The sequence below is a fragment of the Equus asinus genome, chromosome 8, assembly GCF_041296235.1.
Source record: "Equus asinus isolate D_3611 breed Donkey chromosome 8, EquAss-T2T_v2, whole genome shotgun sequence".
Classification (NCBI taxonomy): Eukaryota; Metazoa; Chordata; class Mammalia; order Perissodactyla; family Equidae; genus Equus; species Equus asinus.
The window spans coordinates 69,893,122-70,037,300 of NC_091797.1; the positions used below are offsets into that span (position 1 = coordinate 69,893,122).

Genomic DNA, 144,179 nt, shown 5'->3' on the forward strand with positions numbered 1-144,179 from the left:
TTTGCACCATCTACCCAGGTGAACTCTGAGGATGTCGTGGATGCTAAGGAGAGCCATCTACTCCAAGGTGCCGTGCCTAAAATGGAGGCCTGCAGGCCACCTGCCTCTCCTGCTCCGTCCCGGGCAACAGGCGGCCTGGCTCTGCGCCCCCAGTGCAGGGTGTGCCTGAGCTCCGGCGGCAGCCGGGGGCACAGGAAGCAGAGTGGCCGGAGGTGGGGGGATGCCAGACAGGCAGACCCACCCGCTGCTCACACATCACCGTTGACGCTCATGTAGGATGTGCGTCACAGTAAAAATGACAGATGACAAATGGGAAAACACACTCACAAGCCAAACAAGGAAGAAACGGCCCACAGTTGCTAGCTAGAAAAGGTGTTTTCCTCTCATTTTATTTGATAATACATTTTCACAGAAACATGATATTATTTACAAATATACAGGTAAGAGACTGCTGGTCAAAAATCTTAAACTGAGAATGTCATCAAAAATTAATTTACAAAAACCACCAACTGTCCAAGGGAGTCCCCAGGGGAGAATCTGGACAGTGTTCTGTGATGGGTCTGTGCAGAAGGGGGCTTCGCAGCCCTTCCGGCTTCTGTAACCGCAGCCACCCGGAGCCCCGGGAGCAGCGCCCACCGTCGCCCACAGTCAGCGGCACGGGCCGTCCTGCCCAGCCGCCTGCGCCTCAGGAGGCACTGGTCTGCATGTTTTTGGAAGCTGCGAGCATTGCTCTTACTTTGGCCATGAGGTCCTGTACAAGGAGAGACACAGAGGATCTCTACAAGGTTCCTGTTAGGACCTGGAAACTGGACAATCTACGCGGTGAACTGACCTATGAAAATGTTGGAGGAAGACTTGGAAAAGGAGCTGTGTGGCTGTGAACACCCCCCAGGTAGGGTCCTGCTCCGAATCTCCCACTGCTGGGGCCTCAGTGCTCACGGGCTCAGGCTGGGAGGAGAAGGGGGCAGGAGGGCTGGTTCCCGGGCTCGCCCCGGGGCAGTGCCAAGACCACTGGCCCTCCAGGAGGCCGGCCCACGACCCCTGTCCTTCATCACTATTGCTGAGACAAAGGGAGGGAAGTGAAAAGTAGCCTCTTTATAAAAAAAGGGGAGAAACCCACTCCCATTTTACCTGAGTTATTTTGCTCTGCACAGAAGAAACAATCGCTGAAGAGATCTGACCGTCTTTTTCCTGAGAAACCCCCCTAATGCACACAAAGAGAGACCAGAGGCTTAAAAAATACTTAAAAATTTAGAGATATTTAAAAAAACACAGAAAGGTAGAACGAATAACATAATAAACATCCATACTTCAAACTCCCTAGAACTCAAAAAGAACGTTTTACTCTATTTGTTTCCAATATCTTTAAAAATCTTTTAAAAAGAAATCAACATTATTAAAAATATATATATTTTATGTTAAAACACACATTTGAAATATTTTATAAAATGCAACCTAACTGAAAAAGAATATTTTCACATGAACATTATGTAAGACACATTCTAAAAAGAGATGAAGAAATGCACAGAAGCATCAGAAAGCTAGAGCCACACTCCCAGAATCGCGACATGACCACGAGCGGGTGCTCCTGGTCGGTTCTTAGGACTCTTATGTGCGTGGACACGACCCACAATTAGTCGTCGGGGTCTGCACTTCCTACGTCCTACCTTCGAAGAAGCTCCATCTTAGACTCGAATCTCTCTCAAGCGAGCTGTGGCCTGCGCTACGCACGCGCCCGCATGTCCCATTTCAGGGGCGGCCGTGCTTCATGCTGATGGAAGCACCAGCTCTACAACCGAGAGGGGACGTGACGCCCAAACGCTCCACTCCTGAGCCCCTGCCCAGGCTCTGAGTGGACAGGGGCGTGGGGGGTCTGGCCTTCTGAAATCGGAACTGTTTGGCAAATGCTTCCTGACAACCACGGGTGGCGGGTCAATGGAGAGTCAGTTACTGGCATGAGGACGCTTGCACCTGTGCTAGTGGCCAGGCTGGCCATGTGCCAACCAGTGTGGACTTTGACGTCACACACCCCATGTGGCCGGGAAGAACAGGTTGGCCCCGCTCTTAGTGGCCTGGAGTGCGTGATGTGTCAATGGGGAGTTCTGGGTGCCCATCACCTTGGCCCCCCAGTGCCTGGCCCTCCCCTCCCTTATGATCATGCTGGTCTCCGCAGCTCCCAGTGAGGACAAGCTCCCAGTGGTGACAAAGGCGCCACCATCGGGGTGGTTCGAGAACTAGCAGTTTTGAGAACGGCTTCTGTCACGCTAAAACACGATTTCCCAGCTGGTTAGACAGAGGGAAGTCCTCTCCTTGGCACCTGAGGGAGCACTTCCTCATACAGGACTCTGCGTCTCATGGAGTGGAGGCAGCCCATCTCACACCCGCTCGCGTCTCTGAGGTCGGGCCCACAGACAATCACAAAGGGCTCAGGCCATTCGGTGACTCCCTCTGCCTGATGGGAGAGCAGGGGTTAGCCCAGAGCACGGGGCAAAGGGGTGGCTTCTGGATGGCACTCCCAAGGCCTGGCCCTATTTCTGACTGTCCTTGGTGTCCACCCTCTGCTTAGAGCCCAGGTGACATGTGGACGAGGAGGCCAGGAGCAGGGGTCCCTAGGCCTGGGCCAGTGGTCTGCTGGCTTCCCCCTCTGGGCCCTTCCCCATGAGAAGCACCCCCGTGGCCCAGAAGTCAGGGTGCAGCTGGGGTGGGGTTACCTGGAGCGCTCCTGGCTGGAGCCTCGACTCTCCACGGGAGAGATGCTGGCCGAGTGGGCCGAGTGCCTGCGTGTGGCTTGCTTGCTTGGGGATGCCGACTGAGACCCCGCCTTGGCCTTGGTCCGGGACCGCGAGCGCCGCTTCTTCTTCTTCTCATGGGGGCTTCTGGAAGGACAGTGGTTTTAGGCAAGGGCACAGAGCTGCCTCTGAGGAGTTTTTGGGTAAGTGTTTCCCAAGGGACAATTTGGCGATGTCACCTTTCTATACACGTTAACTCCTTTTTAGAGCTATACACATTTATATGTTATATAAATAACATGTATATATTATATACACACACACACACACATCCCTGTGGGATTTAAAACGTGGGATCAGCACTTTATCCACATTTAAAATACCTAAGATGAGCAACCAAGTGCTGTTTATACTCTTGTTCACTTACGCTAACTCAATGAGATTTCCAACAAGAAACGGAAATTAAAAGCATGTCGTGCCTGGGCAAAAGCTCAGCGTTTCCCTCCGACCCATAGTTTGCAGATGTAACTACTGGGCGCACCTGCGTGTCCACCAGGGAGGCCCTCGCCGCGCCCGGCGCTCCCACCAGACTCCTCGGTCTCACGGAGACGCTGCCTGGCCCTGCCCCGCCCGCCCTCCCACACATCGCTCGTCACCAGGGCCTGCAGGCTCCAGGTCAGGAGCGTTGCCCCGGTCCCTCCCTATCCAGACCTTCGGCCTGCACTTCACCTGAGCCTGTCCCCGCCTCTGGCCCGGACAACCTGCTTCCTCAGTTTCCCACATGTCTGACTCTGTTCCACACCCCTGCCATGTGACCCTCCTTCTCACACTCCTAACAACATTAAAAAAAACCCCTAAAACAAAACACATGTAGGTGGTAAAAGTGATGTGTGGTCCAGACAGGCGCTGAGCTGCTTCCTGCTCTCGGCCCCTTCGGGTTCCTCCTCTTTTTAAAGGTCCCCACCGCCCACCAGATGCGAGGCTGCCAGTCTGTACTCCGTGGTAACCGAGTGTCTCCTGCAGAGTCTGCATGGGCCTGTCATCACTACTCTAACTGGCCCCTGTTCTCAATCTCTCTCCTTCCGGGCTGTGTCTTGCCACAATGCACCCCAAGGACGGACCCTTGACATGAACTGCTAGGCCAGGGCAGAGGCAGCATGGAGGGCACGGCCAGACGCCCCTCCTCCACCCACACCCTTGCTGCCACAGCGCTGTCAGCACTGTCCGACTGCGGTGGGAAGATGTGCGCCCGGACCTCGCCACAGTCTGAGCCGGCACCTCTTCTGCGCCCTAAATACAGATGCTGCCGGGTCACCGTCTGCATAGCTCAGACTCCTTTTGGCTCCTTCAAGATTCTGTGTGGCTCGCAGGCCCTTCCCAACCCAGGAGACACTGCGGGGCCTGTCCACACGCCCGCTTATCCCCAAGACCAGCTCAACTGTCACCCTGGGTTTGGGTCCCAGCCCAGTCACTTACCAGGGCAGCGTGACTTCATGAGTTTCTTGGTGCCCTCTTTGTGGTCTGCAGAGTGTGGGCTCCACGCAAGGTGTATGCTCGCCACCCCTCTCCAGCACCCCCATCAGTGCTGGCCCCCAGAGGCGCCTGCGAAACACTTTGGTGTAGTCCCCCTCTGGCAGGGACGGCCCTGAGTAGCTGGCAGGGCCTTAGCATTTCAGTCCAGGGTCCTGGTGCTGTTCTTGTGCAAAGGCAGACTGTGGCACCAACGGAGCAATCTGATACTCCAGCGGGGCAAGGGACGGGCTTTCCAGCTCTGCCTTACTAACGAGAAAGAATTGGCCTGAAGTGGCGGCAGCGTGGTACCTTAAATTCAGCTGTGGGAAAGAGTCGCTGGTGAGCTGGGGCCACAGGCAGGTGGCCTGACGCACTGGCCAGGATAAAGACAAATGCTCCACTGATGGAGAGGCTGTCCTAGTGCTGGATACACAGATGTGGAAAGTGCATACAATGGGCGTATTTTCTACATTGCAAAAGTTTTGTGCAATTTTTAGGTCTATACACATAAGCTAGGATTTCAAATGAAGCAGTAAATAAATATTCTGTAGCAAGTGACATAAGTTCAAAATGATTTAGGCCCCAAATCAGCTAAGTTTCTGAGGCTTGTTTCCTACATGAATTAATTAAAGGTAGGCCAGCAATCCTTGAGTGTAAATCAGTCCAGTTTTACCACAACTTGATCTCACGTGACAAAAGTTTCTAAGCATTTGCTGATGCAACTCATTCATTCAGTCATTTAAAAAACCGAGGCGCACTTTACATCCAGCAAAACACAAAGGTCTTAAGTGCTGTTTGGTGAGTTTTGGCAAGAGCACACATGACGTCCAGGCCCCCACTGTGGTCAGGAACATCCCATCATTCCAGAAAGTTCCCTCACTGCCGCTCTCAGTCATCTGCACGCTCTTCCGCACCATGGTTGATTCCCAGCACACAAATTCAATTCCCATAAACAGAATAGTGCAGTATTAATCCTTTGTGTCTGGTTTCCTTTGCTCAGCAAAACGCTCCCGAGATTCTCCCTCAGTGTTGGCTGTCACCAATCTGTTTCCTTTTGCTGCCGAGCACTGCACTGTCTAAATCTACCATCATTCGTTTGTGCTTTCTCCTGATAACAGACATTGGGGTTGTTTCCAGTTTTCAGCAATTATGAATCAAGTTGCTTTGGGGTCAAATGTTGGACTCATAGCCAGTCAATTCCTGGGACGGGCACAGCTGGGTCGCAGTTTCCCAAGCAGTCACACCATTTTACACGCCCACTGCCCAGGTCTCAGCGCCCCAGTCGCTTGCATCCTTGCCAACACTTGGTAGCGTCTGTCTTGTGTACTTTTAGCCATTTATGTCAGTGTAAAGCGGCACCTCATGTGGTTTTAATCTGCAGTTCCTTGACAGGTGGCTAATGATGCTGAGCGTCTTTTCATGTGCTTATTGGCTATTTAATACATTCTCTTACAAAACGCCTGTTCAGGTCATCTGCCTCCTCTTTAATACAGTGTCTGTCTTTTTGGTGCTGGTACAGGCCTTTGTCAGAGATGCATATTGCAAATATCTCTCCCAGCCTGGGGCCAGCCTAGTCATTTTCATAACTGTGCTTTTGTGTGAAGTTTTAATTTCAATGAAGTCAATTTCATTATTTTTTTCTCTTTGTCTTCTCCAAAAAGCTGAATGGTTCTGGTTTTCACGTTTAGGTCTCTGATCCATCTTGAATTAATGTTTGTGTATGGTGTACAGATCACTTTTTTTTTTTTGAGGAAGATTAGCCCTGAGTTAACATCTGCTGCCAATCCTCCTCTTTTTGCTGAGGAAAACTGGCCCTGAGCTAACATCCATGCCCATCTTCCTCTACTTTATACGTGGGACGCCTGCCACAGCATGGCTTTTGCCAAGTGGTGCCATGTCTGCACCCAGGATCCGAACCGGCGAACCCTGGGCCACCGAGAATTGGAATGTGCAAACTTAACTGCTGCACCACTGGGCCAGCCCCCAGACGGCTTTTTTCCATTCTCACTTATTTATTTGTTGGTTTGTTTATTTATTTATTTTGAGGAAGATTAGCTCTGAGCTAACATCTGCTGCCAATCCTACTCTTTTTGCTGAGGAAGACTGGCCCTGAGCTAACATCCATGCCCATCTTCCTCTACTTTTTATAGGTGGGATGCCTGCCACGGCATGGCTTGCCAAGCGGTGCCATGTCCGACCCGGGATCTGAACTGGTGAACCCCAGGCCACCAAAGTGGAACATGCGAACTTACCTGCTGTGCTGCCAGGCTGGCCCCACTTTTCTCCATTCTGATATCCACATATCCAGTTGTTCAAGCACGTTTTGTTGAAAAGACTTCCCCTTCCTCATGGAATTGCTTCGGCATCTTTGTCAAATATCACCTGGCTACGTAATGCGGGTCTTCTCGTGGACTCCGTTCAGCTCTGTTGCTGTTTCTACACCCTTATGCTCATACGGCAGTCTGCGTTTTTCCCAACTCTACTGAGATATAACATTGTGTAACTTTCAGGCGCACCAACGCACACCGTCTCGATCACTGTAGCCTTCCGGTAAGTCTTGAACTGGTGGTAAAGGTCCCTGAACTCTGCTTTCTTCTTTCAATTGTCTTGGCTACTCTAGGTCCTTTAAGTTCCACACAAGTTACAGAGCTTCAGTTTGCCAATTTCCACGAAAAGCCCGTGGGAATTCTGATGGGATTGCAGTGGACCCACAGATCAGTGTAGGGACAGAGACATCTGAATAATACTGAGCCTTCCAATCCATGAACATGGCTCTCTCTCCATTTATTTAAGTTACTTTTGTTACATTTATCCATAGTAGTTTGTTTTTTTGATACTGTTACGAATGGTATTGTTTTTAACTTCATTTTTTGATTGTTCTAGGTTAGTATATACAAATAAACTTACGGATTCCTTAAGGTTTTACACAATTATGTAAAAAGACAGTTGTACTTTTTCCCGTCCATCTGGATGCCTTCTACTTCTCTTTCTTGCCTTGTTTCTGATCTCAGAAGAGCTCAGGCTTCTTCAATAAGTGTGATATTGGCTGTGCATTTTACAAAGTGGCTTTTATCAGACAGAGGAAATTTGCTTCTATCCCCACTTTGCCAAGAGTTTTTTCCCCCTTTTTTCACTTTAATGAATGGGTGATGAATTGTGTTGAATGCTTTTTCTCCATCATTGAGATCACGTTGCTCTTCTTCATTTCTTCAGTGAATTACAATGATTGGTTTTTGAACACTAAAGAATCTTGCATTCGTGAGATAAATCCCACTTGGGCATAAGGTATTTTTACCCCATTAATAAACTGCTGGACTCAAATCAGCTGATATTTTGTTAAGGATTTTTGTATCTATCTTCTTGAGAGTATTGGTTTGTGAACACACATACATACATATGTGTGCACATACACAGGCTCCCCCCCATACATGTGTGTGTGAGTGTACACACACATACTCTGTCGATCTGCTTTAGGAATCAGACTGATGATGGCCTCAAGAGAGGAGTTGGGAAGTGCTCTATCTTCTATTTTCTTTCAAGAGTGTCTATAAAACTGGTATCCCTTCTTTACTGAACATTAGAATTTACTGGTGGAAACTCTCAGGGACTGGAGTTTTGTGGAAAGGTTTTAAATTAATAACTTCAATTTCTTCAGTAGATATGGGGATATTCAGATAGTCTCTTTCTTCTGTCACTTCGGTAGTTTCTGTCTTTCAAGGAATTTGTGCATTTCACCTAAATTGTCAAATTAACTAGAATAAAATTTATTTCCTTATCATCCTTTTCATGTCTGTAAGGTGTGATTGGCCTTGAGCTAACATCTCTTGCCAATGCTCTTTTTATTTTTTTTCTTCTTCCCAAAGTCCCGCAGTACATAGTTGTATATTTTAGTTGTGGGTCCTTCTAGTTGTGGCATGTGGGACGCCACCTCAGCATGGTTGATGAGCGGTGCTAGGTCCGCACCCAGGATCCGAACTGGCAAAACCCTGGGCTGAAGTGGAGAGTGTGAACTTAACCACTTGGCCGTGGGGCCGGCTGCTAGGTCTTTCATTCTTACTCAATCTAAATAAAGATTAATCAATTTTCGATCCTTTTCAAAGGGCTGTCTTTGGTTCCACTGTTGGTCTACTTCTTGTTTCCTTGATTTCTGACCTTTATTAACATTTGGCTTTTACTTTGGGTTCAGTTTCTGCTTCTGTTTTCAGCTTAAGATACAAGATTTGATTGTTGTTTTCAGACTATTTTCCTTTTCTAAAATAAACATTTAAAGCTACTAATTTCCTTCCAAGCACAGGTGCACCCCATTATCATTCATTTCAAAGTATTTTCTACTTTCTCTCATGATTTCTTACTTGACCTATGGGCAATTTAAAAAGTGTTAATATCCAAATACTTGGGCACTTTATAGATATCTTCCTATAGATTTTTATACTTAATGCCATGTGGTAACAAGGGCACATGCTCTGTCACCTGCATCTTTCGGAACTCACTGAGACTGACTGCATGGTGTGGCCGGTGATGTCCGGTGGTACTTCACAAGAATGTGCATCCTCAGCTGTGGCTGCAGGGCTCGGCTGGCTAACGGTTCTGCTCACATTTGCTGTCGCCACACTGTCTTGTTGTCTACCTTTAGTTCTGTCAGATTCTGCTTCAAGCATTTTAAAGCTCTTTTATTCAATGCACACATTTTAAAAACTACGTCCTCACGCGTGGACCCTCTGTCACTAGGAAACGGCCCTCTTAGCACCACTTCTTTAAGTCAACACTGTCTCCCGTTGACACAGCCGTATCACCTTTCTCCTTATTAGCACTTACAACTTTTTCCATCTTTTAAATTTTAACCTATTTGTGTATTCATATGTAAAGTGTTTCTTACAAGCAGCTTAGGTTTTGCTTTTTAATGCAGTCTAAAATCTCTGTCTTTTAACTAGTGTTTTTAATCCACTTATATTTAATTATTTATATGAATGGTGTTAAGTCTGCAATCTTCTTGTTTTCTATTTGTCCACTTGTCCCCCTCCCCAACGTTTCTGCTTTCTTTGGAATTACTGAAATTTTTTGTCTGTTTGTTTTTGGGTTTGGTTTTTCTCCCCAAATCCCTCCAGTACATAGTTGTATATTTTAGTTGTGGGTCCTTCTAGTTGTGGCATGTGGGACGCCGCCTCAGCATGGCTTGATGAACAGTGCCATGTCTGCACCCAAGATCCGAACCAGCAAAACCCTGGGCTGCTGAAGCAGAGCATGTGAACTTAACCCCTTGCCCACGGCGCCGGCCCTGAAGTATCTTTAAGTTTCTGTTTTATATCCTCCATTGGCTTTTCAGCTACTTTTTTTTAGCAGTTGCTCTAGGGAATTATGATGTGCATCCTTCAATTATAAAAGTCGACTGTGAATTAATAACACGTCATGTAAAAAAAAAAAACACGTCATGTATAATGTAAGAACTGTGTGACAACAGCCAGCAAATATTTATCCCAGGCAAGAATCTATTCACTCACTCAGCAAGTATTTATTGATGTGCCTAGCACAGTGCTAGGGAGTAGGAATTTAATGGCAAAACTCCCATAACTAATCATTTATTATTTGCTGCAATAAAATAACTGGAACATTCTGTTGAAGTGTGCTTTAGCATGATTTGGTCAAACATTCTTATGAAAAACACTTTTACAATGTACTCAAAATACTTTTTATCATTTTGTTGTTTTATATGTTTCCACACTGTACCAAATTTTCCTCTTAAAAATATTCAGTATGCTCAGATCTTGATTTTCAAATACTCACTAAAAGGAACCAGAAATGGCAGACTCCAGGCTGGGCAGAGACAGCACCAGTTAAGACTGGAGCGTCCTACTGTGCTAAAACAGCATGTGCTCAAAGAACAACGGGGCCAAGTGTGAGACAATCACCATCAAATAGAATAATTATGGCAATGGAATACCGCGTAAGAAATGAAAAACCAAAACCCACAACCCCAAAGTCCATAGGGATACTAAAACAAAGCCAGGGTGTATGTGTGTGGCTCTTCTTTAGAGAAGGAAGGACAGAACTGGAAAGCCACCATTTGCCATCACTGACACAGAACTGATTCAGGCAGCAGTGGATGCTGAGACCAACAGGCAGAAAGCTGCTGGGAAGAGGGCACTCACACTGTCTCACAGAGCCACCCCACGGTTACTTATCAGGTCAGACATGAAAAGGTACTATTACATGGCGGGTGCAACCTTAACCAAGCAATCAACCTCAGCATCACTGGTAATGGGACAAATGGACACTTGCGTGTCTCCCGGTATGATGCAATGGGAAATCACACACCACCACCTATGTAATGTTCTTGCCAAAATGTCTAACACGAATCTAGCCACGAGGACACAGTAAGACAAATCCAGATTGTGAGATCTTCTATAATCAGCTGGCCTGGACTTGTCAAAGCCATGAAATATACACGCAAAGGAAGGAAGGAGGGAAGGAAGGAAGGAGGGAGGGAGGAAGACAGAGGGACGAAGGAAGAGGGAGGGAAGAAGGGAGTGAGGGAGAGATGGCGGGTGGGAGGGAGGGACAGGAAGAGAGAGAAAAACAGGATGTGGCAAAATGTTACCATTGTTGAATCGAGCTAGGAGTTATATGCATATGAGTGTTCACTGTACTATTTTTTAAAAAATTTTTTAAAAGATTTTATTTTTTTCTTTTTCTCCCCAAAGCCCCCTGGTACATAGTTGTATATTCTTCATGTGGGTCCTTCTAGTTGTGGCATGTGGGACGCTGCCTCAGCGTGGTTTGATGAGCAGTGCCATGTCCGTGCCCAGAATTCGAACCAATGAAACACTGGGCTGCCTGCAGCGGAGCGCGCGAGCTTAACCACTTGGCCACGGGGCCAGCCCCCACTGTACTATTTTTTGACAATAAGTTTAAAATTTTCCAGTAAGTTAAAAAATTATCAAAATCAGAAGTCAGTGAGAGCAGCACTCAATGACCAGCTTACAGAAACGATCCTTCAAATCTGGCAGGAGGCACCTTCCCCTGGTCTGGGTGACCTGAGAGAATTAAAGTGACCCTGACTCGGTAGATGAGTTAGTTTACCCGCTGCCACACTAAAGCAGAGACCTCATACCCTCTCTGCATGGAAGGGTGGAGGGCACAGAGTTTGACTGCTGGATCAACTGCTAAGAGATCCTAGTCTGGACTTACAGACAACTCTGGGTTTATAACCAGGACTGAAAAATCAACCAGTAGTTGCACATATATTCACCTCTCCTGGGGTCCAGTGAACCCACCAATTCATGACTCCTTGGCGTCAGGATCAAGGTTTGGTTCCATCTCTCAGGAAAGGGCAGCTTGGCAGTGCAGTAAATTGAAACCTTAACTTCTTTTGTATGACTTATTAAATAAGTTCCAGTGATAACAAAAGTTCTGACGATTCCTAAGATAATCACCTCCTTTTCCTGGGATATCGCTTTTAATGCAAAGGTTAATTTGAGGGCAAAGCAAGAACTCTTCTATTAGGAGAGATCTTCTGCTACAAGGAATTAATTTTAGACCGTGCCCTTTACATATACCCAAGGTGGTGATGAATTTCAAATGTTAAAGGATTACTTGCTCAAGCAATGAAACTGAAAATGGACTTCAGTTCCCTCCTGTTATCCTGGGACAGCCAGGGGTGCTTAGTGCGTTGTGAGGCTCACATGTAATTTATACACAGACAGTCAGTCTGCACATGAAGCCTTCACGGAAATCTATGAGCTTTGCAGTTCCTTTGCTGATTTTTCCGTCTTAAGAAAAAGAGATCACATTTTATCAATTAATAGATCTATCACATAACTGGCCAGATTGCAGAAATACTTTTCCATTAGGAATGCCTTCCAGAGCCCTTCCTGCTGAGGGCGTTGCTGAGAAGAGGCATCTTTGAGGCTGCTCAGCTTGTGTCTTTTGTAGACGGGTGGTATCGGCAATGACTGGGTTCATCTGTCCAAGAGCAGTGCTCTTTACACTTGTATTCAGGATGTGTCCTCTGGAAGGTTCTGGAACCCCAAGTGTCCTGACTCACATGCTCTCAGCAGCACAGTACTATGGAATCTGCGGCTATGACTGCATCTTGCCTTTTCTGGGTGCCTCAGTCACCAGGCAGCGATGCCCCCTGTCCACCTACCAGAGCCAGGGGGCCTGTTAACTCCCGTGCGGGGGCACAAAAATGGAGCACTCCTCACTTTCAGGGAGAATGGAAACACACGAGCCAAGTAACATGAAGCAGTCAGGTGACACCACACACGCTGGATGCAGTGATTCCCAGAGAGCACCCTCGGCAAGAGGGACACACTTGTTGATAGCACTAACGGAAGCTGCTGTCTACCACTGTACTCCCTGGCTCCGGGTCCCAGCAGGTCATGGAGAGGCACAGATGGCCTGACGTCTTTTCTCGAGTCAGCAGTGGTGGGAGTGCTTTCAGTGTGAGAGGGCAGCCCCCGCAGCGCCTTGGAGTTCTCTCCCCAGGAGGGAGAGTGAGGACCTGGCTTGCCGGGTGTCAAAGGCCCAGACCAGGTGTGAAGGCTCAGGCTTCTGCTTTAAGAAATGTGGCAGCTGGCTTCCCTCACTCTCCTCAACTAAGACAGGTCTTTCCCAGCAGTCAAGGGGTCAGACGACAACTCTCTCCCTGCTCTTAGGCTCCACAAGGACTCTGTGGCCTGGTCAGTCACCTGCCATCTGGCCAGCAGCAGGGCTTCAACTGAGACTCGAACTTCCAATTTTTTTTTTTTATCATTTTTTCCTACACCTCCTTCCCCGTCAACAGGCAAAGGGTGGGGTGCTGTGTGTGGGGGTTCAAAGGGGCAGCTAGACTTGGGGACTGGTGCCAGAGAAAATGTGATCCCAAGCAAGGCTCTACAAGAGCCCCAATGAGCCCACGAGCCTCACGACAGACGGCATCCCGCTTCCAGCACAGCGGAGCTGGCTCTGCTTCCGAGTTCCAACAGTCAAGAAAAGCTGCTAAGAGGACTCCGTACCTGCCAGAGCAGCCGTTCCCCCCGGTTATCTACAGTTCTGTTTTCTAAGCGTGTGTGCAAACTTTCACACTCCCTTCCAGCACCGACTCTGTGTGAAAGCTCACAGATGCCTACCTGGACCGGGTCCGCTTCCTGCTGACTCCAGGGCTGTTGCTCATCCGGTAGGCAGTGGGGACACTTCTTTCTTCCCTCCGTCTCTCAGGAGAGTGAGCTCTTCTCCGAGGGGACCGGGATCGGGACCTGGGCAGAGGAAGATGACGCGTTCAGTTCTGCTGTCGGGTTGGCAGGGTGGAACCTCTATTGCTGAGGCCGTGATCAGACCTCGCCTGAGTCTGCGGGGTGCCAGACAGGTGCCATGGCTGTCCTTTTAGAGGCTCCCCCTCGGCCACACTAATCTAGGACACAGAACTGAATCCAGTCTTGGAGGGAGAAATACTCCTCTCTCTCCCATTGCATAATACGTATTCACACCAACACTAAACTTTTAACCAGTGTACAATTCATTCTGAGGCTGGAGCTGTGTGTTGCTGGTCCAAACGGTCAGTAGCAACTAACTCTCCACAATTCGAAGTCTGATTATGCAATTTATGGCTAACGCAGGCTGGCTGTCTCTCTTCCTTCCCCTTGGCCTTTGCCCATTTTATCTCCCTAAAAATTCTCAGCTCGTGGATGTTTCTATCAGAATTAGGTAAGGAAAGGCAATCAAATTCAAGGGAGTCGTTTCTACTAGTTTTGAATCCTGGTGCAGGAAGAAATTAAAATGTAATGAAGGTGGAGGATTACCTGGACGTTTGTCCTGTTCACATGAATCCTACCTACGGCCTCTGAGCATGAATAATCAATACCAGGCCGTAGGTCTAGTGGCATGAAGCCCAAACCTTCAGTGCAATTAAGAACATGCCGTTCTCATGATAATGTAGCTAAATAATTTCAGTTTATGAGATTTCTTGGATGCAAAGCCATCAATATTTTATTCTTCCTTTTCACGTGCCTGGAAAAAGACTCCTCCTACTCATGCAGTGACATGATCCACACACGGCAACCAAGCCCCACGGACAGCCAGACTCAGAACTCAATGAGACCCTCCTCCACGGGGGCAGGGCCTTAGGGAGGGGTCCCTTAGTGATGGATTAAGGACTTTTATTTTAGTTTTTTGTTCATTCAGTGAAATTATTGTTTCGGTAAGACCTGCAATAAGCAGGAATCTGGAAAAAAAAACAATTTCTTTTCATTCTGTTTCTATGACAACCCACTCAAAAACAATATAAAGAAGAGCAGTTTGATTCTGCCATTTAAAAAAATTCTACATTGAATCATTTTAATTACAATAAAACCCCCAAAACAACACACACTGTTGTTCCAAAGATCAACTTATAATCACATTCCACCCTCTTGCGTCATAGAGAAAACCGAGTCATTCCTGACAAAATACCATAGGCGCGGCATGAGCCTGCTCCAGGATAACTAGCATTGGCTTTCGGCTCTTCTCTAGCATAACTGCTTTTTAGCTTATAAAATGGTTTTCATTTTTTTTTTCCAGACCTTTCCTAAGATTTATATAACAGATTACAAAGGTGAGGTCAGTCAGACACCTTGACATTTTACCAGGTTTTCCCTCAAAAGAGCTCCAGGAGTCAAATCTGTTCGTGGTCGAAGCTGCCTGATAATTGTCTTGCTCTGTTGCTGCTGCCACTGACGAGCTGCTCTGACAGGGCTCCGTGCTCAGTGTCTCGGGGGAGGCTGTGGGTCTGTGATATGGAGGCACACACTTCACATTCAGAATAAAATGTGCTGGGCTGGGTGGTACTAGAACCCTGAAAAAGGCTCTGCTTATCAAAGCTACAGCACCTATGGAACGCTTAAATGCAGAACTCTACAATAAACTCAAAATCAGGAAAAATAAATTAGTTTTTAATGCCTGCAAATTCATAACTTTGAAATACAATACCATCTTGCAGTGGCTATTAGTATTAGATTTCTTTACAGTGAAGTGGCTGTTACCAGTAGATTTCAAGTTATCTGGGAAAAAAGCCCATCTCAGAATTGGGAGCAGAAAGCTACATCAGATAATTCTTAGGGTCTATTTTAATTAAAGAAGCTCTAATGCTTTTACTCTGTTAATTAGGCTCGTAATAATGCCACCATGACACAGTGCAAGAAACAGAAATTCCACTTTATAAGTAAGTCATATGTATAACATGATCAAAGGTCTTCTTAAAAAGATGAAATAGTTTGAATTAAAAATTTTTCAAGCATAATACAATTCAGATTTTTTTTAATGAATAAACCATAACGGTTTGTTTTCAAATAAAGACATAACGAGACTTTTTATTTGAATTATAGTGGTATTTATAAATAGTTTTTTTCCCCTAACATTTAACCATTTTGTCTAGTCCACTTCCTCCATTCTTGTGAATTTACTACTCACAGTTCTTTCCTGAAACTGAACAAATGAACAGGTGACCTGGCAGCAAGGATCCGGTACTAACCAGCCTGAACAACCAACAGGTTCCCAAGTCTTAGTTCTTCTCAAGTTTGAACTGTGGACCAAACTTTACCCACAAATCCTTCCCGATATCTTAAGGGGCAGTTGGCTCCTGAAGCCTCTCTTTCCCGAACTGTGAATACAGGCAGCCCGCGGTTCTGTCTGGGAGGCTTAGGGCTGACTCCACACCAGCACGCTCAACATCACCTCGTAGGAACGTCCAGCCTCCCCATCCCGCCTTGAAGGAACAGGATCAGGAAATTAAATCAACCATCTTCACTGGCTTGCTGTGCACTTTATCACAGGGAAAAAAGTAAGGAATCACAAATTTCAAACTAAAATACGACCTCTATTTTGTCTGCTTGAGTTCTTTTTGAATGTTAATATAACTGTTAAAAAAAGTCACATTAGGGGGCTAGCCCGGTGGTGCAGCAGTTAAGTTTGCATATTTCACTTCGGTGGCTGGGGGTTTCGCCAGTTTGGATCCTGGGCATGGACCTTGCATCACTCATCAGGCCATGCTGAGGCAGCATCCCACATAGCAGAACTAAGATGGAGCTACAACTAGCATATACAACTATGTACTGGGGGCCTTTGGGGAGAAGAAGAAGAAGAAAAAAAAAGAGTGGCAACAGATGTTAGCTGAGGGCCAATCTTTAAAAAAAAAGTCCCATTAGTCCCCAGCTCCTGCTCCCCAACCCTGCCCAAGTGAAAGTGGTGAGGGCGCTAACTTCTACGGGACCATGTGCACCCTCCAAACAGGATACCTTCAAATGACGAAATGCAAAGTTCTGTCTAGAATCTCCCCAGATTCAGACAACCCGTAAACACTGACCAACCAACGAAACAAACACCAAAGGTGATCTTATCAAAAGTTTTAAAAACAAACAATCTCAAGCTTTATAGTCTTTTAAGTTTAGTTTAAAAATACCTAAACTGTTAAAACCGAATTTTAATTTTAGGCAGTAAAAAAACTGCACGAGTGCTTCTTCATTCCATTAAGGTAGCGAACCTAACGCGATACAAAAATAGAAAACAAGAGAAAAATGTCTTATACTTTAATCAGTGTTGATTCAAATTGAAGACACTAAATACTACCTTGTCGTAATCACTATGCTTTCTGAGAAGCAACATCCTCATTCTGAATCTAAAGATTTTTCTACAACTAATTCACCCTTCGAGATCCAGAATCATCTATAATTCAGACATTTGGACAAGTGGGACTTCGACCATATGAATATCATATATATTAACATAAAAATTATTTACGATATAAAAGGCTTGCTAATCTTAACCTTCTATATTTTAGATGGGATTTAGTAATTCGATTTGTTCAACTGCAGTATCCTCCACAAGCAGCAATATTAACAAGGGCACATTTCACTTGGAGCTGGCAGTAGTCTTTTTAAAACAATCGATTAAGTTGTGTCAGGACCAAGAAACAAGTCTGATATGTCCTATGTAGACATTATGTCTGTAATGGGTTATTTTATCTGAAAAGACAGATAGTTAAAGAAAAAATTATGACAGTATCATTAGCAACTTCAATATTTTGGTTAAAATTTAATTATTTTTTACACATCAGCAATTCATATTGCTAAGAACAGCAACCTCTGTCATTTTATAACTGTTGCATTCTAAATTCACTTAGCTCCCTGGAAATTATTAGTGCTGGCAGAGCTTGCACTGAGAAGGCAGGTCTGCAGCCAGCTTAGGAAAAACATAGTCTTACCAAATAAAACTCAGACTTGCTCTGCTCAGCAGTAAAGGCTGAGGCAGGACTCTACAAGGGGAAGGTGAGGAACCGTCAGCTTATCTGACTTATATCCTCAGGGCCCGGAGACCACAGGACGGCTGGACTCTTCCCCACCTCTGACTTGGGACTCAGAGGTGGTCTTGTTTCAAGGCGTGTCATCGTCGTCACATGCTAGCTTTTAAGGCAAAACTGCATGCACAATCAAACACTTTGAAGGTTTCGTTTCATATTATTTTTAAAATTTTATAATAAAGTTGTACTTGCCTTGATATTTTATCTAAACTGCAAAATCAAACACCAAAAGTCTGACTTATTGAGTGAACTTAAAATTCAGCCGATTTAACTAAACTCAACTACAAGTATCATGTGCATATCACCTCAGTGATTGAGATTAAAACAAAGTTGTAAGAGTTATGAAAATACTCTGTTGACAACTAAAATATTTTAACTGTAGATCAAATTAAGGTAAAACTGGTAGTCTACCAGATAGAACTCACACTCAGAAAATTTTTAACAGCTTTTTCTTTTACCTACAAGTTACAAATGAAGGAGTAGGATTTGCTTCTTGCACTTATCAGCATTGAAAATATAAAAATAATATAATACATTTGTATATAAAATACATAACTCTAAATCTATTCTAAAATAAAAAATTAAAAAGTATTAAAATACTAAATAAAATGACACTATATTATTGTCAATAAAAAGCACATAAAGCCTAGCAATTTAAACTTGCAAGTATTAGATAAACACTTCCAGTTCTGAACAGAGACGTCTGGGAAAGCCTGTGGCCACCACACCATCCCTCCTTACTGCTGAGCAGACGGGACACAGTCAGCATGAGACAGCCGCACCCGCTGTGTCTGCTGGACGCACTCGACACTAAAGCGAGTCTCACTTTTCACACTAAGAGAGGCTGTGAGCGGCCTTTATAGTTACCAGGCCCCCAGAGTGGGGATTTACGGACGAATTACACGTTCTTTTGTCTGAGTCCTGGAATAAAGGACGACTGGGAAGAATTTTACTGGGCATGTTATTACTCAGAGGGCCTGTCTAGGCCCATATTATTTATTTCCACTATATAACATCATAAGAGACTTTTTCAAACAAGAAACTTTAAAAAGTTTTGATATTAGATAACAAATTCCTAGGGGCTTTCAAAAATAAAAAATGAAGGGGCTGGCCCAGTGGTGTAGCAGTGAAGTATGCATGCTCCGCTTTGGCAGCCCAGGGTTCACCAGTTCGGATCCCAGTTGTGGACCTATACACTGCTTATCAAGCCATGCTGTGGCAGGCGTCCCACATATAAAATAGAGGAAGATGGGCACAGATGTTAGCTCAGGGCCAATCTTCCCCCAAAAAATAAACAAATCAAAGAAAGTCAGCAAAGTTGTTCATTCAATTAAAAAATAAGGGTTTTTTTTGGTGCATGTGTATGTGACGGAACTTTTTGAGGATGAGCAAAAATGCAGATAGCCAAAGATCATATTTATTTATCACGGAGGCAAATCCAATTCCAGTGTAGACAAGTCAGTGTAAACACGTGTCAAGCCTTTAAGGTCTGGTCTGGTCAAAACAGGGAGAGCAGACTGTTTTTAAGATCTATTCAGAGAGGCAAATGGGTACAAGCATGCTTTTTTTAAACATAAAAAGTACAGGGCATCTGCATTTTTCCTGTGGAAAGGAAAGAACTTACACCAGTTATACAAGAAAAACCAGATCAACAGTAGAAGTGTGGTGCTAGAGAGAAACTGAGGAAAGTCAAGTCAACGCTTAGTAACAAATCAAAAGCAAGTTTTAAAACTACAAATTTGCTTTTCGGAACCTCCTGCAAGCCAGTTATTTAAAAAAAAAAAAAAAAGCTTTACTAAGCACTAAATTCTGTGACCCTTAAAGGTTTTCTTTTTTGTTGTTGTTGTTGTCTGAAATGTTAAGCTGCTTTCTCAAAAGCTGGCTCCTCATGAAGGTGGCTTTTGGTTAAATGGTGACTCTTGGTGGGAGGTTTGGAGAAGCAAATTAACTGAGGAACGGATTCGCACCACGGCGTTTCATCCTTTGCAGGCACTTGGAGATGCTGTGCAGAAGGCGAACACAGCGAAGTGGGAAAGATTTCTTCTCCTTTGACATTTACACACTCAAAGGGAATTAGCACGAAAAAGCGCACTCATTCAAACAAACAAAAGACCCCCAACCCTGTGCATTCTTCACACACTCAGCAAACGTGCTAGGCTTGCTTCCAAGACCTGTCAAAATTTAAATAAATCTATTTTTAAAAAACCTGGCAGTGGTTGACGAGCTTTAGGAAAGTTAAGCAAAAAATAAAAAATATCTTGAAAAGATCTTATTTGGGGCTGCAGGACGCATCTTTATATGAACATGCACGCAGGTCTGTGCTTACTGGGAGCCGTGCAAGCTCCTCTCTGCCCAGCTCTGCCGGCTACCGGCTGAGGGAGGCTCAGTGCCCACATGAGACCCCCGGCCGCCAGGGCGCCCTGCACACCCACCTCGAGCGCCGCGCTGTCCGATAGGCACTGGGAAGACAATGCTTTGCTTTTGAGTGGGATCTAGACCTGGACTTGGACGATGAATGGTACTTGGGAGAGCGCGATCTTGTTCGAGACCGTTTTTTGTGCTTTTTCTTCTTCTTCTCTTTCTCTTCTTCTCTTGGCGGGTCTTTGCTTTTGCTTGAGGGCCCTTCTGGGGGTTTAATGTCTACAGTCGGCAGAGGTCTGCCTCCAGTCAACAGAGGACAGGGCACAGTGCTGGCGTCCTGGAGACAGAAGAAACGTCTGGATGTTAGTGAAAATAGGACATTTAAAAATGTATATTATATAAAATTTCAACATTGGGGCGCTCACACCAATCATGCAGCAGCATCTCTTAGAGGGGACCACCTCTCTTTCTAGGGCTCTAGAGGCGTCACCCCGGCATCTCAGGGGAGGCGATGGCTCGTCAGAGGCCAGTCTCCCTGTGCCGAGTCCCCCAGGCTGCGGCGGCTGCAGCTGATGAGAGGAACGTGGTGCTAAGGACACTGCGTTAGGAAAAGAGCCACGCTTGCTCTTCTATAAATAATTATGACTTTCCACTGAAAAGATTCCTCAAACCTCCAGCATTAGGTTTTTATGAATCTCTGTACCACTTGAAAATAATTTTTAGAGCAGGCCTAAATTAAAAGAGGTTCCTCTTTGATTTTTGTCAAAAGGAAAAAACCTTTCATTCTAATTTGTATCTATGAGTTGACAGATGTTAACTAAACTTATTGTGGTTATCATTTCACAGTCTATGTAAGTCATTACGCTGTACACCTTAAACATATACAGTGCTGGATGTCAGATCTCAATGAAACTGAAGGAAAAAAGTCAATAATGGCAACCATAAAGAAGGCAATCCCATCAGCACGTCATCTTACTCTGCACATACTAACCTAGCACAGTAGTGCACTGAATAAATATTCATTCACCATAAGAAAAACCTCTTTAACCAAGTATAACAGACACACAGAAGTTTGCATAGATCTTAAATCCATGGCCTGTGGAATTTTCGCAGTAGGACACCAGCACACAGATCAAGAAACAACCACCCTCAGCAGCGTGCGTCACCTCGAGCAATCCCATTTCTAGGAATTTATTCTAGAGACATTCACCTAAGCGTGCAAAATGCACACCTAGGGACCCACATCACATGACTTTATAGTGACCAAGAATTACAAACCACCTCAATGACCATCAAGAAGGTACCGGTTCAATACGGTACATCCACATGGTGAAACGGTATTCAACTTTTTAAATGATGTGGTAATCTATTTTTTTTTTTCTTTTTCTCCCCAACCCCCTCTAGTACATAGTTGTATATTTTAGTTGTGGGTCCTTCTAGTTATGGCATGTGGGACGCTACCTCAACATGGCCTGATGAGCGGTGCTATGTCTGTGCCTGGGATGCAAACCGGTGAAACCCCGAAGCAGAGCACACGAACTTAAACCACTCGGCCATGGGGCTGGCCCCATGGGAATCTATTTTTAACAACATAAACAACTGTCTATGTCACATTGTAAATAAAAAAAAATGAGTTTACACAAACAAAACGAAAATCCCCAAAACCCACCACCGTTTTATATTTTCACTGCAGCCATCTACCTTCAGCCCTTCCCCTCATCAGTGAGAAAGGTCTTTCCTCAACTCACTTCAAATGTATTTTAACTACAGCCATTACACACCACCTGCCTCGAGACACACTGGGAAATCTGCAACTTCTCATTTTGTGTCTCACAGGATTCAGCAGTAAGGCTTCTAGGAAACAGCTCATCTGTAATCCTGCGGCTGCTCCTGGGTTCCCTTCTGTCCTCTCCTGCGACAGGCCCACTGGATGAGGGAAAACAACACTTAAGGCAAAGGATTCTCAAAAGCTGGGCTTTTTTTGGAGGCTGGCCCCGTGGCCGAGTGGTTAAGTTCGTGCGCTCTGCTGCAGGCGGCCCAGTGTTTCGTTGGTTCGAATCCTGGGCGTGGACATGGCACTGCTCGTCAAACCACGCTGAGGCAGCGTCCCACATGCCACAACTAGAAGGACCCACAACGAAGAACATACAACTATGTACTGGGGGGCTTTGGTGAGAAAAAGGAAAAAAATAATTAAAAAAAAAAAAGTTGGGCTTTTTTCTATGGCTTTGAGAGGAAAAGCACTGGTGCTCTGGTGGGGCAGGCATCACATGGAGATCTGCTTACCCTTAAGTTAGCTGCTTTATGATCTGAGAGCGATTCTCTGCCCTCCTTTTAGGCTCCCTGCTGTTTAGAGTCACCACACACTATCTTCCACATCTTCTATTCATCGTTCATTGCAAGCAGGGTGGCTCCAAGGGACTGCGTGTGAGAAGCAGCAGGGCTGAGCATCGCTTGGGAACGACGCACCCTGTTCCCACAGCAGTTTATTCCCACGTAAGACAACTTAGTAACTAGGCACTCCGCTCCAGGGAGGGAAGGACGAGAGACCTTCCAGCATTCCTTACTGGGTCTTCACTCCCCTCCTCCCCACTTAGGGCTCTGCCTAAACCATCTCCAGGGAACCATTTCACCACGGGACAGTTCTTGTGATCAAAAACGTCTTTCTCAGGGGCCAGCCCCGTGGCCGAGTGGTTAAGATCACGCACGCCACTTTCGCAGCCCAGGGTTTCATCGGTTCAGATTCTGGACACGGACATGGCACTGCTCATCAGGCCACGCTGAGGCGGCGTCCCACACAACACAACCAGAAGGATCTACAACTAGAATATACAACTATGTATTGGGGGCTTTGGGGAGAAAGAAAAGAAAAAAAACCCAAGAAGACTGGAAACAGATGTTAGCTCAGGTGCCAATCTTAAAAAAAAAAAGTCTTTCTCACTTTAAATTCTTTCAGTGGAATAAAATTTTTCAGGTTAAATTTTAAAATACTTTGTTGTTATTAAAACAATTCTAACATGTAAACACTCAATAGGAAACCAACCTCTCTAAGAACACCTATTTCCACTAGGACACTAGCTGCAATTTGTCCATAAGCATACATACTAAATGATAGTTTAAATTAAGAATAAAATAAATAAAACGTAGTCAGCTTTATAACTTTAAAGGTTGGAGTAACGGAAAAGCCGGCTAAGCATCTGGCTGACAGGGCCCTCTCCCCGCAATGCAGCGTGTGGCACAGCTCAGACGTGCTGGCTAATAGAGAACTCTGCTGCTGCACAGCCAGAAAAACCAGTTTTTAATGCATTTTTAAAATCCTAATAACTGCAGGCTCTAAATTAGGAGTATACATCGCACGAAAAGTGAGACTGAAGTTGGGGATGAAAGCCACCATGCAGATTTCCTGTGCGGTCACACACGGGGCCTCTCTGAACGCTGAGTCAGCGGTGGAGCCCCCACTAAGCAGAGGCAGTCAGAGCCACTGCGAATCCTTTCTGAAACCAGGCACGGGGGATTTCCCCGGCAAACAGAGAGAGCCCATCTTAGGGAGAACTGAGACATATTTCCCCTCCTTATATAAGTGGCCCACTCTGTGCTGAGGGAGGAGAAACACAGGATTGCTGGCTTTTTCTCTTGGAAAGTCCACTTTCTTTATCTTGGCACATGAACAGAACCACTGCACTAATTATCACGATAACGTGCTGCAGTAAGAGGAGGAGAGATGGAAAAGTGTGGCCCCTGATGGACATCTGTGAAAGGAGGACAAGACGACGGACGGGGCGCTGCAGAAGGCCGGTCCACACCTGGAGAGGGTGAGTGGCAGCTCATTAGCTGAGTTTCTACGTATACTTTTATTGCCAACCTGATGATTTGTATCTCTGAACTTTTACTGCTTCTTTTGCCTTTATCTTGACTAATGCCTGTCATTAGTAACGCTTATTCCACCACTGTGGTTAAAGTGTAGGACTCCATTTTGAGGAAAGGGGATAATCGAATCAACATTTTCAAAATATAATCTGTAGTCAAGTCATGGGATCTATTTACTCTAATAAAATGATTATCGTTCACATTAAAGTGAAAACCAGCAACGGTGGTGGCCTTTCCCAGGCTGAATTAAGATAATTTGCTGTGATGACCTCGCTTTTTTCCAGCTTAGAAATACTAAGGGATATTTTAAAACCCAGCAATTAGACTTGAGAACAAGAAAATAAAAGATGGCAAATGCCATGTGCCCAGTCGCAGGCACCCAACAGTGGCCCCCAGGCACGGACTCCAGGGGCCGGCTCTGTCTGTACCAGCACATTGCAGGGGCCCTGACAAGGACTTCCCCACACGGCATCACTTCTGAAACTGCGAGGCCGCCGTGCACTTAGGACCGGCAGTGCGTTTCTTTTAAGATACTTCCTGACGCACCCCAAAACCCAGGGCACAGGCTCTCACAACAGCGGGCACCACAGTGATCGAGTTTTGCAGGGGAGGAAAGAGGCTCAGGTCACACCCTTCAAGCAGGTCACCAGCAGCCTGTGGAGGAGCTGACGTTAGCCCAAAGGCATGCCTCTGCCCAGAGAGCAAGCGCTGGCACAGACGGTCTAAAAACAACGCACCATCTGAAGAGATGTCAGGCCACGCCCGCACTGCGCGGACAGGATGGCGGCGACGGTGGGCTGCGGGAGCTCTACGCTAAGGCTTGTGAGCTCTAACCAAACGCGAGCAGAAGGGCATGGGCCACCTGAGGTCTAAACAGGGGTGCTCAGAGTAAGATTTCCCATTACGTCTGTCCTGGGGTGCAGCCTAGCACTTGGGACACTAAAGGACAGGAGCGCATGACCAGCCTTTCCAGCACTGAAGGTATTCCTGTGTCCACAGCTAGGAGAGGCTGGGGCGAATTCAAGCAACACGGAAGACGGCGCTCAACTGCAGGAAGTGTATTTCATGGACATTTATAATGACATGAGCCATGGAACTGTTTCAGGAAAACATAAGTAGGGTTGTTTAGACAAGTGCAGTGGACATCTGTTCTTTCTGCAGCCCAGCCCCCGCTCCCTACTGTGCAAATACTGTGGGCGATGGTCCTTTCTGTCCTCTCAATCCATGAATTCCAAATGAAGCTCACTCCATCTGGAGCAGGAGATGGACCAGAACATTCCACCCTCCCTGACTGTCATGCTATGTTGAGGGAGAAGCACATGACCCAAGTCAGGCTGGTCAGGGTCAGTGAGATTCAATCTTAGGACTTCTGCCTGGGCAGGGTGAGGCCCCTCTCCTCCCTGGTGCAGGGTATGAACGATGAGGTGAGCCAGGGTCTGTGGGAAGCAGAGCTGGAGAATGCAGCCAGTAGGGGAAGCTAAGCCTGGTGACGAATCCTCGAGACATTTCATGAGGCCCCAGTGAGCTGCACCACCCTCGCAGCTCAGAAGAGCTGGGCCCAGCTAGCTACTGGTTTTGCTGAAGCCCTCTGGGGACAGCGGAGCAGGTTTTTAACATGTGCAATCAAAGCCCTGACTGATACAGCAATCCAGACTTTCACACCACTGGAAAAAAAGAATACGCAACTAGCTATTTAATCTAGACCTTGCTGCAATGATGGAAACATTCTGTATCTGCGCTGTCCACTGCAGTTGGTTACTGGCCATGTGTGGCCACTGAGCACTTGACATGTGGCTAGTATGATTATGGACTTGAATTTTACTTAATTTTAATTAAGTTAAATTTAAATTGTCATGTGTGGCTAATGGCTACCATATTGGACAGTGCGTATCTTGAAAAATAACTTTCAGTGTAAATGCTATTTCTGGCTTAACTAGAAAGAATCTCAGTTGCCCTGCCAATTTACACGGTATATATGAATAACCTGGAAGACAAACAGTCATTGCTGAGTCAAAACCCTGCCCTCCCAGTCGCACAGCTCCTTATTTGGCTTGAAGGCGCCCAGCTGAACCCTCTGCACACGCGAGTGGTGTGACGGGTGAGAAGCTGGCTGACACGCCTGCAGGAGGCAGGGAAACAGCTCCACGTACTGACCAGTGCCAAACGAGCAGAGCTGCCTTTTTGGGATGGAATGTTAATGTTTCAGCAAAAATGATCAAAGCACAAATCATCATAGGGAAGAAGAGGACAGAGGTTGGTCTGAGTAGTGTTTGGGGGAGATCAGGGAGGAACTTCTAGAAAACTAGTCATTTATGAGAGTATTTAAAAACTTACTGCCCCTCACTTTAATAACACTGAAAATAATTAATATTGATCAGTTCTTTAATCACAATGAAGTATTTCCCAACAAATTAGCACACAAACTAACAACTATTATTTCCTGCTGTGGGAAAATGAATTGCTCTAAAGCAGACTAACATGTATGTTAAAACAAACTCTTATTTGTGAAGCGACACTACAGTGACTACAAAATGGGATAACTATACAGAAGACTCGGCATGTTTTTATAAGTTCGAAATTTCAGACTTTGAAATGCATCCACTAAAACTACATTTCCAAATCTCTATCCACTGCTGCCAGTCACGAGTCACCCAGTCGACCCTACAAAGCAATCCAATCGCCAGGATCTTACTGCCGATGCTTTTTTCAAGACGACTCTGTGACTCCTGTGCTGTCATCACCCACCCTCACTCTAATCAGCCCGTGCCCAGGTGGAGTGCTCTCCCTGCCATTTTGCCTCTGCCTCCATCTATCCCATGAGCTGGCCAGGGCCACACTCTTCCCATGGAAATGCTTTTAGCTCGCCAGTGTCCCACGCTCTCCCAAACCTCTCCCACACTGCCACCCTAGTTGAGCATTCTCCGAAGACTCTTCGGGGCAGGGTCATGGTAATCACGGCTGCCTGAGCAGGCTTCACCCACCTCCACCCCCTGTGGGTCTTTGGCCCTGGAATGCCCTCGCTCTTCTGTCACCTCTCCAAAGTATCCAGGCCCACTACAAACTCCTCCCTCTGAGGGAGGGGGCTGCAGGCCCTGTGCCACCTCTGCCCTCCTGGAGGCCGCAGCCATCACTCGTGTCTATTCAGAGCTGCCCTGTGCCCCACAGGCCTGTGCTGGTGGGAATGCTCAGGTGCGAATGCCAACCATGCAAATGTGATGTTATGGTCAGTGGATAAGAAATAGGCCTCGGCACCTTGAATATAACAGAGGCTCAACAAATACGGGTTGATTTTTGTTCCCATTTCCTTTTCAAACTCTGGTTGGACCTGTAAGCTTGGCAGAATCACTAATTATTAGAAAAAATTACTGTTATCTAAAAAAAAAATCCTCCAGTCTGTTGTTGCTACAAAAACGACAGCATGATGACTCCAAAGGGACTCAATTCAAGACTTGTGATTTCTTTCCTTGGGGATTAAGAACACACACACAGACACACAGACACACACACACACAACAGATACACACACACAGACACACACACAGACACAACAGACACAGACACACACACAGACACACACACAGACACACAAACACACACACAGACACACACAGACACACACACAGACACAGACACACACAGACACACACACACACACACCAAAAACGGATTTCTATGTACTGCTCGTGAACATGCTTTTATATGTTTTACATACTGCTTAAAAACAACATACTGTTGATATCTGTCCATGTCAATACACACACTTTAAGGTTTCATTTAAAGTTACACCTGAATATGTAAAATCACTTCTCTTAACAAACAGACCAATGGAACCATACAGACAGGAGTGCCGAAACAGCTAGTACAAATGGGAGTCTGGTAGATAAAAAAGGAGGTCCTTTATAGCAGTGGGAAAGATGGGTGACTCAGTGAATTGTGTTATCTCTAGGTATATGCTCCTCAAACTGAAACAAATTCCAAGTGGGGCAGATTAAAATGGGCAACGACGAAACGTGTTTGCAATACTGGTGACAAAGAGCCAACACAAAATAGCAGAGATGAGGACAGAAAGTGGGAGGAAGACGAGTGAAGGCTATGAAGGCAGTTCATGGGGGTGGGGGGATAAAAATGCCATGAAAACCATGAAAAGTTACTCAATATCACTTACAATCAAAACATGTAAGTTAAACCAAACGTATCCTTGTTCCACCTATCAGACTGACAAGAGTTACAGGCTGATGGTAACCAATGTTGGTAGAAGCATGAGGAAATAGTTACTTTCACAACCCATGGAGATGGACAAAAACTGCTGCAATCGTTCAGGGACTAATTTAGCAGTATCTAAAATTACAGAAGCTATTCCACGGTCGGGGATGTACCCTACGGATACACTCACTGATGTGAGTGCACAAGGCAGGAAACAGGCTTAAAACAGCATTGTTGACAAGTCACCCCCTAGGACAGCTGTGTCCCCACTGGCGGGAAGGGGAGCCAGTCACGGCCAGACAGGGCTTGATTTAAGGGTTGATTTACGAAAGGGTTGACAGCCACTCATCCAGTCAACATTTACCAAGTGCCCATAACACACCAAGCACTACCCTGACACGGATAGAAATGAAAAATTGAGATGCCAGAATACTGAATAGGGTATGGTCCTATTATCGTAATATTTTAAACCTATACATAGATTTTTTTTTCCCTCAAGAATACACAAGAAACAAAATGTGGTATACATATCCAATGGAGTATTATTCACCTTAAAAAGGAAGGACATTCTGTGAAGTGAAATAAGGCACCCACAGAAGGACAAATCCTGTACGGTCTACTTACATGAGGTCCCTAGAGAATCACATTCATGGAGACTGAGAGTGGAAGACGGACACCAGGGGCGGGGGGAGGGGGGTGTCAGTGTTTAATGGGGCCAGAGCTTCGGTCTGGGAGATGAAGAGTCCTGAAGATGGATGGTGGAGCTGGCTGCACAACACTGTGAATGGACCTAATGCCCCTGAACTATACACTTAAAAAGGGTTAAAATGGTAAACTGTATGTAAGTCTATTTTACACACACACACAAAATAAATGAAAAATTGCTATTTTCACAGGAATTAAAAAAAAGTACATAAGAAGGAAAAGAGTTTTACTCTTCATTTCATACCTTTCTCTAGCATTTGAACTTTTAAAACCACATGCATACATCATTTTTATAAAAAGCAAAGTAAGAACAGATAGTGCTCTCTTAATGGCAGATATGCTACAGGATGACAGCAAAATCCTGCAGGTTTTGAGCCAGACCTTCTGAACAGTGCCCCAATGCTGTCCTGCACATGTCTGCTTAGTTGGATCCAGGTGCCCCCAGCTCCCACCGGGCCGACCCCCTCTTCTCCTCACCCTGGGTGCGAGGGGGCCACCCTACCAAATCTCAAGTGCCTTGGATGCTAAAATTTTACACCTGTGCAGCAGGATCAGATGTACCAGCATCTGAGTAAAGTGCACACAGAATAGTCAACGAAGCCAGGTAACCTGTCCCCAGAAGCTGCTGTAGTCTGAAGGTATTTTTGAGTGTGAATCTCATTTATGACAATTGCAATTCAACTATTTTTGTTTCAAGGCAATTAAAGATGTTTATCATCATCTGCTACTACCATGACATTTTTGTTATTAGTTTAGTAGCTACAATCTCTGCCACTAGATATCCAGGAAGATCGACCCAGTGATTTGAATAGAAGCAGAGACACTCATTTCTATGTATTATAGATTCAAAACACATGCTTGAAAACAAGAAAGGTGGGAGAGGCCACATATAGAGATAAATGGGATAAAAGCATCGGTTGCAGTCTCTCTTGTGTTTATAAGAAAACATTCTGGTGGCTGCGGTGAGGCAGTACAGGAGACTGGGAGAGGCTGGATTATGACGAGTGACTGTGGCGGCCACTGGGTTTTCGTTAAACATCAGTTCATTAGACCATACAGATGCAACCACGTAATATACTTGGGTAAAGTGTCAGTATATGCAGATGTCCTTATTTAAGCCCTTTATGCACTGCACAAACGACACCAAAGCAATGCAGGAAAATCAAGGCCCATTCCCACCCTCCCACGTGACACCTCCTCTGCTTTCTCCAGTTCCCTGCCCCTTGCTATATGCAGAATGTTTATGGCTGTAACCATAAAAGTGGAGATATTTTATATCCTGCCTCTCCCCCTTTTCCTATCAAAAACATTTTTCTTGCTGTTTCAGCAGTGCTGGTGCTCAGTTTGAGCTGCTGCATACTGCACTCCCAATCGGTGCACAGGTCTTTCCGCGCCTCTCTCAGCTTCAGCCGGGACTGCTACAGTGAGGCCCCAACGATGCAGCTGCCTCTGGAAGCGGTGCAGAGCCAAGCGGAGGTGGCGGTGTCCTGGCGGGTTGGCGGGAGTCTCCCCAACCCTGGGTGGTGGAGGCCAGAAAGAGGACAGGCTCACGAGAAACTTTCAGGGCTGGTGCTGGAGGAGCAGCTTGGAGCACCCAGAAGGAGAGCCGCAGCGACCAGTCCCCCACATTGATAAGCCCACAACTGATAAGATCTCACAACAGCTGACACTCACTGCTCACCTCGATCTAATCCAGCTATTATTTTTGAGGCCTCCTGACAGATTTGAGAGAATTTCAGACTGATTCCTGAGGCAAGAAAGCTGATTCGGCCTTCAACAGAATGCCGAAAATCTGAACTCAGAATGCTGACTTCCACGGAAAAACAATAAACAAAGCAGCTACATGCAGCAAAAATCAGTTCTGAATAGTGGCTCTAGACTCTTAAAAATGTCAACGTAATTGAAGTAAAAAAAGTGCAGGGAGAAGACAGACACAACAGACACTCTGGGGACCCCTGGAGAAGTCTTGGGCTGTGTTCTGGCAGCCTCGCTCCGACCCGTCTCAAGGGAGAAAATGGGCCAGAGGGGCTAAGTCCTGTGACACAGTACAGGAAGTAGCCGTGAGGATTCGACCCCTCTGATGAGAAGACGACAGTGAGATGAGAAGATCTCAGTTTTCTTCTAATCAAAGTACTGGTATTGACTAGAGCTCCTTGTGAGCACCTCTGCCATGACTGAGTGTGAGCTGGACCACGCTCCAGCCAGGCTGCCCCAGGCCTGATGCGATCCCACACAGGGAAGCTCTCCCCCAGGGCCCACAAGGGCAGCCACAGAACAGAGGTTCTCAACTTGGGCCCAGAGGCCTGAGTGTCTGAAACTGCACTCAGCATTTGGTGTGTATGTACATTTACGGGGAGTTTTCAGGAGGTTCTTCCTGACCCCAGCTATACAGCAGAAGCGTGCACTCTCACGCAGGAGAGCGGGGTCTGCTACCAGCCTTTCCTCAGGCTGCAGAACTCCACACACTCATCCTCACCCCACCCGCGCTCACCCACATCGCTGAGGTGGACCTACGTTAAGCTCACCTCTACGCTGAAGGGATTCTCCTCAGCTTTTCCAGCTTCAGCTTCTGGCAGAGGATTTTTCAAGGTCTGTAAAAATAAAGCCGCTTTCCTCTTGCGCTCTGCCTGGAGCTGCTTCTCCTTGGACTCCTTGGACGCCTGCGCCAGCTTCTCCCTGGCGGCAGCTGCGAGCCGGTCCTCCAGCTTTTGCTTTGCTTAAGAAGTAAACAAAGAAAAAAGCGCCCTTTAGAGCAAGCAGTGTTTTATAAATATCTTGTTATCTGAATTTTCACAGGCAGTGAAAGGGTCATGAAACACAGTGCCATTATTTTATAAGAGCAATATGATACAAATTTCAGGACAGGTAAACAAATCAGGCAAACTGAATTTTGAGAGAATTAGTTTACAACGCTTGTTAGTATTTTTTATATTTCACTTTCAAAATCAAAGTCAGAAGGTTGACAGGATCCCATACCAATGAAAGCTGGAATAATGAAAACCTCAGAAACAGCGCTCATACACGTGTCCAAAATATTCATACCAGGTAATGAACACTTTACGAAGCGCTTTATTCCAAATGATCCAACACTTTGTTCAGTTTATACATGGTGAGTGCAGATTCAGATACACACACAGGAACAAAAATGTGCTTAGGGAGAGCAACTACAACACACTGCAAGTTCTCAATAGTAAGGCATCCTGTGGTTAAAAAAGTACCTTCTATAAGTGTTGCTTGATCTGTTTGTGTATACACAGAAAAAAGCAATTTACAAAAACCAGTCAGAAGAGAGAAAACCACAAACACGTTTTTTTTTTTTCTGCTTTATCTCCCCAAACCCGCCGTACATAGTTGTATATCTTAGTTGCAGCTCCTTCTAGTTGTTATAATCGTTAAGTAACTACTTTAGTGCAGAATATAATTTATTTTGGAGTAGGAGTGGAGGACTATAAGATGTTCCCCACAAATGCTGCTGGCCATGTGTCAGAGGCATGTGGTGGCCACGCTGACCCATGAAGATGAGCCACTACCTGGAAACCAGGTCGGGGCCTGCGTCATCTTCAGGGGTCCAGTGGTTCCGCTGGGAGAGAGCCTCACAAAACGGCATCTCCTAGTTCGGTACATTAACCCAAGCTGGCAACACAGGCTAACCATTAGCCCCAAGGCTGCCATGAAAGTGCAAAGGGCCCCTCCCTGAAAGCACTCTCGCCAGCTTGTTTCTCTGAAAACAAACTGCCCACGGCACTGCATCTGATGCTTAATGAAGAGTAGTGCTCATTCCTCTAACAGAACTTTCCAAAGGCACAAAAACATCACAACTCCCAAAAGGTTCTAATTTCCAAAGGCTGGAGAATCTAGCTGGCAGTCTCAGTGTTTTTGGCTTAGTAGGTTAATCTCGTATTTACGTACTTCTCTCCTTTCAAGAAGTTTAAAACATCGACAAACCTTGCTTTGCTTCTAGCTCCTCCTGGGTCAGCTGAGGCCGCTTCTCCTCCGCGACTGCACAGGGTGGGGCCACTGCCGGAGCAGTGTTCGCAGCACTGCTACAACTTTCTTGGCCTTCTTTGCTTTCCTCATCATCATCACTGTCATCATCTAGCTTAACACGGTTTTTTTCCAGGGGAAGCAGATCATTTTCTTTGGCTTTGATTGCAAAGCTTATTGGAGCAAACGAAGCTATCGAGCAAAGGTGAAAATGGTAATACATTTTTAGGTAACTGGAAGCACAGGGTTGAAGTCCTCATGGGCCCCACCATCCACAGGAGCATCAGCTGGTGGGAGTGACGTCTCAAGTGGAGCCACATCTTACGCAAAGGGAGGTTCTAGGGGCAGTGAGCAATGCCTGTGTTGTCAAATGGGGGCTGTTTCAATGCACACTGCATGCAGTGAGGCTGGGGCTAGCTCACACGTGACGTCCACACGAAGCAAAGCCTGATGGAGGGAAGTGCACAGGGCAGCTCCATCTCGGGCCATGTCAGAGCTGCACACGCTGAGTGCAAGCCGAGGTCAGTGCATTTGTAAATGGTCAATTCTTATCGGTGTTTTCCTTCTTTTTCTGGGCTCAGCACATACTTGAATTGGCATAACTTAAGAAGGCATATGATGTGACTCCATTATAAAAAGGTATCTTTAAAATATCCCAACTATATAAAGTAGCCTTGTCTAACAAAGCAAAAGTTACAAAATCTGGTCCTTTATTCAGCAAACATCTGACTGGGTGCCTACTTTGTGCTGGGCATTATGTCAGACTATTCTCTATACCTATAAGAAACTGTAAATCTAATGTAACAAAAATTTAGGTGGTTCAATTTTTCTCCCCAGAACGCTGGGAAATTTGAATTTAAGAGAAATACGAAGGTTGCCCCAAAGGGAACAATCTTCTTTCCCATCCCACCCACTCAACAATCACTCCCTGAGTCCCTTTCCCCTTGAGACATGATGGCACACGGCTCTTAACAACACCTGATTGGTTGTAATAAGATACTTTATTTTTAAAACTTATAAGTAGTAATTTATGAAGGATATTCAAGTAAACTACAAAGAAGGGAGATTTTAAGTGTGGTGCAAACCAGCTGACTCTGAGAGGAGTGGATCCTGGCTTGGCAAAGGCAGGATCTAGAAGGACTGTGATGTGTCAGTGATCCCCCTTGTGGGTGGGGTTACCCAGCTGGCCCCCGAGGTCCTACCACTCTTAGCCTTTTATGGTTCCAAACTCATGTGGGACTTGAAGCATGCAAATATCTCAGATCTTTGAAATGTAATAACCTTTTGTCAATAATCACCTCAAGCTATAGAGTACACCCCAAGATGTTAAATGTTGGGAAAGTGGTATTTTCTAAGTCAAAATGAAAAAGGAGCAAAATCAGTCTTTGTGTTGACTACGCAACGTTACCCACCTGCACCGTACACAGGCACACCACAAGTCTTTGTTCATAATAACCCCTAAATACAAGATGTCATCACACAAGGGGTTACATATACGTTGCATCAGGAGAGTGGGTATTAACCATTTTCCTGTGGTTATGATACAAACAGTCCTGATCTTCTGGAGATATGTACCAAAACATTTACGCACAAAATGCTATGATGTTGGGGATTTGCTTTAAAATATTCTGGGAGTGGGCTGGACTGAGATGTATAAAATTAGGTCAGTCCTGTGGCTGAGGGGGAGCTGGATGCTGAGCGCTTGTGTGTGGGGTCTGGTGTGCTCATTATCCCACTCTGCTTCTGTACATGCTTGAAATTTTCCATAAGAAAAAAAAGTTGAACAATATTAACTGTTCATTGGCTATAGTAATACTGTCTCTTTAATAAACACAGGGTCAAAGAAACTTTTACAAGGAGAGAACACTTCACTTAATTGTTAATAAAAATTACTCATTAACTTGGGGCTATAACTATTACATCACGAAATAATTTGAAAACAATTACTCCCAAACCATTTCTTCCTCCAAATTAGGAAGGTGAGCAATCAACAAATATAGAATTAAAACGAAAGCTTCTGGATAAAGAAGATACGGTATATATATACACAATGGAATACTACTCAGCCATAAAAAAGAACAAAATCGTCTCATTCACAACAACATGGATGGACCTTGAGGGAATTATGTTAAGTGAAATAAGCAAGATAGAGAAAGACAATCTTTGTACGACTCCACTCACATGTGGAAGTTAAACATGTAGACAAAGAGAACAGATTAGTGGCTACCAGGGGAAAGGGGGATGGGGGTGGGGCAGAAAGGGTGAAGTGGTGCACCTACAACATAACTGACAAACAATAACGTACAACTGGAATTTCAAAAGATTGTAAACTATCATAATCTCAATAAAAATAATAATTAAAAAAACCCAAAAGCTTCTGGGACACTTTCTATCTTAAGCACAACACTCAGTGTAGACACTGTAAAGCTAGCACTGATGCACCCAAATACAATGCCAAATTGCACCGTTCTTCAATATACACTTTAAAGTGATTTTAATAAAAGAACTGACTAGGATGCACAGTCTACATGCCTCACCTGGCTGACACGTGCAGCCCCAGCAGAGGGACAGTCTCAGGCTCCCCATTTACAGATGGGGAAACAGGCTAAAAAGGTCAAGTACCTTCCCCAAGGCAGCTGTGCTAGACAACAGGGGATAAGGAATTAGCTCCTTTGCAGAACTGTTCAAGGACACAACTACTGCTCTACCTAGAATCTGATTTGCAACCACATCACAACACAGGAAAAGCATTCCCACGGCCTTCACTGGCTTCTCGTTGCCTTAAGGTAAAACTCAAGTTCCCCCGAGGCTGGCAAGGCCAGGCCCCTCTTGCCACTCCTCCCGAGTGCACTGTGCTGTGGCCACGCTGGACCCTCTTCCTCAGTCAGACCCGGCCCAGCCTCTGCCTGGAGCTGTCATGTTCTTCCCGTGCCTGGCGCTTGCCTCCTCTTCAGATGCCTGCTCAGACAGGCCCTGCCGGCCTCTCTGCCACAAGACCCTTTACAATGTGCTTTATGGCTTTGCGGTGTGCTCACCCAAGCCCGGGGAGGGCAGGACTGCAGGACCACCGCGGCTGACATGTGCACCCATGCAGCTTGGGGCCAGGCCCCGAGGAGCAGATGCTCAGTAGACACTCATGAGTGAGTCAGCAGTCCCCAGTCTTCCATCTTCCACACCAAAATGCTTCCATTTTTAAGGTAACCAGTTTTATTACTAACTTCTAACTTCAAAAGGAATAAATATTCTCCATGGGAAATTCTGGAAACATAGGTGAACAAAATGAAAGCTCAACTGCAATTCAGATATGGGAAAAAAATAATTGGAGCACCGCCAATATAATAGTGACAGTTCCTAGCACACATGCATGTAGGCACGCACGCATGAAACATGGGATCCTACTTTAGAGCTTGCTGTTTTCACTTAATAAGCAACAGCTTCCCATATAAACAGTTTAGACATGTTTTCATGTCAACACAGATCATTTAAAAAAATGGCAATAGGGGGCTAGCCTGGTGGCGCAGCAGTTAAGCTCGCACATTCCGCTTCGGCGGCCTGGGGTTTGCCAGCTGGATCCTGGGTGCGGACATGGTACTGCTTGGCACGCCATGCTGTGGCAGGCGTCCCACATAGAAAGTAGAGGAAGATGGGCACGGATGTTAGCTCAGGGTTAATCTTTCTCAAAAAAAAAAAAAGCAATAGTACTTCTTGATATGGACATACCAATTTATTTCAATCTCCCACAACTGTTCCCAATTTTTTATTTTTGAAGGCTAACAAGGCCTGTGATGGATGTCTGGTCCAGACAGCCTGGTGAACCAGACGTTTCTGGGAGTGGGAGGGCACATACATTTAGAACTTGGTCCACATTGTTGGGCTGCCTCCTTCCGAGAGGGTGTACCCACTTACACTCCCAAAGACAACGTGCAAGTGCCCACTACCCCACGGCCTCTCCCTCACTGAAGAGCATTATTTTTTATTTTATTATTTTTTTCCCTTTTAATTTTTCTTTTAAAGGTTGGCACCTGAACTAACATCTGTTGCCAATCTTCTTTCTTCTTCTTTTTCTTCTCCCCAAAGCCCCCCAGCACACAGTAGTATATTCTGGTGGCAGGTCCTTTTGGTTGTACTGTGTGGGAGAAACCACCTCAGCATGGCCTGACGAGTGGTGCTGTGTCCATGCCGAGGATCTGAACTGGCGAAACCCTGGGCCACCAAACTGGAGCGCACGAACTTAACCACTTGGCCATGGGGCTGGCCCCTATTTTTTAACTTTATCAATTGGAGAGGCAAAACACTCTATCTTGTTACTGAGGATACAGTTTAAACGTTTATTTACTAACCATCTATTTTTCTTCTTTTGTGAACTATCTCCTCATGTCCTTTGCCTATTTTTCTATTGCAGTAATTGTCTTTTCTTATTGATTTATAGGAATTCTTTATAGAGTAAGGATACTGACCCTTTATCTTCTGTTATGTTGGCAATCACCAGCATTTGACATTTGTCTTTTAACTTTATACAGGTCCTGCTTCCATCACACCTATTAATCTCTCCTTATAATTTATGGCTTCAATTCTTAGAAAGTCCTTTCCAACTCCAAGATTATAAAAAAATTACCTTTATTTTCTTCTGTTTTTATGGGTTTTTCTTTTTACATTTAAATACTTAACTATCTGGAATTGTTACTATTGCCAGATGTGATGCAGAAGTCTTAATCTACTGATAAAGAAACACAAAGTCTTTTGTCTGTTCATCTGATAAACTATGATGGAAGATCTTCTGGTGTGATGCTATGCTGGGATTCCTGGAATGATCCCCAGCTGCTATGACCACTGTCATTCCTAGCTGGCTTCACTCTGAGGTGTCAACATCTGTATTTCTTTCTTTCTTTCGCTTTTCTGAGGAAGATTTGCCCTGAGCTAACATCCGCCCCCAATCCTCCTCCTTTTGCTGAGGAAGACTGGCCCTGAGCTAACATCCGTGCCCATCTTCTCCTTTGGGACGCCTGCCACAGCACGGCTTGTCAAGCGGTGCGATGTCCGCACCCGGGATCCGAACCGGTGAACCCCGGGCCGCTGAAGCGGAACATGTGCACTTAACCGCTGTGCCACAAGGCTGCCCCAACATCTGTATTTTTCAGTGATGGTGGCCTGTGGACTGCTAAGCTTTGTGGGGCTGGAGCACTGGGGCTCGAGAGCTTCATAATTTCCATCTCAGTGCTGCGGTGGCTGTAATCATGAAGGCTTTTCTCTTTCTTAAGGGAAATCACAGTGACCTGGACCTTGTTCTGGCTTGCTGCCTGGTTTTAGAGATATTTCACTGACCAATGTTTTCTAGAATCTTCCAGGCCTATCAATCTGCCATTCTACTACCTCTTCTTGAAACAATTTTAGCAATTTATGTTTTCTTAGACATTTTTCAGTTATCTTCAAATTCAAACGTAGAGTTGTATGTATTATTCTTGTGGACTTTCAAAGTATCTGTGATTTTTTCCTCATTCATTAGGTTGTGTATTTGCATTTGCTTTTTTCTACATTAAACCTGCACAGATGATATTTTACTGGTCTTTTATTATTTTCTCACTGATTTCTGCTTTGATTTTTATTGATTCCCCTTTCTTCCTTTCCTAGGATGCATTTTATGGTTTCTTTCTAGGTTCTTGAGGTGGATGCTTGTTCTCTTTTTATTTTTTCTTTACCAACATACACATATAAGGCTATAGGCTTCTCTTCGAAGTTTTCACCACATTTGATAATTTTTTGATAAGAAATATTCCCCTTTTCCTCACTTTAACTATTTAAGGGCACTGACATGTCTGTAAAAGTTTCTGCTTCAGCAGGGTATTTTTCATTTAGAATTTCAGACAGACCTTAATTATCTTGCATCTAATGTTACAGACATCAGTCTGACATGCCAACCTTTTTTTCCCTCTCAGAGGACTACCTGCCTATTTTTCTCTCTGGATGCTTTTCCTCCATCTCTACCCTTTTCCTTGGAGAGCTGAGAAACACTTCGAACTTGTCTTCTCATCCCATCTGATTTTCAGTGCTTTCATTATATTTTAAAATTTGGCAATCTATTTCTAAGCAATCTTTTCCAGATGTCAGACCATCAGTTGCACTAGTCTTACAATGTCTTCAGCTTTGTGAGAATATAAATTAGAAATTGGAGAAAATTTTCTTTCTTTTTTTTTTAAGATTGGCACCTGGGCTAACAACTGTTGCCAATCTTCTTTTTTTTCTCCAAAGATTGGCACCTGGGCTAACAACTGTTGCCAATCTTCTTTTTTTTCCCTGCTTTATCTCCCCAACCCCCCCCGTACACAGGTGTATATCTTAGTTGCACGTCCTTCTAGTTGTGGGATGTGGGACACCGCCTCAACGTGGCCTGACGAGTGGTGCCATGTCCGCGCCCAGGATCTGAACCCTGGGCCACTGCAGCGGAGGGCGCGAACTCAACCACTCAGCCACGGAGCCGGCCCCGGGAGGAAATTTTCCCGTCACTCGATAACTCTGCTTCAGAGGGGCCCATGTGCTCCAGGGCTCAGACATGTGTCCTCTGAGCACTTCTGCAGGCACAGGGGATGCTTGCTCCCTCATCTGACTGCGAGAGGCAGTGAGCTGGGACGTGCTTTGCCAGAAACCGTGCAGCTCTCAGTGATCTTGGCTCGGACAGCAGCAGGAGGGAAGCTGTACATGTTGTTTTATTTGCCAAGTTACGGGACCATCATGGGGCGTGGAAGGAGAGACCATCATGGGAACGTGGAGGGAGCTACACTGCAGGCAGCAGCTGAGGGGACCACTGCACCCCATCCCCAGCCCCTTGGGAGGCCTGCTGCCACCTTGATGCTCTGGCTGTTCTGGCCTGCTGCCCGCTTCCTCTATGGCTGATAGTGGGTTCCCCCAAAGGTCACTGCTATTGAGTCTTAAAGTGTCCTTCTCTTCCCTATGAACTAAATTGCAGGCGGGCTGGCTGGTCCTTATGAAACATGGACAGTATCCCCTTTTTTCTGGAGCAATAACTGTTTTCAATCTCTGCTTGTTATACTCCTTTGGTTATCTGAATGAGTCTGAAGGTGGCTGGGAAAGGTGAGAGATTAAACGCGTGTGCTCAGGTAACCTCCTGGAACGAGAGGCTCAGAGATGCCTTCATGCTTTTCTAAATCACTGAATTCTCCTGGTCAGTCATTCATCCCAGTCAATTTGGATACTCTTGATCACCATCCAAAAAGGCATCTCTATGCAAAGAAAAGGCCTTCCTGCAATGTCAATGTTGTGCCTCCTGTCCTTCCTTGCACCAGGAGCTGCCGGCCTGCTCCTGCACACCTGACAGTGCTCCCTCTTCTACTTCTATTACAGTTCTATTTCAGTTCCACCAAAGCCCTCCAAAGTGCTTCTCTGCCTCCTCACAAAGTCACCAAACTGGACAAAGTTACTCCTCTGATCTAAACCTGTAAGGCGTGCCACTACCCGCATTGGAAGCTCCAGGATCTCACGGGAGGGCAGAGCCCTCACAAGCTGGCCAACGCTACCTCTCCAGGTTGTCCCACTTCACCACCCACCCGAGTCTCTGGATGACTTCTCACCCCTGAACAAGCCACAGAGCGTCTGCCTGGGGCGGCGGCCCTGTTTCTGGGGGTCCCGTTCAACTCTCAACGCCTGCTCCATCAGCCTTTCCCCACCAAGCCTCCCCCATTCAGCGCTTCTTTCAATGTTCTACCACATGGCTCTTTGCTAACATGCCTGCATCAACTTTGTTTCCTTTCTCTTTTTTGTTATATTGGCTCTTTTCATGTCTGTCTGTCTGTCTGTCCTAGTAGATGGAAAACTTCCAAGAACATAAAAGGAACTAAAATGGAGCGAGTGGGGCACTGCCTGGTAGAGACCCTCAAAAGATTTGCCTTAACAAATAAAGAAAACTAATGTCACTGGTACAGTAGTTGGCATATAAATAGTTTCAGAAGTCTGAGGGGATACAAACCATTATTTGAAATATTCTGAATATTTCCATTAATCTACTGTAACAGGCTGTTAAACAACCATAAACCTAAGATGAGCTTATATCCAAATGACCCCAAAGTCCACAGTAGGAAAGTATTATGAAGTAAAGGACTTTATTACCGCAACTTGAAAGTAGCAGCCAGTTCTCTCCTGTCCTGTAGTTAAAGGCACCTAATCTTAAGGAATCCAGAATTCTCTCCTGCTAATTTAAAGTAATGTCTCCGAGGTCAGGACTGGAACTTCCGGCAGTGGTGGCAGCGTACCTTTCACTAGCTTCCCGTCCGTAACGGTTTTGCTGGATGATGCCTCCTTCTTCCCCCCCGAGCCGCCTCTTCCTCCCGCGTCGGCCATGTCTTCAGACACACCATCCTCCCCAATGTCACTCGGTTTTTCAGGAGCAGATTCTGCAGGGGCCTCTTCCGGTGCTGACACAGCCTACAGAGATCAAACATGACTACAAACTGTTCCATGAGAAATTGCCTAGATTTGTTAAAAAAGATATATGTGTATATACGTATATTTCACTGGACAATAGCATTTCTACACTACTCCCTGGCTAACACTAAGGAACATACTTTCAAACTCAGATTTGCTATTTGTTACAACAGAATGAAAAGAGGAGTGGAAGGAGGTATTTTCCTCTGGAAGAACATCACGCTTATTCTTAAAGCTTGAATACTGTCTTGGGAACCAATGCTCACTACTACTACTTTGGAGACTGATGACTGAGAACACTTTTAGAATACCAAATTATGCCCATTGCCTACAGATAAGTCAATTTTCTTCAGTTTGAGCAATCAGAGATAGAAGTCTGAAGAAGAAACCCAACGATAAGCAAGGCCTACGTAATCTCTCTAACAAAATAGGCTTTAAAAAAAATGTCAGGGGGCTGGCCCTGTGTCCCAGTGGTTAAAGTTCTGTGCACTCTGCTTTGGCAGCCCGGGTTCACAGGTTTGGATCCCGGGTGCGGACATACTCCACCCATCAGCCACACTGTGGAGGCACCCCATAGACAAAGCAGGGGAAGACTGGCAACAGACGTTAGCCCGGGTGAATGTTCCTCACAAAAAAAAAAGGGAAAAGAAAAATCAGGGTGTCCACATAATTGAGAAGAGGCACAAGAAAGGACTACAAGGACAGGAAGAAATGCTTCCAATGGGCATGTAAAAACCACGTGCGGGGATATTTGCAAGGAGGGGAGGGTGAGGGGAGTTGTTGGCAGGCAGCACCCGGAATAAAGGGTGTTCACCACAGATGGCAGCTGTGCAGCTCCAGCACAGCAGCTGTGACTGCACATGCTCACATTTCATACAGTTAGTGTATGTTGAGACAACACAAGTCTAGCATACGGCTCCCATGAGAAGTAGTTAAAAATAACAGCCAAGCAAAACATCAAGTCCTTAAAGAAATGGGATTTTTTGTTTACAACATGCTGGACAAATGCTCAGCAATGAATGATGAATATGGGTCAAAGTTTTCAACAGATCTAAAAAACAAGTTTCAACTCTGAGAGGCGGGAAAGGTTGAAAATAGCACATGCCAGATAGATATTACACCCAAAAACAAGTGTAAAATCTACAAGCCCTTTTATACATCCTGAGAGCAAACAGAAAATTATTTCTGCATCTGCAAATCAGAGCTATCACAAAAGAGCTTCACACTTGCCCTGCCTCGACAGGAACGCACCTGCGTGCTTTCGCTCCCTTCTTTCTGGAGGAAGAGCTGCTTCTTAAACTCGTAGTAGGCATTATACTGGTGCCACGGCTGCAGGAACTCAAATCTACGAACAGAAAAGGCAAGTAAGTCATTCAACGAGACGCGCACACTGCAACAGCAACACTTAACTCTTCCTGATACTGTGTACTTGCTGTGAGCTGAACACTGCTCTAAACGCTTTACAATGCCTGACCCTAATTATCTCAACAACTTATGTAGTAGCTATGACTACACCTACCCATTTCAGACAAGGGAGATCGAGGAACTGCCATGAAACCTCATGTTTTCTGTTTCCCTACCTGAGGTATGGAATAGTATTTCATTAAAAAAAATAAATAAAACTGAAGTGTGTCTAAATTTCCATAGCACATTCTTGAGAAGCATGAATTACAGCCTTTTATTTTAGGTAGCTTCAATATTCTTAAAGAACAAAACAACTTACACAAACAAAAAAACAGATAACAATAAAAAAAGACACCACCTGACTCAAAGTAGTTTACCAAGGTAATTACAAGATGTATTTATCTAAACACATAAGGATTAAAAAGAAAAAAAGGAATTCTGTAGCTAGACTAAGAAAAAGAAGCCAAACTAAACCCCAAATACCATCTATGCAACCCATATAAAATTCTCCACCTCACCTCTGATCATTCTTGGCACGAACGCTGGTCTCAAATTTAAGGCCATTCCTAGCCACGTACTCTGCCAGCTTGTCAATCACGGGCTGGATGTCGGGGGGCGGGGGGATGATGGCAGCCGCAGGAGCAAGTGCACTGCAGAGAAGCATTCCATCACTCACAGAGAAGGACCTCCTCCAGATCACTGGCAGGGGGATCAGCTCAGCACGGCGCAGGAGGGCCTTTCACTGTCTCAGTTCACACCAAGAGGGAAGTTACACACACACAGGGAGGCTCTTTACCTGAGGTGACTTGTACCACAAAACACTATGAAAGCCAATCCATTTAAAACAGGGACCAAAATATCGTCAAGGGCGAAAATGGGGATCTTACTGAAAAACGACACTTAAAGTCATGGAAACAGGTTCATTTCTTTTTCTCCTAACATTTCCCTCCAATTACAAGCTACTTCTTAGAAGCAACCAAGAATAAATCAAGTGTTGATTTTTGTTATATTAAAAAAGAAAGAGGGGCCAGCCTCGTGGCACAGTGGTTAAGTGCGCACATTCCACTTTGGTGGCCCAGGGTCCGTGGGTTCAGATCCTGGGTGCCCCTCTTGGCAAGCCATGCTGTGGTAGGCGTCCCACATATAAAGTAGAGGAAGATGGGCACAGACGTTAGCTTCAGGGCCAGTGTTCCTCAGCAAAAAGAGGAGGATTGGCAGCAACAAATTTTAGCTCAAGGCTAATCTTTCTCAAAAAAAAAAAAAAAATGGCTAGCATGACAACATCTTTCATTTCATGTTTAACTTTCTTAGCATGATCAGAAAGTGGGTCATTTTTGCAGAAATATCCAAGTGTTTCGTCAAATTTCCAGAGAGCCTCTTTTCAACTTGAGACATTCCAGTGGGGTACTTGCTCAGCCCACTGACACTTAGAGTCACACACATGCTGGCCAGTGACAGGTGCTGGGGGTCTAGTCTCTGCCTTGCTATCATCAACTTTATGAAATCCTACACGTTTTGCAAGTAATCATGGCTTCACTTCACACTGATTTTGCCTAGTACTCCCCAACTGAGGTGTCAACACATTGGAAACAATAGATGCTGGGATTAAGGGGGGCAGTGTGGAGTGCTAACTGGAAATTAATTTTCTAAGTGGTTAGATCTTGCTGCTAAAAGTGTTTATGTGTGACAATTTCTGTTGCCCTATCAACTCTGTAACTTGGGGATTTGAAAAATAAACACTCATAATGGAGATCCTCTATGTAACCCACATTATAAAGACCCCCGAACCAAGAACGCAGATGCGCCAGGTGACTCGAAGAAGTGAGAGCGTACCTTGTGGTGATGGTGGTGGAGGTCACCCCACCACTTGTCTCTGCTGTGGTTGGCGGGGGTGGTGGTGTGGTCCCAGGAGGCGGTGGGGCGGTGGCCGTCACTCCGGCGGAGCTGGACACGGTCACTCCGGCAGGCAGGGTGCTGTAGTAAGTGGCTACATCAACCCCTGGTGGGGGAGGTGCCAGGCAGTAGGTGCCATCGGGCAGCATGTAGTAGCTGTAGTACATGGCGGCCACCGTCGCTGTGAAGAGACGCGGTTGTGGGGAGTGAGAGCAGCAAGCGACAGGCGAGGAGACAGAGTCCATGTTGCAGTAAGAAAGGGACACCTTCCCAAGTCCAACACCATTTTGGTCCATTTTCAAGTACACTGTTTTCTATATTTTTCGGATACAAGAAAGACCACCCGTGTGACATGCAATATGGAAGAGCCAGGCGATATCCACACACCCAGGGACAGTGGAAAGTGAACAGGATATTCAAAACAGCCAAATGTGAACATTCCTCGACAAGTTAATGCTCTCCCTGACTGCAGACTGTGCAGCTTAGAAGAAAAGTCCCTTCTCTGGAGCCACTAGCTGCCCTTTCCCCACGTGGCCATCCCAGATGACCTATGCTGATGAAATCCACGTGTGACTCAATCCCTTCCCTGGTTTGCCCATTCTGATACCACTCCCATTCTCTATGCTCTTTTTCATTCAAACATTCGTTTTGGAAATCATCCCATTTCTAAAGCTGTGTTGCTCTTTGTCACTAGTGCAAGCCCCCACCCACAATACATGGATGTACTATAATTTATTTAAGAAGTTCTGATGGGCACTGAGGTCGTTTCAGGCTTTGCTATTATAAACAGTGATGTACAACAGCTTCCCGTTTATTCTGGGCACATATGTAAACATCTGTAGGATAGCAGCCCATTGTTTTAACAATTAAAAGTCCTGTAAGTTCATTCATCTTTTTTTGGGAAAAATATTTAAAACTAGCTAAATCACAGAAGAGTCAATGATCTAATTAAGAATTTTAATTTCTAATCCTGTTGTAGATAAGCAACTGGTTCCGACTACAGAGAGATTTAATTTCCTCTTCATTAGAGGATGGTGAAAAGATTTTTCCAATCAAGAAATATTATTTTGATTTTCAATTAATCCGTTTTAAAACAAAAACATTTACAAATAGTGAAAGCTTTACATTGACCATGGTTTTCAGTAATGTATGCTACACATGGGGAAACAGTAGTATAGCAACTGACAATTTCTCAATAACAGCTGGATCCCAGCATTTGCATTTTGGGTTGGAATGACTGTGTAATTCCTGTGTGCTGCAGGCATATCCACAGCTGATAATGACTTGCTCTGTATTAATTATACATGCACAAACTCCCAAGTTGTTCCTCTCTAGCTTGACGTTACACCACCCACTGTTATGCATTAACAACAACAACATTCCACATTCTCAAAATAAGATATGTGGCCCCAATATCCTCTCCACGTGCTCTTCAGCACAGAAACGTTCACATAACATCTGTGAAGGAAGCAGGGCCCGAGACAAGACTGTCCGACACAGGTGGGCACATGGGGCGATGGCAGGAAAGGCATGTGCACTCTGTCACCCCAGCACATAGCATGCAGTATCTGTTGGATGGATAAACTGAAGCGACAGTTCAAATGGAAGATTTTTCTAACCAAATGAGGCATTCCAACATAAGCATATGCTTCTGAAAGATACAATATTAGCCCTGAAAGAATGGAATTACTATTCCCACCCATCCCCCTTCAGATAATCAAGCTACTGGGGTCCTTCCTGTCACCTCCTGGGCAAAGCCACTACCATGGAGGAGGAAATGATGTGGCATCAGCAAGACCAGAGTGTAACCTAACATCCCACAGAGAACACCCCCAGCGTGCCCGTGTCCCTGGGAGAGGGGACTGCAAGTCCTGCTAGCGCCCAGCCAAGTGGCACACCTCAAGGAAGGACAGACACTCCATATCCTGTCCTGCAGTCAGCCTCTTGCCTAAAAACAAGCCAAAGTACATTTTAAATCGCAGCCACAACCAATGAGCCATAGGAATTCATAAAAACAAAATGTTTTACAATTAAGTTTCAACTAACAGTATATATTATGCAATTGCAACTTAATGTGTTCTTTATGTAACAGAAGTGAATAACTTGTTTTCAAAATTGAGTACCATTCCTTTGAAAGTACTAATAGGCAGATTAATGAGCAGTCTATCTGACTTTCCTGAATTGTCCGTCACATTAAATTAAAACAAAGTGTTAAAAATAGCAGTGCTGGCAAGGTGGCAGATTAACTTAACTCAGGAACTCACCACTACAAACATCTAAAGACACTGGCAAAACATACTGAAAAACTTAAGATGTGCAGCTGAGCTCACCAAAAGAAAATGCCCTGTCCCAGGCATGAAAATAAACCCAAACCTCCAAAGCTGAAGCGTCTCCTAAGCCTTGAGTTAGATCTTACTCTGGATGTGGGGGGAGGCTGTGAGCCCTGGGCACATGGGGACCCACACCACAGGGTGTCACCGGAAGGAGGGATGGGAAACAGGAATCCTGGCGGAGGTCGGTGCAGGCTGCCCTTCTCTCTAGCCTCGCACTGCGCGCTGTGAGCCCTCTCCAACAACGCGTTAAGTGCCCTCTGCAAAGGTGAGAGGAGTCTGAACATCTCCATGTGTCTCGCGACGGCAGTGAGCCACCCACGTCCCATGAGAGGAGGACGTGGCTGACCCGCTGGAGACATCCCACTGCACAAGGCGCTCCGGGGAAGGCTGCTCTACCGGGTGGCCGAGAACCCAACACTGCGGCAGCTTTACCAGTTCTCTCCTTTCTCCCGATTCTCACTTCGGGGAAAGTCAGGGATGGAAAGATTTTAGGGAGAAGGTCGTTTCTGTCCTTTTCCCCACAGACACTGAGGCCTGGGAGGGCTGTGACAGAGACAGGGCAGCACTGTTGCCCCCTGGGATCTTTGGGTCCCACTGTCATGAAAAGCGCGTTTCCTCATCCTGACCTCGGGGTATCCTTTCGGAGTCTTCTGCCTGCCGTGAAGCCCCCCTTGTTTTACCATCCCCTACCCCAGGCCGACTCAGTAGGCCCCTGCTCTGCCCTCTGTAGGGACCATGCACACACAGCCCTGGGGTAATTCTCCACAGCATCAGGGCTGTTGGCACAGCTACTGACCCAAGGGCTCAACATCTTAAAAACAGCAATAGGCAGCTCACACAGCTCCCAGTATACAGCAGGCACTCGATAAGCATTTAATAAGCAAAGCCTGCTGATGGCAAGGCCTGTGCACCTTCTAAAACACCCGGGTGCTAAGATAGCCTGCGGTGAACAGGAAGCCTGGCAAGCTGACATCACCCTATTACAGAGGCTCTTCAAAGACGCAGCAGTGGGCTCACACAGCTCTTGAAATACTTGAACTAAAACCCTTTAAAGTGGACACCGATTAGAGGACTGTGATTTTTGTATACAGCCCCCAACTCAGAAATTCTCATGAACACTAAGTTTTGAGAACCAATGGACTAGACCATGGAAAGAATAGACAGAGGTCTGGGCACTCCAGGACCACGTTCCCTTAAGGTCACCATCACATCCTAGACAGGCACAGGGGTGTGTACAGTTGCAAAGTGCTCCCACTGTTGTGTTTAGCACTGGGCTTCCATGACATAATACATCTTACCAGGTTTGTTGTTGTTCTCAGGATTTTATGTTGAATTTTCCAAGAGGAGATTGGGTTTTACAGTAAGTTAAATGCTGAAATGATTTACCTAATAAACAAACATCATGAACACAACAAACACTTACTCCAAATAAATCCAAGAGAGAAATCTCAACGGGCCCCTACATGTCCTAAGGGCAAGTACAGTTGTATGGAGAAATCAAGCTTCCTAAAAGCATAAGGCACATTCTTAAGCACTTCCTTCCCAACACCGAGTGTGCTCAGAAAGGTACAGAGCCACAGAACACAGCGTCAAAGGACTCTGCCTAATTATCTTCCAAAGCCATTCTACTAGACTGGCTTCTTGCAAAAACAGAGCCAGTTTACCGATACTTCCATGTGATCTTAATCTCACACAAATTTAACTCCCAGAAGAGAATCCTAGCATCGAAAGGGTACTTGGAGATGAGAGGGCTGGTGAGCAATCCCTTCTGCGTAAGAGCCAATTCAGAGAGACAAACAACATGTATCTGTATTAAGAATGAAAACAGTTCTGTAGAAAAAAAAATGAGCACCTTCTTTAAAAACCGATCTGCTTTATTCATAGAAGAACGTTAAGAAGATGGCACTGTGTTTTCACACGAGCACGACTAGCTGAGCGTGTCTGAGAAGCAGCAACAAGAGGCTCTCACCTGCCCGCCAGCGGTCTGCCACCTCAGCACCCCCACCTGTCCACCCCAGGTCAGGGCCTCGCCTCCCAGCATCCTTCACGGGACCTCCAAATGGTCTCCACCCACATGCATTCCAGGGACCTTTCTAGGAAGTTCAATGGCTTTAAATCCTATTTGTACTTGATGATTCCAGAATCCCTGTCTTCAGCCTGAGCTGAACTTGTATATTAATTGCCCGCTCAACACCCTCATTGGGACAGCTCATAAATGTTACAAAGAGACTGCGTCTGGAACAGGATCTGCGAGCTTTCTCCACACACTGGCTCTCCTGCAGTCCTGCCCTGGCAGGAAGCGGCTGTGCCCTGCCTCCTCCCAGTGAGTCAGCCTGGACCCCCCTTCCGACTCCATCCAAATCAGACTTCTCCTGACTCCAGCTCTGAAGCTCCAGTACCCCTGCCCAGACTAGAGAGAACCTCCCAGCCATGACACTGCTCCGCCTGAAGCCCTCCTACCTCTCCCCTCGGGGTCCAAGCCAAGTGCTCCGTCTCCCAACGCTCCCCCATCCCTGCCTCTACTCCACTTGGGGCCTCCCTAATGGCCTGGCTTGCCTGAGCTTCCTCTGGCTTCTGGTCTTGGGTGACCTTGGCTCAGACGGACTCCCTATGCCCACCAGCACTGCTGACCTCCTCAGGGCTCTCACTGTCCCCGTGACATTCCTCATTGGAAGGAACTTTGTTCACTGTTATTCCCAGCATAGCATGACCAAAGGCCAATTTTTTCAATGAATGCACAAGTTATATGCAAAAGAATGAGAACTGGAATGGCATGAAGCTTCTCAGCAGCAGCAGAGGCTACTCTGAGACGGTGGCCCAGAGTATTCCAAAACCTGAGGGACAATATTCAACCCACAATTCTAGGCCCGTCTAAACTACCTACTGCATGTGCAAGCAGAATTAGGGCATTTTCAGACATTCAAGGATTAAAAAATATTGTCTTCGTACGTACCCTTTCTTGGTAAGCTACTGGAGCATGTGCTCCAGCAAAATAAAGGAGTAAACAAGCAAACCAACCAGAAGGAAACCAGGCACTAATGCAGGAAAGCAAGGAAGAGAAGCTGGAGGAGAACATGGCTACAGGCTAAGAACACGGCCACTCCACACTGCAGCAGGGGGCAGAGAGCTCCAGAAACACACCTGCAAATGTCACCAAAAGGCAGACTGTGAATGCCACCACCGATGTACCAGAGAAGCTCACTATCCACATTTCCCGCAGCAGGAAGCATGAGGCATCCAAAATCAAGACCTGCTCCTGGAGATGGCACCACTGAAAAGAGCCCATGTCGTTCAACAGCTCTGCGGATGCTAAGCTAGGAAGCAGGAGCAGTTCTGTGGGGCTGAGTGCCCACGACACCTGACAGCTGGGGCTCTGACACAGGTTGTACAAGACAGGTCCCAACCTTTGCAGAGGAATCAGCACAGATGATGGATGTGTAAGCTATGTCCGCATTGTTCCCTTTGGAATTTTGATTATAAAATACAGGTTTAAGTACATTAGCTAAAGTTACAAAGTAACCAAAACAGAAACATGTGATAAGAGTACATCCGGCGTGTGAGAGGAGGTTCAGCCGGGGCACAAGCTAAATTATCATCTGTCATGGCGGGAAGACGACAGAGAAAATCTAGTCTAAAGTAGATAAATCCAGAAACAGGCACAAGCAGGTTATTCAGACATACAGAAGTAATCACCGAAAACTCAAAGACAAAACAGTTAACAGTAAATGCTTATGAAACAAAATTAGAAGCGGGAGGGGTGGGCCAAATACTCTTCATAACAAACAATCGTTGTTACTATTTTTTCCAGAAGGCACTGAATTTCCCTTTTTGTTGCCCTCCCCGAAGCCCCAGTACATAGCCGTATATCCTAGTTGTAAGTCCTTCTAGCTCCTCTATGTGGGACGCCGCCTCAGCCTGATGAGCAGTGCGAGGTCCATGCCCAGGATCCAAACCCGTGAATCCTGGGCCACTGAAGCGGAGCACGTGAACTTAACCACTCAGCTATGGGGCCAGCCCTATTATTTGACTTAAAAAAATACAGGTATTACTTTGATTAAAATAATTTTTAAAAGTCTCCTAACTATAATCAAAGAGACGATGAGTATCTTATTCTATTTATCATAGTTTGAGCCCAGAGCAAAGACTTTAGAGAAACAACATTATTCATGCTCCTTTTCAATGTATTACTTTTTGCTTCCTCTCTCCTTTCATCTGTCCATCCAGCCAATATTTACTCAATATGTCCTTGTGTCAAAGAGTCATCTAGGGGCTGGGGATCCAGCAGTATCCATGACAGACAAGTTCTGCCCTCCTGGAGCTTCTGCACAGCAAGTATGGAAGTAAACTACAGAGGAAACAGAGGAAGCTCAGACACTGAGAAGGGCTATGAAAACACAAAACAGTATATGTGAGAAGAGGATGAATTGGGGAAAGGCCCGTTATGCAGCAGAGCCAGGGAAGGTCTGACCTGAGAAGTAAAAGCTCTCGGGGAAGAGCACTTTAGGCCGATGAGCAGCCAGTGCAAAGGTCCTATGGTCAGAATCAGTTACGACACTTTGGGAACAGGAAGGACAGTGTGACAGAGCAGCGAGACATGGAGAGCAGAGGTGAGTTTCTGGAATTTCAATGAGATGAGAAGCCAATGGAAGATTCTGAGTAGAGAGGTGAAGAGATGGGATTCACTTTTTGTCAGGTCACGCTGGCTGCCAGAGGAAGCACGGGCTGTGGGAAGGCAGCACTGAGACCAAGAGGGGCTGTAGCAGATGCCAAGTCCAGAAAGATGGTGGCTTAGATCAGAGCGGATGCGCTGAGAAGTGTCGGATCTGGGATGGACGCTGGACATGGTGCCCAAAGACAAGCAGCAAAATCACCCATGGGTGTGAGGGAAGAGAAGACTGGGGGCGATGCCAACGCCTTGGCCTGAAGAGGAGAGTGATGCCGGTGCCACTCCCTGAAACAGGGGCGTGTGCGGGAATTAAGAGTCCTGCTCTGGACATGCCAAATGCAAGATCTCCACGACCTAGCCAAGGGCTGGAGACACACATCTGCATCAGCAGGACATGGGAACCTTCCAAAGAACACAAACCACGACAACATACTGTAAAACCTGCATTTTTAACAAAACCGGTATTTACCATAACTTTAAAAGTTTATGGGGCTATCAAATAAAAAGGAGTAAACAAAATGAGAATGTTCATATTCGGGTGAGGTCTCTTACTAACAAATTTTGGGATAGAGCAGAGGTTGGCAAACTCTTCCTACAAAGACCCAGACAGGAAATACGTTAATCTTTGCGGACAAAGAGGCAGGCTAAATTGAGGGTATCATACAGGTATTTATATGATGGGAAAAAATAAATTCCCACACTTTTTCTCTTTGATGAAATTCAAAATATAATAAAGATAATTGAGTACAGTTTTGGGGGGAGGGTAACACATCTACTAACGGGAGGAGAACTCCTTTTATGAGGGATAACACTTCACGGCACTGGGGTGCAGAAACGCCTGTCTGTAAAGCCCATCCGTAGCTCACACCCTCACAAGCACAGGTACGCTGGATTCAGCCACCAGGTTGTGGTGTGCCAGCCCCTAGGAGGGTATCATACATCTAGCATTTCCTATTTACCCCTGAGCTAGAACACCTCACTGTCCACAAACTGGAATTTTTGTTTTGCTTTTTAAAGTCAACATTTGGGGCCGGCCCAGTGGTTAAGTTCGCGCACTCCACTTTGGTGGCCCAGGGTTTCGCCGGTTTGAATCCTGGTGCAGACGTGGCACTGCTCTTCAAACCATGCTGAGGCAGCATCCCACATGCCACAACTAGAAGGACCCACAACCAAAAATACACAACTATGTACCGGGGAGCTTTGGGAGAAAAAGGAAAAATAAAATCTTAAAAGAAAAAAGAGTCAACCTTTTATAAAAGGCTGTTTGAAAATGTTCTTAAAACCTGGATGGTTGATAAATTAAAAAACATTTGAAAAGTATGGAAAAGTCATAGGAGTAAAAATCTGTCCCTAATCTCATAATCATTTGGATCCTCCTTCCGTCGTTTGTCCACGTGTACACGGATTTCTCAGACAGGAGGATGGCAAGCACATTCCCTAACACTCGTGGGATCTGGTCTCCAATTCAGGCTAAGAGTCAACCAATGAATGTCCTGCTCTGTAACACTATGCACAGAACATGCAATATTGTAGCAAACTTCCCAAATCACAAGTTATGTTCACTTATCTCTACTTTATATTCAAGCTAGACTCTAGAGGAAGCCATCAAGCAGCAGAATTTACTGCAGTTAGTGCTGGTGACTGCACGAGTCGCCTCCAGGAAGCACTCGCTCTGAACGATCTGAGGCCAGGAGCTGCCAACTCCCCTACGTTTATGTGGCTGACAGACCAACGTCCGAATGAATTATTTCCATGGTGAATTCACTATCTAACAAATTCTACAGTACTACCTCTTTTGCTGAAAATAAACCTTAGTAAAGGTTTTATTGGCACCTGAAGATTCAGCTCTTTGAATCTGGTATTAACTGCACAGGCCCTTCAGACGACAGCAGTCTACTTGACTTGAGAATTTCCTTCTGCCTACAGTTAAAGTTATGTTTTCTTCACACTGAAGACCTTTAATCCAGGTGAGGTCAAATTATATAAGTTTAAATATGGGGCACCAACAACACAATTCAATAGTAATTGCCATTATTATTTTGCATTTTCAGGGGTGAAGAAAGTATTTAATAAGCCCAGGAGATATTAAAAACCTTCAAGGTCCTTCAGCAGGAGAATAAGAGAGAACAAGGCTGAAAACTTCTTTCTCTCCCTTTTCCTAAGTTTTTCTTATCCACTCACTGTCTCCTTATCTCTGTTCTCAAGACTTCTGGCTTCACCACCTGGACTCAGCTAATTTTCAAGAGTTCCTAAAAGACTCCTTTTGGCCACGGTTTGTTTGGGGCAGGGTACTTACCTATTAGCTCTCTACAATATACAATCATGTACTGAAAGGAAAAAAATACAGTCAAACAAATAAAAAACTCACCCTTCTGACTGCCCCAAACACTTAAAAGCATTAATCATTTGGATCATGACACATTGTGTCTAAATATTTTCAAACCAAGAAAATCTTGAGACTATCCACACCAGAGAGAAGGAGGACAACCAATGGCTCTGCTAACGGGCTCTCATGTGACAGAGAGTGTTCCAGAAGATGAAAGTTCATTGCAACCACCTGTTCTATTTACTTCATTGTGACATCCAGAGAACCCAAGGTTTAAAAAAACTCCCCAAACGAGGAGGCTTGTTTCCCTGTCACTAACCTTATGGAATAGGAAAATCTGACTGATTCTGTAGTGATGCAAGAGTACCACATTTCTAAAGCTGAAAAACCACTGGAATGAATCAGTTTCAGACATGTATGAACATGTGACTTACGAATTTTAGCCCACTATTTAGAAGTGATCTCTCTTTTTGGCACATAAAATTTTCTTCTAGAAAAGCCTGTTAGTTAAAGTCTTCATCAGTGACCTGCAAGTAAAAAGTTTTGAATTTTTAATACTGTATTGAGGTTTTGGAGGTGTGTTACATAAAAACAGGTTCTAGAGAGTTCTGGGTGAAGAAAGTAAGTGGTTGAAGTGTGCGACCGGAACTGTGAGGTGGGAGAAGCGTGCAGAGGTACAGGGAGGGGGCCCGCAGACTCTGCACTGTCAGAAGGACGTCTCCCCTGGGTCCCTGACTGGGGGAAAAGACATTTGCTCTAGGCCATTTTTAGCATCTCACAAGAGAGCAGAGGATGGGTTTCCCAGAGAAAGCTGCACCTGGAAGGGAAGACAAAAGACCTCAGAGCAGGTGCAAACAGTGTCAAGGAGAAGGCTCCCATGGTGTTGAGGACAAAGGTCTGCATGGAGCTGCCAGCGTGGTGAGCAGGACAGACGAGAAGGGCAGGGCTCAGCGGCCCCACAGGCACAACATCACCATGGCCAAAGGCTCTGGAGGGGACCACCACACGGAGACAGCAAAGAGCTGAGTCTGGAAGGAAACAGAACCAGGCAACCTCTAGAGTTTTTTGAGCCACTGACGAATGTGGTGAGACAGGAATTCAATCGAGCACAAAGAAAAGGAAATAAAACCACCAATGAGATGGAAAGGGAGGGTACTGAGCAGGGTCAGTAACTGGGCTTGCCTCTTGCTTCTTGTGCAGCCCAGGAGAGCTCCAAGGTTTTTTACATTTGTAAACGGTTGAAAACAAAACAAAACAACAATATTTCATGATGTAAACATTCTATGAAATTCAAATTTCGGTGTCCATAAATCAAGTTCTACTGGAACTCAGCCACAGCCCTCTGTGTACAACGGTTGGGTGGCTTTCATGCTACCACAGCAGAGATGAGTCATGAGACAAAAGGCACGACCCACAAAGCCAAAGACATTTACACATTTACGTCTGGACCTTTACAGAAAGAGTCTGCCGACCCCTGCTGCAGCGTTTAGAAAGCAAACTGAGGACCAAAACAACACCACTGTAGACCCAGCACATTTTAGACTGCAAGGAACAGAACAGACGTGGCTAAAGAAACCAGCTCAGCAACACAGAAGGAGAAGATGCACAGAATCATGCTGAATGCTGGAGAGAAAAAGAGATTACAATCAAAGAGAAAATGACAGACACAGGAGGAAGAGATGGTTCAAAGTAAGGACATTGGTGTCTTCCAAGCAGGAGAGCCAACTAATGGAACAGAAAAGGTATTCAGAGGCAGAACAGAAAATAATTTCTCTGAAATGAGACATGAATCTTCGATTGAAAGGGTACACAGTAGATTCCAGGAAGATGGGAGTGTATGCTGATCAAGTCATTAGAATTCAGAGCGAAGAAAGAATTTTTTTTTTTTGAGGAAGATTAGCCCTGAGCCAACATCTGCTACCAATCCTCCTCTTTTTGCTGAAGAAAACTGGCCCTGAGCTAACATCTGTGCCCACCCTCCTCTACTCTACATGTGGGACGCCTACCACAGCATGGCTTACCAAGCAGTGCCATGTCCGCACCTGGGATCCGAAACGGTGAACCCCAGGCCACTGAAAAGGAATGTGTGCACTTAACCGCTGTGCCACTGGGCCGGCCCCTGAAGAAAGAATTCTTTAGGTGTCCAATCAGAAAAAGCAAGCCACCTAAGGGGTGAGAGTGGAGAAGATGAGGCTGGCCTCTCCCTTTCACAGCAACATTCAAATCCAGAAAACACTCAGCAGTGCTCCTAAGGTCTAGTCAGTGTGACTGACTATGTGTATTACTCTCGGCCAGGCTGCCGTTTACGTCAAGAGGCAACAGACAGACATTTCCAAACACGATGGATCTCAGAGAGTAGCACCCAGGAACAATTAATGAAAGTCAACCAACTAACAAACCCGCACAACTAGTCAGCGGCAAAAGTCAGACAGCCCCAGCTTCCCTGTGGCAGGAAGGACCATGTTAGATTCTAGTTTACAAAGGCCTCAGAGAAAGGAAATGCTACCCAAGAGTTTTATACCCAGACAAGCTTTCCTCTTTACACAAGGTTTGAAGGCAGGCATTTTTCAAGTATGCAAGAATTCATGAAATAGAACCCTTGTAAAACTTATCGGTTTATGCAATTCAAATGAACAAGAGATGAATCAGATAAAGAACTCAAATGGAGATGCTGTGGTGGCAAACTAATCCACAGAACTGAGACTAGTCAACAAGGAATTACAGCTGCAGAATAGGGCGTAAATGTTGCCTGTAAGCTCTCACAGTATAAACATACTTCTTTAAAAGAACCAGGAGTTGGGGCGGGGTGAGGGAAAGGAGGTATTTTAGGAGCACTTCATTTCCTCTAGTTTCACAGTTAATCAATTACATCTAAGATAAACACACAGCTTTAAAAAGAATTTACTGTTCCAACCTCTCTAATGTTCTAACTCTCAGTACTGAATTCTGTCTGGTGCTCAGCAACTGCTTCACTTTGATTTTTGATTCTAGGTTCTTCTGTTGAATTCAAGTAAAATTAAAAAGTTTATGTCCACTTACACATATTTCTATCTATACATCATACCACGACATAACGAGTATCTCTGTATTCTATAGATATGAGTTTCTCTTTTTCCCTACTTAGCAAAATTATCTCAGTTTTTTCCATTCTGTCAATGATGTTCACCTAATGTTAAAAATGGCTATTTCTGGGTAGTGGAATCTTGGGTAATATTTTACCTTCTTCCCTTTAGTTCTTATGACTCACAATAAAGTCATTTTTAAAAGGGTTTGGGAGGTAAGTAAAGCACTTCGAGGTCATGATTTTGCACAGAAAAAAAAAAGAGAGAGAAAATGCCAAAAACAACAGCAAAACCACATTTAGAAAACTGGGATAGAAGCAAGAAAATATCAAGTCTAGCCACATGATATGGTTTAATTTTACTTAAGCTATTTAAAGAATGAAACATTTAAAAAAACTGAGTTGGCGTTTTATTTTTAAAAAACCGCATGCTATAATAGCGAGTAGTATTTCAGTACTATTGCTCCCTGCACAATTAATTTTGTTTATTATACTCTTCTGCAAGGATTTATAGCTAAATAGCAGAAGGCAACTAAATAATAACAGATAAGAAAGGGCACGAAAAACAGTTCATTGTCAGGCTAATAAATTAAGTGAATTGTTAGTTTTACATTCTATATTTAAGGAGCTTCTAGAAAAAATTCTTTTAAAATACAAGGCTAGGCTGCCTAAATCTAGGAAAAATTCTGATCATTAGAAAGTAAATAACAAGGAATGACTGAGTACATTCTAAGAAGATTAAATGCTAAGCAATACAGAAGGACGGAGAAGCTCAGTGACCCAACCACCTCCAACGCGCACCAGAGGGGAGGCAGGCCAGCCTTTGTGGGGAAAACAGCTGTCATAGGGACCGCCTCAGCCTCAACACACTGAGAGCTGATAAAACAGTCTGGAGGTTGCATATTAAAATCACAGAATTAACTCAGGACAATGGTGTATAGTTTCACAATAAGCATCACGTAAATCTGTACTTTTTGCTGAGAAGCTGACAGCTACGGTATAAAAAGTCCAAGCAGTACAACTGGACGGCGGAAGGAGTCACTGCTCTCACCCTGAGCCTTGTTTTCGCAGATCCTCTGAGCGCACAGCTGTTACTAGTGTCCTCCCTGTCCTGTTAGAGACACTCTTACAAAAGCACAGCCACTTCCCTCCGCTTCTGGATTTAACACAAGTGGCCTCCTACCAAACCTACTCTTCTGCACCTCGCCCTTTCCCTCACGTGGGACAGGTCCTGGGCAGCATGCCGAGTGCACACGCACCTCTGGCTTCCTCTCGTTGGCTCCACACCCACTGTGAGCGTGCTCTAACGTTTACTCCCTCAGACCTCCACTGAAGGACAGACAGCACCTCAGTCTTTTGCTATTACTAAAAATCCGACTTATAATGAATATTCTTGTAGTTCTATCTTTACACACATATTTGCAGATCAAAGTAGAAATCCTGGGTCAAACGCACGTGCATTTTGGATTCTGATCTACACTGTCAGCCTGCCCTCCACACTGGGGTACAAATCAGTAACACGCGAGTGCCTGTCAACTTGCTCCTTCTTTGCTTATGTGACAGCTGAAAAACGGCATGTCACTGTGAGTTCCACCTGTATTTCTTTTATTTAATCTCTTTGAATTAAGAAATTCAAACTTGTATATATGAAATAACATTTCAACAGCCCAGAAACTTCGATTTATCCTAAAAGACTTACAATTTCAAAGAGTTCTTGTGTGCCCGCCTTTCTACTAGAATACAAAGTCTCATATGCTTAACATACTGGTTGCAGTTGGTTTAAATAAGACAGTGGATTTCACTTTCTCTGGAGGTTAGCTCCAAAGTCAGCATATACAATGCCATGTGAGTGCGTAGCAACCGGAAACCTTAAAACTATGGCCATTTTTACCTTTGTGAATTATTCCCAGTGTAGTTCATTTTTCTACTGGACTATTATCCCATGTGACTGTAAAAGCTGTTTGTATGTTAGACAGTTTTTTCTGCTTTCTCAACAGTTTTACTTTTCCAATTAGCTGAATATAATGCTGTCTGTCAGCTTAAACAGATGATTCTTTATCTGTTAAAGTATCCTTACTTTCCTGAGAATTTTCACCTCTGGCACTGAGACCTGGAAGTGATTGTGCTATTGGATAAGGCAAGGCTCTAACGTGATCTGCTTTGCAGACAGCTCTTCCTCGACACCACTCTCGCTGTGACGTCCCTCCTGCCAGTCTGCCCGTCTCCTTTCCAGGCACTTATGCTCGCTCTCCCTCTGAAGACTTGCTGGGTCTGTGCCGGGTGCGGGCAGAGAAGCCCCTCCTCTGTATAAGCTGGGCTTCTCACTCTTACCAGCAGTTTTTCTCTTAAACTATGTCTTCCAGTTAAATTTACTGTAATTATGTATTTAACTAAAATTAATGCAAATAGATGAAATTCAAGTGAAAAAAAAGAACTACTGTTTCTGTGAAAATGAAACTGAATCCTTTGGAAAGACTGAATAAAAGGCCAATTGCTTAAAAGAATCTGTTGTGGAACTAGAGGCGGGAGAAACGACTTGACACTTCTGTGTGAAGTGACGCAAAGTAAACGAGGACTCTGCTCTCAGGGTGCTAGTGCTCACCTCACCTCACCTCACCCAGACGGCGGGAAGGAGCGCTGCACGCTGACGCAGCTTTGCTGAGGACGCCCCGTCAGAGGCAGGGCTGTGGTCCCACGCACAAAGACAGGCCAACAGCACACGTTCATGTTTCAACTTAAAAGATAGCTCAGGCCCATATGTACGATTTTCAGAGGTGTTCTAATTGCATATTTTGTTCAAATCAGCAACTATTTAAGCTCTGAGAAGTCTTTACTATATCATCTCACTTTATTATCCGATAGGGCACATCTCCCTTTATTGTGGCTCTTTTTCAAATTCTTGCTTGCTTTTTTTTGGATAACCATAGATAAAAAGAAACATCTTTGAGACCTGAGCAGAGGCGTCTACATTCATCTCTGCTGGGCGTTACTGTGGTCTAGACCCAACTTCTAGCCCATGGCTCTTCCTGGAAACTCGGATCAGCCCATCTAACCATCCAGGCCACCTCTCCCACCCTGCGACTCCTGGATCCTGGAAGGCAGTTGTCATGGTGACCCTAAAGGCCAATGCTCATGGAGGGCACTCTCAAGGGGACGCCTGTTCTCCGGCAGGCACTGCCCCCTCCCCTCTTCAGAGCTGAGTTTCACAGGACGTCTGCACTCAGGTCTCCATTTCTGCACCACCCATTTGTAGTCCAGCTTTTGTCCTCCACCCTTTAACAAAACTGCTGTCACTTCCGGTAACAATGTGTTCACTGTGAAACTGGAATTGTACTTTAGAGCCCCCTTCCCTGGCCCTAGCTGACCATGGACTCCGTGGAGAAGCTCTGTGATGCCCTGCTGTCCCGCTGCCCCTGTGCCCAGGACTCCACCTGCATCCAGGCACCTATGAGCAGCACCTGTTTTGCCAATGTTTTGATGGACTGCCTTGTAATTTTACAGACTATGAATTCACTGCTGACATTTGTAAACTGTCCTTCTGGATTTCTTGCTTTTCTGGAAAATCTGGAATTTGGTTCCTGCCTTCTGGCACGGCCACAATCCACATCTAATCAGCCACGGGTTCTGTCAGCACTACTCCTTCATCTCTGCTGGGCTAGACAGGCTAGACATTAAGGCTGGCTCCCAATGCAGGGCGTTGGTCTAAAACCTAAACACCGGGCACCACCCCCAAACACCTTGTCCTACACGTGTCTGTCACTTTTGCACCATGTGAAGGAAAAGATGGATGTCAAAACAACTATTTTACTGAGGACAAGAGTGCTGGGACACTTCCTATTGCGGGTCATGTGTCAGGCAAAGAACCAAGACATCACATCTGTTGGCTGAACCACAGGGAATCAGGACATCACACTTGTGGAATGGCCTGCAGGGTTTGCACAGAGCAAGTGTGGGATTCTCCCAGGGGCAGAGGCTGTCATGGCTCACCTTGGCCTTCGGGGCCCTCAGTGGGCCATGGGAGGGACTGAGGTCAGTGCAGCTCCAGGAGCCCTGCAGTGAGCTCCCTGGAACCTGCCAACCCCTCTGATCTTCCACACTGCCATTACATCACACAGGACATCGTCACCAACCAGACCGTGGGATCTCACAGTAAAACCGCGTATCACAGAGCAGCTACTCTCAGCCTGCTCCACTGCTGGCTTGGTCCCCCCACCTGCCCCAGCCCTGTAGGGTCTGCAGACATATCACACCATTAGTGACCTAAGCATTTAACTGTATATTCACAGTGAGAAGCAGAATGAATAATCACGGGCATGGTCACCTTGCCCCGAACTCCTATCCCTTTCCCATGCAACAAAGGTTACAGCTTTAGCAATCTAGAGGATGTGCACTGCACTGAACTTACAGAAACTTAGACAGGTTTGAAAAAGGAAAGCTCGGACACTGGAGAGACGTTCCACTCAGCGAACTCACACCCTGGACTGATGTAAGATGGGAGCAGAATCTCCTGGTCACTCCTGCCTCCTGATTCATCTGTGTGGGCTTCTACACAATGATCCCCACCAGGAGTACAGGTGCTGTGAGTGACTTACAGACGGCCTCAGGGGTAGCCGCAAGGACAGACGCACGAGTACAGGCGTTATAAGTGACTTACAGAACGCCGTGGGGATAACCACGACTATGGGCGCTATGAGTGACTTACAAAATGCCTCTTGGGTAGCCGTGAATACGGCGCTATGACTGTCTTATAGAACACCTTGGGGATAGCCGCGAGCACAGGCACTATGAGTGACTTACAGAACGCCACGGGGTAACTGCCTTTCGTGATGTTTACAATATGCACTGACACTGGACCCCAATCACGAAGACGCAACTGCATGACACGACATCTGCTCTTTGATTTGAACATCTAAAGAAATTTGGTTTGACCTGATTTAATCGTTTAAAGAAACTACCTGAGTTCTTTAAGAGGTTTTTTTTTAGGACATACGCAGACATTCACTCAAGTAACTGATTTTTAAAGTCTAAAAATGTTAATTTAGCACATTGAAATTACACATAATTGCATGGCAGTGCTAGAAGGGAAGTGCAAAAGAACACTGTTAACATTTTTAACAAAAGCTTGGTCCTAAATAATGAGGAGCTTACATTTTAAAAGAGAATTAATCTCAGGCTGATTTTCCAATCTTTAACTGAAAATGACAAGCTTTATAGATGGATTCATTATATCAGATTTCCATGTGAAGCAGGCTGAACACATGAATTCCTGGGGCTTTGCCAAAGCTTCTTCTCTCATTCAATATTTAACCTCTGAATAAAACCACTTAAAAAAGACCTGATAATGAGCTCAAAATCAAATACTTTCAAATGACTTCTTGAATAGAACTTCAAAATTTGCCTTCTATTAATAATCTTTAAGTAATTAAAAAGACAAAACACTAGCAATCAGAGAGAATAAGTAAGAAGTGTAACTAATTCTGAGGGGGATATCATATGCTGTCTTAAGCTGTGTCTTTTTCAAGAAAGCAACCATGGCAGACAACACACCACGTCCACCAGTGTCCATTCTCCCCATTCCTCTTGACAGAACTTTGATTTTGTTTAGGGCAGCAGTGATGGGAAGACCATGTGACATGGTCCTGGCCCATGAGTTACAGGAAGTCACCAGGCATGACTTCTGGAGGGTTCTCTGAAGAGGGGCAGAGTCACCCAGCACCTGCTTTCTGCCATTGCCTTTCCTCTCCGTCCTGCTGAAACACAGAGCTGACGCTGGAGATGAAGCAGCCATCTTGCCAACATTAGGTGAGATGCAAAAGGACGAGGCCACATGCTAAGGAAGCCTAAAGAGGAAGACCCAAGGATCTGGGCTCCTCATGGCACCTCTACCAGACCCACACTGCCTGCTTCCCCGCCCTGTGACAGCCTGCTGGTTAAGCCCTGAAGCTTGCTGCAGGCTGGGGGGTGCACGGTGAGATACTCGCACACAGCGAGGTACTCACAGTCAGTGGTGTATTCCACCTGGGAGGGCTGCACGGCTCCGCCATCTGCTGTGGGTGGGGTGGGGGCGGGACTGTCAGTCTGGGCTTTACGGACCAGCGCCGCAAGGGGGTGATCCGGGTCCACCACCTTCAGAGGCTACGGAGAGAGAATGCACGGTCGCTCTATTTTCTGTATTCTGAGACACGCAGAACACTTCTGTGGCAAGAAGCCTCGGCTCAACTTTAGGAAACAGTGTATGCACCTCAGCAACCTCAGCACGTGCACACACGCACCTGCACACATGGAGGTCCTGACTGTGGCAAAGTACTCTAGCTAGTTGTGAGCTCCAGAGGAACTGGGTAAACAGATAACCTCAATCTTCCTAAAAACCAGTAAGGAAAGGAAGGAGAGATGATTAGACTAGACTGCTACTGATAAAAGTACGAGCGTCCAAATTCACTCAAAACTTGAAACTTTGTCCTTCTTTAAAGAAATTTCTGATTTTTAATCACCAACAGCTTTTGAAGTCCAATCAATCAACAATCATTCCTTGAAGGGCTCAGCCACACTACATGACTGTTGAAATGATATGCTTAAGTCTAACAGACTCCTGTTTTTTATTTCACAAAACCCAGTATGAGTGGTGTGAATTAACCACAGGACAATGATGAGTGACTCCTTTATAGTAAGGATGAGGAGAAGATCAGAAGAAAAAGTTTATGCTTTCAGGTAACATATTCTGTTACCTGTGAAGGTAACGAATTATTTCAAGCAGCACTGAACAGCTGTAAAATCTAATCCTATTATAATGAAATCTACATGACAAAACAATTTCCCAGTCTTAACTGACATTCTCCTATTCTAAATATCCCAAATGGTAAAATTACGGTAAAATAAAAATAACACACTCATGAATTTTATAAAATGAGAATATGTAAGAAATAAACGAAGCAAACCCTTTGCCACCAAGCTAAAAACAAAAATGCAAATGATACCTCAATGACGATAAAATAAGATACAGCTATCATACAGAAGAAATGCCTAATAATTTTACAAAATTAAATTAGCTGTTTGGTTACTGCATAAAAAATACAGTTCAATAAAGAGATAAAAACCTTCATTAGCTCTTCTAGGCGGTTACACTTCTTGGAAGCAAAGAGAGACGGGTGCAGGTAACTGCCGTCGTCTTCGTCATCGTCATCTTCATTGTCAGAGCTGACCCCTGACTCTGAAAGCACAAGTGCATTTCACGATTTTGGCGTATAGGAAGAGACAAGACACAAATAAACTATGTAAAAACCGAGAAGCAGACAAAGGCAGAGCTACATGTAGTCATTTCTCGGTTATCTGTCCCAAAAACACCTTTGAAAATCTCCCCTGTAACGTGGCCACCCAAGGTGTCCAGCAGAAAGTCAGGAGGAAGAAAGGAGCACAACCTGGCCCTGCAGCAAACTCCCCCCAGAGCTCCCTAGTTGGGAGACACTGTATAGTTTAATTTTTAGAAAAAGGCAAAAATCTTACTGATTATGAAAGGTAAAACAACAGGAATAGTTTTAAAAACCAGAACAATCATAGAAAAGATACAATCTGTAGTAAGATTTATATGACTGACTTTGAAAATCATGTTTCAACCGAAGAGAGAAAAATTCAACGGCAGACACAGAGACTGTTGCTCTCAATGTTATTGACGAGAGTTGACTGGCCTTTGTAGCAAGCATCCAAATTTAGACACCGTCATAAAAACGACAGCTTAACATAGAGATGGGTAAAAAAACAGTACAAGTGATCTGTGGAGGAGTATGATTCCACTCCAGGCCCTAGGCCTGGAGCAAGGGTATTGCTGCAATAACCCACTGAGCACGAGTCCCCGTTTGCTCTACAGAAAGTGAATCAGCCAAAATGACAGGAAACACTTCCAACCAGATGATTATGCTCTGAGGGCATCAATATACACATATATATTTATTGAGGAAGACTGGCCCTGAGCTAACATCCGTGCCCATCTTCCTCTACTTTACATGGGATGCCGGCCACAGCATGGCTGGATGAGTGGTGCATAGGTCCATGCCTGGGATCTGAACCTGTGAACCCCAAGCTGCCCGCGAAGCAGAACGTGTGAATGTAACCTCTGCACCACGCGGTGGGCCCGAGGGCATCAATATTTCACTACATTTCACCCATCTATAAAACGTTAATTAAGAATCTAACGTATTTTCAAGACTTATCAAGAAAAGTTTTATACTGTACCACGTGCACCAGCAGGGTTAACCATCATGCCTTAAGGGCAAGATTTCACAAACATTCTGGAAACTCTAAAGTGCAGACTTCAACCCGGTATCCATAACAATGACTGTCGTTATACTTTCCCAGAGTTGCCCCGCCCCCCCCCCCCCCCCAGGCGCAGAGTCTGAACAGGACAGACAGGGTCACATACTCTTTTTGTCCTCGTTTCTGTTTTCTGCCAGTACCGTGTATCGTCCTTCTTTCATAGCTTTCTGGATGAATTTGTAGTAGGGGTTGAGGTAGTGATCAAAACGTAGAAAGTCAAATTGAGAGTTTCGGGCCTGCTTGGCTTTCAGCATGATTTCAAACTGTGCTCCCTGTTTGCATACGAAGTTGGCGGTGCGCTCAATGATAGCATGCATTTTGGCTGTTGGTGGCTACGAGAAAACACACACATTCACATTATCCTCTTTTCCACTAGCCACATGACGTAAAACATAGAAATAACGCTGGTTTTACTGTCAATTATAAGAAACAAGAGACATTTCAATGGGAAGAGTCCAGTTTGAACAGATTCTGGCCCTGCCCCTGGTTACGTGACACTCAGTCTATTTCTGAATTTCACAGTATTTTGTGGGGAGGAAATTCACCTTCCGAGGCAGGCCATTCCAGCTTTGTGGAACGGATGGGAGGCACTCTCTTTTTTGCACCAAATCAACATATTTCCATATAACAGGGGTCCTTAACCGGGTTCTGTGATAGGATTCAAGGGGTTGTAAATCCTCGGAAATTGTATGCAAATTTTGCATATATGTAAGTATTTTTCTGTGGAGAGGGGCACACATTTCAACAACTTTCTCAAGGATCTAAGAATCACTCCTCTTTCCTTTTTCTTAGCTGGGGCTTTTTTTTTTTCCCCAACAGAAGTGTTGTATTTTTTTTTTAAGACTGGCCCTGAGCTAATATCTGTTGCCAATCTTCTTGCTTTTTTTTTCTTCTCCCCAAAGCCCCCCAGTACACAGCTGTACATTCTAGTTGTAGGTCCTTTCGGTTCTGCTATGTGGGACACTGCCTCAGCATGGCTTGACGAGGCGCTAGCTCGGTGCCCAGGACCTGAACCAGAACTTGTGAACTTAACCACTCGGCCATGGGGCTGGCCCCGGGGGCTAGTTTTTATAGCTTGGCAAAGAGCCCTTTGAACATCTGAAGAAAGCCACATGCTCATGTTCTGTACCTAAACTCTTCCTCACCACATTCTTCCTTCCTATTCCCCATAAGACCCAGCTCATGGCTCCAGTTCATCGACATTCCCATTGAAAGTAAAGTCCCATAGAGAAGCCCATCTGGGTGTGGTCTGGCCAGAGCAGGGAGGGTCTCACTTTCAACTGGGAGGTGAGTCATCCTGCTGCCTTGTTTATTACTGGGAGCCAAGCCCTGCCTCTTCCCTGCACAGGCTCCTGATACGCGCTTAGCACTTCCTACCCACAATGGAACTGTCAGACCCAAAGCTGGAAGCCATACATCTAAAATACTTTTAATATCAACAAAGAGATTAACACTAGAAAATTACATGCAAATAAAGCGGGAAATTATTCTCATTAAAAATGGGGACTTAAGAATTCAAGATGCTTACTGCAATTTCAGGGCCACATCCTTCATAAAATAAACACCTTAATTCCCAGATTTAATTCCTGAATTAATAACATCCTTTGCACTTAAATAGGATAAATGCCTAAAATTAATGTTATTTACTGATCCCAAAATAAACTAGATTGCATGATAAAGGCCCACTGTGCACTGAAGTATGAATCCTGATACAGATTTTCATTGGCTTTGGCCAAAAAGCAAGATTAACTTTTGAAATACTGTATTCCATATACACGTCAATTATTTATCTATTTTTTTTCTGCTTTTTCTCCCCCAAATGTCCCCAGTACATAGTTGTATATTTTTTAGTTGCAGGTCCTTCTAGTTGTGGCACGTGGGATGCCGCCTCACCATGGCCTGATGAGCGGTGCCATGTCCGCTCCCAGGATTCAAACCCATGAAACCATGGGCCACTGAAGCGGAGCACGTGAATTTAACCACTTGGCCACAGGGCTGGCCCCCACATGTCAATTATTAATGATCACGTCAGAATATTGATCCTTAAAGGAAAATAAGATTATCCCCCTCAGTAGAGGCATTCTGACCAAACCAATCTGTTGGTCTAAAATTTCTTAAAAGGAGGCCCATTTATGCTGTAATATTACGGCTCTAGGGGTTAAAAAGTAATAATGATTATAGAAAAACAAAGCACCGTATGAACATCCTTCAAGATCTCCTACCAGAGCCAGTGGATATGAGATAAAAACGCTTGGTTTGGAAAAACTATTCTTTGCTGTCTTTATCATTTAAGTTTTAGATAAATCCTTTTCTACTTTAGAACATCTTGTTTATTTCTACTATAAAATGGAATCTTAAGGATACAGGCAACATAGAAATACGCATGTGTTACAAAGACTGACTGATAAAGGGGAAAATGCTGTTCTAATTTAAACCCAATGGGAAAGGCTTTAAGAAAGTGACTGAACCCAAGAAAGTGGGCTAACACCTTCCTGTTCCTACAAAATGCAATTAATGCAGCCCTACAAACTCCAGAGCAGGCACTGGGAAATGGGAGACTATGAGGAAACCGTGTGAGGTTTCCTCAGAGCTTTGGAAAATGCTGGAGCTCAGATGCCTGGAGCCGGAGACCAGAACCAGGCGGCCCAGGATGGAAGGTGGGGTGAATACAGGAGGGACCCCTGGAGCAGCTGGGCAAGCCCTCTCCCCTGTGATCAGAGGAGAAAAACTAATGCCTATTTCACTTAGAGTCCAAAATAATTATCAGATCAAGTCATAATTCAATTGCAAAAACAAAATTATAGAAGTAATAGCAGGAAATATTGGAAAATAGTTTTAACAGGGGTGGGAAAGGTCTTTTGAAACAAGATTCAAAATCTGACACCATAAAGGAACATAGTGACTCCACAGGAATGGAAGAGCAAATCAAGTTTCTTTTTCCTCCCCACCCTTACACCCCGTGGCAATCCAGCACCTTAATTTATGGTGAAAATAATGCTCTAATCAGAAGGACATTCAGTAAAGCCTAACTTCAGTGGCTCAGAGCTCTGGGGCAGCCACTCGGCGGGAACTGCAGGCCTGACCCTTACATGCCTAACGAGGGACAGCTGCCCCAAACCGCTCTGAACCTCAGCATCTGGAGGTTCATCTGGAACTTCCCACCATCTGGAAACGGGACAACCACTGTATCTCCTTCACAGAGGTACTGGTATTGTGAGGACTCAGTGAGAATGTGAGTAAAGCACTTTGCACAGCAACTGGGGCACAGTACGTGTTCAACAGATGGTTATCTTATGTTGTTGTTATTAATCTAACAGACAGAAACACTGCATGTGATGGCAATTATATATTGAATCCTTCTCCCCTTTTTCCTTTTGTCCATAAAATGTGTTTAAATGAGCACGTTTCCCTTAGAAATGCATTCTAATGGGTCTGTTGAGCAGCAGCACTTCTGGCCCTCACGGGTGACCTGAGTGAAAGGTGAGATGCTACAAAACAGGCAGGTCCATGCAACCCCGTGCACCTGCAAGCATTATTTGTGGAAGCAACGTTTGGGCTCAGGATTCAACCTGTGCCACCTGTGGAGTCTCTGGTGGGTGAGAGACACTCTCTATCTTCCCAGCAGTGCTCCAGGTGTGCGCCAGGTGTGGGGGACACCAACACGACCCAACTCAACCAGGGATGGAGCAGAATACACCCAGAAACAGGCTCAGGCATGTGCAGAACTCAGGAGGTGACACAGATGGGCATTCAGGTCCCTGGGAAAGGAAGTGATGACTGAAGACATGATGTCGGGTCAAACGACGCTGGGCTACATACTCGGGGAAAAAAAAGGTTCTTACTTCCCATGAAACACAAATTATACACCACAGAGTCTCTATGAGAAACTAAAATAAAGACGTGAGGTCACCTCAGGGGCTCAGGTCTAGAGGCCCAGCAGACACGGACTCAGGAGGGAGGGCTGTGTGGGGTTCATTGAGGAGGACAGCCCCAGAGGTGCCAGTCTCCAGCAGATGCCAACATGTGCCTCCCAGAGTGCTGGAATTTCTAACTACTCCTTACTCTTCACACAAAACCTCCTGAGGTCTAATCCAAAAGTCTAGTTTAAAAACCAAGGAGAATTCCTCTAAAGCACCTACTCTCTTTACCAAGCGCCCCACCTGCCATGGCCAGCAGTTAGAGCAACTCCTGCCCACTAAAGGCAGCAACTGTCCATCTAAACACAAGCCAGCAATTTCAGCCTTTAGTCACCCAAGCAGAATGAACGATGAGAACACCTCTGTCTTCTACATGTTCTCCACTAATGTGGACACCACAGTGTATAATTTATACCATGAACCACTGCCCCCAAATCACAATAATTGTGAAGAATGAAATACTGACACTATCATAAAGGAAAAGAAAGCTGCACGTCAGCAACCTAATAAGCACTCAAATACAGTTTCTACATAATTCAAACAATTTCCTACTAAAGAGGCCGTTCCATAATACTTTTGGAAGACACGCTTCAACATTAAGAGAGCAAATCACTAGACACTGGGCTGACTTTGCTCTCCAATGGGCAGGGAATATTTTCAGGTCTGGTAAACCATTAAACAGCTTAGTGATGCTTACTTTAGCTGAGAATACAAGCCATTAAATATTTTAATGGGAAATAAATAAGGTAACAAAATATTACACCTCTACATTTATATTTGCATAAAAGTAAAAAAATAATCTTCCATATCAAAAATAAATAAAATTCCATACAGTCAACCTCAAATAAAAGTCTTTAGCATTAAACATAGGTAAGGGAGCAACCCATTTACAACGGGTCTGCCACACAGCATAAACAATATATTCCAGAACAAGTAGGAATACAATACACAACAATACATAGAAAATATTTTAACATAAGTCTTAGGCTACCAAATCTTCAGTAAAATTTTCAGCTCAAACTATAGCAAACTAATCAATGGTGGAAACGGGGGGAAGCAAACACAAGTAGTAATTCCACTTGGCAAAATCCACAGAACTTCTTACTCATATTTGTAAGAAAAAAGAGGAAGGAAAGGAGAGGCTACGCAAATGAGTGAGTGAAGGAAGGAAAGGGCAGAGACAGGAATTAACAGGCTACTCTGCTATCTCCTGTCATCACATCAAAATGAAGGACAGGGGCTGGCCCGGTGGGGGAGTGGTTAAGTTTGTGCTCTGCTTCGGCAGTCTGGGGTTCACAGGTTCAGATCCTGGGCACAGACCTACACACCACTCATCAGGCCATGCTGTGGCAGCATCCCACACACAAAAGAGAGGAAGACTGGCACAGATATTGGTTCAGGGCCAATCTTCCTCACCCCACCTCCCCCTCAAAAAAAAGTAAAAGAAAAAAAGGACAGGAACCATCAAATCCAGGCTGAGCTGGATCAGGGTGGTAGCAAGTGAGGGTGGGGAGAACGTAAGAGACTCTTCCTGGGGGCAGTTTGCAGCATTCACCGTATATCCAAAGATTCAGTGTGCAGGAGACAAACAAGAACCTGGAATATCTGCATCCACAGCTCTTGCAATCCAGTTAGGAAAACTCCAAAAAAGAAACTTTACAATGAGCACAAATAGCCCTCCCAAGTATGTACACAACAAAAGTATTTTACATATCCCTAATAAACACAAAAAACGCCCATAAAGCATGGTGACTCCTGATGACACAACAATAAAGACGAGGGGTTTGAGTCCCTGCCTGCCATTTTCAAGCCAAATTCTTCACTTGTCTCCATCTGAATGGGGAGAGTAACAGCAGCTACCTTAGGGGTTATGAGCATTATACGTGGAAAGCTCTCAATGAGGCCCATTATAATTTACCTTAACAGGATGTGGCCGAAATGGTGGGGTGAGCTCAATGTGACTTAGAGACTCAGCTGTGCTGACAACCGGTGGCCGAGGACTCAGACCAGGAGGAATCCACCCAGGATTTCCCCATGGGGGCAAGGGCCTCCTGGAGACGCCACAGGCCCAGTGACAACGGAGAGGAAAAGAGGGTGGAAAATTGAGCACCAAGAACACAGAAGGTAAAGCAACCTGCCCTAAGTGTCCACCAAACCACTCCAGAAAAGCCAGAGCAAAGCCACTCTCCATGTCCAAACATGGCTATCAGCCTACACACCAGTAGTTCTGACTCGGGTTCTCCATGCTGGTAAAACTGGGGATTCAACCCTATGATCTCTGAGAGCCAGCTCCTCAAGTCGCTGGTGCTCTGGCGTAGTGATTTTGCTTTAATTACTCCCCTTTTCTTTACAGGAAAATAGGCAGGGGCTGATTTTCTCTCTATTAACTCTGAAATGATTTTACAGCATTACATACCTCACACTTATAATTACCATGGGCTGTCACACAAGTAGCAACTCATGATACACAGTGACATGAATGACCGTATTGTGAAGGAGAAACACACATACCAGCTCCACGTCAGGCGGGACATTCAATCCTAAAGGGGCAATGAAAGGCTCCTCGTTTTCCTCTAAATTTTCAGCCTCATTTTTTTCTGTATAAAAAGAAAACATAACACTTCAGAACAACGGCTAGGAAAGCTGGTGCCCGCCAATAATAAGCAACCATGAGGGGAGCAGTGACTGGCATTAGCTGGTTCTTGACCTCTCCACCCATCATTACCTCTAGAAACACCTTCCAGTTTGCTGTTCTATTCCACCACATGAAAGCACAGTCACTTCATCAAACCCCAGAGGCGGGTGGTGCAGTCGAAGAGTGTGCACCTGGGGCAGATGATAGCTAGCTCTGGGACCCCAGGCAAGTACTCCCACTGCTCCCCACCTCAGTTAGATCCTCCCTACAAACGCAGTAGCAGCATCCACTCCCAGGGCCATGTGGTGAGGTTTTGGTGAGACAATGCGTGTGAGCATCTCCACCATGATGCTCTGCACTTAGCAGTTCTCCTTCTCTGCAGCCTCTCTGACCTGTGCATGTGTTTACCTGGTACTGCTGAGATCTCCCCTCACACTGTCTCTGTGGATTCCCAAGTGCCAGGCAGAGCACACGGCACAGCTCAATTCCGAGATAAATGATTTTCACCATTGAATTGTAAAATCTCTGAGACCTCGCCACCCAAGCAAACTACCTCTCTTTCACAAATCACCAGACGTATTTTTTCCATTTCCATTTATTCATTTACAATTCATTTAACAAACATTTGTCTACTATGTATTAGACAAGGCACTACACATTATACCTTTCTGAATTCTCAGGCACTTACATACATCTCAATCACTCAGGTGATCACCAATTTAAAAGGACACCGTGAAATGTACAAAAGTATAGTAAAAAATTTATGAAAGTTAACATTTTTAAGGATTTCAACATCTACATAGGTTTTTCTTTTAAAAAAGGTGACTAAGTAAACAAACATTAAATCTTCATCAAAACAAATGTTTCCATCATACACAACGAAGTCTCTTGAAGAGATGAACAATTTCAAAGGTCTGCTATCAAACCTACTTCTTCTGTGAAGCCAGAGGAATTTTAAGCATGTTTCATCACACATAAAAACCTGGGTATTGCAGTGTGATAAAATACAGGTTGATTATAAATTCCTATTAAGAGTTATTTAACAGAGTCCCACTTGTTTCTGCTAAGCACCCTTGTTCTCTCCTAAGAACCAGAGATTTACTACGGCCTGAAAACTCCCTGTTGTCAACAACCCCATTTTTCAGCTCCAATAACCAAATGACACAGTGCAAGTGGAAGATATTAGAAATGGCAGTTTGCAACATGCCAAGTAACAACTTAAACTCTCTTTGGGAATGAGGCCAAAGGTGTATTAAAATATAACTTTTACTGTATCTCTGTAAAATGAGTGATGGAAACTTTGTTCAAATAACCTTTCCTTAGAATTTGTTCACAAAAGTGAAGCTGTTTGAATCGAAAGAGCTGTTTGGAACAAGTGGGTCACACAGACTGGCTCCTACACATAACTTTATGTACAGAAAAACGGCTTTAGTAGCACAAAACAACCACCAACCATTGCAATACTAACTAAGATTCACATAAATTCAAATAACCTTCCTTATTTAAAAAAATGGATATGTAGGGACTGGCCCCGTGGCTGAGTGGTTAAGTTCGCGCGCTCCGCTGCAGGCGGCCCAGTGTTTCATTGGTTCGAATCCTGGGCGCGGACATGGCACTGCTCATCAAACCACGCTGAGGCAGCATCCCACATGCCACAACGAAGAATATACAACTATGTACCAGGGGGGTTTGGGGAGAAAAATGAAAAAAAATAAAATCTTTAAAAAAAAAAATGGATATGTAATAATGACAAAAAATTATGAAAATCTGAAGGATAGGAAACAGGCTGAAAACAGAATGCTACAAAAAGGAAGAGAGGAGTTAAGTTACATAGAAATAAAGGTGTCATTAAAACACTTCTGGTTGGTATCAAGAGGTTTTAAAATATTCAAAATTGCCAGGACAATAGTTTAACTTTGAAAATCAAGGAACATTTAGACATGCTGATGCTGACTCAGGAAAATAAAAAAAATTAGTGTATTTTTTAATTTTAAGATAATGCAACAGTAAAGTAAAATTTGGCTGTTAGTGCCATTGGCTACCAATCTGAATTCTATTAAATGCACACGTGTGTGTATATAGGTATACAAGCATGTGTGTGTGTGTATCACGTTTATTTATATATGTGGCATTTTATTTATATTAGTGCGAGTTAAACATAAAAAGGCAAGCTGTAAATTTTACAAGGGCCCAACTTCCATTAAAAAAATTAATCAGCATATAAAATAAAGTTTTGAGAATGTGATTACAGAAAGAAAAAACTTTATGAAATACTAAAGAGAACTTTACGTTAAAGAAAAAGCATACTAAAACTTGGAAGAGAAACTAAGTCACCTTGAAGTTCTTAAAATTCAGTAATAATAACCAAGTTTATATCATTTAGCTCAATAATTACACTGAGACAACAGTCCAACACCGAGAACAGGGGCTGGCAACCTCTTTCTATAAAATGCCGGACAGTAAATATTTCTGGCTCTTCAGGCCTCATGGTCTCTGTCTCAACTACTTAACTCGGCCATTGGGAGTGCAAAAGCCGCATAGACAATACACAAACAAATGAGCATGGCTGTGTTCCTATAAAATGTTACAAAAACACACCTACTGGGCCTCAGGTCATAGTTTGCTGATTCCTAATCCAGAATGTTATGAAATGAACATTATGGACTTTTGCAAAGATAGTCCACTTGATCTTGCAAAGACATGTGGCCTTTACAAATTTCAATTCCTCCCTTGTGAAATGTTGACAGAGTGCATTCCTTCCTTCTGATGAAAACACTATATATTTAAGGCAGATATAATGTATATGGTTCAGAGATGACACAGCAAAATCTGAGCTATTCAGCACCCTAAAATGGGTAACTTATTCTGGATAAAGGAATAAGTGTTTATTTCTTAGACACGCAAGAACATTTCTGTGCATCATAACTTCTTTGGTACAGATAGGTCCAAACGTCGATGCAAAAGGTGTTAAATACCTTAATGAGGCTTTAACTCAAACACAGTTAAAATTACATTTGAAAAGTCTCTTTAGAAGCTCATAGAACACAGCCGTGCAACAGTGACTCTTTTGCCCACAAAATAAGGAGCAGGATGACAAGGGCAGGCAATAAGGCAAGTGCCTGGACGAGTCTGCCCCCACATCCTCTTGTACTGCCAAGATCATGCCCCTTGCTGAAGGGGACAGGAGAACCCCAGGGCAGCTGCACCACACAAGGCAGACAGCATTTTGTTTTAACATTAAACTGCTATAACTACTTCATACTTGTTAGGCGGTTTGTCACTTAAGGAGAAAGCAATTAAGTCCCAAATAATAGATTCAGTTATCTCTAAAATTAAATCTGTGTATGTGATTCCAGTTTATTCTTCTAAACATTTGAATGGTTTTCTAAAGTTAAAGTTCTCCTTCTCTTTAAACAGAATATACTGAACATAGTGATCCATCCTTAATGTTTCAGGTTTGTGTTACCATTATTGATAATTAACGACTGATAATTATACAGGGCTGTAAGAATGGTGCTCTCAGGATTTACCAAAACAACTAAAGATATTTGTTCCTGTACTGAGTCCAGATTTTTAGTGGCACTATTTTTTTATATTCAAAGTTCCCAGAGTTAATCCACAAAAGTGTAAATTTAAATCTTTAATTTAATGTAAATATTATTTTATGACACTGTGGTTAAGCATATGTCCTACAGCCTACCAAACCCAAGCAGGGTATCTTGTGCTCCTTTCTGTTTAGTAATAACTGACTCCACAGGTGTCCTTCCACTGGACACCTGCCATTATTTCAGCTGTGGAGGGGAATGAAGAAGCAGGTTAGCATGCAGGTAGTTAATGCCTATCCTTGAAATGCCCCAGGAACAAAATCACTGCTGATCTCAACGCATATATCATCAATCTAGAAACCAAGAATCCAGAGTGAGTAATTTCCTGTTACCTCAATCAAAGAGAAATAAATGGAAAGGCACTAGATCTAACGCAGATAATGGAAGTCTGAATTCACTTTCCATCTCCATTAACAATCTGTTTTCTAGCTTTTAGTTGTTCTACCCTAAGAAGGAATGCCACCAATGTTCTGTGTGTCACAGTGATGTTCTCAGGGCTCGGTCTCCGTACCTGAGTTCTGAAGACTTTAGCACTACGTGCGCAGCACTGCCCAACACCCCCAGGCAGTGCTCCTCTCTTACCTCTCTGTTTAGAAGGCTCCTCTTCCTCGGTGGGTTCTGACGGGTCATAATAGTCACTACCGTAAGTGAATCCCACCGCATTATAGCTCCCGTCCTCTGCTAGGGCTTCACTCAAGCGCTTGTATTCTTCCTCTTGAATAAAAATGAGAATTTTATCAACAAACGTGGAAATTTACTGAGAAAAATTTTATACATTGCTAAAGTTGTAGCTATCAGTAAAGCATACAACACACTTTTTTCAACCTCTTTTTGAGGCAAAAATGCTTTTAAAAATTCACACTTCATATCTATCAATATGTACTTTTGCCAGTACATGTTTACCACAGACAGCAGAACACACGTCTTTTGTGGACAATTTCTTCCTGCTGAGAAATTTGGGGATTAAGAACTGCATTAAAGATTGTTAAGGCAAAGACAAGAACATCAATATTTAGTTTATACGATACTGTTAAAGAAGAACAGTTAAAGAGTTTGGTTTTTGTTTTTTCAAATCCCAGTCTGCCCTCAAAAGCTGGGAAAATTCTTTGTGGCTCTATATATAAACTATCCTGAGGTCCTCTCAGAACGCAAAGACTCCTGTTTTTCCACTCCACTGGGTACTGTCAAGATAATATCAGAAAGAGTGAGTATAAAAAAATGAATGGGAGTAAATTTTTAAATACTTAAAAAATTTTTAAAAGTTTGTTGCTTAAGTAAGTTTTTCTTGAGCAGTACCTTGCCTTGCCTCCTCCTCAAGCAAGTCCGTATGCAAGGCTAAATACCTCTCTTCATCACACAGGGCATCTATTCGTGCCTCCTCTTCAGAGAGCTGGTAATCTCTGTTCCATGTGGAATACTCAGCATCGTACTCAGAAAGGTCATGCAGGTGACCGCGCCCATCATATCTGTAATATGAACACACTGGTCAACGGAAAGAAATTAACGTCTAGGTTGGTGTCTGTGTGATGTTTTATATACATACTTACCGATTAAAATAAAGAAATAAAAATATTAAAACAAACACAAAAATGCTTCTCAGATTTATATTGAATTTGGCTAGTCATATCTCACCTACTTTTAAACTCAAGTTATCTTAACAAAGTCTAAATTCCTTTCTACAATATGATCAAATTTACAATTAAAGGTAAACGATCCTTTAATAGCATAAATGGTATCCATTTCACTGGCAATTCTTACCGTTTATGGTTTGATCAACCATTCAATGCCATTTGCAAAAAAAAAATTTTTTTCTGGAAAAGTCAAATATCATAGCTTACATTCACACAAACCGAATACATAAATACCTATCCGTAAGAACCAAACGGTCGAAATTTCCTCGCTTCTTTCTGCTAGTCCCGAACTCTCAGGAGAGATCTTCACCAAAGAAACTTGCGTCCATTGGAGGTAAAATCTTGGCTAGGCTCGCCCCCTAGCCACTTGGCTGAGGAAATAAGTGCTGGGTTATGTGATAGAGAGACACACATACATAGGAACAGTGACATATACATGCAGTTTAAGGAGGTTCACTGGAAACAGAGCAAAACTATTAGAAGATGCAGTATAAATATTTTCTTCTAAACTTTACACCCCCAGGAAATAATATACATGAAGACACATCCATGTTTACTTGCATGGACCAATAGGTACTTTAGTCAAATTAAGAATAAGAAGAGCACTTTCTGCTATACTTTTAACATAAAGGAGTCAATGAAGATGCTGTCAGTGTGCAACTGTCAGATAATAAATGAGTAAGCTAGCGAATTTTACTTAAAACGTTCAGATTTAGGATTGCAAAAACAAATGTAGAGAGACAAACAAAAGTCTCCCTAATCTTTTAATGCTGACTTTTGTGATGAGGACCAAAAAATACTACCAAAAAAAAAAGACATTTACAAGAAAAACAGCCCAAAAATTCCAGGGTAGCCAAGTTACAGCATTTTATTAAATTTCAAAATTTTACTTTGATGTAAACCTCCTTAACTTACAAATGTAGATCATCATTTAAAAATACTCCACATATACATGTGTAGCGTTTGCTCCCCACTAGCTTTGGAAGGCCTAACTCAAATCAGATACAGAACGACATGGAAAACTGTATAAAGAGCTCAGACTTCACCGCTTACCGAACTTTAACAATAAATATCACAAGTAACACTTTGGAAAAGCAAGCTGCCTGACAACTCAGGCAACATCATTTAACAGAAACCACGGTTTAAAGGCACAGCACGTTTCAGCAGAGAGTGGAGCCATCAGGTGCAGACCTGAACTGGCAACCCTCCCTTCACGAGTCCTTGTTGTCTAGGTCTAACTCCAAACAGAAACGTCAGGAATGGAAAAAGGCCTATTTGGTCACTAATGTGTCCATTCTGGCCAGCACAGAGGTCATCCCTACAGTCATGTTCCAGGGCTTTGTAGAATCCAGTTTTAATTGTCTCAAACGATGGGCTTCCTTCACTTGGAGAGACTATTCCACGTTTAATGGCTGGTCACGTTAGCGTTTCAGTCCGGGGCCCCAGAAGTGAAGTTGCCAAACCGCAAAAACCCAAACCAATCAGCAAACAGAAAAACCCCAAAGGGGAGGAAAAGGAAAGGGGGACTAAAAACAGGGGAGGGGAGGAGAGGGGAGCAAACAACCTACATCATGTAATGTGATCCTTTTCAAATCAAACATCTTTAGAAATCCCAGTCCCAGGACCCCTCTGCCCATAGTGGCTGAACACCCTCCAGGGTGATTACCTAAAGCAGGTTTGATTTGAAAAGAAGCACATCTGTATCCCAGTACCACCCTTCAGTTTTAAGAGACAGTGAAACCAGCCCTAAGAACACGACCCCTAAGAGCAAGGCCAGTGTCTGCAGGAGGTCAACTGGCCTCCAACTGATCCACAACTTCACCCTCGGCCTGAATCTGTCAAACTCGCCGGTTATCAGAGAGCGGGAAGGAGGGGCCGGGGGTGTCAAACGTCAGGCCGGCAAAATGCGGGCGCTCCAGAGAGGAGGGCGCTGGGGGCGTGAAAGTTTCAAGGCGGACTCACGGGGTCCGAGAGGTTTCTAACCGCGGCCTCAGCGTGCGGCGCGTCGGGCTGCCCTCCCGCCACACCGAGCTGGTAGGAAAGCGGCGCACGACCCCGCGGGAGCGCCTGTCAGGAGGGGCCCGGGATCGGGTAGCTTCCACCGCGCGGAGTCGCCAGCTGGAACCCAGCGACAAGGGTGAGGGATCGCGAGGGGCCCCGGGAGCAGAGCGGATCCCTCCGGCGACAGACGCGACACGCAACTCCAGCCAGTGCCTTAAGGCAGGTTTCACCGTCCCCCTCCCCCCAAAACCAGGGGACGTGGGGACAGGGGAGGGGCTCCAGAAACTCCCTTTCAGTCTTGGCCATCAAGTCAACATCAGACGGAATCGAGGAGGCGAGGGAAGGGGAGGACCGACGGGTTGGGGGAGGAACCGACCTGTCGATGAGGATCTTGTGGTCCCCCATCCAGGGGATGAGGTGCTGTCCCTGTTCCTGGGCCAGGGCCCGCTCATCGTCCCGGAACAGCTTGCAGGCATAGCCGAAGACCAGCAGCTCCACTCGGTTGCCCCCACCGCCGGCACCGCCGGGCCCGGCCTCCTCCTTCGCGCCGCTTTTCCTCTCGGCTTTGGCGCGGCCTCCGCTCGCGCCGTACATGACAGCGTCCCCGGCGTCCAGGCTGCTCCTCTTCTGCGCCGCGCCGATGTCCCGATGCCTCTGCCTGGCCTACCCCCTCAGTCAAAAGCGCCGCATCCCGGCCCCAACCTCAACACCGCCGCCATAGCGGGCAACAAAATGGAAGGAGCGAAACTTCCGGCGACGGGCAGCCCTACTTCCGGCGAGCGGGCCCGGCAGATTCGCTACCCCTCGGAGCCGTTTGAGCAGCTAGAAAATGGTTTGGCTTCGGCCTTTCGCGTTCACAGGCGCCGCCACGGTAGGATCTGTCGTGAGCAGGGGAGAGCGCATTTTTGCCGTGGCTTTTCTCGGGCGGCTGTCCGGGGCAGTGGCGAAAGTGCGGCTCCGGATCGCGCGTCGCCTGCACCGGGCGGGTCGGGGCGCAGGGCGGAAGGAGCGCGGGCATGGAATGGGTCTTGTGCGCGGCTCCGTGGGGCGGCTCCTGCCCTCTGTCGCTGGGCTGGGGTCTCGTGGGGCCGCAGCTTCTGGGACTGGGGCGCCGGGGGGCGGGGTTCCTGGGACTGGGGCGCCGTGGGGCCGGGGGTCCTGCGACTGGGGGGCTGTGGGATCGGGGCTTCTGGGGCCGGACCAGGCTCTGCCCGGGGCGGGTCGCTTCGCTTTTCTGAGGCCTCGGTGTCTTCTCGGTGCTGGGGGTCACGAGACTCGTCCTTGGTGGACGTCAATGGCCTTAGTAAGCCGTGAGGCCCCTCGCGGTGAGGGAACTTAGGGGTCCCAGGACCCATGTGGAAGACAAGTGGTCTGGGGCAGTGGAGGGGACCCCATCCTGGGAGACCCGTCATCTGGATGCGGGTGACTCTGCTACTTAGGTTCCTCTTGGGCCTCAGGTTCCCCACCTGTGGCTCCATTAGGAGCTTTCGGGCCCTTCTAGCTCAGCCTGCAATTTGGGGCCACACAGTCCAGGGTGAAAGTGCAAAGGCTCAGACTTAGGGACCAGAGGTCCTTTTTTGTGCTGGGACTGAAAATTCTATGGCAGCAAGATAGACATTCTCCTTTCTGGGCCACATCCCTTCTTCATGAAACAACGATGATGTCTTTCTGCTAGTAAGGTTGAAATGAGATAATATATGTGAACATTAATAGGTTTTTAAAAAGTAAGCCAGAAGCAGTTCCCTCCTAAGGGCCTTTGCTCTTCTGATTTCTCTGACTCGATCACAGTCTCACTTCTCATGTGACAGGTTCCTCATCCAGGTCTCCCCTTCTCGGCCTGGCTGTAGCTGTGTACACTGTCTAGCGTTCCCCCTCACTGGTTGCTCTGTGGCCCTGCTGATGTGTCTTTGAAGCACCCACCACCACCTTGCAACACATCCTATGTGCAGCACCACACTAGGATTAGCTTCAGGAGGGGAGGGGTTTTGTTGGGTTCCCCTGAGCATCCCTAATGCCTGGAAGAGCTCCCAGCACACACGGTGGGCCAAATGTTGATTCCTGTGTGTAGAATGAGTGGGCCAGCAGCTGAGCATGCCCAGGCCATCTTCCTATCTGGCTCTGCAAGGCAGGCCTGCTTCCACCGATGGGGATGTGCCATATCTCTTGCTTACTTGATGAGTCTGACCTTCATTGCCCCCAGGCCTGTGCTGGTCTTTTGGGGTACTGGGCTCACTTCGAGCTTTCCCTTGAGTTCAGGGAGTGGGGTAAGGCTGAACACTCCTAGCCAAAGTCCGCTGCTGCTTTGACCTCCTCAGAGGGGATTCTGGAAGAACAACCTTCGGACCCTGTGCAGATGGTGTCTTCAGCCTTGCTTGGGACTTAGAAGACCTGGGTTGCATTCCTAACTGATTTCAATTCCAGTGGAACTTTGAGTTAGTCCTGTTCTCTTTCTGAGCCTCCGTCTTCTCATCTGTAAAATGGACATAGGACAATACTATTTCCTTTAGAAAGGTGATAGAGATCTTAGAGCCCCTACTCAAGGATGCCCATTGTTCTGGCCCGAGTGCGTTTTTAGGCCAAAGCAATGGGAGGATAAAGGAAGGAGTAACCCGACCTGCAGATGGTGGATGGATGACTGGCTAAAGTGTCTAAGCAGCCGGGGAGGGCGTGGGAGACGGCCAGGCCGGAGGTGGACTGAGCTCCAGGCAGAGTCCTAGAGGTGAGATAAAGTAGAGCATTTTCAAGGAGTGGTAAATGCAGCTCAGTAGGACTGTAGCACAGAATGCGGCAGAGCAGGGAGTGGTAGCAAGAAGGGAGGCTGGAAAGCAGGGCAAGATCATGTAGGTTTGGGGACGAAGGTGGACTGAATTGGGCAGTGGGGACCATTCAGGGTGTGTGTTGGAAGAAGTAATCGGAGGTGGGGAGGGAGAGCCAGGTGTTGAACTAGCTCAGGGTTTATCTTTTTTTAATTATTATTATTATTATTTTATTATTTTTGAGAAAGATTAGCCCTGAGCTAACATCCGCCACCAATTCTCCTCTTTTTGCCGAGGAAGACTGGCCCTGAGCTAACATCTGTGCCCATCTTCCTCTCCTTTATATGTGGGATGCTGGCCACAGCATGGCTTGGTAAGTGGTATGTAGATCCATGCTCGGGATCTGAACCCGCAAACCCTGGGCTGCTGAAGCGGAGCGCGTGCAAACTTAACCGCTCTGCCACCAGGTTGGCCCCCAGCTCAGTAGTTTTTGAACTGGGTTGCAGTCCACTAGTGGTCATGAAATCAACGTAGAGGTGCATAACCAGCATGAAAGCATGAAAGGAAGGGAAAATATGTAACATTTTTCTAATGTTAAAGTAACCTTGACTTTTTTCAGATAATCCTAAATTGGTCATGATATTTTATTCTTTATATACATTGCTAGATTTGCTTTGCTAACGTTTTGTTTAGGACTTTTTGTTGTTAATCAAAATACTCCATAGAAAAGAGTAGATAAGAAAGCTACAGAGTGGGAGAAAATATATCAGTTCACAAAAGTCAGCCATCCAGAATATGCAAAGAACTTGTATGAATTAACAAGAAAAAGATTAATTAAAAAATGGGTAATGATAAACAGGTTTTTATAAAAAAGCATATGTAAATGACAATAAACATGGAAAGTAGTCTAATCTCATTAGTTGCCAGGGAAATGCAAATCAAAACTGCAATGAGATACCAAGTGACACCAGAAAAATGGGCACAAATAGAAGTCTGACATTCATAAGAGTGGGTAAGGATGTGGGGTAGCGTGCTCCCTCATAAACTCCTAGTGGAGTGTAAATTGGTACAACCACTTTTTTGGTTTGTTTTATTTCTTATTCTCTTTATTTAGTTAGTTTATTTGGTGGTGCAACCACTTTGGAAAACTGTTTGTCTAGTGAAGTTCAACATGATTACACAATACCCAGCAATTCCACTTGCCCCTGGTGGACAGATGCCCTAGTGTGAGTCCAAGTGCAGCAGGAGACCTGGACACAAGTGTTGGTAACATCATTAATTGAACGGCCCCAAACTGGAAACAACCCAAGTGTCCATCAGCAGTAGAATGGATAGATAAATTGCAGTGTATTTATATACGCAATGGGATATAATACAATGAAAATGAATGAGCTGCAGCTACATGCAAGCAGGAGCATGGGTGAATCTTGTATACAGTTTTGAGCAAAGGGAGCAAGAGAAAAGTGTGAACAGTACTTTTGTGCTCTTAAAATTGCAATCATAAAAATCAAACAGGCAAAATTAAGCTACAGTGTTCAGGATGCACACATAGGTGGTAAAAGTTTAGAAACAAGCAAAGCAATGTGAATATGAGAGACAATTACCTGTTGTGGAGGGGGAGGCAGAGAGTTATGACCAAGGGCTTGAGTGCATCTCACAGGATTGTGAACTCAAGGGTGATAGAAAACTGCATCCCCAGGTGGACAAAAATGAATGACGACGCCTTGTCTGTCAGTTGGGAATTTGTTCAGTGGCAAATAACACAGCAGCCCCTAGCAGCCAGACAGACTGGAGAGTACCATATTTTTAGTGAGACACATTGTCTCCTTAAATAAAGATTCTCCTGCTAACAGAGAAGGGGCAAATGGGCATTGGGTGGACAAACTGGCAATAGCTGCTACATTTACATTATTCTGACTTTTTTTTTTTTTTTTTTTTTGCTGAGGAAGATTCGCCCTGAGCTAACATTCATGCCAGTCTTCCTCTATTTTGTATGTGGGACACGTCCACAGCATGGCTGATGAGTTGTGTAGGTCCATGCCCGGGGTCCGAACCTGTGAACCCAGGCCACCAAAGTGGAATGCGCTGAACTTAATCACTATGTCACAGGGCTGGCCCCACATTATTTTTACTCTGAATACATAGTCACATGGTGGGGGGGGCATGGGAACACATAATTACTGCAAAAGTGCATAAAATCTGAAAATGATTAAAAATAATAGCTCATATTATTGAGCACTTTATCAGTCAGGAGAAAAGGTTAATGCCCTGACCTAGTAATAAGGACTTAGGAATTGCTGAAGATGGAACTAGGCGAGGCAACCTGAGACCAACAATAGCCGGAAGCTCCAACCACCCTTGGGGCTGGAGGAGCAGGTTGAGGTGGTGCTCTCAGAGCTGGGGTGGGGTACCTCCCAGAGCTGGATGCTGGAATTGTGGAGGGAGGGCTCCTGAGAGAGGTGGAACCAGGAAGAAGCTACAGGAAATGCAGCAGATGAGATGACTTCTGAAACAGAAATACTTGGTGTCTCCCCTCCTCCCACCCTCCAACACCTGGACAGTGCCAACGTGGGCTGGACAGAGGCAGAAGCCAGCTGGCAAGGGTGCCTGGAGGCTGAGCCCCTTGTGACATGGAGCAGAAGGGGGACTGGATGTGTGGACAGGTCAGCACCCTCCTGAGCACTGTATCACCCGTTTAGTCCCCATCAGGCCCTGTTCAAACAAGACAGCAGGCCCCAAAGGGAGTCCCTCATGCTAAGCCCCATTGTCACCAAACCAAGACCTGGCTTAATTACAGTTTTGGCCCTCCCAGAAATGGAATCTTAAACCAGTGAGTCAGGAATCCTCTGATCAGCATCCGCTAGGTGACCTGCCTGACAGGCCCCTGCCATCCCCTAAAGGAAAGTAACCTTGCAGTAATGCACCCACTTTTTTGCCTAGTATGACTTCTGTGCTCCTGCTCCCTCCTGCCTGTAAGTCTTTCATTTTGTCCAGCTCCTCAGAGCTCCTTTCTGTCTAGCAGGTTGGGTGCTGCCCAGTTCATGAACTGTTGAGTAAAGCCAATAAGATCTTTAAAATTTGCTCAGTTGAATTTTGTTTTTTAATGGCCCTTTCATGAAGAAGGAGCCATGTGATCTCAGTCTCACATGGAGATGTCCATTAACTTGTCCAAGGTCACAGATCCTTGGCCGCCTGACCCCAGAGCCTGGGCTCCTGTCCACCGAGGCAGCTGTCCTGCACGGCCAAGCGTGCTGTGCTCAGCACCGAAATGAGAGAGTTGGTAGTCCCTGTCGTTGAGAGGCTCCTAGTGAAGCTGGGGAGACAGACATCTAAAGAATAAATCTGTTCTGTTCAAGCATGTTCTAAGGGGGACTTTCTTAGGAGGACACTTGGTCATACTGTGCACCGTTTGCACAACCCTGTCAGCCCCCCTCTGCCGTTATGTTCTCGACATGAGAACGTCTTGGCTGCAGTGTGACCCAGGCTCGACTTCTTCACTCGGTATTTTAACAGCCACGTATGAAAATGAAAAGGACAGAGTTGCGCCAACGACAGTAGTGTGTGTGTCAGTTGGTAAAGGGAATTTGTTTTTGTTGTAAAGACAAAAGATAGCTCATACATTCAACCCTTAACAATTGATTCTTCATCTTCCTCCTCACTCCTGTTTTATTTCCAGAAGCTTTGAAACCTCAGGAAAAGAAAGCAGTCTTTCAGCAAAAGAATAATAGCAACAACAAAAGCCCAAAGTCCAGACAAACATCTCTTATTTTTCCTTTTTCTGTCTCCACCCAGTACTATTTTTTTTTTTTTTTGAGGACGATTAGCCTGAGCTAACATCTGCTGCCAATCCTCCTCTTTTTGCTGAGGAAGACTGGCCCTGAGCTAACACCTGTGCCCATCTCCCTCTACTTTTTATGTGGGACGCCCACCACAGCATGGCTTGACAAGTGGTGAACTGGCGAACCCGGGCCACTGAAGCGGAACGTGTGAGCTTAACTGCTGTGCCACTGGGCCGGCCCCCACCCAGACTATTTTTTAGGTTCAGAAACAACCATAAAAATAAAATAACAGGATAAGCAGTGGAATCTCCAATTTTTCCTTTTTTCCTGGCCTATTTCATGTCTAATACATCTCTTCATCTAGCCTTTCTCCTTAGTTTCTCTGCAATCTAGTTTTCAGAGTGAAAGCCTGTGAACAGTTGTGGTGAAGCCATTCCGGAAGCAGCTTCATGCTCCCTCCCGCTGGGGCCACCCCTTGACCAGATGCACCGGCGGCAGTCTCCATTCCCGAGAGCAGTGCCCTGGACAGAGATCTTTGGGCCTTGTTGTAGACTCAGCCGCATCATACCCGAGGCCGTGGTCTTCTCATTCACCAACTGCACAGCTTCACCATTTAAAAATAGGAGGACGTATATTTTACTCTGCACCAGATTGTTCCCGGTTATCGTTTCACTCACCAATTGGCGTTGTATTCTGGTTTAACTCAGAAGTACCGTTCATGAACTATTTTATCTCAGTCGAGCTGTCATGATAAATTTGGGACCAGATGTTACCTGAGCCTGAGGTCCTTGCTCTGTGGGAGTTAAGAAGGAAAGTGGTTACATGTGTACAATCCATCCACGATTGATCGTGGGCTGTCTCCTATCTTCTGTAGTCTTGAACTTCCACTTCATCCTTCCTGTTAGACATGTCAGTGAATTAATATGCAAGCAGTCACTGTGAACGCAGCCTCATTTGGCCAAGGGGACTTCACAGATGTGGTTAAGTTGAGGATCCTGAGATGGGAGATTGTCCTGGATGACCCGGGGGGGCTCTTATCAGCGGGCGGTGGGAGCTGCCGAGTCAAGGGAGAAGGCCATGTGAACATGGGAGCAGACTGGAGTGATGAAGCTGGTACCTTCAGAAGCTGAAAGAGCCTCCAGATGCAACCACCCTGCTCACACGCTGCTGTGAGCCCTTTCAGCCTCGCTTTGGGCTTCTGACCTCAGAATGTAAGAAAATAAATTTGGGTTGTTTTAAACCACTCAGTTTGTGGTCGTTTTTTATAGCAGCACTAGGAAATTGATACATATGGTAACTCTATATTTAACTTTTTTGAGGAGCTGCCAAACTGTTTTGCAAATGACTGGAACATTTTACATGCCCACGAGCACTTGGTATGGTCAACTCTTGATTTTAGCCATTTAGTGGATGTGGAGCTCATCGTGGTTTTAGTTTGCATTTCCCCAGTGACTGTGTTGAGCATCTTTTCACGTGCTTACTAGCCATTCAGATATATTCTTTTTTTTTGAGGAAGGTTAGCTCTGAGCTAACGTCTGCCGCCAATCCTCCCCTTTTTGCTGAGGAAGACTGGCCCTGAGCTAACGTCTGTGCCTATCCTCCTCTACTTTATGTGTGAGACACCTGCCACAGCATGGCTTGATAAGCAGTGTGTAGGTCTGCACCCGGGATCCAAATCAGCAAACCCCGGGCTGCCAAGGCAGAGTGGCGAACTTAAACCCTGTGACACGGGGCCCGCCCCATGTCAGGTGACCGGCCCCGGGTCATATATACTCTTTGAGGAAGTGTGTGTTAAAATCTTTTGCCCATTTAAAACTTACAGTCTTTTCTGTCTGTCCTGACATGCTGATTCATGTCCTTCTTAAAGGTAGCTGTTACTCTGACTTTTATCACGGTAGATAAATTTTGCCTGTTTTTATATTTTAGATAAATGGATTATATAGTATGTACTCTTCTCTATCTGGTGTCTCACTCATTATGTTTTCAAGAGTCATCCATCGTGGTGTGTTATTCCTACTTTATTCCTTCTCAATGCTGAATAATATCCCATTGCTATAATACTACCATTTATTGATCCATTCTACTGTTTCTGGGCATTTCAGTAGTTTTAGTTTGGGGCTATTGTAGATAGTGCTGCCGTGACCATGAGCGTGTGCCTTTTGGTGCACATGCTTACACGTTTTCGCACTGGTGTCTACCTAGGGGTAGACGGATGGGTTCTGGGCTTGCATATATTCAGCTGGAGTAGATAACTGCCAAACCTTTCCACGGGAGGTGTGCCGACCTGGACCAGGGTGTTTTGTCATCAGGCACTTCCCAATGACCTGTGGGAGCCACACCCAGGTGACTCAGTTGGTGGTCAGTGGGGCCAACATCATCATCTGAGCTGTGGAGGCACAGGTGATAGAGAGACCGGGAACCAGGCCCAGGGATGGGGGAGGCCAAGGGTCACTGTAGAGGCGAGTCTGTAAACGTATTTAGTGCGTGTTCTTTGCTGCTGCAGAAAGCGTCGGCCCTCTGTGCTGTTGGGAATTTAATTTCGGGGCATGTGTAGTCATTTCAGCATGTGGTGGAGCACCAGCAACTTGTGAAGCAGGTGTGAGAGCGCTGAGTATTTTCTGTTGTTGCCAAGTTACGTCCTTTGTGTCTGTCAAATGAGCCTGAAAAGAACCAAGTTGAAACAATGGCCTCCAATTCCCCTTACCCAGGGGCGTCCTCCAACGACCACGGCCGACACCGGGACTCTTCTCCAAACCAGAGGCAGGAGTAAAGGGGCGGCCTGTGGGAGACTGTTCTTGCCCTGAGCTCGGAGCCCACCTGTCGAGCAGTTTCCTTCCAGAAGGAACAGGTGTCTTGGCAACTGAGTCATCGCCTCGCTGCCCTCCCCTGCATTAAATCTCCTTTTCTAAGCCACAGAGTCCTTAAAACAACCTGATTCTTTGAGAGTCCCCAAATAGTCTTTTGCTCTCAATCAGGAGTACTAAATGCGGTTGCCTATGGGGCGGGCATGGAACACGAATGAGGATGCCACAACACTGGAAGGGGACACTCACTGTGCCCTGCTGTGACCCCAGCCCAGGGGCGCCCACAAGAACCTGAAAGTCTGGATTTTTATGTGAACTCTCCCTACCCTTTCTTTTTAAGTTGCAATAAGCAGGCCAAGTAAAACACCCTTCCATCAGCCCACCACTTTATAATCTCCGCTTTTAAATGAGATTTGAATAATATGTCAATGCAGCAGAATAATATGGCAATGAAGCAGCTCTGGCAGGGGGACCCGGGAAAGCCTGGGGTCTGCCTCTCTGCCCGTGCCCTCAGGCATCCTTGAGAAGGGCGCCTTCGTAGGAATGCGATGCTGTGGGGCCAGGAGTGTTCCACCCCCACCATGGGCAGCCTCCACATGGGGAGAGAAATGTCCTCCCCAGCGGGCCCGCTCCCTGGGTGGTACGTCCTCTGCAGCTTGTCTGCATTCGAGTGCACGGCTCTCTCTAAATTGAGATCCCTGATTCCTCTGAACGCACGGGAACACTCTGTGCTACGGGCCCTGCTGTGCTCTTCCTCCCCTGGCAGGGCTGTGCCGTCATGGTGTTAGCGGAGCCCTTGGGGACAGAGTCCCTGTAACTACCAGAGGCGATCCAACAGAGGCCTTCATCCAGAGAGGGCTACAGGGGCCGCCACATGCATGGATGCTCAGTCCTATTCTGCCTCCTGGTTCCGACTTCCCACAGCCTGGGGGCGGGTGGGGTCAGTGGGGACCATCGTCCTCCGGCCTGAGAGCCTGGGAGCCAGCTGTGCGACTCGGGCACTCAGCCAGGCTGACCTCGGGTGGGAAACGGTTGGGATGGGGGTTGGGCTGAATCAGGAAAATCTGACCTCGGAGGGCTTCTGGCAATGCAGCCTCGTGGCTTCAAGCGCTGGAACCAGACGCAGCAGGGAGGGGTGCGGGCAGGAGGGGCTGGTTAGCATATAAATGATGGCTGGTTGATGGCGTTTCCTGTGCCCAGGGAAATGCCTTGTTCCCGGAGAGGTAAACGTCATGTCACGGGGATCAGTTACTCTGTCGATGTGCTCGATAAACCTTGTCTCCGGGGCTTACACAGCCCTACCCCCGTCCCTGGGAAACCTAAGCCAGGGTTGTCTGAGCAAGTGGCGTGCCACTGGGACAAAACCCACCTGAGCACCCTTGGTCAATGTCCCCAAATGCCTGGGCTCCACCCAGCCTGCACGTCAGCATCCCCAGGCACGAAATAAATGAAAATTCATGGATTTGGGGGGCCTGTGCAACCTCTGAAAATGGTTTGCGGGACTTTGTGGATGCAGACAGAGGTGGACATTGGAGTACAAACGTCTACGTGCCGTCTCTCCCTCTGCCCGCTGTCGATGTTCAGTCTGGGAGGGGTCGAGTTTAGTCCACAGAGGGCTTTGCAGAAAGCTGAAGCCATATTTAGATATTTAAAAACTTCTCTCAAAGAACTGAAATATCTGGTCCTTTGGGCTGTGATTCTGGCATGGAGATGCTGTCCTGGGGCAGAGGACCAGCTGTCCCTGTGGACTCAGGGTGTCCCTTTCCCTGCCCTTCCCCTCACTCAGCCTGCCAGGTGATAGCCCCATAGTCACCTCGTCCTGAGGGATCTGCCGGGGAGCCTGGGAGAGGGCCAGGTACAGAGCACTTATGGGGCGTGGCGCAGTACCTAGTTACCAACTGCTGGAGACTCATTTCGAGTGTTTCAACACTGCACCCATTGCTTCAGCTCAGAGCCATGTGCTGGGGAGGGTGGGAGGGTGGTGGCAGCTGCGTCCCACGCGCCCCCACAGGTGCTTCTCCTTTGGCCTCTCTGGAGCGGGTCTGACACTGTCACACAGATGTGCCCCGTGGAGCCGGTGCTTCATGTCACTAGAGCAGACACTTGCTGTCTCTTCCTCTTGCTCTCCTCACATCTCTCTGGTGCTGGTTCCATGTCTCTTTGCAGAGGAAGGAAAGAGGAAAATGCAAAGTCAACCCCCTGCCCAGACTCCACCTCACAGGACTAGAAAGTAGTGTCCCGTCAGGTCCACCCTGAGCCTCCCAGAAGACAGTCCTGAGGCTGTTTCCTCTCTGCCTCACTGTCTTTGTCTCTGTCTCTCTCTCTCCCCATCCCTCTCTCTCTCTCTCTGTCTCTGTCTCGCTGTCTCTCTGTCTTTCTCTGTCTCTCTGTCTGTCTCTCTCTCATAGAATTAGTCACTGAGCTGATAGGGCCAAGGATGATCATTAAAAGCCCATCATCTCAAAAGAGACACTTTGTACCCAAATGGGGATTTGAAATTGCACAAGATGAGTGTGTCAACCCCCCAAACCAAGGGGGCTGGGAAGCTCCCAGACTCCCAGTGCTGTCTCTCCAGTGAAGATGGTTCTGACTCCCCATTGCGAGGCTCGTTCCAGGGGCCTGGGAGATCTTGGCTGTTTCCATTCAGATGGGGCTAAACCTCTGTCTTGGAACCTTCTCGTGGAAGAGAATTACTCTACGTGTGTCTCCATCACTCAGATCTCTGCTGATTGGAGGTGACCACTGTCATTTATTGTGGGCCGAGGCTCCAGCTTCGCCAGGATTTCACAATAAAGTGTAATTGTGAAAACGTCGGGAGAATTTAGCTGAAACAGCCGCCCCTGCGGCAGAGGCGCTGGAGCTGCTGTGCTAACCAGGAGGAAAGTCCTCTCTGTGCAAGCCGCAGGCCCCGGCCGTGGCAGCGGAGCCACTCCTGAGCCTGGGGACCCGAGTCTTCATGAGGATTGTGTCTGCTGAGCCCCGACCATGTGGATGGTCCCGACGGGGGCTGTGAGCTCCTGCCGGCTGAGGCTGCTCCTTCGGTGCCGTGTCTGTCCTCCACATCCCTCTGCTGGGACGCCCATGTCCCACCTGTGCTGGCCCACGGACCTCGTCTGTCCCCACGACCGTCCCTCTGGCTGTCCCGGACCCCACCCTGCATGCTGGGATTCACAGGCTCCCAGGGCCATGGGATGTGGATGGTCCACACGGGCTGGTTTACAGGGCTGGGCAAGCCCTCTGGACCCCGATGAGTATCACTCAGCTGGTGACCAGTGGGGGACTCTGTGCTCGCTCTTGGTGGATGGTCCCAGGGAATGGCAATAGAAGGAAGACTGCTCTGCCCCTCACCTGGGGTGATTCATGGGGTCACCTGAATGAGACTGGACAGTCTTTGGGGCTGACCCATTCCTTGGCTCTCTGGTTCGCAAGGTGGGTGGTTTCACTCAGGGGCCTCCCCTGACCTCAGACTCTTCCTCTGACAACTCAGCCAGAGCCCTACTAGCATCTCCAGTGCCTTCGTGCAAATCGGAAAAGGCACCTGCTCCAGGGGACACCTGTACACCTGGTGGCTGGATTGTGGGCTCCTCCTCAACCTCCTCCTGCCCTCTCTTGGGCATCCTGAGCAGTGCACAACCTGCACCACCAGGCAGGGCAGCCCTGATGCAGCCCTAGTGAAATGTGTTGAAGCAGCTTTAAGGTTAAAATGTGTTTACCCAGCACTTCTTTCTAGAAATTCATCTCAGGGAAATAATCAGGGGTGTGTGCCAAGATTTATGATCATAGCAGTGTTGTTTATAATGGTGGAGAAATTGGAGACAATCTAAATGTTTAAAAATAGGGATCCATTAAATAAATTATTGTGCAATATTCTCAGAGCATTCCGAGCAGGCATTAAAAATAACACTGTAACCTGCACAAGGACGTCTGTGCGAGGATATTCATTGCCTGCTTATTTATCGTAACAAAAGACTGAGATGGATGTCTGCTGACAGGGAAGCGCTTAAGTGCATCGTGGGGCAGCCGTACGACAGCGCGCTCTGCAACTGCTAACGATAACGAGGCTGTCATTGTGACCATTTGAAAGAAGCTTTGAGACATTTGTTCACTGAAGAAAGGAAGGTCGTGTAATAGAAAAATGCACTTGTCGTGCCATTTGTGGAAAAACGATATATATAGACATACATATCTACGTATCAACTTGCTCCGGTTCGGACTAACTGTGCTGAGGCCGACAGGAGACTTTGTAGCCAAAGGAACAAAGCAGCAGCTCCCCCCAGATCTCATCTTATACTCTACACTTTTTACCGTTGCCTGAATCTTAATTTGGGGAGGAAGTAAAGAAAACCTCACCTACCATGCAAGTATACTATACGGGGAGAGGGCGTCTGGGTGGCCTGGGGACGTGATCAGGTCTCTCACCTCAGTGTCCAGCTTCACGCTGGAAATGAAACTCAAGGGTCAGAGGTTTGTGCTTTTGATTCCACACCCCAATGCCTACCCTGTTTATATTCACACAGTTTTAATGAGCTTTTAGTTTTAGATTTATAGGGTTATTGCAGAGTGGGGCAGATGGTTCCCATATACTCCAAACCCAGCTTCTGCAATTATTGACACCTTACATCTGTCACCATTAGCGAACCAAAGTTGATACGTTATTATTAACCAAAGTCCATACTTTATCAGATTTCCTCAGTTTCCCCTAATGTCCTTTTTCTTTTTTTTTGTTTTTCTAATGTCCCTTTTCTGTCCCAGGATCCCATCCAGGGGCCACATTACGTTCAGTTGTCGTGTCTTCCTCGGCTCCTCTGGGCTGTGGCGGTTCCTCTGACTTGCCTCGTTTCTGAGGCCTGCACAGCTGTGGGGACTCTGGCCAGGTGTTGGCAGGATGTCCCTCCATTGGGATCTGTCTGGTGTTTCTCTCATGATCAGTGTGGGGCGGTGGGTGAACAGAGTCCTCGCCACCCTCCCCAGGGTGTCCACAGTCAACATGACTCATCAGTGTTGGTGTTGACCTTGATCACCAGCCGCGGCGTGCTGGTCGGGTCCTCCTCTGGACAGCTGCTGTCCCCACGCTGTCCTCTTAGGAGGCAGCCACACAGTCGCGTGGGGAGTCACGCTTCACCTGCTTGGGAACTCTTCTGCACTGGAGATTTGAACACCCTCCACCACTTATTTAGCTATTCAATATCAGTGTAAATTCACGGCTGTTTATCTCACACTTTGAGTTATAGGCAACACTACTTTAGTTATTTTGTTGCTTAAATTGTTCCAGTTCAGCCATGGGGGGCTCTTTTAGGTGGTCCATTTGTCCTGTCCTGTCATTGGGTCCGTGTGTGTGTGCAGACCTGTGTGCGTGTGTTCACACATCCCTAATCTCTGGCAGCAGCAGGAGCTCTCGGCTCCCCTTGTGTGTTTCTGCCCCAGGCCTCGAATCATATTTCTCCAGGAGCCCTGGTCACTTATCCACACGGACCGATGGACCCACATGTCCAGTCCCTCCTTCTCATCCTGTGAGGGAAGTGGCACATCAGTGCCTTTAGGGTCAGAGAGCCTGAGCCAAGCGCCCTCATCCCCTGTGCGCGCTGGGCCTCACTTTGCTGCTTTGTGAGAGTGAGGTTGTGAGGTCACGGATTCAGGGGGAGGAGCAGGACACAGAGGCCCTGCTCCTGCTACACGGGGCTAAAAGAGAAGTTAGATCAGGTTTTAGGAGATATAATGTGCATTAGATCTCAACCCCTGAGTTTGGGCTGGTGCTCTCCCTCAAAGGAATTCCCTCCACAGCTAGCATGTCCTCCCTCCTGGTCACCTCCTGGGGTCTTGGTGCGTGCCTCCTCCGTTCCCTCTTGTCTGCTCTGGCCATGTCGGGCTCCAGTGGGGTCCTGGGGGATCCCTCATGTGAGTCCTGCGCCGTTCCTCCCAGATGCACCTCAGGTCTTGTCCACCTTGTGTCTCCCCTCGCTGTGGGTTCCTGACCAGAGCTGCCCCCGGTCCTGTAGACACAGAGAGGCGGTGTTGGCCAGCTGACACGTTCCCAGGTCTGGAGCCACGCAAGTGGAGATGTGGACAATTCCGCAGGCATAAACTAGGCTTTTGGTGTTCCAGGCACACCCAGAGGGGAGCTGTGCCTCCATGACACCCGGCAGGTCTTGCGAAGGACACAGGGCCTTTTCCTGAGCAAACTCGGGTACTGGGCACAGGCCGGGGGGGAAGGGCTTCCTCCTGGACAGGTGTCTCTTCTCTCCCCTCCCCACCACCTGACGCTGGGCACACACCCCCTTCCCATCCTCACTATTGCCCCTCAGCCCTTGCCTGGCAGGCTCCCCCAGAGAGCTCCCGCCCAGTCCGTGCACGTGTGCTGGGCACTCAGGGAACAGGGCTGTTTCAGGAGGGGGATTTGCTGCTTCATCTCCCATAACTCTTTCTCTCCTGATCTCTCATCAAGGATTCCATCCCGAGGGAAGGAAGCACATCCCCTGAGGACCTGACTTCAGAGGCAGGGAAGGAAGACTTTCAGGACCCTCGAGCCGGGGGAGACTCTGTGTATGGCTTCGTCGTGCTGGGCCTGCCCTCCCATCTGGGTTCAGTTCCAAGGACAGGGCCATTTTCTGTAATTGAACAGGTTTTTCTGTGACATTTCCTTGATCACGTGTAAATATTTCCTCAATTGGGCACATTTCAAGCTCTATTTGAAGTGCAATAGAGGTGAATGTAGCCTCCACCTTCACAAGGCAGAGACCACCATGAGGGCCCACCCACCGCACGAGCTCAGTGGTCCCCTTTCCAGGGAAGGGAGGAGACCCCATCTGACGGCCCCTGGTTCAATGATGCAGCTTGTGGTGTTTGGTTAAACCAGCGGTCTAACAGTTGCTGTTGCTGCCCTTTCAAGTCACAGTGGTGACCCTCTTCTCTCTGGTGACCGTCTCCTTCCAGAAGCCCCTGCAGGTGCCGCATGGCTCCTCTCCCAGCTGACTAAGCCCAGGCATCTGGTGGAGGCTCCCTGGTGGGAAGCACGAGGAGTGGGCACGGGCTCCCTGAAGCAGAAATGAACTCACAGGAAGGACATCGCACAGCCCGGTCATCAGGGACCTGAAGTCCGTCCCCCACTCCTGGGTTGTGGTGGTGTCCTCGTTACCATCGAGGGAGCTCCTGGGCCACCAGCCATTCGTTGATCTGGGTCAGAACCAGCAGGATAGAGGAGGTGGCACAGGGCCCTCCCATTGATAACACTTCCTGAAGAACCCACTCTTCACTGAAGAAGCTTCCTGCTCACAGCTCCACCCAGACGTGGTATATGGCCCTGCCTGGCTGCAAGGAGGCGGGGGCTCGAAATCCTTTACCTAGGGGCACAGCTGCCGTCAGCGAAGTCGGGGTTCTCTCACTGGGAAGAGGGGGACGAGGAGGTCTGATGGGCCACTAGCTCATAGCAGTGTCAGAGCCACCAGTAGATCTGGGTTCTGTTCAGCTGTTCTTATCCACGGGGCTAAAACACTCCCTTGTGTTACTATTGTTTTGTGGGGCCTCACAAGCAATTTTTATAAATGGCAAAGTATTAAAGTTTGGGAATTTTTTAGTTTTTAACAAATAAAGGGATTTGCTGGAGTAAGTGACACTTGGTAACTTTGTTCTTACTCGTTGCGTCCTCGTGTGCTGTCCCCTGTATGGGGGGGTGCCGCTATTGTGACAGATGCTCAGCATCCTTAGATGAATAATCCACAGTTGGTGGAGAGCACGTCAGCTGACAGTTTCCATGAAAGCATCGGAAGTCCTGACTCTAATCGGTGTGTAAAGGGAATTTGTTGGCTCCCATAGCAGAGGAATCCACAGATGTTAGCTGGCTCTAGGTGTGGCTGCATTTCGGTCTCTGAAGGCACTGTCAGGAATTCCCTCTCTCCCTCTTACCTCTGCCCTCCTCTGTGCAGGCTTCAACCTTAGGCCCCACACGGTGTTCTGGCAGCCCCAGGATCTGCTCTGGCTGTGACCTCATCAATGCAGGACCTCCAACCTCACATGCTCTGAAGAAAGAGCACACGACTTCCCTAATCGCTCCTGCAACAGCCCTGATATGACTCTGATTGGTCCAGAGTTGGTCACATGCCCAAGCCCCAAATGATGCTGTGGCCAGGGATGCTGCGTGTTTATTATGTGGACCTAGATCACATGATTCACATGTAGAAAAAGGCAAGGGCCCCACCTACACCGCAAGAACTGACAGTAGGGAGGAGTCAACTCCCAAATGGAAAGCCATCACTGCAAGCAGGAGGAGGGGTGCTGGCAAGAAAAACCTCAAATGTCCACTGTGGGAGTGACCTTTACTGAAGGTCATCTGGTGCTCAGGAAGTGCTGTTTCTACAGTCACGTGCTGTAGCATGATGGTGGTCCCCTGAGATTAGTACCATAGAGTCCAGGTGTGCAGTAGGCTGTACCATCTGGGTGTGTAAGTGTACCCTGTGATGCTCACACAACGATGAAATCGCCTAACGACGCATTTCTCAGAACCTGCCCCCCCTCAGTAGTGATGCACGACTGCTTCCTTCCCTGTAAAGCCCTCTGGCTTTGTCAGATTCTAGATAAGCCCCGAGAGGGCGTGTTTCACACTTGAGCACCATCCACCACGTGTGCGCTTTGGAAACGGTGGGAAGCCCTCATCTGTTTCACCCCAGTGACCACTGAAGCCTCTTAGTCCACGGGGACTTCAGCCGGGAGTGATGGCTCCCGAGGCTGCACTGGACGCCTGAGGAAGCTCCCGTCTCTTCCATCGCTCGGGACCCAAAGCCCCGGGCGTGAGCCGCGGCAGGCCCTCCTTCCTCCTGCAGGGAACTTGCTGCGATTCACGCCCCAGGGTCAGCGCTGAGGCTGGCTTCCTGCTCATGCAGAGGGACCAGGCCAGAAAGGTCCTCACCAGACGCCAGCCAAGGCGCTGTGCTCCCGCGTGGTTGACGGCTGCTCCTGGGCCTGCGCCTGTGCTGGGGGGAGTGCGCACCTGTGTGAGTGTGAGGGTGGGATGAGTGTGTTTGTAGTTCACATGCACCTGTCAACACAATAACCCAGTTCAAGCATTTCCATCGATTCTGAAATGAGTAAAAATGACACACACCTAGGTGGCTCTTACTGTCTGCCAGGTGCTGGAGAAAGACAGATATGTAGACAGACAGATAGTTGGTGGATAGAGAGATGGCTCATAGATAGAGTCATTTAACCATCTCAACACCCGCATGTTCACAGAAGCACCGTTCACAGACAAAACAAACAAACAAGCATGTGGGATGGATAACGACCACACAGGTGAACAAGGTGTGGTGTTTGAACTGTGCACAGCAGGGAAGACCCGTGTTCGACGTGCTCTTTAACACAGATGACACTCACAAGCGTGAGTTGAACACAGTCAGCACGTCTCAGAAGACGGCGGCTGGGGGATCTCCTCGCGTAAATGTGCAAAGGCTGACAACAGCAGACAGTGTGTTCAGGATGCGGGACTAGGGCCTGCAGCGTAAATGAAGAAGGGAGAGACCGAGACTGAGGAGAGGGGACCTCAGAGGGAGGGGGCTGAGGTGGGAGGACTCAGGAGGGGCCACCGGGTCCCGATGGTGCTGGGGATCCGAGGACCCAGGGTGGGCGCCCAGGCCCCAGGCGCCGTGTGAATGTGACCCGCACCCTGGGCTCAGGTCGCCCCTGCGTCTTCAGCCTGCCCACCCCACGGAGGCGGCAGGGACACAGACAGGGACGTGGAGCTGGGGCGTGGGCTCCTTCCTCATCCCACCTGTGATCTCGTCTCCTCTCTGTTCTCTCATGACCTGTCCTGGACCGTCAGGCCCAGCGTTCAGAGTGGCTTTGACCCTGACCCTTCAGGGCAATGATGTTCCTGAATTAACCTGAACCCATGAGTCCCACCTGTGCCCACCTGGACACCTGTGCGGGGGTTGCTATGGCACCGTCACCACGGTCCCAGGCGCCCAGTGCCTGACCCAAATGCGCATCAGTGGAGGGGAGTGAGCGGCATCAGCGTGGGGTGTGCAGGACGCCTGTGTGTGTGCCCCTCTGCCCCAGCCGTCTGTCCACATGGGGACATCCTGCATCCCCTCCTGACACCAAGAGGGCTTCCACAGGGAGCGGGGGCAGAAACTATGTCTCCCCCGCCCTCCCAGCCTCGCTCACCTGAGGCCAGCCGGTCCCCTCGGGGTCCAGACCACCGGCCTCTGTTCAGCTGAGGCCCTGCCCCCCTCCCTCCCTTCTCATTGTGACTCTTCATGAGGCGGGAGGATGTGGAAGGGGGGATGTGAGTCTAGAAAGTTCTGGAGAGTTATGTTCCCGTTACCCCGTCTGGTCATTGAGATGAAACGTCCACTAACACTTCACCCTCTGCCAGACGAGTCCTGGGCTTCTGCCCTCACCTGGGCTGCGGGATGCAGGAAGTCAGACTTGGTTAGGGCCCACCTTGTCCATCCCCCACCCACCCCGATCAGCAGATGGGCAGTGAGAGCCTGAGAGTAAGTGCTGCCTGAGGGTTCCACGTCAGAAAGGGAGCTCTTGGTTCTAAGTCCTGGGCTCCTTCTGCTCCTTCTGTGATGGACATGTGTGTGTGTATACACGTGTGCACACCCATGTGTTTGTATACACATGTGCATATGTGTGTGTGTATATGTGCATGCACCAGCGCAGCCTCTCCTTGGGAACCACATCCCCATCTTTGGTCCCTCAATGGAGGGGGCAGACTCCACCTCCGAGCTCTAGCGGTGGGCATGTAGCCAAGCCTGGTCATGGGGACGCTCCGCTTCCCTGCCACAGTGAACGGCCCAGGAATGAACCCAAGCTGTACAGTGAGGGTCCCCTCCAGGAGACGGGTGCCCTCTCTTTCTGAAACCGTGGGCAATGAGAACTGTAACCTGAAGGTGCTGGGTTACAGCACCACGGGGGACAATGCTACCATGGGGGACAATTGCCTGATAATGTCAGAAGCAAGAGAGAGAGACAGACACATAGAGACACGGACAGAGACAGAGACAGAGACAGAGAGAGAGAGGGAGAGAGAGACCTAACAGCATGGGTCCAACCCTGGACCCAGCTGTGCCCAATGCCTTCACCCCATGAATTGCCCAGGCACTAAGCTGACAATACGCTTTTTCACTTAAACTGTATTAAATTTGATTTCTTTCTTTTAATATTTAATGAAGTTCTTACTCAAATGATTCCAAGCCTTATCTGATGAATCATATATGAAATTAGTGATTTTGTTCTTGCAAGAGTGCCTCTGGCTTAGGTGACATGGATGAGAAAATCCTTCTGCTTCTCTGCCCTGCTTCCATCTCATCTTCTTTGCTTGGCAAAAGCCACTAACTTGGCCTGGGAAAGGCCGAAATTGGAAGGGAACAGAGTCAGCTTTAACCCAGCCATCCTGAGTCAGGCGCTCCTTCCCGTGGCCGCCTCTTACTTTCTGAGCTCCCATCAGGTCTTAAAGGAGCACACGTGATTGACTTGCTGAAGACGCACAGTCCTCCGGTCTGAGCAAAGCCCAGTAAAGATGCTGACAGGAGCGCTGTGCTGGGACACATGTGTGCCCCATGCAGAGCATGTGTCCGCAGCATCTCATCCAGGTGGGGCCAGAGTCGGCCCCCGCCTTCTAGGTCTGCAAACCCACGTGAGGAGGTCCCTCTGTGGCGCCCTCCAGGAATCCGAGGGTCTGACTGCAGGGCCATCTGAGGGTGACGGGAAGAGAGGAGGAGCTGAGGAAGATGCGTTTCTTGTCCCTGCTGCCACGTACAAGCTGCGTGACAGCAGAGGAGCGGGGGACCCTGGAGGGCTAGGCCCACGGGGCCCGGGAAGAGCTTTCCTTCCTTGTGTTGGTCTCAGCTCCTCCCTCTTTCCTGGGCTCAGACAAAACTTATTTTGTTGTTTAATGTTAAAAATGGTAGTGTTGGAGTTTTTGGTTACATGTCACAGAATTGCATCTCCAGCCAGCTTAGTCAAAAGAGTGTTTATTGCCTCCCGTAAGAACAAGTGCATGGGCAATGTGGCCTGGGGGCGACTAAGGCTGGGGCAGCAGCACGCACCCATCCCTCCCGTCTTCGTGTTCACTGGCAGCCTCCTTGCCCTGAGGGGCGCTGGCTGCTGACCTCGGGCTGGTAGCTTCTAGTCCAGCAGAAGGCAGATCGTCTATGTGACAAGTGTTCCACAGACTTCCCCAAACGGAGTCTCATTGCTCTGACTTAGGTCCTGTATCCAGCCCTGAACCAATGACGGAGGCCAGGGTGTGAGACATGCACATGTCCAGGGCGGGGCCCCCTGTCTGCCTTGCCTCTGAGAGTGGGTAGGGGGTTGGGGGTCAACGCCCTGAGCTGATGGGCTGGGATGACAGAGTGGTTCTCACAGGAAAATCAAGGGCTGTCATCGGGGGAGAGGTGGGCGCTGGCAGGGAATATGACAGATGTCCACTGCGTGCATCCAATCGGCTGGAGCCCAGCATGCGGGAGCGTGAGCCAGGGGATATCCGAGGACTCCCAGCGAGGTCAGCAGAGCTCTGAGTCTGGGGAGTGACAGCAGCCGGCTGCCAGGAGCTGTGGGGGTGCCTGCGGAGCAGTCCTGGGCCTGGAGCTCACAGTCTACCTGGGCGGGGGGGTGGGGCAGAGAGGAGGTGAGGCAACTGGGCAAAGGGGCTGGGAGTTCCTCACATCCAGAACCATCCTTGGAGAGGCCCTTTGGGGATGTCCATGGGAATTTTCAGTTCCCAACATGGCACATCCTGCAGCCTGGCTGAACCTCCCCCTAAAATGAGACACAGGTCCTGAGAGGTGTTCCCGGAGGCTGCTCCATCAATTAACTGAACGGCTCATCCAGGATCCAGCTCACAACGAGTCTGCTCTTTATGACTTTAATCCGACATTGTACCGCAATTGTGGGTGATCATTAACAGAGAATAGTGGGGCAGGAAAATTATAGGCTGGGGAGTTTCTGCAGAATAATTTGAGAATCAAGAATGTACACAGAGTAATAAGACGAATATGTGCTATAATTTCAAAAGTGAAGGTGTGGGCAAGCGGTAATTGCAGGTGCTAATGGGAGCTTGCAACATGGTCCATTTCTCCGTCAAGTAGGGAGACGTTCAAGAGGAGAGTTTCCGGGTCTTGGTTGCATCTGGAATAGAGAGAGAGATGTTCATGTGAATGGGGCCCTGGAGACGCGTGCAGGGCACAGTCCTGTGCTGACCTGGGCAGGGACGTGCACAGGTTCCAGCTGTGAAGGAAATAGTTTTGATCTCACAATTTCTGAACAGGTGCAAACCTCCCCCAAGGAGCCGGTGTTCTGTCTCCTTCTCTCCAGGACGAGGCTGCTGGCGGGACAGGCAGGACGTCAGCGGGCACTGTCTCTTTCCTGTCCTTCTCTGCCTCAGGCCTCCTTTCAACAGAAGCAGTAACGGGCCCACAGTCAATCATACTGGTAATCATTTAATTTAGGGGGGCCAGTGCAGCACAGGGGTTGGGGGCTGCAGCAGATTTCTGAGACTCCATCCCGGCCCCACCCCTCACCTCCTGGGGGACCTGGGGCCAATTCCTTCACTTCTCCTGCTTCTGTTACTTCCCCTGTAGGCAGAGTGGGGAGGATAGTGGTGCCACCACCCAGAGGAAGCCCTCGGTGAGAAGACCCCCAAAAACCCTTACCTTGCGCCGAGCGTGAGCCTCAGGGAGCTGCTCCCCACACTGATTCTAATGTTTAAAATCTGTCTTTTTTCCCCACATGACCCCTAAATCTAAAGCAGTGACATCCTCTGTGACTCAACCAGATGTGTGATCGCTCCAGTACCCGTGAGCACTGGCCAAGCTGGACTGTGGGGAGACACTGGTTGTCACAATGCTTGGTGAGCACTTGAGGTGACTTTGCACTGACTTTACTCCTGTTTGCTGGACCCACCTGTTCTGTAAGCGACACCAGCCCCATCCCACCCTGGTGGCTCAGAGCACCTGAGACTGGGGATGGGGGCAACAGGAGGAAACATCCTGCCCCTAGGACAAGGTAGGGTCCCAGCCACCGTCTCTGGGTCCCCTCCATGGGGCACAGTTGGCCATGTTCACTCCCCAAACTAAACTCATACATCCTAGTCACACTTCCTACGTTACTGGGATTTAAATGAATGCATTTTCCAGAGTTGCCATAATTTCCATCATGGAATGTGACAGATGAAGAAGACACTAGTCTAATCCCCTCTTTTATTAATAAAGAAAATAAATCAGGGAGCCCAGAGGGTGAGGGTAAGAGGCCAGCATCTCACAGAGTCCGGGGCGGGAAGGAGGCCCTGGGCTGCCCTCCTGGTAGGGGCAGACTCTGTCTGGGCTCTTCCAGCAGACGGACGGGTGACCCAGGGCCTGGCTGCGGTGGGGCCTGGCGAAGGAGTGCAGACATCAGACACCATCACATGCTCCCGACTGACCTCAGAATCTTAGTCTGAATGGTCAGGATCCTTGTGTGATCTCCTCTGCAACAGAAGAACAGAGCCCCAGCCAGCTGCGAGGTCTCGCCTCTCCAAGTGACAGTGAAGAGAGGACGTCACACAGGTGAGGGGCCAGCACATGAGGCGGAGTGCTGCTGGTTCAGAGCTGATTATGGCCTGAGTCCAGGGAGGCAGGAGAGGCTAGGGTGAGGAGCCCCCACCCTCTGTCTCCTGTGGCTCCTGCCGCACAGATGAGAAAGCCCAGAGGCCCGATGCCCAGAGGCAGGTGGTGGAGGGCACTCTGGAACCTGAGACGGCTGGGGAGGCTTGGGGCCAGGAGTCCTGAGGAGACAAAGGTGAAGGTGCCGGAGCACCCAAGGTCGGTCCTGCGGAAACGACACCAGAACCAGGAGCTGCCCTGGCCCAAAGAGCTCATGATCCAGTGAACAGACAGAGCAGTAGTCACCGCAGTGAGCAAACGTAGATGGTGGGGCGTGAGGTGATGGGGTGTGGACGTGCAGGGCGAGGCCTGACTTCCGCGGAGGGCCAGGAAGACCCCTCTGAGGGATGGACTTGGGCAGACACCTGGAAGACGTGGTGGGGAGAGTCATGTAAGGACTCAGAGAGGAGACTTCCCAGGAAAGGGCATGGCAGGTACAAAGGCCCTGAGGTGGGGACAGCACGGGCATGCAGCTGGAGAGGAGGGAGTGGTGGGGGAAGGAAAGTAAATTTGGGGTTTAAAAGAGTCTCTGCATACCTTTGAAGACCAGGCTCAAACATGAATTTTGTGTGAGGAGGACTGGGGGGCTTTGAGTAGGGAAGTGACACGATCTGTTTTATCTTTAAAACCATCACTCTCCCAACCCACCCCTTTTCATGTCAAATCTAGCACGGTGGATTGGGGCACTTCTGATTGCACCCGCTCTGGGACTGGATCGGAGCAGCACAGTTATTTCTGTCTGTCTCCCGGAGCATTTAATCACAGCTGAGAATCCCCATTGGCCATGCGGTGGGGGAGGCTCCCACTTCCCTCCCTCCAACGCCGCCTCTGGGGTGGGCTCGGCAATCTTCCCTTTGATTAGTTCCAGAGGATCCACTGAGATGGGATTCCACACTGTGCAGGCTCCGTCAGCCTGCTGATGAGGAGGGAAGCGGGGCGCCCCTTGGTCCCCCATCGGCTCCACCAGGGTCCTCGTAGCAGGGTGACTGCCTTGATCAGCCTCTGTTCACACAGGAGGGGCCCTTCAGTCCTAAGGCCAGGGGAGGGGTCAATAGTCACAGCGTCTCACTGTTGGCCTCTCCCGCAGGGGTCTGGAGGGGCTGCAGAGATTTTTGCATTAATATTCATTAGGGACATTGGTCTGTAGTTTTCTTGTAGTATCTTTGTCTGATTTTGATAACAGGGTAACACTGACCTTGTAGAATGAATCTGGAAGTGTTCTCTCCTCTTTAATTTTTTGGAAGAGTTTGAGAAGGATTGATGTTAATTCTTCTTTAAATGTTTGGCAGAATTCACCAGGGCAGCCGTCTGATGCCGAGCGTTTCTTTGTAGGGAGGTTTTTGATTAATGATTCAATTTCCTTACTAGTGATGGTTCTGTTTAGATTTTTAATTTCTTCATGATTCTTGGTAGGTTGCATGTTTCTAGAAATTTACCCATTTCTTCTGGGTTTTCCTATTGTGGGTATATAATTGTTGAAGCAAGTCTCTTATGATCCTTTTTATTTCCTTGGCATCAGTACTAATGTCTCCTCTTTCATTTCTGATTTTTGAGTCTTTTCTCTTTTTTTCTTAGTCTAGCTAATGGTTTGTCAATTTGTTGATCTTTAAAAAAACCTTTAGTCCCATCGATTTTTTTCAGTTCTCTGTTTTGTTTATTTCTGCTCTGATCTTGAATATTTCCTTCCTTCTGTTAGCTTTGAGTATATTTTGATCTTTTTCTAGTTCCTTATGGTGTGAGTTAGATTGTTGATTTGATTTCTCGCTTTTCAAATGTGGCATTTCTGCTCTAAGCTTCCATCTTAGCACTGCTTCTGCGGGATCTCATGAGTTCGGGGACAGGGGGTTTCACTTTCATTTCTCTCAAGATTTTTTCTAATTTCCATTGTGATTTCTTCTTTGACCCATTGGTTGCTCAAAAGTGCCGTTTAATTTCCATGCATTTGTGAATTCCTGGTTTTTCTTTGCTACTGATTTCTATTTTCATCCCATTTGGGTCAGAAAAGATAGTTGGTATGACCTCAATCTTATTAAATGTGCTAAGACTTGTTTTGCCATGTGGTCTCTCCTGGACGATGTCCCATGCACTTCAGGAGAACGTGTGTTTGCTGCTGTTGGGCAGCGTGTTCTCAGCATGTCTGTTGGGCCGAATTGGTCCATCATGTTTCCTTATTGAATTTCTATCTGGTTGATCTGTCTTTACTGAAATGGGGTATTGGAATCTCCTCTGATTATTGTGTTACTGTCTCTTTTTTCAATTCAATCAAGGTTTGCTTCACATATTTAGGAGCTCTGCTCTTAGGTGCGTATATATTGACAATTGTTATAGCTTCCTGGAGAACTGACACTTTGATCTTTAGGTAATGTCCTTCTTCATCTCTTTTGTCAGCTTTTGACCTAGTCTATTTTGTCTGATGTAAGTACAGCTCCCCCTGGACTCTTCGCTGTCCATTTGTGTGGAATCTGCTTGCATCCCTTCACTTGGAGCCTGTGTGTGTCCCTGTATCGTCAGGAGTGTCTGTGGGCAGCCTGCAGTTGGATCTTGCTTGTCTATCTATCAACCGCTCTGAGCCTGCTGATGGGAGGTCAGTCTGTTCACATTACCGTCATCACTGACGGGGGGACTTCCTGTTGCCATTCTGCTCATTTTCTGTCTTTAGTTACTTCTCCGTCTTCTCCTCTCCTGTGCCTTCCTTTGTGTTCTGTTGATTTTTTGTAGTGACAAGTCTGATTCCTTCTCATTTTCTCTTGTGCATTCTCCATAGTTATTTTTTTTGTGATTTCCAAGGGGATTGCACAAAAGAACTTATATGTAACCATCTATTTTAAACTGATAAGAACGTGCTTCAATTGCATAAAAAGCTCTACTCCTTCACACCCCCCAACACTTCCTATTATCGATGTCACAATGACGTCTTTTTATATTCTATATCCATCCACAGCTGGAGCTGTCTCATAAAGGCTCTGTGCACTGTGTATTGTTGTCAAGTTGATTTTCCTGTGGGGAGTGAGGTCGGGGTCTTCCTATTCTGCCATCTTGCTCTCATCTCTGGAGGTTTTAGCTCTCAGCCAGGATCACCCCATGTGACAGCCCCTAGACTTCTCTCCTGCTGCCCAAGCAGCCCCATGAGGAAGTCTGCAGAAAAGAGTTAACCCAGCAGGCCTGAGACTACAATCCTCGGAAAGGCTGCTGGCAAGCCTTTCCCTTGGAGAGAGTCTGGGAATTTGGCTGCAGGCAATTCCCTACGAGGCTATCAATCTTTCTTCACCAGAAGAGGGGTGCGCTGTGCCTAAATTCCCTGTGCGAACAACATGGTTGATGCTGGACACCTGCTTTCCTCGTGGAGCCTGGAATCTGGGGCCGTGCCAGCAGAGGGTGCCTACCTGACCAGCTCCCCCTGAAAACTGGGTGCCGAGTCTCTGATGAGCTTCCCTGGTAGACAGCGTTTCACATGTGTTGTCACAACTTGCTGAGGAGTTAAGAGCATCATGTGTGACTCCATGGGGAGAGAACCCTGGAAGTTCGCACCTGGTGTCCTCTGGACTCGAAGGGTAACCCAGCCCCTGGCTCTGCTCACCCCTCCCTGCCCCTCCAGCCTTGGGGTGGCAGCAGCTTCCTGCCAAATCAGGGTGCCCCTCCCCTGTGCTCTCAGCTGCCTTGCACATTTATAGTCAGTGTCCTTACTGAATTTGTGTCTTTCAACTTCCTGGTGTAGCTTCCAGCTCCCTCATTGGCTCCACACTAGTCAGTCAGTAGCTGTCATTTCTCTACCATAAAAATGTCCCCCTTGGAGCCCTGCACCCCAGGAGACCGAGGGCGTGGGCCCAGCTGAGACAGAGGGACTGGGGCCGGGCAGCTCCTGCACTGACCAGGAGCCCCTGTGTCCGTTTTGCTTGTGGCCACGTGTTGTCCATTATCTCTGGGAAGCAGCCCGCCCGGCTCCTCTGAGTCTGTATAATTTATTACCTTCACACCCGCACAGAATGTTAATGTGACTGCTTATCTCCAACTCAGCGAGCAGGACAGATGCTCAGGAGGGAAGCGGCTGCTGCAAAGGCAGCCTGGGCTGTTGGGACAGGGGCCCTGCAGACGGACGAACAGACAGACAGCCAGCCCTGGTGAGAACTCGACTCTGTTTCCTCGCGTCCGTGTGGCCCTGAGCAGTTCTGTCATCATCCAGGCCGCATGGCTGCCCTGGAGCCGGGGGTAGGGCGAATCCTATTTGCTGACCACCCTCCACTCCCACCGTCCCTTGGGGAAGCCCCCTCCATTCTCTCAGGCCTGTGGACTTGGCGGGGGTGGTGGACACGACAGCCCCACGCCTGCTGCCAGGCTCCAAGGGTTACCCCAGTGACCCTGTGCTGGGAGGGCGGAGGTGGAGGGGTCGTCAGGTGTGGGACCTTAAAACGAGGAAGATGAACCCTGCTGCTCAAGAGCTCCCAGAGTCGGGGTCACGGGCAGGAATGAGGGACGAGGCTCCCATGACGGAATCAAGGGGGAGCGCGCCCTCCACGTGGTTGGGAACTGCTCTCCGGGCCTCAGACCTCGGCTCCTGACCCGCCAGGGCTGCTGGGAGGTTAACATTCCGCACAAAACATCTAATTCACAGGGTCAGACCCTCAAGGCTGCCTTCTCCCGGGGGCTCCCCGGCGCTGTGTGGTTGCTCAGATGCTCATGGGAGCCCGACGGCTGCTCATCTCAGGCCCCCAGGACAGCCCGACAGCCCAGCCGCTGCACCTTGGACGTGGGCTCTCCGAGACGAGGGCCACACTGGTCCTGGGGGACCCGGACCGGGCTGGGATCCCGCATCTAGTTAGCACAGCACAGGAAGCAGAGACCACAGCCCAGGGCACTCCTGGTGACAGAGTACAAGGCCGAGGGGACGGCGGGAGGGAGAAACCATTCCTCTAGGCGTTTGTCCCTTTACCCACACAGTCATTCATTCCTTTACCCACGCAATCATTCATTCCTTCACCCATGCAGTCATTGTCCCTTCACCCACGCAGTCATTCGTTCATTCATTCAGCACATATCCATTGGGTTTCTACTTCCTCCCAGGCTGTTTTATGCACATGAAGCACAACCTTGAATACAACAGCCCCAACTCCCAGCCTCATGGAGGTTATATGCAGGTAGAGGAGACCAACATTTCATAAACAAAGTATACAATGTCAGCTGGTAATTAGAGCTCTGGGCGAGAATAAAGAAGCCAGAAGGGGCAGAGAAGGGGGAGGCAGGGCTGCCAGGTGTGGTTGTCCAGGTTGTGCACTGCCTGATTCTGGCGGCACAGTTCACCTCACAGTTGTCCTAGAGTCACACAGTCACTGGGGCGGGTTCCCAGCAGATGGCAGTAACATGTCTGAGAAAGGGCCCATTTTTAATTTACCCAAAACCATCTCCTGGGCTCACAGCCCCGGGAGGAGGGGGTCCTGGCAGGATGACACAGAGTGAGGGACCCTCATTTCCCTCCCGCCTGGGGTGATGCAGAAGCTGGAAGGGCTCTGAGACTGGACCAGAGTGAGCAGAGGGTGTGGTGGGAGGGGATGAGGTCAGGGTGGGGCAGGGGCTGGGGCACTGGGGGAGGGCAGGGTAGGAGGGTCTGTTGGCCTTGGGCTACCTCCCAGGACTTAACCCCTCGCTCTCCTAGGCCCACCCCTGCCCTGTGGAAAGGGGATAGATGGGTCCCCTCGAGGTCACCGCAGCACTGGCTCCTTGCTCACACAGCGATGGTCCCCTGCTGCTGTCATTCTGGTCACCGTCACTGGTCAGCGGCCCAGACCCTTGGCCAGCCTGTAGGGTCCACCCCAGCCTTGCCGTGTACTAGCTGTGTAGCTGTGCAGTTCCTACCTCTGGTCTAGTAGGACTGTTGGTGGTGACATGAAGGACCACATGCCGGGCACAGAGCAAGTATGTGTGAGTGTCACCTCTTGGTCACGGTCACCACCCCTGATGAGGGCGTCCACGCAGCTATGTCCCCTGACATCACAGGGAGGCAGGACCTGGCTAGGGGGAGGGCCTGAAGGAGCCTAGTCCTGTCCCCAGACCAGGGCCAAGAAGACCTCAGAGGAGAACCAGGAAGGGGCTGGTTCCAATGCCCCCCCGCCCCCAAACAGGAAGCTGACCAGGGTGTGACCTGCCTGAGGTCACAGGGCAGAGCTGGGGCCATGGGCCAGGTGCTTCCTGCAGCTTAATTCACTCACTGCCCACCAGGACCCATAATGCAGCTGCTGTCATCACTCGTTGTTTGTATGAAGAAGTGGAGATGCAGAGAGGGGAAGACACTGGCCCAAAGACACATAGCTTGAAAGTGGGAAAACCGGGGTCCACACCCATGCAGCTCTGCCCCCCACACTCAGCTCCTAAGGAGGCACCACATGTCTTGGCCCCCACACAGACTCTAGGTCGTCAGGACCTGGGCAGGCACGGGAGGCGTGCAGCGTCTGGAGGTGAGTAGTGGGGGGGCGGTGGTGGTGACTGTGGAGGACTGGAGAGGCTTCGCCCTCCTAAGGGCAGTGACCTTCTTGTCACAGAAACAAGCTTCTGCCAGCCCAGCCCCCTCTCCAGGGGCCCTTCAGCGTGTGCCTGAGAGCAGCCCCTGGTAAAGGCGGGTCTCAGGGCACAGGGGCAGCTGATCCTGGACACCTGCTCTGGAGGGAGGGGCGTCGCTGGTTCAGAAGTGTCCTGCTGAGCAAAGCGAGGACACAGGGCTGGCCTCAGGAGCAGGGCATTTGTCTGAAGATGGCAGCTCTCCTGGCAGCTGGTGGGGGATCCAGTGGGGATGGGGCGCCCCTCCCCGCAGAGCAGGAGGCCGGGCTGAGGCAGGTGAACCAGCACAGGCAGTGGGAAGGGCCGCATGCTGTCCCTCGTGGGCCAGGCAGATGTGGTGACAGCTGCGAGGAGGAAGGAGAGTTCGAGACGATGGGAACGGGAGCCCGCTGGGCCGTCAGGTGCAGGGATCCCACCGCAGGTTCTGGGTGGGGGCAGTGACGCAACAGGGGGTGGTCTCACGGGCACAGGCGGGCGGATGGCACTCTGCCTCTAGAAAGCCTGTGGGCACCCAGCGTCCTCTGTGCGATGCTCAGACGGGCTGGATGACGCTCTCGGGACTCGGGGATGCAGGGCAGAGCGAGCGTAACTGTGACGTGGGGTGAACCCGTCTCTCACTCCAGCATCCGGAGCGTCTGGAAAATGTGCTTTATAAAGGGCCCTGCGGCTGCAAAGGCGGATTTCTCTGGCTCCGTCTGAAGGTAAATTCGGTCGACACACTTGGAAAATGATGTCCCTGCTCTCTTAGTGGCGTGTTATGAAAATCGATGGAAATCATCTGGATTTTCGGTGCAGATCAATAAGGTTATTGACTACCCTCCTCCTCTGCCGTCCTGGTGACCGAGGGGGTGATGGGCTGTGTACCCGAGTCCTCTCCACACCCACAGCCGCCTTGAGTGCGTGGCCCATGTTCATTCACTCAACAAACACTTGCTCTTGCATCGCCTACTGTGTGCCAAATGCCTACCATGTGCCGGGTGATGTTCTGTGCTGGAGTGCCTGTCTGAGGACAAGGCGAGACAGTGGAAGTGACACCTAGAGATGTTAGATGTGTACTCAGTGTGAGGTGCTACGAAGTAACGAGAAGAAGGCAATGCACAGGGAGTGACTGGGGACAGGGAGAGGGTCTCTGTCCAGGGTGGTCTGGAGGCTCCTGGACCGAGACCCACATAGTCAGGAGGAGCCAGCTGACCACAGGCAGGACGAGCACTCCAGGCAGAGGGAACAGCACGTGCAAAGGCCCTGAGGCAGGGGAACCCACGTCCCAGGAGCAGGAGGAGGCCAGTGTGGCCGGTACAGGGACGGGGTTGGGGAAAGAAGCCAGGAGGTGGGAGAGGCAGTGTGTCCTGACTTGCAGGTTCGGGGTGCGAGGAGCAGGATGTACTTTATTTCTCCACTGTTTTACCTACTTAACACATTATTAAAATTCCTCTGAGGCACATGGCACAGAGCTGGCTGACCACGTTTAATGGACACACAGCACTTGCACCTGAGTGCAGCATCAGTGCTGGATGCTCACAGTGCACCACGAGGCGGATCAGCAGCTGGTGACAGTGAGGACACTGTAAATTCCTGGGAGAGCCCGCAGGGCCCCTGGGCAGCTGGGGGTGGAGGGCGTGTTCCCCAAATGTGAGTAGCGACAGCCGGAGATATGTAGGCTCTGGTACAAGGTAACACTTGAACCATCATGATATTGGCTTGTGCACCCAGGTCTTCTAGAAAATTCTGAACTCTCACCTTTTTCCTCCATGAAGGGACACTGTCTCTGTTCCAGTCTGATAATGGCTTTAAGGACCACATGTTTATGCCATTGTGAAAGAAAGCATGACTTGCTTGTCTAAAACTAATGGGTTTGAAAATCCCCAAGGTGACGAGCTGGTGGCCGGCAGTGACAGGCCCCAGCCTCCCAGGGTCACGTGGTGGGACAAGCTCGCCTGGGCCCCAAGGTTCCCATGTGAACACTGCAGAGTCGGACGGGCTCTGATGCGTCACTACTGGTCTGCAGAAGCTGTCCTTGTGTCCGGGGATGGGCCCTCCACTGCCTGGGCCTGCGTCACAGGGGGCTGAGTGGACCCGGAGAACCAAAGCCCACCCTGAACTGAGGGGCGGTCAGAGAACAGCACCTGGAAGAGGCCCCTCTGCTGGGCCGCCTGAGGAGCAGACACCCACTAGGACCTCCCACTGCAAGCGCCATCCCACATCTGCGCCCCTGGCCCTCTTAACTGGGCCTGGTTTCACCTCTGCGCCCCCCATAGACCCCAGCTGAACGCTGCTCTGCCACAACTTTGCTCTGCCCACACCCTGAGGCCAGGAACAGTGCTGCCCACCACGTCCCTCCTAACTCCTGGTCCTGTGGTTCACATCAGGAACGGATTCCCCAACAGAGAACTCAGACACGGATGGCTCAGAAATGTGACTGAGGGGTCTGTGATCTGCCCTGAGATTTGGTCTGGACGTTTCTGTGAGGCTGTTTCTGGATGAGATGTACACTGAAATTGGTGGACTTCGAGTAAAGCCGACTGCCCTTCCTCATGTGGTGGGCCTGGTCCAATCAGTGGAAGGCCTGGAGAGAACCAAAGGCTGACCTCCCCGAGGTCAAGGGGGAATTCTGCAGCAGACGCCTTCGGATGGGAACCGCACCATCAGCTCTCCTGGTCTGCAGCCTGCCGGCCAGCCCTGCCCTTCTGGACGCACAAGCCTCCACCCTCACTGAGCCGATTCCTCCCACAAGTCCCTTTCTAGACGCCCACACTTCTCCTCGGTTCTGCTTCCCTGGAGAATGCTGACTGCGTGGGCTCTGAGTGTGCACCACAGGGCCAGCTCCTGGGCTGACCCTGGAACTCAGGTGGGGCCCTGGGAAGGTGTGGGGACAGCCTGGATGTGCCCGGGGTGGGGGGACTCACAGGGGGGCTGCGCAGCCCCTTCCTGACTCCCTCAGGACGCTTCTCTGCAGCAGGAGTCTCTCTCTCGTTTATCAACACCCCAAATTCTCCCTACCACGTCTCCTCCGGCTGCTCCATGGATTAACGAGTGTGTCTGCGAAGCGCAGAATTCCAGAAACCTCTTAGATTCCAGCAGTCCCGGTGCTGGCGCCGTCAGGGCCTTTGGTGCTGAGGGTCCGCGTGATCCCACGGGGTGCAGGGCCCTGGGCGTCTCCGGGGAGGGTGGACTCTCTCCTGGTTTGAGCAGGGCGGTGATTTTGTGTCACAGCAGTGCGGGCAGAGGATGTTTCTGAAGCTTGTGATATTTTGACAAAAATTTGCTTCCAAAAATTTATGAGCCTGAGCAACACATTCGTTTTTGTGACACAGAATGAAAGAAGGCATACATTTTTCAAGTTTCCTTCTTAGTTCGTTGGGCACCATGTGCATTACTCCTCAGCTTGTCAAAATGTCATAATTCATGAATTTGTTTTTCAAAACTGTGTGATTGTCAGGGAAGTGGGGGAGGGGGCCCCACCTGAGAAGGGCTTTGGCGCTTATCTCTATCCGTCCTTGAGCGTCATCCCTCATGGGGATAGGGAGCCAACCCCAGGACGGAGGGTGGGCAGGGAGCTGCCGTCCGGGCTGGAAGCTCCCAGCTCCTCTGCCCACTGTGTGCACAGACCTGGGCTCAGCGCTGCCCTTGACTCCCAGGGCCCTCAGACAATGGGGTGTTCTTGGCAGGAGTGGGGCAGCCTGGTCAGGGGCCCCAAGGGCCCCCCAACCTCCTGCAGGAGCCCCCTGTCTAGGGGCCCCATGGAGGACTGGCCCCCAGCCCCATGTTCCAGGAACCCCCAGTCACCCCCACCCTCAGGCCCCTCGGCCTCCCTGGGGGTCACACCAGCTCCAAAGAGCAGAGCTATTCCCAGCAACCTGGAGGAGGCCCCAGCACGGCCAGCAGAGCAGTCTCAGAGCAGTGGGGTCTCCAGGGACACGATTCAAGTATGGACTGGCTGACCCCCTCAGGGAGCCCGGCCCAGGCCTGGGGTGAAGATGAGCCCAGGGACAGGGACACAGGCCCCCACGGGGGCTCTCAGACTGGGAGCCGAGGCATGATCTGCAGGGCCCAGTGCAAGATGGGAATGCAGAGCCCCCTGTTCAAACCCAGGAAAAAGGGCTGTGACAGGCGCCCAGGTATGATCCTCTTTCCACTTCTGTGGTTTCTCCAGACTTGTCGTGGGCTTTTCATTTGCTCTTTAATGTTCTAGATAAACAAAAGTTACATGTTTAAGTTGTTTGCATGAACTTTACCATTCGTATTTATATTTACAACAATGGTTTAAACGCAAATATGAACATTTAACTCCTATGGGAAATCACCAAAATGACACAGGTCACATTTCACGGCTCCCTAGAGGTGCCTGGAGGCGGCCACAGAGACAAACAGGAGGCGGCCCCAGGCGAAGTGGGAGGAGGAGGGTCCCCCAGGCATGGAAACGGGCGCTTGGGGCACAAGGACACTCGCGGGCGGGTACAGCCCTCACAGGGGCCAGGCATGCTTGCTCTGAGGACCACAAGGCTCCGTCCCCTCTGTGGACCCTGGGAGCCCCTGTCCTGGTCCTGCTCCCCCAGAGCCTGCAGGGAGCCAGCTCACAGCTGCCCAGGGTTTGCTGGTGAGCACGTGGGGAGCAGTGCCCTTGCAGTCAGGACGCGCTGCACCTCTGGCTTCAGAGGAAGGGCTGTCATCCCACAGACAGTGGCCCAGGCAGCACAGGGGGAAGGCGGCTGCTGCCTCGGTTCCCTGGAGAGACCCAGAATGCTGGGACTCCCCGGGATCCCAGACCTGGACCCCGATTGCAGTGGGCTCAGTGGGGCAGCACACAGCAGAGAGGCCATTATCTAGAAAACAGCTCCGTCTGCACAGCCCCCTCCAAACCCCACATCTCCGACCTTGCCAGCAGCCTGGTGCCCTGTGGACCCTCAAAGATCTCCCGAGTACCACCCTCTGCCCTTGAATGCACAATTGAGGGGCTCCTGTGAACCCACAGGGACAGACTCCTCCCAGCCCCCGGCCGAAGATCAGCCCGCTACAGACGCCCCGGCCTCCATCAGCCTCCCAGGGCAACGTGTCAGAATGGAAACTCCGCCAGGAAAGTGTTTCATTAGACTCTCCTCTCCTGCTGGGTCTCTGGTCCACACTGCCTCGCCCTGAACTCAGTTTAGCAGAGAACTCTCTACTGGCTGCTGGAGAGAAGAGACGGGAGATTTAGTGAGAAAGCAATTTTCCGAGAGCCTGTGATGACCTGTAGCCTCTGCGTGGAACTGTCCTCACCACCCATGGAGAAGACAGGGCGGCGGGAGGGCTGTATGCTTGTGTCCAACAGACAGACAGAGGTGGGTGTGCGCGGTATCACAGGAGCCTCCACAGATCCACCATAAGCAGGAAACCCTGGGAGAAGGCGGGCAGGCATCACGAACAGGCGCTCACAGACAAGACGACAAACTTGATTAAGTGCGAGAATAGACGCCCCGGCTCACTCATCAGCCTACTGAATGCAGTAGGTCCGTGACATCTCTGCCCTCCCAACGCGCACCGAGGTGCTTTGGAGCACAGACACGAGCGGGGACACCATCCCACCTCCCCTGCTGTGGCAGCCCCAATGCCTCTGTGGAGACTCCCCAGGAGGTAGGCATGTCAGAGGCTTCAGCAACAAAGTGATCAGCTCCTGCCCTCTGATGTCCACCCCGACTCCTTTAGCCAAGCACAATGTGGAAGCCCCTGATCATGGTGCTACAGCAGGAAACAGGGTTCGTGATATCGATGAGCCTTCCCAGGATGCCAGGGCCAGCGGGGCCCTTGGTACAGAGTGGGGGACCCACCTGTCTTCCCTCCTTGCCTGGGGCACATTTATGCCCCCTGAAGGTGGGACTCCTGCTGAGGAGAACCAGGAAAGGAGGTTTCCTAAAGGGCAGCTCAGCTCCTGCCTTATAAAGAGGGTCCCAGGACCGGAGGGATGGTGGCTGGGAGGGAAGAAGCTCCATGTCATCAACAACATGAGATATTAATAATAATGATAATGTAATAATAGGCACAGTTTATGCCCTAAGCCCTGCCATGACCTCATTACATCTCCTCCTCTTCCTGGCAAGGGGCCCCATCACCACCACCATCATCATCATCATCCTCACCATCACCATCCTCATAACAACCACCAACACCATCATCATTACCACCACCACCACCAGCATCATCATCACCATCACCACTGCCACCATTGTCATCACCATCATCACCGCTGCCACCATCATCATCACCACCATTATCACGATTAGTATCATCATCCCTATCACCACTATCACCATCACCACCACTATCACCATCACCATCCTCATCACCACCACCATCATCCCCATCATCATCATCATCATCATCACCACCATCCTCATCACCACCACCATCATCACCATCATCATCCCTGTTTCACAGTTGAGTGAGCCCAGCCACAGGGAGCTAAGTGACTGCCACATGATAAAGTGATTAAATTGCCCCAAAGCTCACAAAATCCCCCCTCCCCTTGGGTTCTCCTGGGCCAAGATGAGCAGCGGTGACTCCAAGCTGACCTAGTTTCATTCACACAATGGAGGGAGGACTAGAAGGAGGGGCTCACCTCCTTCTTTTCAGGGCATGACCTGAAAGGGGCTCTCCTGACCTCTGCTCACAGGGCATTGGCCAGCACTGGTCACATGGTCACTGAAGCTGCAAAGGAGGCTGGAAAATGTAGTCCTTGCTGTGGGCAGCCATAAGCCCTGATCTCACTTGGGGATTAAATTCACAGAAGGGGCTGACACAGAGGGAGGAGGCCCGGAGTCTGCATTTCTAACAAGCTCCCAGTGCTGCTGCTGCTGCTGGTTCCCGGACCCCAGTCTGAGCAGCAAAGCTTTAGGGGCTCAAACACCCCGGTGTCCTTTCCTTGTGGGTGGCACCTGCTCAGGGCCATGGGAGGCTCCCATTTGGTCCTGTAACCCATCAGCACTCAGGGACTATTCGCTGAGCTTCCTGAGTGACCCCTGCGGACAGACCTGTGTGTTGTCCTCAGCTAATTAGTGCAGCATTTCCTGCGGCAGATTCTCCCCTAGAACGCATCCCCGGGATGCCTGGAGCCTGTTTGTCGTCCAGGCATTGATCTGATGCGCGAAATGAAAGCACAGGGCTGGCTTAGGAGATGGGTAATTTCTCCTGTCCATATGAAACACACCAGGGCATCGCCAAGCCTGCTCATTACAGTTTCAAATGTGTTCAGAGATGGGAACCTAAAGATCCACAATCCTCACCAATCTCTCTCTTTGCCTCAAACTTCAGAGGGGAATGAATTTGAGTCCCAGGATGGGCACGAGAAGACACGGAGTCCCAAAATGAGAGGAGAGGAGCCCTGGGGCATCCTGGGCAGAGAAGTGTGTGACTTCAAAGTGCAGACGCTATGGGAATGGTGGGATCACAGTGAGCTAGACTGCAGCTGTGTGGCCAGGACATACTCTTCTCAGGGACCCAGGAGCTGCATCCCCATGGCCTCCAGCCCTGCGTCCCTCCACCCAGTCCAGCAGTCGAATGTCAGCTAATCCCCCGTGAGGGTGAGAGAGCCCTATAAACCTTAACTCCACAGGGATCAGCACTCTGCAAACACGCTGACCTCCCAGGTCACTGCCCACTGGGCTGCTCTGGCTGAGCCAGGGAAGGACAGGTGAGACTTTCCTGGGATTCGACTGTCCACACTGCAGTTACCGCCTGGAAGGACTTACAGACCCCTGACCCAGCCTCACTGCACCATAGTGAGGTGGGCAGCTTCCTCCGTGCCTGAGGCTGCGTGCCCCTCCCACCCGCAGTACACTATTCCTCGCACCACCTCACAGTTCAGAACAAATGGGTCGATGCAGACTCCTCCCACCAGGAGCTTCAGGGCTCAGCCTGATGAATCGTTAACTACCCAGACCCCTCTTCCATTAGCCAAGTCTCCATTGGAAGACATTTAATACTACTTGTCCCCTCCGAGCTCACGATTTCAGTCAACAACTGCAGTGGATATTCTAGTTCTTGCCTCCTCTGTCCACATGTGAGCGTTTCTCTAGGGTCGGTTCTGCGAAGCGCAACTGGTGACGCACAGGGCGTGTGGACTCTTGTCCTAACAGATACACCCAGACTGCTCTCCACAGAAGGCTATTCACACTTCCATTCTCACAAACGGAGCGTAAGAGTCCTGTTTCCTCACCTCGCTAATACTTGATATTATCAGTATTTCTCATTTTTGCCAATCAGCTTGGGGCACGAGGGCCGCTCCCTACAACTCTTCCCCATTCTGCTCTGTGCCCAAGCCCAACAGGGAGCCCAGTACATCCAGGGCCCAGTGCACAATGCCATAAATTTATCCCCAGACGATAACTTGAAAAATAGCCATAAAGTCTTCAGGAAACTCATATTGGATGCAACTAAATGATATTCTTCCCACAATCTCACATTGGACCAGTGAGACACATAGTGGGACCAGTGAGAACTAATCATCTTCTACAATAAGCATCAATTGACTATTAAAAATTAATTCGCTCAAATTACACTGTTAGCTCTTGGGGACTACGTCTCTTTCTGTGGCTGTAAGCATCAGCTAGTCCTGGAGTCAACCCCAGTCTGAGGAGGACAGGAGCTGGCTTTGCAGCCTGAGGCTGCTTGAGGTCTCTGAGGCTCCTGCACAGACAGACAGACAGAACACATACTTGGGCTGCTGTCCCACCACACAGTCCTCTCTCAAACTGAGTGTCCAGTCATGTAGGCAGAAGAGGGGCTTGGTCTTGGCTCCTTCAGGTACCTCATCTCCTGACCCACCTCCTTGGGGTGGCGGGACAAGCAATGTGGCCTGGGATTATGACCCCTGGACAGATACTCAGCTGGACGCACTGCTGTGTTTGTGCTGGGTTCATGAGAGGTGTCTGAGTGTCCATGTTCTATTCTGATGGTCCAACGCCCTGCTGAATATTATCCCAGTTGGAGCCATCTCATTGGCATACAGCTGGGAAATCCTCCCCATCCCTATCACCTCTCTGTACCCCATTCCCCAATGATTATTAATTTCTAGTCAAGGATTCTATACCCTTAAGTACATTCTAGACTTGATCAATTGTCTCTACCTGAGAAAAGGGCAGGAAAAGATTGGGGAATATGAAGGGAACAGATCAAATCAGTGTTTATTTTAATTCCAAAGTTTCCCTTAATTTACAGATTCTTCAGCACGAGATGCCTAGCCATCTGCATGAAGCATTTTCTCCCGGAAATGAATCCCCAGGCCTCCCGTTCTTTATTGTAGGTGAGGGCCATATTACTGCTGCTCGAACATTTCCTTAGCTGTTAGTATCCAGAAAGAGAAGATTACTTGCTTCTGGAATCCACTGTTGTTAAGATGACAATAATCCCCAAAGCAATCTACAAGTTCAATACAATCCATATCAAACTTCCAACTGCCTTTTTGCAGCAGCAGAGATGATGATTCTAAAATTCACATGGAAGTGCACACGGTGGTGGTGAGTCTGGACGGGCACTTCCTGGGGAATTGGGATTTGGTAGTTGGAGGCAGTGGGAGCACCAGGGGTAGAGAAATCTTGTGGTCAGGGTGGGCCTGCGCATGAGTGCAGGCTGTGGGCAGGGACACACAGGGTGGTGGGCAGCACCATCAGGAGAAGCAGAAACGCAAGTGGATGGGTCTCGTGACTTGGGGTTGGGGAGCAGGATTCACTGCGAGAGCAGGTGGGGCCACCATGAGAGGAGGTGGGGCCAAACAAGAGGGGGTGGGTTCATGTGAGACGGGGCCAGTCACCATGATGGGGCATGGTCAGATGGGGGTGAGTGGGGCCTCAAGCGGTCAATCCTCCCAGTTTGACTCCCCCAGGGAGGATTCCTACTTATGTCTGAGAACTTTCTTTCCTGCTGGCAGGTCCTTTTATGGTGTATCCGGCCATACCACAGTGACCCCTCCCCATGTCCCCAGCCACATCAGCTACCAATCCCTGTGTCCCAAGGCTACATAGCAGTGGCCCCTCCCAGTGTCCCCAAGCCACATCACAGTGACCCCTGCACCACCAGGATGCATAATGGTCAGTCTAAGCAGCAGGCGGAGTGGCCACCTGTTTATAAAATGACAGGTCCCGCATCTTCAGGATGGTCTGGAGGTTTATTTTGGGCAGAGGGAGGAGCAGACAGAGGCCACAATTAAGGAGTTTATGGCACATCCAGGGATGCAGCTCTCCCCGGGCAGTCCTGCCTCAACCTCTAACGCTGCGGGAATGAACTCCTAGTGGCCCTCGCCTCGCCTGTTCCTGCCTCCTCTCTGCATCTCCCTGTTCTGCTCCATGCTCACCTTCCCTCTGTCCCCATCTCTCTGTTCTCTGAGAGCTGCAGCTGGAAAAGCCAAATGCAGGAACAGTCATGGGTCCCAGGCCAGCCTGTGATAGCACATTTTCCACTGAGAACTTGGTGACTAGGTGTTACCTGGCTTGGGGACGATCTGAAAACACCTTCTGTTCAATTTTGAGGCAGGCTGTTCTAATTCCAGATCCCCATGTAACTTCAGTTGTTTTTCCTTGTTTTTGGCCTGAAACATCAAAGCAATTTCCTCTGCGTGTCTGCCTCACCTGTCTGGCGGGTTTCCAGGCTGAATACAAGCCATGAGCATGGTAATCAAGAGTCTGCAGGCTCGGCCGTCTCTCAAATGGGACTCATGGGGTTTAGGAGATGAGAGAGGGTTTGGGAAACCACAGAGGATCACAACTTAGACTGAATTCCCTTCTGTCACCAGACCCACCGCTGGGTCCCCGAATCCCACACTGACAGTGAAGACAGAGAAACTCCAGGTCCCTGGAGTTGTGTGAACACCACAGTCCCGAGGCCTTCTGAGGGCATCTCCGACCCTGGTCCCCAGTGGCCATGGCTGTGCCGCTGTTCTGCAGAAGACCCCTCCCGCGTGTCTCCTCCGCACTCAGTGCATGTGGAGGGAGGCAGGTGGGGAGGTTGGGGCTTGATCTAGGACTGGGGCCTGGCTGTCACCTGGAGGTAAAGAGGAGCCTGTCACGCACACGGTGTCTGCATCGCGTGGTCAGGACATGTCCACCAATGGGACAGCCCTGACTCAAGCCCCATCAAGCCCAAAGGGGCCTCGATTGGCTCGTGGGCCTGGAAGGGCAAGGGGAGGTGGAGAGGCAGGCATCATCTGGACAGGGGAGGAGGGTGTGGGTGGCCATGTATCAGGGCCATTGGGATGTCCTCAGATGACTTGATTGACACATTGGAAGAAGGGTGCCTGAGGTTCAAGCAGCAGCCTTGGGTGAATGGGACGTTGTGGGGGTGTGAGTGAAGGCGTATGCACACCCTCAGTGTCCTGGGCACGGCCCACCTCTCCACCACATGCAGACGTTACACACGTGACTGTATTCATTCTTGGGGACCTTCTTGGCTTCCTTTTTAAGAGATGCGATGGCCCACTTAGTGGGTCAGGTGTGGGGCTTTCTTATTCCACTCCTGCTGTCCAGATGCCTGGAGCCCACTCCTCGTCTGGGTGGATGAGTGTTCTGAGCCCTGGAAGGGGGACTGTCCACCCAGGGTGTGCTGGATTTGGGAGCTGAGACAAGCGTCCAGGGTGTGCCCAATTCAGGTGCACATCTGAGGTGGGGGACAGAGAAGACTTGTGCTGCAGGCTGCTCTCCACTGGCGCTCCATGAAGGAAGCAGGCAGAAAGATGGCAGGGAGCGAGGCCACTGCATCTGCACTCCTCGCAGACTAGGGGGGCAGAATGCCTCCCCACCTCCGTCTTTACCATCTCTGCTGCCCTCCCAGCCTGTGGGGTCTTTGGCAGAGATGGGAAGGGCAGGACAACTGTGTCTGAAGGGCAACTCTGTTCCTGTCACTGCCGCCTGCCCTGCCCGCCCCTTTTTTGAGGTTAACAGTTGCCATTTTCAGTGGTCTCCTTGTCTGTGCATGGAGGTGGGAATGGGGGAGATCCCCAGAGTGCAACTGGAAGAATTTATGTGCAAAGACGGGCAGAATTACCACCCCAATACTCAGAATACCACAGTGCCCTGAGCAGTGATGAAGCTCTGCTCAGGTCTTTCCTTGGAAAAGGGTAAGCCAGTGAACCTGGGCCGGGGGCCCTTGTGGGCTGTGTGGAGAGACAGCACCAGGCTCTGGGTCATGTCAGGGTCAGACAGAACAGGGTTCACCTCCCACTCATGCTGGACTTATTTGTTTTCTCTTGAACAAATCTAAGACCTGGCACTGGACTCCGTCCCTTCCTGACAGCACACTTGGCTGGAGCTGAGCAGCGCGTGTCCCCAACGCGGCCCCTGCAGGATCCTGAGCCCTCGGGCCTGACGTCAGCTGTCTGCAGTAGGGCGCTGGGCTGGGCTCTGGCAGCCTGACGCCTCCATCCAGCTTCCCGTCAGCTTTCCCGTCATTAACTCCGTGAGGCCTCCTGAGCCACGTCCTTCCTTCCGGCTGGGTTAGCGCCGGCTTTGGGCCTGAGTACAGACAGTCTGCGGGCAGCTGGGCTCTCAGCCTTGAGCTACTAATCAGGAGGGGCTGGAGGCTGCCCCAGGGCGCGGTGAGGTCACACTGCATGGACAGCCCCTCAGAGGGAGGCTGCTCCTGGAGACTGGCACCCTGGTCTTACGCCCCTCACACGGTCTGGGAGCGCTGCCAAATGAACACCTTCCCCCGACTCTCCCTCAGACACCAGGCCCTGTGCGAGGAGGTGTGTGGTGAGTGGAGGTGGATGACAGACAACCCCTGTCCTCTGGGAGTCCCTGAGGAAGCCAGGAGAGGACACCTGATAAGCACCTGCGACTTTCAATGCCAAATGAGCGGACATGAACCTCAGATCACACACTCAGAAATGGAAGACACGCATTGGCTTCATTTTTCCTGTGATGCTACCTAATTTGCTCTAGGAGCTCATGTTAAGCTGAAGGTAGAACTTACCAGAGTCAATTCCGGATCCCATCAGGAAGATTAATTACACAGTGCCCAGATGTCTGGAGGCACACCTGTCAGAACAGGCTGTGTTGTGCTGCAGTAACAAACAATCCCTGAGATCTTAGTGCCTTGAAACAACCCATGTTTTGTGGGGTTTTCTTTCTCACAGTTCACGTCTTTCAGGGGAATTCAGGAGACTCCACTCATCGTAGTAAAAACCTCAATGAGGACAGTAGAGTCTGATCCCTCTAAGAGTTTCCACTTTCGAGAGAGAGAGAGCGAGCGCTCAAACTCCAAAAAGTATATTTCAATACGATGGGACCAGGATTTTTATGCTAACACTTTTGTTAGGTATCTCACAGTGCAGAAGCTGGTAACAGAGAAAAAGGAGATGAGGATCTGAGTTGGTTAATAGTAGGAGAGATTATCATAGGTTATAGGTTACGGGTTACTCACAGTATTTCCAGAACTTGTAGCTTGGGCTGTGCTGCATCCACGGCATCCTGGAGTAGCTACCTGATAGAGTCCACAGATTACGTTCCCCAAGAGCAAGGCCTCGGGGATTTCAGCTTCCTCACGGAGAGGAAAACTTGTGGTCTTTGCGCCTGCAACCAGTCTCCTCACATTGGACTATGACTGCAGACGCATATCAGATCTAGACCCTGTGCTGGGATTTCGGAGCCCTTCACTGCAGAGGGAGCAGAGGGAGAGGCTGCTGTGCTCAGGGCGGCTGCCTCAGATGTAGACTTTGGAGGATGCACCACTTTCTGAGCAAGCAGAAGTGCATTGTTTCCAAAAATAAAGTCAGATTCTCAAATCAAGATCCTCAAAATTCACATGTGCATCTGGAATTGGAGAAAATTGTGTTTCCAAGTTCTGTTCTCCCGAACAAACTCCCCAGACAACGGGGGTGGGAAAGGCTGCGTCTCTCACTCCCTGTTTGAGATTCATAAACACATTAGCTCATAAAAGCCTCTAGGCTACGCAGTGTCCTTGGAAGAGAAAGAGAAAGCTGCCCTGTGGTCAGGCCAGAGTTCCCAAAGGTGCTTTTGAATATAAGGCTCTTTCTTTGCAGAATGGCAAAAAGCTCTGAGAATTGCTGATCCAGAGCAAGTTTTTAAAACTTTATTCTTAGTATTAGAGCTTTCTTTCAACTTCCAATCCCCAAACTCTGATATGGCATTGAAAAACATCAGGCAGGTTATTTTGTCTTAATTCAATCTCAAGTGGCAGAAACACAACTCAAAGCACCTGTTGCAAAAACTGGAATTTACTTTTCATATGAGGAAAACATCCATGGTGATAGTTTCAGGCATAGCTTGATCTAGGGACTCAAATGACATTATCAAGATTTTGTCTTCCTTTTTCCATCCCTCAGATCTGCTTTCTTCATTTGTGCCTTGGCTTTCCCCACGTGGTACCAAGATAGCTGCCTGGATGTGAGTCTCCCTAATATCCGCATCTTCTCAGAAAGCTCAGCACTCTTCCTTCTCAACAGTTTCAATGAAAACTCCAGAACTGAGTCTCACTGGTCCACCCAGAGCTCCATGTCCATCCCGGGTCAGTCTCTGGCAGGGGATCTAACGATGCAGTTAGCTGAGACTGGGTCACACAGCCATCTTAGATCAGGAGAGGAAACAGACAACCTGACCACAGAAAACGACGAGGGGTGACGGCTCACCAGGGAAAATCCAGGTTCACGTACTAGAAGAAGGTGGACTGCGTGCAGATCCAGCAACATCAACAAATGCCCATCATCCTTCAAGGTCTTGTCTGCTCCTATCCCTCCCACCCTGCCCCCTCCCCACCATCCATGATCTAGACCAGCTGATTTCTCTCTTCCCATCACTGCAGGCCCACACCTTTCCCAGGGCATCCACTCTGACATGGAATACTTCACTTCATTATCCTTAAGTGGTATGCTTGTGTGTACGTGAGAAAGATACCTATTTAATTAGACTCTAAGCTCTTGTGAGAGCTGTATCTTATCTCACAGTTGCTCTCTGACCCCAGCTCTTAGACTAACCCCTTACCAGGCAGAGGATTTACAGATAGTTTCTCCCATTCTATAGGTTGCCTTCTCACTTTGCTGATCGTTTCTTTTCTTGTGCAGAAGCTTTTCAGTTTGATGTCTTCCTACTTGTTGATTGTTGATTTTATAGCTTATGCTCATGTTAAGCTGGAAGGTAGAACTTACCAGAGTCAATTCCGGATCCTATCAGGAAGAATAATTACACAGTGCCCAAATGTCTGGAGGCACACCAGTCAGAACAGGCTGTGTTGTGCTTCAATAACAAACAACTCCTGGGATCTTAGTCCCTTAAAACAACCCATGTTTTGTGAGTTTTTTGGCTCACATTTCATGTCTTTCATGGGAATTCAGCCTTCTTTCCCAACTCTCCATGCTCTGTGAGGAGCAGTGGGGATCATGACATTCTGGGAGCCAAGCCGTGGGGGAGCTGTGGCTGAGCTCCCATAATGAGATGGTCCGGCTCCCGAGCCTGTCCCATGTGGGCAGCACCGGGGCATCTGGAGTCTGGGTGCAGAGGGTGAGGGTCCCAGTCCTGTCACGGTGGAGCTGTGGAAGTCACGGAGGTTTACAGGAGGGGCTTTCACTTCCCCAGGAACCTGAGTCCTGGACACAATCTCTGCCAGGGACGCGTCACGCTGCTCCGGATCCAAGCTGCAGACCTGGACTCCGGCCAGTGCCAAGCATCAGGAATTTGGAGACAGTGGAAACACAATGGATTTTCACCCAGAACTTAGCACTTCCCCCTTTTCTGACCCCCTGTGCGCACCACGTGGAGGGGAGGGAGGGAGGGAGCTTGGCTCAGAGCAGCCTCACAGCAAACATCCCTGACACAGCCTCCTCGGCCCATCCTGGGTGAGAGTCCCCTCTCACCTGGCACAAGACACCAGTTCCCAGGGAGAGCGTCCGCCGGCACCCACCTGGCAGGTTATCCACGGGTGTGCGTCCTGGGGGTGGTGACTTGAGTTACCTGCGTGAGCTGCCTGCGCCTTACCCGTCTGTTCCCATTTGAATGGCCTGTGGGCGGGACTTATGGGACGCCAATGTGTTACCTACACGTGCACTGCTGTGTCACCTGTGTGTCATACGTGTGCTGTTTCCTTGGGTTCTGTGTGCTTGTGTGTGTTCCCAGTGAGTGTATCACCTGAGTGCCTCCCACGCATTCTATCCTGACGTCATCTCTGCCTATGCGACCTGTGTGCTACATGGATGCTTCTGTGTTACATCTGTGTCACCTCAATGTGTGTGTTGGTGATTCTTTGTGTTCCCACATGAATCTCGTGTGCTCTCCTTGTGTGTCACCTGTGTGTGCGTGCTGCTGGTGTGTGAACACTGTCACACCCTCCATGTGACGCCCACACGACCTTTCGGCAGGTGACTCACATTTTGGTCTGTGTGGCGCTGCCTGTGTGACATCTGTGTCACACGTGTGCATGCTGCTGGTGTGGCTCGTTCTGTGCACCGCCTCCATACTGCGTGTGCCACCTCAGCATGACCTGTGCCTGCCGCTCCTGTGTGAACACTGTCATACACTCCGTGTGACGCTCATGTGAGCTGTGACGGGTGACTCGTGTTTGGTCTGTGTGGTGCTGCCCGTGTGTGACATCTGTGTCACCTGTGTTCATGCCACCTGGGCGTCCCCGGGGGCGACACTTACCGTGTCACGCGTCTTGCTGACCGGATCCACTTCCTGCGGCGTCGGGTGGTCCTCCCACCAGCTCCCCGGGACTGTCCGGGAGCGGCCCCGTCACACGCTGCCGCCGTGGGCCGAGGGCAGAGAGGTGGGCCGGCGGAGACTCGGACACGCCGGCCTCGGGCCGTCCTGGGTCGCGGGGACCGCAGGAGCCGCCGCGACGTCCGTACCCACCGCCCGCCTCACCGCCCTGCCCTGTCTTCTGGGGCCGGGCCTCGGCGGGGCTGCTCTCGAGGCCAAGCCGCCCTCCGACCAGGCGTAGCTCGCGGCGACGACAGGCCCTCGGCCGCCCACCGGCTGAGAGACGGCTGCGTCCGCTCCGCGGGCCGGGGCAGCGGTGGGCAGGCCCCTCGGGACCCCAGATCCAGGGCTCCACGACGTCACGGACTCTGGTTTGCACCTCGGCCGTCTGGCTTCATGAACGGGACCCCATCTCTCTCATCTGACACCTCTAGGCCCCTCGACGGTGACAAGATGGTGGCGGAGCGCCGTCCTCACCTCCTCTCACGGCCAAGGCTTTCCTGTTAGCCTGGCTGCTCCTGACACTCACTCTGATTGGACAGGCGGAGGTCATATGACGTCCCTGAACCAATCCCGGCAGTCAGGACACAGCCAGTGGAAAGTGTAAGAACCTTTCCTGTTGGCTGGCAGGCAAGTCCAGACCTTCACTCTGATTGGACACACCCAGGTCATGTGACATCCCTGAACCAATCACTGCAGCCAGGGCCCACCTTCGCTTGAACTGATGAGATCACAGCGCCCCCTGGAGCCAAGGGAGCCCATCCAGGATCACTGGTCTGGGTGGGATGGGGGGATGGCGGATTCCTGATGAAAGCTGGGGGCTCCTGGAAGAAGAGGGGGATGCTGGAGGCCACTCCCGGTGTCCTACAGGGAGTCTAGGTCACTGTCCCGAGGCCCCGGCTGCCCCAAACAGAGACCCTGACGGGAGGAGAGGCGGGGACGTGGCCTGTGGCCTTTCCTCCTGACTTCCGGTCCTGGACCTGCGGCTTCCAGACCCGCCGACCTCAGCCAGAGCATGAGACCCACGGGACTGAGGCCACCCGGACAGTCCTGGACAGAGCTGGAGACCCGCGGACTAAGGCCACCCGGACTGTCCCGGGCAGAGCTTGGCCATCCCGCCCCTTGTCCCGTGGATTCCCACCAGTCTCCCCACAGCCCAGCCACGGGCCAGCGCCTCTCCGGGTCCACCGTGACGTCCTCCTCAAGGTGGTGCTTTCGTAGTTGGAAGCCTGAGGCCTGAGTGTCTCCGCGTGAAGATGCGGGGTTTGTGCGTTGATTGAAGATAAAACATACTGAGCTCCAGAACGTCTGGAGGCTCTGAGGGAATTTGAAGTTTTAACCTGCTCTGTGAACTCCGAAGCTGGTGAGTCATCCACAGACTTCGTGAGGTGTCAGACAGCCTGGGCTTCTCCTCTCCATCTGGAAACCAGGGATGCTGCCTAATGACACGCAAAGCTCTGGAATCAGAAGGAGAGACTGGCGGGACGTCTCCCAGAAGGAAGGTCTGAGATGGGGTCACAACCGCCTCACGGTCCTGGGTCCAGAGGAGGCGAGCGCACTCCCGTGGTGACAGGTCCGTCCTGTCACCCCCCTCGACCCCACGACCCTGCGGTCCCCCCTCGGTGCTGCTGGGGAGAATCCACACCAGCAGCGGAGAAGCAGGAACCCAAGGCACAGGCTGAGCCCTGCGGGGCACTGAGACCTCCGCACCTCCAGAAACGTCGGAGGCTGGGCCTTCCCCCAGCTCCCCTTCACCTGCAAGGCGGCCCACCCCTGAGACCCCTGGGGAGCCCTCCCAGACCCTGTCTGCCCCTGAGGCCCCCTCCTCTGGGCCTCACAGTGCAGGGCGAGCCTGGGTCTTGGAGTTGGTCTCACCGCCTGGGACGATGGGGTTGCTGACTCGAGGCGGCCCGAGGCACTTCTGACTTCCTTGTCCAGCTCCTCCGCACCCCCCTCCCAGTGGCGTGGTGACTGGCCGCAGCAGCCTGCGTCCTGGAGCCCGTGCCGAGCGGAGTACCGCTGTCAGTCCAGGAGGGACGTGAGGCGCGGGTGAGAAACGCACAGTGGTTTTAAGCCACTGAGACGCGGGGTGGTGTGTGACGGCTGCAGGCCTGTGTGTGCGTTAGTCAGAGCAGCTCTTGTCATAGGACAGGAGTCGGGACAGCAGGCGAAGGTGCCTTCACGACCGCGCTGAGCTCGCCTCCTGCACAGGTTCAGCTGCCGCCCTGTGATCCTGCGTTCCCGGGCTCAGAGCCGGAGCCCACGTTTCCTTGAACTTCCTCTTCTGCCAAGGTTGGGGCTTCTTTCTTATTTGCATCTGGCACATCTCTTTAATGGTTCTGATGTGTTTACTCTTCACATCATTTCCAATCTTAGGGATCATAACGCTTATTTATGTATTTATTTGTGCCTTAGTGTCTTCTCTTCATCTCAGAGATGTGGAATTTCCTTCTAGCTTCGTCGTCCATTTCTCTCTCCCCTGGGCTCTCAGGGGCATTTCTTCTGTGGTTTTCCAAAACTAATGAACGTAGCTAGAGCGTTTCTGCAGAGTGTTCTCACCTCTGAGTGGAGAGTTCACCATCTCTAAACAGGGGATCTGAGGCTCAGAGAGTGTGCTGCTCAACACGGTAGACCTGCGCTCAGGTCAGTAGACTGGGCGGGGGGCACATGGCTGCTTGATTCAGTAAATGCTCAGAAACATAAATTTTAAAACATCTGTTAGCACTGTATAAATTTAAGAAAGGACACATATTTAGAGGTATACGTGGTAGAAATAAATTGAGAAAAGATTAAATAAACGAATATTCAGAATCACTTGTGGACTTTACACAGAACCTCTCCATGTCTCCTGCTGCTCTGTGCCCAGGTTTATAAATTAACACAAGTGCTTTCCATTGATCACAGGGATGGTGCACACTCCCCACCTGGAGTGATCACAAGGAAACTTGCCCTTCAGACCCTGGGGAACAGGCCTCGGGTCGATGTGGGGAAATAACACACTGGTGAGAGCTTGCTGTGTGTCAGGAGCACCAGGTGCTCACCCCGGGATCTCTGGCCTCAGCCCAGCCTATGTGACAGGAAGAACATCCTCCATCTGTATGAGGAAACTGAGACCCAGCATTGGCCATGGTCTTGCATTTAATGGGGACATAGGACAGGACTGTACTGACACATATCACAAGGACACTGTGATCAGTGTGGCACACACAGACTTGGAGAAGGGGGAGATGGGGAGGGGCCTCCACCATGGGGGAGATGAGGATGGTGTTCAAGGGTGTGATTCCTCCATGGTGTTCAATGGGTGTGATTCATTCCATGGAGAAATTGGAACCCTCATAAGTTGCTGGTGGGCATGTAAAATGATTCGGCTGCTGTGGAAAACAGTTTGGCGATTCTTCAAACAGTGAAACATAGAATTATCCTATGATCCAGCAATTCCAGTCACAGGTATACACCCAAAAGAATTGAAACAGGTACTCAAGCAAATCCTTGAACCTGAATGTTCACAGCAGCAACATGACCACATAGCCAAAAGGTAGGAACAGCACAAATGTCCATCAAAGAAAGAATGGATAAGCAAATGGTGGGATATGCAAACAATGCAGTATAATTCAGCCTGAAAAAGTAATGAAGCACTGATACATGCTACACTGAGGATGAACTTTCAAAACCTGTGCTACCTGAAAGAATCCAGATGCGAAAGGTCACATATCCTGTATTCCTTTTGTATGAAATGTCCAGAATAGGTGAATCCATAGAGACAGAATGCAGGTTGGTGTTTGCCAGGTGGAGGTGGGGAGGAATGGTGAGAAACTGCCTGATGGGTAGGTTTATTTTGGAGTGATTAAAATGTTTTGGGACTAGATAGAGATGGTGGTTGAACGATGTACTAAATGCCATTGAATTATTCAGTTTAAAATAGTTAACTTTATGTTATGTGAATATCACTTCAAAAAATATTAAATGGTTGTGTATAAAATCCTGACTTCCAGGTTTTCTTGAACAGTCAGGACTCTGGTAACCTTGGGCCCCATTCCCTCCTGGGTCTTGCTGAGCAGCGGAGACCTCCTCATGGAGTCATGGTCTCACCAGCTCACCCAGCCCCACAGGTGACAGTGGGCCCATTGTATCCTGTAACCACCTGCTTTAGTGTGTCCTGAGGATTCCAACTGTGCATCAGTTCATATTCCCTGAGCAAGCATTTGAAAACTCTAAGACCGTTCTTGACCTTGAGAAGGTTTGACTTTCATGTCAGATGAGGTAGACAGACAGGCACGTCAACAAATCACGGCATAACACCAAGTGCAGGGAAAGGGAGTGTGGCAGATCTTAATTCAAGTCTATGAGGATATTGTAGGCAGAGTAATTGTCCCCAAAGAGCTCCACACGCTAATCCCCAGAACCTGTGACTATGTTACCCTACATGGGAAAAGGGGCTTTGCAGATGTGATTAAATTATGGACCTTGAGATGGGGAGAGCATCCTGGATTACCCAGGTGAGTCAATCTAATCACATGCCTTCTTAAAATAGGATAACCCTTCCCAGCTGGGTCAGAGAGAGAAACAGAAAGAGGAAGAGGAGAGATGTGAAACATGAGAGGGTCTCGACCACCATTGCTGGCTCTGAAGATGGAGCAAGGAGCTGTGAGCCATGGCAGACACGTGGCCCCTAGAAGGTGGGAAGACCCTCAGCTTCCATCCAGAAGGAAGCAGAGATCTGAGTCCTACAGGCACCAGGAGCTGAATTCTGCCCAGAACCCATGTGATCGAGGAAGCAGACCCTCCTCTGGAGCCTCCAGAGAGAGAGACGCAGCCTGCAGACACCCTGAATTTAGCCCAAGGAGCCCCATGTCCGACTTCTGGCCTGCAGAGCTGTGAGATGAGGAGTCTGTGTTGTCTAAGCCACTGAGTTCATGGTAATTTTAGGTCAGCAGTAGGTTCCCAACACAGACGGCTGTGTTTCTGGAAGTAAGAAGCAGCTGGCCTCCCGCTTGCACAGACCAGAAGGCTGCTCCCCGAGGCCAGGTGTGTGCTCCAGGTGTTGGGCTGGGACTGACTTGGTTGGTGAATAGAAATAAGACATGTGAGAGGGTGAGGGCAGCTGCCCAGCGGAGAGCGTGGGCAGTGCTCACTAGTGTCCTGAGAGGTGGGACAGGGGGAGTCGGCCCCAGGCCATCCCCACTGCAAACCAGAATCTCGACAATTAATAAGCCACCATCAGAGCTCAATGCTGCCCTTTGCTTAGCAAACTTGTGGAAGAATCAGCAGATCAACCTCCTCGAAATGGTGAGGGAAGGAAATAGGTTTGGCAACTGAGTGATGTGCTGGAGTCCTTTTATTCCTAAAGGGTTGTCATGTTTGTGCTTTTCATGTCCTACCTGTGAAAATGATACCTCTGAAGATTTGTTTCGTTAAGAAACCTAGCCTTTATGTTCTGTGCTTTGCTCACACTGTCTAATGGCTCTCAGAGAGGGGTCATTTTTTTCTTTTGCTGGCAAGTCTGAACTACACACCATTACTTGTAGTCAGGGAATTTCTCTCAGCTTCCGTGTCATCACCAGCTGCACCAGCTCTGCCATTGATCCCAAAACGTCCTCTGTGACTGTGGCAATGACGGCTTCCTTTAAAGACCCACAGCGAATTCTCGGGATGAGGCTGAGCCTGTGTCAGACGGATGGGCGTGAGGAGGACTTGGCCCCTCCCAGATTCCCCGTTCACTCTTGTGACTGATGCTCATGGCCTGTGTGTTGTGGCCAGGCCCTCCCTGGGTGCTGGGTGTGAGCTGGGGTGAGGAGGATGACCAACTCCTGCAGATCAACTCACATGTCAGAGATTCGAGGAGGCGGAGACAGTGAGGGGCAAAGAGATGAGCCTGCAGCATCTGAATTCCAGGAGGGAGGTTATTTTTTAAATTTTTTTTATTGAGTTCATAATAGCTTACATCATTGTGAATTTCAGTTGTACATTATTTCTTGTCCATCAGCATATACATGCTCCCCTTCACCCACTGTGCCCACTCCTCACCCTGCTTCCCCTCGTAACCACTGAACTGTTTTCTTTCTCCATATGTCTGTTTATATTCCACATGAGTGAAATCATATGGTGTTTGTCTTTCTCTTTTTAGCTTATTTCACTTAGCATAATACCCTCCAGGTCCATCCATGTTGTTGCAAATAGGATGATTTTGTCTTTTTTTATGGCTGAGTAGTATTCCATTGTATATATATATCACATCTTTATCCAATCATTGGTCGATGGGCACTTGGATTGCTTCCGTGTCTAGGGTATTGTGAATAGTGCTGGGATGAATATAGGGGCCCATATGTTACTTTGGATTGTTGATTTCAAGCCGTTTGGGTAGATATGGTAGTTCCATTTTTAGTTTTTTGAGGAATCTCCATACAGTTTTCCATAGTGGCTGTACCAGTTTGCATTCCCACCAGCAGTGTGTGAGGGTTCCCTTCTCTGCACACCCTCTTCAACATTTGTTATTTTTAGTCTTAGCAATTATAGCCATTTTAACAGGTATTAGGTGGTATCTTAGTGTAGTTTTGATTTGCATTTCCCTGATGATTAGTGATGTTGAACATCTTTCCATGTGACTATTGGCCATCTATATATCTTCTTTGGAAAAATGTCTGTTCATCTCCTCTGCCCACTTTTTGATCGGGCTGTTTGTTTTATTGTTGTTCAGTTGTGTGAGTTCTTTATTATATTATGGAGATTAAGCCCTTGTTGGATATATGATTTGCAAATATTTTCTCCCAATTGGTGGGTTGTCTTTTTGTTTTGATCCTAGTTTCTTTTGCCTTGCAGAAGTTCTTTAGTCTGATGAAGTCCCACCTACTTTTCTTTTGTTTCCCTTGTCTGAGACATGTTATTTGAAAAGACCCTTTTTAGTTTGATGTCAAAGACTGTACTACCTATATTATCTTCCAGGAGTTTTATGGTTTCAGGAGTTATCTTCAAGTCGTTGATGCATTTTGAGTTTATTTTTGTGTATGGCATGAAGAATAAGCATTTCATTCTTTTGAAAGTGGTGGTCCAGATTTCCCAATGCCGTTTATTGAAGAGACTATTTTTTCTCCATTGTATGTTCTTGGCACCTTTGTCAAAGATTAGCTGTCTGTAGATGTGAGGTTTTATTTCTGGGCTTTCAGTTCTGTTCCATTGATATGTTTGTCTGTTTCCATACCAGTACCATGCCCTTCTGATTACTATGGCTTTCTAGTGCATTTTGAAGTCAGGGATTGTGATGCCTCCAGCTTTGTTCTTTTTTCTCAGGACTGCTGTAGCAATCTGGGGTCTTTGGTTGCCCCATATGAATCTAAGGATTCTTTGTTCTATTTCCGTGAAGAATGTCATTGGGATTCTGATTTGGATTGCATTCAATCTGTAGATTGTTTTGGGTAGTATGGACATTTTAACTATGTATATTCTTCCCATCCATGTGTATGGAATCTCTTTCCATTTCTTTATGTCATCATCTATTTCTTTCAATAATGTCTTATAGTTATCGCTGTATAAGTCCTTCACCTCCTGGAGGGAAGTTATTTTCACTTTACACCAAACATGAATAGGATTCCCAGAAAATGGTTTTCTCATGAGGGTGACAAAGCTCTACTGTGTCCTGTATTAGAGGGTGCCACTGCTGCAATCTCCCCGAGTCTGGGAGGCCTGGGTCTGGGAGAAGCCACAGTGCTCTCCTGTGGGCTGGAGGAGACGGACCTTCCTGAGAGAGCCGTGGTCTGAGAGTGCAGGGGGGCTGGATGATGGGAGGTGAGAGGGTAAGTGTGAGGTGCACCCAGAGACTGCTGAGGGAGACGCCCTGCTGTGAGGCTGCTGGAGGATTCCTGGAGGGATGTGCCATCACATTTGGGGGCAGTCAAGTTTGCCTTGTGTGAGAGACTGTGAGAAAGAGATGCCAGCGGCTGACACAGGAGGCCAAGTGAACACTGGGAAAGGCTGAGCAATTTCAATGCTCCCTCAGGTATAACTTAAAACTCATCTCAAGTGTGTTGACTGAAAAAAAGCAGCTTCCTTCCAGATGACAAGCTGGAGAAAGGAGAGATGAAAAATGAAAGGGATGCTCTGACTAAGCATTAATAAGCCACAGGCTTGTGTGAAAGGCAAGATTTTAGGGAATCAGAACATCAGTTTTAATCTGAAAGAAAAAATAATACAAGGGTAGTTCAGTTCCTGATATCCTCCTGAAGTCGAGGCTGAAGCAGTAGGACCGAGGTGATATGAAATGTGGGTTGAGGCAGCCAGGAGAGGAACAAAACTGCATTTAACGTGAACAAATATTTGAGCCCAGGGTCCTAGTGATGAGAAAGATGAGAAAGTATTTGATAAAAGCATTAAATCTAGTACCTCATTCACAAATGTCCTGAAACATTGGGCATGACAAATTTCAAAGTTGTCTCTGCACCCTTTACTGCAAAGTCCGTCTTGTGAACGTGAAGTTAACCACCCCAGCATTTACTGAGCACCTGCTGAGTGACAGGCCCTGTGCAAGGGCCTTGGGTGGATGCTCTCATTCAGTCCTCTCTCAGTGAGATAGGTCCTGTGACCATCCACACTAATCAATGAAGAAACTGAGGCACAGAGAGGTGAGAGGTGGCAAAAGGCCACTTATCCGGCAAGGGATGGAGCCAGGGTTCCCACTCAACTGTGTTCAGCTCTGAGCTGGGACCTTAGCGTCCAGGACGGTGTGGCGGTGCTGCACAACATATAGAGGCCGTGAAAATAATGACAATGTGGTGGAGCCACACATCACACAGGGCTTAGGTCTAAATTGAGTTCCTTGAAAATCACACGTTGCCCAGTGTTGGAACAGATCACAGTTTTTAGTTTTTTCTGTGTTGAGCATAAGATGAATAAATGCCTGGAGGGAGCCGGCTCCATGCCCACTGGCACGGCCTGCCAGAGTCCCAGTGTCCTTCCTGGGGACAAACCAGCTCAGGCATCCCCAGTGCACCCAGCAGACTCCAGAGGATGGCTCTCCCGTCCCCGAGAGAGGCCAGGTGCTGGCCTCCACTCTGCCCAGCCCTGATCCCCTCGGGCTCCTCATCTGACCAACGGGCTGCAGCAGGGGGACTGCACCGGGCTGGGCCATGCCTTCCTTCCCTAAGAGCGGGCGGGTCCTGGAACATGGGGAACTGAGTGGTGGGAAAACAGAACAGCCTTTCCCTCACCCTCCTGTGGGCCTCCCCCGGGGTTCATCCAGAAAACGGCCCATCTTCTCAACCTCTGACCTGAGGCACACAAATCCCCATCCTGGGGCGTCCTCCCCTCTCTCGGCACCTGCCTCGCCTCCAGCGTCCGTGTTGGCCCAGGGTCGGGCCCTTTAATTTAAAGATGCCATTCGTGTGAGAGTTGAGTGTTGTGCCCTCGACAGCGATGCCTTTTACAAGCTGGGTCACGGAGAACTGTGAGCGGCTAGCAGAAAGCACTGGAGCTAGACCTTGTGAGGAACCCGCGCGCACAGGCGCTCACACCACAAACAGCCTCGCCAGCCGGATCAGCTTCATCCCAGAACGTTCCTTCCGGGGGAGCCCTGAGTCTGCTCTGAAGATGCCCTGGAGTGTCTGGCCGGATGGGCCGGGTCACGCGGTCTGGGTGAGTGAAGAGTTGTCTGCCAACGCGGAAGACATTTCATAACCGTGTGCGGAAAGCAGGAGGCAGTGGTGAGCCGTCCCTGCGGTGGTGTCAGTGATCCTGGTCCTGGGTTTGGGCGAGGCCTTCTGGAATGACTGGGGTGGGAGGGGCCGCCCTAGGGGGTGGTCAGCGAGCGCCCCTCTGAGGAGGTGGCGTTTGGGCCCAGGCCTGGCTGCAGAGGTGGCACAGAACGTTCCAGACCCGAGCTGGGGCTGGGCCTCGTGTGTGGGAGGACAGGAGGCGCCAGAGGGGAGGGGAGGGGGTCCCGCACGGCCTGGGGGTTTGTGCCGGGCTCCCGCTCTGGGAGAAGCTGGCGGGGACACCTCGGCCCCTGACTGTCCTGGAGCGCCCCCTCCCCGAGCGGACGTTTCCTTGCTCGTCACTCTCACAATCCACGGGGCGGACACCACGCGCTGGCTTCCCAGCCTCCCTTGCAGCCGGCGCAGTCATGTGACCCGGGCCCACCAATGGGAAGCCCCCTGGGCCTCCTACCAAGGGACCGGAAGGAGATGGCGCTGGGCGGAAGCCGCGGGCACTGGGCTGGGTTCGCTGGCGCTTCCGGGGGACCAGGGCGGGCGGTGTCTCCCTTCCGGGGGCCGCAGGCTTGGGGCTCGGGTCGGGTGGCCTTCCTGGAGCAGCCCTGGTGTGGGCGGCACTTGATCCCCCAGAAGCCACTGAGCCGAGTCGGCCCCCGAGGGTCCTGAGGGCGTCCTGGGGTCCACACCGCACCCGAGGGCCGGCCTCCCTGGAGCGTGTCGGCGATGCACGGGCTCCGACCCTCAGGCCCGAGAGCAGAGCCCGCGCCTCCCCAGGCCGCGGGGGTTGGTGTGCCCGCTGACCTCCGGAAGCAGCCGTCACGTGCTCCTTAGCCGCTTAATCCAGCTGCGCGGCGTCCTGGCGTCACAGTTCAGAACCTGGTGACGCAAAGCCGTGGGGCGAGGGGGCGGCTAGCCAGGGAGCGAGGCGACCTAGTTGTCCTTTCAGTGTCCGTCCTGCCGCTGGAGTCCAGAGTCAGCAGTTGATGTGGATCAAAGGCTGGTGGCTTTTGAGCCGGGGCCCGTGGGGACCCGCATGAACCCTGGGCAGCGTGCTGGCGGGTTGTGCCTTTGCCCTGCACGTGCTGTGCCCCCAGGTTGGTGATGCGGCTGTGACATTTATGCATCAGCAGGGGGCTCGGACCTAGAGAGGGTGGGGACATCAGCTTCTCCCCACGATGGGCGGTAAACACCATTTAGACCCAGGAAAGTCTATCCTACTAATCGATTACAGGGGAGAAAATCAGGTTTGAGAGAGAGTCGTTGTGCAGTATGTTGCACTTCCATGTATAATTCTATGAAGTCTCATTACTTATGACTAGACTGAAAGAAATTGAATTTTGATTACTTAACTACATTTCCTGCTGTGCTTATGAGGAATGCGCTTTTTCTAAAGGCCCTCTGTCTCCTTCGTTGAGAGTGATTTTTCTCTGAGAGCCTGTCTTCCCCCACGAGGCAAGTGTGCCTAACAAAGGGAGATGTATCTGGAACTGAGCAGCGCCATGAGGGGCTTCTAGAAGTCTCTGGGAGTCTCAGGGTTTGTCCTGGAAGGTGATTCTGGAAGGAAATCATATCCATCCTGGGCTCTTTGCTTTCATCATTGTTATTGTCATCGCCATCATCATCACGATTGTCATCATCATCACCATCAGCTTCATCATCAGCACTCTCGTCATCACAGCCATCACTGAATATGGTGCTCCCTATGTCCCATCACTGCTCTAAGTGATTTCAGTTGCTCCTTTGTCATCATCACAAATCTCTCAGGTAGTATCATTGCCATCCTCATTTTAATGGTGAACAGTTGAGGCACAGAGAGGTTAAGAGACCACCTAATGTTGCACAGGTAGTGAGCTGCAGAGCCTGCACTCACATGAGCAGCCTGGCCCCAAGTCCACGCTCTCAGCCGCTCTCTGTGTTGCACAACACGCCCTGATCTCCCTGGACAGTCTTTGCTCCCCGTCATTGGGATTGTGTCCCCACCTTGGCTGTCCTCAGAATGCCCCTCCCCCAGGCCTGGGTCAGATGTGCCCATCCTCCAAGCTCCTTTCTGGTCCACCTCTTCATGAAGCCCCTCCTAGCATCTCCTCTCCCTGGCTCCAGAAGCTCATGGCACTGCTGTTGTCCCCTCCTGACACCGACCCCCTGCAGCACTGGCCTGAGGGTCCAGGAGGCAGTCCTCCAGGCATGCGGACTCTCCCAGCCTGGTGCCCTCAATTTCTCCCCAGGATGTGCAGGGACAGCGTGTTGTGGGCCCAGCAGTGGCCTTCATGGTGGGCTTTAAGGCTCAGGGTGAGGGAGGAGGGGAGGTGTTCATCACCTGAAATTCTTGGCCTCTCGACATCCTCACATCACAGCCCATGGAAACTGCATGGGTGAGGTGTCATTGTGATCTGACATGCATCCACCGCTCCCCCCAGCCTGGCTCTCGACGTGAGCGTGTGGTGTGTGGGCAACTGAGGGACACTGGCTTTGAATGAACAAGATTGAAGCAGAGAGATCCTGTCTTCCCACACAAGGCAAGTGTGCTGACACCTCCTGACAAAGGGAACTGGCTGTGCATCTATTCTCCCTGCTGGAGACACCTTTATCTTTTCTTACAGAGCATCTAGCCTCTGAACTCACACAGTATTCCTGCTCTAGCAAGATCAGGACATGAAATCAGGACAGCGAGTTTAATAGACTCAGGCTGGGCTTCCCCGTTGCCAGCCTCCTGGGGGGCACGTCCCCTCTCTGGGCAGCCTGGGCAGGAGTGGCCTCTGCCGTGGTCCCTTCTGAGAGCCCAGCCTAAGGATGTGGACCCTGGACCTCCCCTGGCCAATGTGCAGACGAGAAGAGCCAGCGTGAACTGTGCTCACTTTGTGCCGGCCATGTTTGTGGGAGCTTTAGTGATGGAATCTGCTCACTCAATCTTCATCCTAGATGAGGAAACTGAGGCACAGAGTGGTTCATTCACTTGTCCGAGGACACACCTTGGTGAGTGAGGGGACTGGGATTGTCATCATCGTTATCAATATTTTCTCCACCACCACCACCATCATCATCATCATCACAGTCACCCCTCCCTCCTTTCTTTTTGTTTAATGAATGTCTTTCTTTTTTATTTTTTTTTTAAAGATTGGCACCTGAGCTAACAACTGTTGCCAATCTTCTTTTTTTTCCTGCTTTTTCTCCCCAAATCCCCCAAGTACATAGTTGCATATTTTAGTTGTGGGTCCTTCTAGTTGTGGCATGTGGGACACCACCTCAACGTGGCCTAATGAGCAGTGCCATGTCCGCGCCCAGGATCCGAACCAGTGAAACCCTGGGCCGCTGCAGCGGAGTGCGTGAACTTAACCACTCGGCCATGGGGCCGGCCCCAGGATGTCTTTCTCTTCTATATGGCATTGATTTCTTTGAGAAAGTGGAATCATTTTTCTCCTTGTAGTTTGGCTTGTTGCTCTATAAAACAGTTTTTTACAAATATATCAGCACTATTCAGATATTTAGAAACCAAATATTCAGATATTGTGAAATTGAAGCTAAGTAATCATTTTGCAGAACAAGAGAAGGAGACTAGTAATTCACATTCACTAGCAACACTTTGATGACTCTCCTTCTTTGTTTTTATGCACAGGTATGTAAAATGTTTTCTCCACCAAACATGGGATAACATTGTACGTGGTGTTTCATAAGCAGCTTCTCTCCTTGGACGATATGTCACAACATTTCATACGACTGCCGCCCTTCTACGCGGGCTTCATGGTGGAGCCCTCGCACGCGGCACCAGCCAGCCTTTCCCACCTGTCCTCATTGCTGCTCAGTGGGACGAGCCTCTGTCCCCCATGTGCCTCTTTCCATCTGAATCCCACTGTTTCTTGGTCATCAGCTCTGACCTGCTCTTCTCACCCACGTGTTCTCTGAGGTCCCCTCTCACGTGGCTCTTAGCTCATAAACAATCCTGCTCAACCGTTGTCACACATTTCCTGACAAACCATGTGCTCCAGACCCTGGGCTGGGTACTGGGAACCGGGGACAAGCCCAGCTGACATTTCTGGAGCACTGACAGGCACCAGGAATTTACTTGTCTGATCTCCGTCATCCCATTGCAGCCCTATGAGGTGCATTCTATCATGTCCCCGCTTTAGACAGGGAGGAGGTGAGGGGAAGCTGCACAGTGAGCACGTGAAGAAGCCAGATTTCACGCCAGCCCGACAGAACCCAGAGCTGAGCCCAACCCTCGTGCTGGTCCGTGGTGGCTGCCTGTGAGGGGCTCACCCTGTATCAGCGGACCCTTCACCCTCCCCCTCCTGTGTCTTGAGAAAGGCCAGGCAGAGCCCAAGTGCTGTGTGCAGCTGGAACCTGTTTGGTGGCAAGTGACAGAAAACCCAACTCTAACTGGCTTTAGATGAAATAGAGATTCAAGCCACTCCACAGTCTGGGGCTAGAGCTGGCGTCTCCAGGGCTGGATGCAGACCCAATAATAATAAAGACCCAATCGTTGGGGCCCAGTTTCTCTCTCTCCATCTCACTGTCTCGTTTATTCTTGTGGGTCAGCTCCGTTCTCAGACAGGCTCCCCCTCATGGATACAGAACGGCTGCAGCATCTCCAGCCCTCAAACTCTCTCAGCTTCAGCTTCAGTGGGAAGTCACCTGTGTCTTTCCTGGTTTCACACCAATGAAATGTGAGAGGGCGTGATGGGCATCCCTTCTGAATAGAAGCTTTAGGAGCCAGTGTGTCACTCACCACGTTCTCTTTTCCCTGCCATAGGGAGCAGCAATGTTTGAGGCAGAAGCTGCCTCATTAGCCTGGTCCTGGAGTGGCGATGAGGTGGAGCAAATCCACAGCCAAGTCAAAATGAACAGGAAGCGTGATGGGAAACAAGCCTGTCTTTCTGTGAACTGCTGAGACCTGGGGGTTCTTTGTTACTGCTGCATGACTGGCTCATCCCACCGATCCACCAGCCCACAAACGGAACGCGTGTCCACCGAGGGTCTGGATGTGGGTGCCTCTGTGTCGTGTTGTCCCCACATGTGGAGGGGCAGTGTCCGCACAGGGACCTAGTGAATATCTATTGACTGACAGGTGCCAGTTAACTGTTCACGTCGCTCCTGTTTGGTCTCTGGGTGCTTCCTTTCTCCTGTGACGTCTCCCTCGCTGCTTGCCCTCCTGGCTGCAGCCTGAAGCGCCCGGTGGGGCTCCAGCAGCTGGTCGGGAGCTGGCGAGGAGGAGCCCCAGCTCGGCCTGCTGAGCCATGGAGAGGAGTCTCGTTTCCATCAGTTCTTCTTGGGCCTCTGAGCTTGGAGTGAGATGAGATCCGCCCTGGATCCAGTAGCCTGGGCCCTTGCCTCACACGGACACGGGAAGGAAACAAATGCCCACGACCAGCTTTTATGTTTTTTCTCTACTCTTCTGGGAAAAATAGGGTCCTGGCTTCCAGAACGTTCCCTGAAGCCAGGAAGGGCCAGGGCTCCAGTTTCGCCTTTGTCAGCTCCAGACCCGTTTGCAGTTCCATCAGAAGGAGGCATCGCCCCCACAGAACACCCCTCCTCACTCCCACAGGACGCCGTCCCTGTGAAGAAGGACTGTGTTGTTGTCGGAGCTGCTGCCACTCAGCCTGGAACGAGCCTCCCGACTCGGCGTGGCCTGTTTCCATCTACCTGCTCTACGGGGCCTTCGATTCTGGAGACCAGTTCAGTAAATACGTCCGTACCTGTGCTATATATACGTATATCGATATATATGAATAAACGCTCATTGGACTATCGTTTACGACAGGTTAAGACCAGCAACCACAGAGTGTGCCTGGATAGGGGCAGGTAAATGCTGTGTCTTAATCTGATCACAGGGACCTCACTGGCTGTTTGTAGAAATGAGGCTCCTCCACGCCTTGTCCCCGGGGGTTGGGAAGATGCTCTGGTCTTGGCCAACCGGGTCTTGCTCTGGGACTTAGGAGCTCAAGTGAGGGAGATGGAGCTGGAGGGGTCACATGGCAGTCAGTAGGGTGTGTGGGGAGGGATGCTTGGGTGTGACCTCCCTGGGGTCCCCGCTGCCGGCCTCCTGGGAGTGACCTGGTTCCTAGGTTCCCAGTAGGTCTGTGAACCCTGAGAACTGTGGATGGTTTACTTTGTCCTTAAGACAGAGTCGGTGTCTGTGGTGGCCCGAGGGCCCTGGGCACTGGATCTGCTCCTGCCCACGTTACTCTTAACTGCAAGGTCACACGTGTGTGTCCCCGCCTCTGCAGCCAGACCACAGGCTCTCAGATGGCAGGGCCACTTCTCACATGTCCTTTGTCCCCATGTCACCTCCTACAAGGCGTGGGGGCCCCACAGACACCCAGCACTGGCTGCAGGGCTGATGGCACTGATCACCTCCCTCTGTCCACGTTGTTGGTCTCAGGTGGCGGATGATAGGAATGACTGTGACAGCAGGAACACACATTGCTGGAGCCCTGCCTTTGCCCAGAGCTCACACTGAGAACAACCATTGCAAAGAGCAGAATGGGTTTGCCCTGGCCAACGTGGAGGTCGCTCATTAACACAGACGGAAGGGACCTGACGGCAGACGTGGGGGACGGGAAGGCTGCCTCCTGCTCAGAGCCGGTCCCGCTCCAGTCCATCTGCCCATGTCCAGATCTGGGCAGTGGTGGGGTGATGCACGAGAGGTACAAATGGGGGCGTCTTTGGGGAGCTGTTGATGACAAGGATGGGTCCTACAGAGAGGAGCCTTTGGGAGGTGGTGGCAGCTGAATTACTCTGGGTTTGACTCTCTGTCTATTTAAAATTGACTAAACCGTGAATCATGCCTGCCACATCCCGTGCATGTTGGTTTCAGTGGATTTGCTGCTAATTTCTGCCTTAGGAAGAGCTGGGCCTCAGGAGAAACTCGATAAGCAAAAGTGAGCAGGTGCACCTTGAGAGAACCGACTGGAGTCATCTTCACCATGTGTTCAGGTGTCTGCTAACTTTATAAAAACAGTTTGTCCCTTGACAGTCCATGAGCAGAGGAAGGATTGAACTCACCAGGATGGAAGGAGCCAGCTTGGGTGGAAGGAGGATGAAATAAGGTACAAACAAGATGATACCCCATATTGGTATGTCTGCACCACCTTCTGGGTCTCTATCCTGTCAAAGCCCAGGGCCTACAGGTCCCATCCTCTCGTGTCCAGGACGAGATTCAGTGATTATCACCTGGCATAGAATGGACGCTCAGGCCTACACATGAACAGCAGCCCTGGACTCACCTGGGCGTGGCCTCTGACCAAACTCTCCCTGAGGCCACCCCAACACATTCCTGCCTCCAGTCGCCGCATCTGGCTGCTGTGGGAGCTTCCTGGTCATGACATCAATGTCCCCAGCCTGATTTCAAGGGAAAACTAAATGAAGGAGAAGGCAAGGCTGACAAGAGGCTGGGCCCTGACTGGGGTCTGGGAAGCTGGTCATGCTGGAGACACGGCCCATGGGCACTGGCTATGGGCAGAATCGAGATGATCATCCCAGACAGGCCGGGCTCCTGGAGCTTGGTGTGGAATCACGCTACTGTTTGGAGCAGCCCAGGGCAGAAGGGAGCAGGTGGAACTTCCCCTGTGACCTGAAGGAAATCAATCGCAGGGCTGGGGGACTTTGGCACCTTACAAATATCCTGTTCTTTCATTTTCCACCTGTTGGTTTCTCCCCAGTTGATAAGGCTGCCCTGGATCAATAATTCATTTCCACTGAGGATTGTGCGATGATGACTTTCCAGTTCCACTGTCCCCTCCCTGCTTGGTGACTGTCATTGTCCTGTGAAGCGGAGCCTTTGGGGGAGGCTCTGAATGACAGGCCCTGTGGAAGGCAGGGCGAAGGCTTCCTCCTGTCCCTTTCTTCATCGGTTTTCGAAGTGATGTGTGGTCCTGGTTGGGTCCTGGTTATAACATACCGACACAACGAACATTTGAAAACCATTGGAAAAATCAGAATAAAACCTGGGTATTAGAGGGGCTGGCCGGTTAAGTGCACATGTTCCACTTCGGTGGCCTGGGGTTGGTCAGTTCGAATCCTGGGTGTGGAGATGGCACTGCATGGCAAGCCATGCTGTGGTAGGTGTCCCACATATAAATTAGAGGAAGATGGGCCTGGATGTTAGCTCAGGGCCAGTCTTCCTCAGAAAAAAGAGGATTGGCAGATGTTAGCTCAGGGCTAATCTTCCTCAGGAAAAAACAAAAAACAAAAAATGTGGGTATTAGAATCTAATCTGGGTATTAGACTGGATTAGGAAATTATTAATTTTTTTTGTAAGTGTGATAATGTTATTTTGTCTATATAGGAAAATGTTCCTCTTTTTTTAATACATGTAGACAAATAAAAACAACTCAATCCCTCAAAAACAAAAATATAATTGCTTCAAACACAGGATAATTGCAGAGATTTTATGTGCATGGGTGCACACACGTACACAC

The 144,179-nt window shown here is 48.7% G+C and overlaps 1 protein-coding gene across 5 annotated transcripts; it reads right to left on the reverse strand.

Moving 5' to 3' along the window:
* Positions 1-360: 360 nt before the first annotated feature.
* SFSWAP (splicing factor SWAP) lies at positions 361-79,624 on the reverse strand. 5 transcript variants are annotated; one of them, XR_011505287.1, is made up of 19 exons: positions 79,256-79,624; positions 76,544-76,713; positions 75,830-75,961; positions 71,519-71,604; positions 65,197-65,422; positions 63,878-63,990; positions 62,783-62,918; positions 44,338-44,578; positions 43,023-43,154; positions 42,352-42,445; positions 40,929-41,100; positions 32,629-32,859; positions 31,209-31,399; positions 19,980-20,245; positions 14,840-14,982; positions 13,349-13,474; positions 2,712-2,876; positions 1,132-1,204; positions 361-751 (listed from the first exon to the last, which is right to left on the reverse strand). XR_011505287.1 is itself a non-coding variant. In XM_014861088.3 (19 exons), exons 1-19 carry the CDS (start codon positions 79,471-79,473, stop codon positions 686-688), a joined length of 2,994 nt encoding a protein of 997 aa, XP_014716574.1. In that variant the 5' UTR covers positions 79,474-79,624; the 3' UTR covers positions 361-685. The 5 variants fall into 5 exon arrangements, 4 of the variants coding, with proteins under 4 accessions (XP_014716574.1, XP_070371926.1, XP_070371925.1 ...); XM_014861088.3 differs by having other exon boundaries at positions 14,827-14,982; XM_070515825.1 differs by having other exon boundaries at positions 14,827-14,982; positions 76,591-76,713; positions 79,256-79,622.
* Positions 79,625-144,179: the final 64,555 nt, after the last annotated feature.

Coding starts and splice junctions, on each gene's coding strand:
- SFSWAP (XM_014861088.3), bottom strand. CDS start 79,473: ATGTACGGCGCGAGCGGAGGCCGCGCCAAAGCCGAGAGGAAAAGCGGC. Junction 43,155..44,337: donor TCCACCACCATCACCACAAG/GTACGCTCTCAC, acceptor GCTTCTCTGCAG/TGCACTTGCTCCTGCGGCTG. Junction 14,983..19,979: donor CGGACAGCGCGGCGCTCGAG/GTGGGTGTGCAG, acceptor TCCATATCACAG/ACCCACAGCCTCCCCCGAGA.